The sequence below is a fragment of the Loxodonta africana genome, chromosome 1 (genome assembly GCF_030014295.1).
Source record: "Loxodonta africana isolate mLoxAfr1 chromosome 1, mLoxAfr1.hap2, whole genome shotgun sequence".
Classification (NCBI taxonomy): Eukaryota; Metazoa; Chordata; class Mammalia; order Proboscidea; family Elephantidae; genus Loxodonta; species Loxodonta africana.
The window spans coordinates 84,321,054-84,465,232 of record NC_087342.1 but is presented as its reverse complement, the minus strand read 5'-3'; the positions used below and the strand labels follow the sequence as shown (position 1 = coordinate 84,465,232).

At 40.0% G+C, this 144,179-nt stretch overlaps 2 protein-coding genes and 3 pseudogenes across 3 annotated transcripts; 2 read left to right on the top strand and 3 right to left on the bottom strand.

The window, feature by feature from the left end:
• Positions 1-36: 36 nt before the first annotated feature.
• Positions 37-1,360, bottom strand: LOC135232975 (olfactory receptor 2H2-like). Its single transcript, XM_064295660.1, has one exon. The coding sequence runs from the start codon at positions 1,053-1,055 to the stop codon at positions 129-131; it is 927 nt and encodes a 308-aa protein (XP_064151730.1). The 5' UTR covers positions 1,056-1,360; the 3' UTR covers positions 37-128.
• A 45,931-nt stretch (positions 1,361-47,291) lies between these two features.
• LOC135230795 (class I histocompatibility antigen, Gogo-OKO alpha chain-like) lies at positions 47,292-97,035 on the top strand (annotated as a pseudogene).
• Positions 65,711-67,362, top strand: LOC135230796 (ribonuclease P protein subunit p21-like). 2 transcript variants are annotated; one of them, XM_064282533.1, is made up of 5 exons: positions 65,711-65,805; positions 65,880-65,980; positions 66,071-66,153; positions 66,982-67,107; positions 67,221-67,362. In XM_064282533.1, the coding sequence occupies exons 1-5, from the start codon at positions 65,749-65,751 to the stop codon at positions 67,343-67,345; spliced, it is 492 nt and encodes a 163-aa protein (XP_064138603.1). In that variant the 5' UTR covers positions 65,711-65,748; the 3' UTR covers positions 67,346-67,362. The 2 variants fall into 2 exon arrangements, with proteins under 2 accessions (XP_064138603.1, XP_064138607.1); XM_064282537.1 differs by having other exon boundaries at positions 66,982-67,114.
• A 5,813-nt stretch (positions 97,036-102,848) lies between the features above and the next one.
• Positions 102,849-104,795, bottom strand: LOC135232776 (olfactory receptor 2W1-like; annotated as a pseudogene).
• Positions 104,796-111,092: 6,297 nt separating this feature from the next.
• LOC135232774 (small ribosomal subunit protein uS2-like) lies at positions 111,093-112,026 on the bottom strand (annotated as a pseudogene).
• Positions 112,027-144,179: the final 32,153 nt, after the last annotated feature.

Below are 144,179 nucleotides of genomic sequence, written 5' to 3'. Positions count from 1 at the left end.
GTAACTGTTTCTCTCCTACTTTAGGATTAGGAAGTATATCTCCAGCTTTTTTGCGATGAGGTTGTTCCATCTTTACAGATTAAGCAACAGCCCAACGTATGTCGACTTCCTTGGTTATTTGTGGAATCTTAGGTCCTCCTCCCTAATCTTATTAGTGCCCCCTTTACTTCTTTGTTTCTTAAAGCGTAGATAAGGGGGTTAAGAGTAGGGGTTACTATGGTGTAAAAAAGGGTGAGAAACTTGCCACCTTCATGAGCATAATGATTCTTGGGTTGAAAGTAGACAGCTGTGACGGTGCCATAGAAGAGGGAAACCACAAGAAGGTGAGAAGTACAGGTGCCAAATGCTTTCTTCTGCCCTGCAGTTGACTTTATCTTCAGCACAGCCTTACCAATAGCACCATAAGAGAAAAGGATAATGATCAAAGGCACCACTAGGAGAATAATACTGGCTATGGACACCTGAATTTCATTGTAGGTGGTGTCTGCACTGGAGAGCTGAATCAGGGCTGGGACTTCACACACAATGTCATCCACTCTCCGGTGGGAACAGAAGGGTAACTGAAGGGTGGCAGAGGACTGGATCAGAGACTGAACCAGACCAGTCCCCCATGCCAGAATGGAGAGCTGCAGGCAGAGTTTCGGGTACATGATAGTGGTATATTGCAGTGGATGACATACTGCCACAAAGCGATCCACAGCCATGACCACAAGAAGGACACATTCAGTGGTCCCAAGCCATAAGAAGACATAGATTTGAATGGCACAGCCAGTGTAGCTTATGGTCTTCTCTGGACCCCAGAGATTAACCAACATCTGTGGAACACAGCTGCTTGTGAAACAGAGATCTACCAAGGAAAGGTTGGAAAGAAAGAAATACATAGGAATGTGGAGTTTTATATCCTTCGAGGAGACAAGAACTATGACCATATTTCCAACAATTGTCAAGCAATAAAATATCAGAATGACCCAAAAAAGTATCTGCTCTAAATATGGCTTGTCAGAGAATCCCAGGAGGATGAAATCACTGTGGCTGTCATTGCAAATTGTGATCATAGTTTCTGGAGCAATGACTCTTTGGAGAATGGTTTGAAAGTATGACTTAGGCTTGCTCTACAGCCTAAGTGCCAGTACAGAGACAGAAAGTGGGGCAGTATGACTTGTTTGATTTCTTTCTACTCAAGGATGAGATTTTCACCTGCTGTATTTTGGGGGGAAACAAAATAAAAGATTTAGTGACCTGCTTTAATCTTTGATATCCATTGTTCTTTCTGTTTCTCTTTTCCTCTTCACATCATCTCCATATTTTGTACCTGATTACAACTCTATGTTATATACAATATATATTTATGATGAAAATCACTTTGCTAAATATTATGAGATATATTGCATCTTTGCCCTCAAAGACTGTACATCTCAAATATTGTGCTTAGTTTTTGATACACAGTGTGGTTCAGTGCACATTATCTTTCCATCTCTCATTCTCTATTCCCTTTCTTCTTTTATTTCTCTGTCTCTTTTTCTCAATTTCTCTGAACATCTTTTCCCCGTGTTTCTCCCTCTCCCTTTCATCTCTCCTATCCCTTTATTTCCTCCTTTTCTCTTTCTTTCCTTCACTAGCTCTTCTCTATTTCTCCTTTTGTACTTCTCTCTTAATTTCTGAATATGAATTCTGCCTCAACCACCTTTATGCTGTGTGATCTTAGGAAAGTTATTGAACCTGTTTGTTCCTTACCTTAGATCTCTCCTCAGATTTTGTGTTTGGAAAATGGGAAAAATTAGAGGATCTACCTATGTTTGTTGGAAGGATTAAATGTGAGGACACAAGGAAAGCACTAAAAAAACTTCCTGGGACAGAGTATGTATGTTAGCTATAATTATAATAATGGTGATGATACTATTTAAAAGGTTGTTCCAAGTGCAAAACAAAATTACAGCCAAAGTTTTACAGAGAGTATGAATGATAATAACATTTAAAGAAAAAGAGTATCATATCTGTATATTACCTTCTTTCCAAAAAGAACTTGAAAAGTAATTGTGCTCACTTTCCTGCCTTTACAAATTACCCATCTTTATATTCAGAGGAGGCATATCTCTGTTTAGATGTCTTCTTCTATTTGGTCATTGAGTTTAGTATTTCATATTCTTAATTTTTAGAGTATCTTCTACCCTGTTTAGTAATTCTCTAAGTTTTTACACTAGTTGTAGTTCTGTATTTTTAATGTACTCTAAGGAGGTGATGATGAAGATTTTAAGAGAGGGAAAACTGAAAATTTATGGGCACAACCATTAAACATTTTATGGATCTAATATTTTTCATTTGAAATATCACCAAAAAAAAACTTACCAATAAAATGATAAAAATAGGAAAAGTATTAACACACACAAGTCAACTATATTGGAATTCAGGATTCATAGATTCTAGACCCCACTTTGTCATTAATTAGGAAGCTGACCTTCACTGAGAAAGGATCATGCTAGACTACACAATGTCTAAGAACTCTATGAGTTCTAAAAAGGTTGTGATTCTGCGATTTTCATCCTCTACACAGCAACTCACTTGTACTAGAATTGTTCTTTCCTAGTTTTCTTTTATAATGCTGCCTATATATCTATGGAAACACTGGTGGCGTAATGGTTAAAAGCTACATCTGCTAACCAAAAGGTCAGCAGTTCAAATCTCCCAGGTGCTCCTTGGAAATTCTAGGGGGCAGTTCTACTGTGTCCTATAGGGTTGCTATGAGTCAGAATCAACTCAACGGCAATGGGTTATATATCTATATCTATGTATCTTTATATCCATCTATCCTCTCTCTCCTAGTTCCTTTTTTATTACTAATCATTGGAGAAGACATATTTTTCCCTTGATCAACTATTTGCAAAAGGTGGAGGGACAAAGTCTTCATCTAGCTGGCTTTCACCATGAAAAACACAAGAATTCTCTTCATCTCTTCATCTCTGTTTCTTCATCTTGTCTTCTTCCTGAAAATATCAACAGTCACTGCTATTTTATTTAACCCCCCTCCTACTTCTCAGAGCAAACAGTATCTGGAGGAGTTCATGCTGCGAGCATGAATAATGGTGATACTATTTAAAAGATTGTTCCAAGTGCAAAACAAAATTACAGCCAACGTTTTGCAGAGAGTATGAATGATAATAACATTTAAAGAAAATGTGGTTGCAAATGTGGGGTACAGCATTTGTACCTCACCTTCTGAAGTATATGTCTCTGGTGCCAGTGTGTCTCTTCTCCTCAGCCCCGTTCTGATTTCAGCAGAGCTGCATTGGCCAGTTCTGTGTGAGCTCAGACTCACTGCATACATACTGACAGTGACTACCTCAAGACGCTGTATATGTTTTCGTTGCCTGTTCTAAAGCCTTGTCTGTCTCTGTAGAAGCTCCCTTGGTACATAGACAAGTGCTGCCCAGAAATGAAAGTGATTTAATGGCCCCAGGGGAAATACTCACACAATGGAGGGTGAGAACTTGTAGATATGTGCTCCAGACACTCTTACTTCAGGTAAAAACTTCCCATATGATATGATTTTTACGAGGTCCTTGGAGAAATGAGTGCAAATACTTAATATACTCAGCTGCTAACCAAAAGGTTGGAGGTTTAAGCCCACCCGGAAGTGTCTCAGAAGAAAGGCCTGGGGAACTGCTTCTGAAAAAATTAACCATTGAAAACCCTACGGAGCACAGTTCTATTCTGACATATGTGGGGTTGCCATGAGTTAGATTTGACTTGGGAATTGAGGCCTTATTACACACGAGCCAGCTAGAAGCCTTATTTTGGCTTTCTTCCTTATCTGTCTCACTCTTCCTATTTTCTCACTTATGCTTCCTGACATCACCTCCCAAATCAGCTATCAGCACCCGATTCCTTGTCTCAGGCTCTGCTTTCAGGGAAATCTAAATTAATCTGCAACTGGCATTTGGGCAATGATCACCCACTAGTCAAATTGCAAGAGGTCCTCCAGTGCTAGAGGTAAATGGGGTAGTGGTAACTCTTGGCAGCTGTAACATCACCTTTACTGATAGTCTTACCTTTTGTGGCTTGAGATGAGGTACAGGTGGAAGGCGAAGAGTTGGGACATGCAGTATATGTAGCCCTTAAAAGGTATGTGGGCAATGGTAATTAGATTGTTGACTGGCTTTTGTTGACTCCCTTGGAAGCCTTGAAGAAAGAATAATATGCTTAAATCAGCCAATTATGAACCTGGGGCAGTGATTTTCAAACTTTATACACAGGTTGCTGAGCTCCACACCCAGAGTTTCTGATTCCATAGGTCTGGGATAAGGCTCAAAAACGTGCATTTCTAACAAAGTGCAGGTGATCCTGATGCGGTTGGCCCAGAAACTACGCTTCGAGAATCACTAACTCAGAGAATACTGTGAAAGCCAGAAGACTTACATGGGAGCATTTAAAAAGACTCATTTCCTGCAGCAATAGGGAAGACTCTTGAATATCAGACCCAAGACTTAATATTAAGGGTCACAGAGCTGCAAAGAACACAAAATGTACAGGCTCAACAGATCTTATATGTGAAATCCGTGGCCTTGATAGAGAAGGAGTAAGACATTGAGACCAGGTACGGTAGATATCTGTATGCACAATCGCATCTCAAAAACACGAACCTCCAAATTTCTCTGAACCTTCCAAACTAGCAGAGGCAGTCTCTTCCTTCTTTCTAGAGAACAGACACCTCCATTTACCTAGAAACCATGTAAAGCCTTCACCTGAGGCAAGTGCCTTGCAAGATAATGCTCTCCTTTTGAAATCTCTCCTTGCCTTCACTCAACACCAAATATTAATACATTTTAATCCACTAATTCCATTTCTGGTAAAAAATCCAAAGAAAAGGAGGCCAGATATGGAAAGAGATTTATTTTGAATAATCTACAGTACAAAGTAATAAATACAAAAGATGTCAATAGTAGGAGAATGATTGAGAAACTATGTATATATATTATTTATATGTAAATTATCAATTTATAACAGAATTTTTATACAGCTACAAAAACATGTATTAATACTATAATTATATTCTACTGATAGGAGTCTTAATTTATAAAAACACATTATATATAATAGAAAAATGAATTTAAATAAATACATGAAAATACTAGCAAGCAATATTCTTTGAGATTATAGTCATGTGCTGGATAATGTCCATTTGGGCAATGCCCGACTGCACATATGTTTGTGGTACCACAAGATTTTACAGGCAGTCCCCGAATTATGAACAAGTTCCTTTTCTAGGTCTGTCTTTTAAGTCAAATCTGTACATAAGTCAAAACAATTAGGTATGGTTCACATCTAAGGATAGTTAGTCAAATGTTTGTTAGTATACAGTATATAGTGTACATTTCTATGCATAAAAAATATTAAAGAAATACTTCCAGATACACTAAAATATCTTTAACATAACAATACAGTAATAATAATAGTGTTTTGATGTGTGTCACAGAGTAGAACCATTTGATATTATATACCTCAAATTTTTAATATAATGGGATTTATATGATTGGTTCATAACTACGGTGTGCACATTAGTCAGGTGTTCCTAACCTGGTAACTGCCTGTATACAATATGGTGTTTGCACAACATTCCAATCACATAACGTCCTATTTCACAGAATGTATCATGGACATTAAGTGACCCATGATTATATATCTAGGGTGACGCTTGATTTAATTTTGGTTTTATTTCTTTTACTAAATTCTTAGTGAGCAAATATTAAATTATAAATTGCATAAATCAATTTATTTTCCAAAACTACTCTTGTTGCAATCCCATATTATTTCTACTAGTACTGTACCCCCCTCCCACATGTCTATCAGTTTCTCGTTCTGTGGGGGTTTGTGTGTTGCTGTGATGCTGGAAGGTATTCAGATACCAGCAGGGTGACCCATGGGGGACAGGTTTCGGCTGAGCTTCCAGACTAAGACAGACTAGGAAGAAGGACCAGCAGTTTAACTCCGAAAAGCATTAGCCAGTGAAAATGTTATGAATAGCAGTGGAACATGGTCTGATATAGTGGTGGAAGATGAGCCCCCCAGGTTGGAAGGCACTCAAAAGATGACTGGGGAAGAGCTGCCTCCTCAAAGTAGAGTCGACCTTAATGACATGGGTGGAGTAGAATTTTCAGGGCCTTCATTTGCTGATGTGGCATGACTCAAAGTGAGAATAAACAGCTGCAAATATCCATTAATAATTGGACCCTGGAATGTACGAAGTATGAATCCAGGAAAAATGGCAATGAAATGGAATGCATAAACATCGATATCCTAGGCATTAGTGAGCTGACATCAACTGGTGTTGGCCATTTTGAAACGGACAATCATATAGTCTGCTATGCTGGGAATGACAACTTGAAGAGGAATGGTGTTCCATTCATCGTCAAAAAGAACATTTCAAGATCTATCCTAAAGTATAACACTGTCAATGATAGGAAAATATCCATATGCCTACAAGAAAGATCAGCTGATACCACTATTATTCAAATTTATGCATGAAACACTAAGGCCAAAGTTGAAGAAATAGAAGATTTTTATCAGCTGTTGCAGTCTGAAATTGATCGAACTTGCAATCAGGATGCATTGATAATTACTGGTGATTGGAATGTGAAAGTTGGAAACAAGAAGGATCGGTAGTTGGAAAATATGGCCATGGTGATAGAAACAATGCCAGAGGTCAAATGATAGAATTTTGCAAGACCGATGACTTCTTCATTGCAAATGCCTTCTTTCACCAACATAAATGGCGACTATACACATGGACCTCGCCAGATGGAACACACAGAAATCAAATTGACTACATCTGTGGAAAGAGATGAAGGAAAAGCTCAATATCATCAGTCAGACCAAGGCCAGGGACTGACTGTGAAACAGACCATCAATCATTTATATGCAAGTTCACTGAAACTGAAGAAAACCAGAGCAAGTCCATGACAGCTAACACATGACCTTGAGTATATCCCACCTGAATTTAGAGACCACCTGAAGAATAGATTGGACACATTGAACACTAGTGACCAAAGACCAGACAAGTTGTGGAATGACATCAAGGACATCATCCATGAAGAATAAGAGGTCATTGAAAAGACAGGAAAGAAAGAAAAGACCAAGATGGATGTCAGAGGAGGCTCTGAAACTTGCTCACAAACGTCGAGCAGCTAAAGCAAAAGGAAGAAATGATGAAGTAAAAGAACTGAACAGAACATTTCAAAGGGCAGCTTGAGAAGACAAAGTATTAAAATGACATGTGCAAAGAGCTGGAGACAGAAAACCAAAATGGAAGAACACACTCAGCGTTTCTCAAGCTGAAAGAACTGAAGAAAAAATTCAAGCCTCGAGTTGCAATACTGAAGGATTCTATGAGGAAAATATTAAATGACACAGGAAGCATCAAAAAGAGATGGATGGAATACACAGTTATTATACCAAAAAGAATTAGTTGATGTTCAACCTGTTGAAGAGGTAGCATATGATCACGAACTGATGGAACTAAAGGAAGAAATTCAAGCTGCTCTGAAGGCATCGGTAAAAAACAAAGCTCCAGGAATTGGCCGAATATCAATTGAGATGTTTCAACAAACGGATGCAACGCTGGAGGTGCTCACTTGTCTATGCCAAGAAATATGGAAGACAGCTTCCCATCCAACTGACTGGAAGAGATCCATATTTATGCCTATTCCCAAGAAAGGTGATCCAACTGAAGGGAGGAATTACAGAACAATATCATTACTATCACATGCAAGCAAAATTTTGCTGAAGATCATTCAAAAACAGCTGCAGTATATTGACAGGGAACTGCCAGAAATTCAGGATGGTTTCAGAAGAGGATGTGGAATGAGGGATATCATTGCTGATGTCAGATGGATCCTGGCTGAAAGCAGAGAATACCAGAAGGATGTTTACCTGTGTTTTATTGACTATGCAAATGCATTCGACCGTGTGGATCATAACAAATTATGGATAACATTGCAAAGAATGGGAATTCCAGAACACTTAATTGTGCTCATGAGGAACCTTTACATAGATCAAGAGGCAGTTGTTTGGACAGAACAAGGGGATACTGATTGGTTTAGTCAGGAAATGTGTGCGTCAGGGTTGTATCCTTTCACCATACCTATTTGATCTGGATGCTGAACAAATATTCTGAGAAACTGGACTATATGAAGAAGAATGGGGCATCAGAATTGGAGGAAGACTCATTCACAACCTGCATTATGCAGATGACACAACCTCGCTTGCTGAAAGCGAAGACGACTTGAAGCACTTACTAACCAAGATCAGAGACCACAGCCTTCAGTATGGGTTGCACCTCAACATAAAGAAAACAAAAATTCTCACAACTGGACCAATAAGCAACATCATGATATATGAAGAAAAGATTGAAGTTGTCAAGGATTTCATTTTACTTGGATCCACAATCAACAGCCATGGAAGCAGCAGTCAAGAAATCAAATAACACATTGCATTTCGTAAATCTGCCTGAAAGGACCTCTTTAAAGTATTAAAAAGCAAAGATGTCACCTTGAAGACTAAGGTGTGCCTGACCCAAACCATGGTATTTTCAATTGCATCATATGCATGTGAAAGCTGGACAATGAATAAGGAAGACCGAAAAAGAATTGACACCTTGGAAATTGTGGTGTTGGCGAAGAATATTGAATATGCCACAGACTGCCAAAAGAACGAACAAATCTGTCTTGGAAAAAGCGCAACCAGAATACTCCTTAGAGGCAAGGATGGCGAGACTGCGTCTTACATACTTTGGACATGTTGTCAGGAGGGATCAGTCCCTGGAGAAGGACATCATGCTTGGCAGAGTACAGGGTCAGCGGAAAAAGGAAGACCCTCAACGAAGTGGTTTGACACAGTGGCTGCAACAGTGGACCCAAGCGTAACAATGACCGTAAGGATGGCACAGGACTGGGCAGCGTTTCGTTCTGTTGTGCGTAGGGTGGCTATGAGTCGGGTCTGACTCAACAGCACCTAACAACAACTAACAGTACAGCCCCAGTGAATTAATGCTGATCTTAAACCTCAATCTGTTAATTCATATGTTAAGCTACTTTTCATGGTATAATTTTTAGCCCTGCAAATTTCTGGCAGGTTTAGTCCAAACATATTCATTACGAAAGTCAATAAACAAACAAATACTATTTTCCCATATATACCATCTAAGGGCTCACGATTTGACCCTGAGACCATTTAAAAGAAACTTGGTGCTATAATTTCATTTATCCTTGTACTCTACCAATTAAACACCTCCAAATTTATTTTGAATGTTTTGTTTCGCAACTCTAATCTTCACCCTTGTTTTAGAATTTGTGAACTCCTGATGTGCCGGTATTATGCTACCTGTGCAGTTGGGAATAGAGTTCACTTCTTTCCTCTCTGGACACAAAGACCAATTAAACATGAGGGGCCCTGGAGTTCCTAGGGCTGAAAAAGAGGACACAGAACTGTATTGATGGCAGGCCCTTGATGAACATTCATTTTCACCATGTTCACTTTAACAACAACTTTCTCTCTGTGACTCTATCAATGTTGTTGATGTACATAAACTCATCTTCTCTTTGTATAAATCTCTTAGGAACCTAATGGGTTGAGTCCATATAAGTCAAAACTGTCTCAGAGACTGAAGGCAATATCTATAAAATACCTTTACCTCTTCATAAGGACTTTTCTTATATGTTCTTGATCCAGTCCAATTAACATGCTAATTTCTCTCTGAATTTGTGGAACAAAAGGTAGTTGAATAAGAATGTCACAAGGGTTGAAAGCTCAAAAACTCATCGCATTTATCAATCTGTTTTTGGATCAGACTTTCTTCAAAACATGGCACTAAGAAAGAACTGTGTATCTCTTTGATACTTAGAATAAAGGTGAGTGGTGTCTACTGCAGAGAATTAAGTTACCATGATTGTGAAGGGCCTCTCAAGATCGTCTTACCTACATACTCCTTCTGGGTTGTATCACGTTAAATAATCTGAGGGTCTAATTTGTTTCACAAAAACCTTAAAATAAATGTCAAGTATTTTCAGTGATTCCAAAAATTCTTTTTAATAAAAGCTCTTTTGTGTAAACATTTGCCCATACTATCTCCATGCATAGGAATAATTAGTGGTATTTAAAGTTTCTTTAAACCAGTGTAGGATACATAAATAAGGAAAGATTTAGGATGAGATTGGAATAAACATGAACTTCACCAACTTCATTTTTCTGTTAATGTAAAAAAGGAATTTGTCAAAGCGATCTGTAGATTCAATGGAATCCCAATAAAATTTCCAACAGCATTCTTTACAGAAATAGAAAAATCAACCCTCAACTTTATATGGAATGGCAAGAGGCCCTGAACAGCTAAAGCAATGATGAAAGAGAAGAACAAAGTAGGAAGACACACACTTTCTGATTTTAAAACATACTATACTGCTACAGCAATCAAAACAGCCTGGTACTATAACAACAATAGACACATAGACCAATGGAATAGAATTAAGAATCCAGAAATAAACCCATACATCTATAGTCAACTGATTTTTTACAAATGTGGCAAGTCCATTTCATGGGGAAAGAAGAGTCTCTTCAATAAATGTGTTGGAAAATTTGGATTTCCATGTGTAGAAAAATGAAACAAGATCCACGTATCACACCATACACAAAAACAAATTCAAAATGGAGTAAGTACCTATATGTGCAAGATAAAACCATAAAACTCTTTGAAGGAAAAGCAGGGGCTATGCTGTCAGGTCTAGCTTTTAACGTTGGACTATCTAACACAATAACAAACCCACAGTCAAGGACAAAATGAATAAATGGGAGATTATAAAAATTAAAAAATTTGTTCAACAAAAGACTAGCAAAAAGGGAAAGGCAAGCTAATGACTGGGAGAATATCTTCAGAAAATATATATCTGACAAGAATCTAATTATATATATATATACATAAAACTTCAACAACTGAACTAAAAGACAAATAAACCAATCATAAAATGGGCAAATGACTTGAATAGATATTTCACCAAAGTGGACATTCAAATGGCCACCAAACACATGAAAATATGCTAAGCGTCAGTAGCCATCTTAGAGATGCAAATCAAAACCACACTGAGATACCATTTCACTCTCACTAGGATGGCTAACAGAATTAAAAAAAAGAACAAATGTTGGTGAGTATGTAAGGAACTTTGAACTCTTATCCATTGCTGGCAAGAATGCAAAATGGTACATTGCTTAAAGGTAGGGTTGCACAGCCAATTATTGCTGTCAAAAAGTTGTATACCTGTAAAAAGTTGAATTGTCAAAAGTTGTGTGATAAACATCTTTACAACAACGGCAAAAAAAAAAAAAGAGTAGCTGCTGAGGCTGCTTACTTACAACCAAAATTCTCATAGGATTTGGTTTCTTGGTTTGGAGATTTAGGGTCTTGGTTCCTTGGGACATACCAGATAATTGCCTTAATAATGTGTTTCGTGCTTTTGTTCTACCTCTTATTTCCTTGTGTAGTGCCTGGGGTCTTAAAAGCTTGCAAGTAGCCATCCAAGGCACAACAATTGGTCTCTTTTCTCCCAGAGCAACAGAGAAAGGAGGAGTGTCAGGAATAGAAGGAGGAAAAGGAATGTGTGGCTTCCATGAACAGCTACCTCCTTTGCCATGAAACCAGAACTGGATGGTGCCTGGTTACCATTACTGAATGTTTTGATCAAACATTCTGTAAAAGAATCCTGATCAAAAGCGGAAAGTGCCAAAACAGAATTTCAAACTCTCATGGACTCCAGACTTCCTGGAGCCGTGAAGATTGGATGAACTCCTGAAACTATTACCCTGAGAAACTCCTGAAACTATTACCCTGAGATAATATTTAAAACTTAAACCAAAAAAAAAACCCTGAAATCTTCTTAAAATCAAACAATAGTTTAACTTAACTAGTAAAAAGTGTCTGCCATAAGCATTATGCTCTTTTAAGAACTACCTATATGGGATCAAAGTGACAACAGAAACTTCAAAGATTCAATAGGAACCTCAAGGGGCAGTGAATTTATGTTAATGAGGGAGGAACAACTGAGAAAAGGAGGGTGAGAATGATTGCACAACTTAACGAATGTAATCGATGTCACTGGATCATACATGTACAAACGGTTGAACTGGTGCATGTTTTGCTGTGTATATTCTCAACAACAACAAAACATATTTAAAAAACAAAAGAAGTAAAATAGGAATTTGTGGGTAAACTGGTACTGGCTCCCTACAAATTATGGGGAAGGGTGGAAGATGGGAAAAAAAAAAAAAGGTAGAAAAAAAGAGCTATTGAGTAAAGTCCTCGTATATCCCATGCCCCTTAGATAGCCCAATATCTTCTGCGTAACCTTTGACTTGACTTCTACTTATAGGAAAACTATGTTCTCATTATTATGTTAGAAACAAAGAAAAACTGACATATATTTAATCATTTCATATTTTACTTTCCAGAAGTTATAAATTCTGTGCCCACTAATAGCAAATTGGCTGTCTGTTTACTCAGACATATGCCGAACCAGGGTAAGGATATAGCATCACAATTAATGATAACTAGCTCACATTCGGAAAACCTGGTGGTATAGTGGTTAAGTGCTACTGCTGCTAACCAAAAGGTCGGCAGTTTGAATCTGCCAGGTGCTCCTTGGAAACTCTATGGGGCAGTTCTGCTCTGTCCTATAGGGTCGCTATGAGTCAGAATCGACTTGACGGCAGTGGGTTTTTGGTTTTAGCTCACGTTCATTAAATGCTTACTATGTTTCAGGTACTATCCTAATTTCAGATGTGCATGCATTGCTTCCTTTGAACTTCATAATAACTCTGACGTAGGCCCTCTTATTATCCTGAATTTAGAGACTTAAAAAAAAAAAATTGTAGCACAAGGATGTTCACCTACTTGCCCAGGGTCACACAACTCATCAATGGTAGAGCCAGAAATCAAATCCAGGCTCGTTCCTAACAACTAACTTTTAAAGGAGTTTTTTTTTTTTTTTTTTTTAACATTGGTAAAAGGACAGAGAACATATGTCCTTTTGGTCTTCATTTGTGTTTCTTTAATAATGACAGAGTTGCATGCCTTTTTTATGTTAGCTGTTATTTTATATTTTTCTTCCCCAATTGCTTATTTATAGCCATTCCTTACTTTTTATTTATTGGACTTTTTTGTCTTTTTCTCACAATTATTACACAATAATTATTTATATTTTAATATATGAACCATTTTTGTCACAAACATTGAACATTTTTTCACCTCCTCATGTATCTTTTCTAATTTTTTTTCATTGCCACAAAAATATGCACACCAAAACAATCGCCAGCACAACCACTTCGACATTTACAATTCAATGACATTGATTACATTTTTTAAGTTGTATCATCATCACCACCCTTTTCCAAAATATCCCACCACCATTAACATAAACTCAATGACCCCCAAATAAAAACTACCTCTTCCATCCAAACCTTGGTAAACGTTATTTTTCTTTTCTTTCTATATATCTGCTTATTTCACGTCAGTGAGATCATACAATATTTGCAACTAACTTCTTTTGCTCATCTTAATGTCTTCAAGGTTCGTCCATGTTAAGGCATACATCAGAACTTCATTTCTCTTTATGGCTTCATAATATTCCATTGTATGTATATACAACATTTTGTTTAGCCATTCATCAGATGATGGACATTTCAGTTGGTTCTACTTTTTGGCTATTATGAAAATTGCTGCAGTGAACACTGGCATACAAGTTTTGTCATTTATTTTTTATCTTCATATATAGTCTTTTTTTCATACAGAAATTTACATTTATGAGTCAGATAGGTAATCAATCATTTATTATTTCTGTCTTTGGTGCCAGGCTATAGATCTTCCTCAGCTCAAGACAAGAAATTATATATTGCCTTCTCATTGTTTTAAATTTTATTTTTCATAATTAAATTTTAAAGCAATTGAAATTTATATAATTTATGTTTATGTATAGAGTGATGTGAGCTTTTAAATTATTTTTTCTTTCAAAATATTATCAAATTATCACATTACTACTCAAAAATGATACCACTAACATACATTAAATTCCCTACTTGTCTGGGTCTCTTTCTGGATTCTCTCTTTGGTTCCATTAACCTAATTATTATTTTTGTTAATAACAGTAGATTTGTAATAGGTTTGATACTTCGTAATCAAAGTATGAAAATGAAAATATTCATTTTTTTCTTTTTGGTTTTGTTTTTTGCCATTATTATTGATTCATTCAATGGATAAAAAACCTACACTAAATTGGTACTGTGAACAAATATGTTTGGGTGACATGTTAAACATTGCTTCTGTATGTGTTTAAATGTGTTCCTACATAACATCCCTTTGTGGATCCAATCTAGACAGAAGATTAAGTGGGGTACTAACCAATTGACATATTCTGATTGCTTTGAATTTTATTTGATTATGATTTACATATTACATCTTGTTTCTTCTCATTTTTCAGCAACAGAGTATTTGAGGTGCTTTAATTTTGTTTTAGAATTTTCTATAACGATGACTATTTGAAATAAGATTTGATCAAGGTTAAAACTTTTTTTCTCTCAGTTCCACTAAACAGAGCTCCACGTAATAGGCAAAAGGTGGAAACAACCTAAATGCCCATCAACAGATGAACAGAAAACAAAATGTGGTACATGCATACAATGGAATACTACTCAGCCAGCAGAAGAAATGAAGTCTCTATACCTCTACAGTAGGATGGAGCTTGAAAACATTATGCTGAATAAAATAAGTTAATCACAAATATCAAAAGGCCAAATACTGTCTGACTCCACTTATATAAAAAGAAAAAAAAAAAAAGGGGGTTAAAAGAGACCAAAGTTTATTAGTGGTTACCAAGGGCAGGAGAGAGGGGAAGAGTGGGGGTTAATGACAATGGAAAAATCACATTGATTAAGCCTAGTCATGCACATCCAATTACTGCAATCCCTGTCAATAAGTTATTGTTGTTGTTAGGTGCCATCAGTTTAATTCTGACTCATACTGACCGTATGTACAATCAAAGAAAACACTGCCTGGTCCCGCACCATCCTCACAATCATTGATATGTTTGAGCCCGTTGCTGCAGCCATTGTGTCAAGCCACCTTGTTGAGGATCTTCCTCTTTTTCGCTTACCCTCTACCAAGCATGATGTCCTTCTCCAGGGACTGGTCCCTCCTGGTAACACGTCCAAAGTATGTGAGACAAAGTCTCGCCATCCTTGCTTCTAAGGAGCATTCTGGCTATACTTCTTCCAAGACAAATTTGTTCATTCTTCTGGCAGTCCATGGTATATTCAATATTCTTCACCAACACCATAATTCAAAGGCATCAATGCTTCTACAGTCTTTCCTATTCATTGTCCAGCTTTTGAGTGCATATGAAGTGATGGAAAATAACATGGCTTGGATCAGGCACACCTTAATCTTCAAAGTGATATCTTTGCTTTTTAACACTTTTAAGAGGTATTTTGCAGCAGACTTGCCCAGTATAGTACATCTTTTGAATAGCAGACTAATGCTTCCATGGGAGTTGACTATGGATCTGGGTAAAACGAAATCTTTGACAACTTCAATATTTTCTCTCTTTGTTGTGATGTTCCTCCAGCTGTGAAGATTTTTGTTGTCTTTATGTTAAAGTGTAATACAAACTGAAGGCTGTAGTCTTTGATCTTCTTCAGTAAGTGCTTCAAGTACTCTTCACTTTCAGCAAAAAAAGTTGTGTCATCTGCATATCACAGGTTGTTATGGGTCTTCCTCCAATCTTGATGCTGTGTTCTTCATACAGTCCAATTTCTTGGATTATTTACTCAGCATACAGATTGAATAAGTACGGTGAAAAGATACAACCTGGATACACACCTTCACGATTTTAAACCATGCAGTATCCCTTTGTTCTGTTTGAATAACTGCCTATTGCTGTATGTACAGGTTCCACATGAGCACAATTAGGTGTTTTGGAGTTCCCATTCTTGGCAATGTTACCCATAATTTGTCATGATCCACACAGTCAAATGTCTTTGCATAGTCAATAAAACATAGATAAACATCTTTGTGGTATTCTCTGCTTTCAGCCGAGATCATCTGACATCAGCAATGATATCCCTCATTCCACTACTTCCTCTGAATCAGGCTTGAATTTCTGGCAGTTCCCTTTCCATGTACTGCTACAACTGTATTTGAACTACCTTCAGCATAATTTTACTTGCATGTGATATTAATACCAACCTGTTACCATCAAGTCAATTCTGACTCATAGCAACTCTATAGGACAGAGTAGAACTGCCCCACTGGGTTTCCAAGGAGTGGCTGGTGTATTCCAATTACTGACTTTTTGATTGGCAGCCAAGAGCTTAACCACTCTGACACCAGGTCTTCAATATTAATTATACAGTTCAATAATTTCCTCATTATGTTGTATCACATTTCTTTGGAATGGGCACACATATGGATCTCTTTCAGTCAGTTGGCCAGCTAGCTGTCTTCCAAACTTCTTGACATAGACGAGTGAGTACTTGCGTTGCAGCCCTTTGTTGAAACACCTCAAATGGTGTTATGAATTGAATTATGTCCCCCCAAAATATGTGTGTCAACTTAGCTAGTCCATAATTTCCAGTATTATGTGATTGTCCACAATTTTGTCATCTGATGTGATTTTCCTATGTGTTATAGATCATACCTCCATGATATTAATGAGGTGGGATTAGAGGCAGCTATTTTTTTTTTTTATGATAAAGAGGCAAGACTCAATCTACCAGGTTAGGTTGTGTCTTAAGTCAATATCTTTTGAGAAATAAAAGTGAGAACTGAGCAGAGAGACATGAGAACCTCATAATACCAAGAAATCATCGCTGAGCAGAGTGCATCCTTTGGACCCAAGGTTCCTGCGCAGAAAAGCTCCTAGACCAGGGGAAGATATATGACAAGGATGTTTCCCCAGAGCCCACAGAAAGAGAAAGCCTTCCCCTGGAGCTGGTACCCTGAATTCAGACTTCTAGTTCACTGGACTGTGAGAGAATAAACTCCTGTTTGTTAAAGCCATCCACTTGTGGTATTTCTGTTATAGCAGCACTAGATAACCGGGACAACTAGTATTCCGTCAATTCCTGGAGCATTGTTTTTCACCAGTGTTTTCAGTGCTACTTGGATTTCTGCTTTCAGTACCTTAGGTTATTGGTCATATGCTACCTCCTGAAATGGTTGAATGGTGACTAGTTCTTTTTGGTTCTGTGACTCTGTGTATTCCTTCTACCTTCTTTTGGTGCTTCTTGTGTCATTCTATTTTGCCCATAAAACCAAAAAACCAAATCCGTTGCCATCGAGGCAATTCCAACTCATAGAGACCCTATAGGACAGAGTAGAACTGCCCCATAGGGTTTCCAAAGAGAAGATGGTGGATTAGAACTGCCGCCCCTTTGGTTAGCAGCCAAGTTCTTAACCACTGCACCACCAGGGCTCTTTTTGCCCACAGAATCCCTAAACATTGAAACTCAATATTTGAATTTTTTCTTCAGTTCTTACAGTTTGAGAAATGCCAAGCGTGTTCCTCCCTTTTGATTTTCTAACTCCAGGTCTTTGAACATTTCATTTTAATACTTAGTCTTCTTGAGCCACCCTTAGAAATCTTCTGTTCATCCCTTTTACTTCATCATTACTTCCTTTTGTTTTACATAATCTCCATTCATGAGCAAGTTTCAGAGTCTCTTCTGACATACACTTTGGTCTTTTTTTTTTTCTATCTTTTTAGTCACATTTTACTTTCTTCATGTATGAAGCACACAACAGAACTAGGAGGTAGAACAGAAACACTAAACATGTTATTAGTTAACTGGGATGTCCCATAAAACCATGACTCAATACCTCCAAAGCAGTAAACCAAATCCCATGAGGTTATTGGTTACACTTCAGCAGCCTCAGCAGCTACTCTTTTTATTCTGTCATTGTTGTTTGTCTATCACAATTTTTGTCAATTCAACATTTATAGGTGTACAACAAAAACAATATGCAGATGATGAAATTTTGCTTGCTGAAAATGAAGATGAATTGAAGCTCTTACTGATGAAGGAAAAAGACTACAGCTTTCAGGGTGGATTAAGCCTAAATGTGAAGGAAATGAAAATCTTCACAATTGGGCCCATAAATAACATCATGATAAATGATAAAGAAATTGGTGTTGTCAAGGAGTTCATTCTATTTGAATCAAAAATCAATGTCAATGGAAGCAGCAGTCTAGAAATCAAATGCCATATTGCATTGCACAAATTTGTGGCAAAAGACCTATTTAAAATTCTCAACGACAAAGTAAAGAAAATAAATTATTTTTAAAAGAGCAAAGATGTTGCTCTGATGTCTAAGGTGTGCCTGACTCAAGCCATGAGATTTTCAACAGCCTCATACGCATGAGAAAGCTGGACAATGAAAAAAGAAGACCAAAGAAGAATTGATGCATTTGAATTGTGATGTTGGGGAAGAATATTGGATATAGCATGGATTTCCAGAAGCAAACAAATCAGTCTTGGAGGAAGTATAGACAGAATGCTCCTTAGACACAAGAACGGCAAGAATTCGTCTCACTTACTTTGGACACACCATCTGGAGGACCAACATCTGGAGAAAGATTTGGTAAATGCTTCCTCCTGTCAGTGAAAAAGAGGAAGACTCTCAATGAGATGATTTGACAAGGCAGCTGAAACAACAGGCTCAAACAGCAAAAAAAGTGAGCATGCACAGCAACAGGCAACATTTCGTAGTGTTGTCCATAAGGTCACTGTAAATCAGAGTTGACTTAAAGGCACTTAACAACAAGCCTTAGTATTTTTACCTATACCCAGCCCAGTGCCATCAAGTCTGTCACCTGGTGGTCCAAAATGGGGAGGCACTGATGCTGTACATCCATCCACCCACTGCGGGTGTGGGATGGGACCTATATGTGTGATATGAGATCATGAGGGTGAAGCACATGCTCAAGGGGTCGAATGTGGCACGTATACAATAACTGTTCCCTTTCCTTCGAAAGGCAAAATACTCTGGCATTAAATGGCCTGAGCCTTGCAATCACATGGACCTGGTTTATATCTCCCCCCTGCATCAACAATTTCCCACTCTACTGGCTCATTCATCCCTGCATACACACATGCTATAAAATCTCCCATTAAAACAAGCAAAACCAAACAAAACAAATCAAAACGAAATCATATTAAAAATCATCACTTTATTCTATGTCTACCTCTAGTTACTGCCTCATTTCTATGACAGTCCTTATAGACCAATCCTAAGTCTATTTTCTCACCTACTATACTATGTTCTAAAAATGTTGAATTTTTATTTTCATCAGATGAATATAGGCACATAGTTTTAAAAGTTAAGTATTTCTACAAGGCTTGTTTTGAAGATATCCATCCTCAATCTTTCATGTACCCCATTTCCTGAACTCCAGAGAGAACCACTTTTAATTCCTTTAGTAGATCCTTTTATTGTTATTTCTATGCCTCTTGATAACATACTTATATAGTTGATTACAACTCATAGCAACCCTATAGAAAGGAGTAGAATTGCCCCATAGGGTTTCCAAAACTGTAATCTTTATGGAAACAATTGCCCCATCTTTCTCCAGCAGAGATGCTGGTGGGTTCAAACCGCCAACCTTTTGGTTAGCAGCCAATCACTTAACTACTGTGACACCAGGGCTCCTGTTTGCGTTATCATATCCATGTAAATACTGTTCGTAACACAGCGTTTGCTAGACTATGATTCCTTTTCCTTTCTTGAATCAGCTTTTTATTTTCCCTGGAATTAAATATCTTGTTCTTTCTTTTGCTTAGTTTCTGTAATAAAAACTATTAAGAATTCCAAAACCAACCAAAACCATTACAGTCAAGTCGATTCCAATTCATAGCGACCCTGTATTACAGAGTAGAACTGTTCCATAGGGTTTCCAAGGAGTGGCTGGTAGCTTCGAACTGCTGACTTTTTGGTTAGCAGATAATCACTTAACCACTGAACCACTGTGCCACCAGGGCTCCAGTTTCTGTTATAAACTTTACTAAATCATTCCCAAACTATCCCGGCCCTGCAGAGCCTGAATATCCTGTGAATATACTCCAGCACATCGACTTTTCTACCAACTTCATCTTTTTAAAGACCCCTGTCTTACAGCCTTTAGTCCTGCCACATGTGTACTGGCTGCTTGTCACCTGGGACAGGTTGACACCCTGGGTCAGCTTCACCTCATCCTGGTAATTCTTTGTGTCTCCCGCATGGGCTCTCCTGTTCCCTGGATCCCACGTGTTCCCCTTTTTTTGTTTTCTCCACCATTTTTGGTTCCTTCTCCTCACCCATCCCCTACACTGCTCAGCTCTGAGATCAGCCCAGCAATATTCAACAACTGCCATGCCTCCTAAGCTGGGAACTCAGGGCAGGTCAAAGGCCCTGCCCCTTTGGGCAGCTACTGACATAAAGGGTCCACAGACTTGCAGCACCCTTCACCCTGCCTAGACCTGTATGAGTCCATACAACACTGCACACTCTTATTAGCATAAAACAGCAGGGCATACACCTGAAGTCCCTTTTCAACTGCAGCAGGCAAGGGGGAGCTGCAGATTCATGATATTTGACACCACCCTGCCCCTTAAGCAGGGGCCCCACTCACACACAACAGGAACCTACTCCATCTAGCTACCCACGACAGGAGCCTGAGAATAAGTGGGCTCCCAGTCCCTCCAGCCAACAGCACTGGGTGCACAAGGAACAGATGAAATACCCCCCACTACGTGCTATAGTGGACAGGGACACACCCTCCACCCAGGCACTGGAGACAGCCATTAAGCCCCTGCCTTGGTCCACACATAGCCCCCTACTGCAGCCAGATACCTGTGCCTGCTCCGAACACCCCATGCAGCCCTGCCTGTCTAGGACTATAAGTGAGAGTCTGCACCACACACTCAGTGACTAATGGCCTAGACACCTGTGCTGCACCTGCACAAGAAAAGTTAACAGACTCCTGGGCTCACACAACTAGTAGCTGCTGTGACCACCTAGAGACAGGACATGAAAGCTTCAAAGATGCCAATAACCAAAGCAGCTCACAAAGTAGTCTACTTGGGCATATCAAAACAAAACAAAACAAAAAGTTAGAATGTAGTAAACAAACACATAATAAATAAACAAAACAACTTATTGATGCCTCGGAGACCACAGTCAATATCAAATCACATAAAGAAGCAGGTCAAGATGGCTCCAGCAAGACACCAAAATAAAGAACCAGGAAACCTCCCATAGGAAGATAAAGTAATGGAACTACCTAAGATAGAATTCAAAAGACTAATATACAGAGCTCTCCAAGAGATCAGGAAGGAGATCAGGCAAAACTCAAACCAAGCCAAGGAACACACAAAGAAATAGAAAATTTCAGGAAAACGATACAAGAACGGAACATAAAATTAACAGACTGATAGGATTCATGAAAAAAAAACAACTAGAAATCCAAAAGACTAACAATAAAATTTCAGAATTAAACAACTCAATAGAGGGTCATAGGAGTGGAATTGAGGCAATGGAAGTCAGAATTAGTAAGACTGAAGATAAATCCCTTGACACCAGATTATTTGAGGAAAAAATCAGAAAAAAAAGAATTAAAAAAAATGAAGAAAGACTAAGAATTATGTGGGAAGCTATCAAGAGGAAAAAACTTACAAGCAAAGTACCAAAACAGAGGGAGATAACAGAAAACACAGAGAAAATTGTGGACGATTTGCTGGCAGAAAACTTCCCCAATATCATGAAAGATGAGAAGATACCTACCCAAGAAGCTCAACGAACCCCATACAGAGTAGATTCCAAAAGAAGTTACTAAGACACATCATAATCAAACTTACCAAAACCAAAGACAAAGATAGAATCTTGAGAGGGGCTAGGGATAAAAAGTCACTTACAAAGGAAAATTAATAAGACTAAGCTCTGACTACTCAGCAGATTCCATGCAGGCAAAAAGGAAAGAGGATGGAATATATAAAAACTTGAGGAAAAAAAATTGCCCACCAAGAATTACATACACAATGGCTAAACTACGTCATTTCCAGATAAAAAGAAGTTAAGGGAATTTGTAAAAACCAATCCAAAATTACAGGAAATATTAAAGGGAATCCTCCAGTTAGAGAACCCCCAATATCAGATGACAATCCAAGACTAGACACAGCACAGATCAGCCAGTTATCAACCCACACATGGAAGCTGCAAAAACAAGTTGAAGCTAAAGGCCCAAAAATAGGGAAACAGAGACGTCAGTATGTAAACAATGACAATGTCAAAACAGAAAACAGGGAGTAAAGAGTGTATTCATTGTACTTCTGTATGGAGAGGAAGTTAAAGCAATACCCAGAAATAAAAAATCAGTTTAAACTTAGAAAAATAAAGGAAAATTTTATGGTAACCACAAAGGAAGCTAAAAAACCTATCCATCAAAATAAAAAAAAAGAAAAACATAAAGACTCAGCAAACAAAAAATCATCAATAATGAAAAAGATGAAAAGAAAATACATAAGGAAAAATGACTAAGCATATAAAATTAAGTGGAACAAAGAAACTGTCAACACCACAAAATAAAATAAAATGACAGCAGTAAATTCATACTTATCAATAATTACACTGAATGTAAATGGACTAAATGCACCAATAAAGAGACAGAGAGTGGCAGAAAGGATTAAAATAAGGATGATCCCTGTATATGCTATCTATAAGAGACACACCTTAGACTCAAAGAAAAAAACAAACTAAAACTCAACGGATGGAAAAAAAAATATACTGAGCAAACAGCAATCAAAAAAGAGCAGGAGTGGCAATATTAATCTCTTACAAAATAGACTTTAAAGCAAAATCCACCACAAAGGATAAGGAAGGACGCTATATAATGATTAAAGGGCCAATAAACCGGGAGGAGATAACCATAATAAATATACACACACCCAATGGCAGGGCTCCAAAATACATAAAACAAACTCTAACAGCATTGAAAAGAGAAATAGACAGCTCCACAATAATATTAGGAGACTTCAGCATACCACTTTCTGTGAAGGAAAGAACATCTACAAAGAAACCCAGTAAAGATATAGAAGATCAAAATGCAAAATGCCACAATCAATCAACTTGACCTCATAGACATATATACAACACTCCACCCAACAGCAGCCAAGTGTACATTCTTTTCCAGTGCACATGGAACATCCTCCAAATAGACCATATTATAGGACACAAAACAAGTCTTAACAGAATCCAAACATCGAAACACTACAAAGCATCTTTTCTGCCTATAATGCCATAAAAGTAGAAATCAATAGCAGGAAAAGCAAGGGAAAAAAATCACATACATGGAAACTGAATAACACCTTGCTCAAAAACTACTAGGTTATAGAAGAAATCAAGGGTAGAATAAAGAAATTCACAGAATCAAATAAGAATGAAAACACACCTTACTAGAGCCTTTGGGACATGACAAAAGCAGTGCTTGGAGGTCAATTTATGGCAATAAATGAATACATCTAAAAAGAAGAAAGGGCAAAAATCAAAACATTAATACTACAACTTAAACAAATAGAAAGAAAGCCGCAAAAGCCCTCGAGTACCAGAAGAAAAGAAATGATAAAGTTTACACCAGAAATAAATGAAATAGAGAATAGAAAAACAATTGAGTTAACCAGACCAAAAGTTGGTTCTTTGAAAATATCAACAAAATCCACAAACCGCTGGCCAAACCGAAAAAAGAAAAAAGGAAGCAAATAACCTGAATAAGAAATGAGATGGGCAATGTCAAAACAGAGCCAAATGAAATAAAACGCATCATAACAGAATTCTATGGAAAATTGCACTCCAATAAATTTGAAAACCTAGAGGAAATGGACAAATTTCTGAAAGCACACAACCTATCTACACTAACACAAACCAATCTAGAAAAACTAAATAAACCCATAACAAAAGAATAGATTGAAGTGGTAATTTGAAAAAAAAAAAAAAAAAAAGCCCTAGCCCAGACGGCTTCACTGGAGAATTCCACCAAATCTTCAGAAAAGATTTAACACCAATACTATTAAAGGTATTTCACTGCATAGAAAAAGACTGAACACTCCCAAACTCATTCTCTGAAGCCAGCATATCCCTGAAACCAAAACCAGGTAAAGACACCACAAAAAAGAAAACTACAGACCTATACTCCTCGTGAATTTAGACGCAAAAATCCTCAACAAAATTCTGGCCAATAAATTCAACAGCATACAAAAAAATTATTCATTATGACCAAGTGGGATTTACACCAGCTATGAAGGGATGGTTCAACATTAGAAAAATCAATGTAATCCATCACAAAAATAAAACAAGAGGTAAGAAACACATGATGTTATCAATTGATGCAGAAAAGGCACTTGACAAAGTCCAACACCCATTCATGATAAAAAAAACTCTCAGCAAAACAGGAATAGAAGGGAAATTCTTCAACATAATAAAGGACATTTATTCAAAGCCAAAGGCCAAGATCATTCTACGCAGAGAGAGACTGAAAGCATTCCCCTTGAGAACAGAAATCAGACAAGGATGCCCTTTATCACCATTCTTGGTCAACATTGTGCTGGAGGTTCTAGCCAGAGCAATAAGGCAAGAAAAAGAAATAAAGGGCATCCGAATTGGTAAGAAGGAAGTAAAACTATTCCTATTTGCAGATGATATGATATTTTACACAGGAATCCCCAAAGAATTCACAAGACAACTACTGGAACTCACAACTACTAGAACTAGTAGAAGATTTCAGCAAAGTATCAAGATACAAGAAAAACATACAAAAATCAGTTGGATTCCTCTACACCATCAAAAAGAATCTCGAAAAGGAAATCACCAAATCAATACTAATTACAATAGCCCCCAAGCATCACTTAGGAACAAATCTAACATAAAAGACCTATACAAAGAAAATTATAAAACACTACTTCAAGAAACCAAAAGTGACCTTTATAAATGGAAAAACATACCATGCTCACGAATACATAGATTTAATATTGTGAAAATGTCAATTCCACCTAAAAAAAAAAAAAAAACCCATTGCCGTCGAGTCGATTCCGACTCATAGCGACCCTATAGGACAGAGTAGAACTGCTCCACCTAAAGCAGTCTACAGATATAATGCAATTCCTATCCAAATACCAAAAACATTCTTTAAAGAGATGAAGAAACAAATCACCAACTTCATGTGGAAAGAGAAGAGACCCCAGATAAGTAAAGCATTACTGAAGAAGAAGAACAAAGTAGGAGGCCTCACGCTACCTGATTTTAGAACCTACTATACCACCACAGTAGTCGAAACAGCCTGGTATTGGTACAAAAACAGAGGCATAAACCAATGAGAACCAGACGTATGAGCAGCTGGTATTTGACAAAGGCCCAAAGTCCATTAAATGGGGAAAAGTCAATCCATTTAACAAATGTAGCTGGCATAATTGAATATCCATCTGTAAAATATTGAAACTTGACCCATACCTCACGTCATACACAAAGACTAACTCAAAATTGATCAAAGACCTAAATATAAAATCTAAAACAATAAAGATCATGGAATAAAAAATAGGGACAATGTTAGGAGCCCTAACACACAGCTTAAATAGTATACAAAACATAACTAACAATGCGTAAACACCAGAAGAGAAACTAGATAACTGGGAGCTTCTAAAAACCAAACACTTATGCTCATCAAAAGACTTCACCAAAAGAGTAAAAAGAGATCTTACAGATTGGGGGAGGAAAATAATTCGCTACAAATACATCCCATAAGGGTCTAATTTCTAAAATCCACAAGATACTGCAACACCTCAACAACAAAAAGACAAATAATCTAATTAAAGAATAGGCAAAGGAAGGATATGAACAGACACTTCACCAAAGAAGACATTCAGGAGACTAAGAGACCCATGAGTAAATGCTTACAATCATTAGCCATTACAAAAATGCAAATCAAAACTACAATGAGATACTATCTCTTCCCAATAAGGCTCACTAATCCAAAAAACACAAAATAACAAATGTTGGAAAGGTTGTGAAGAAATTGGAACTCTTATGCACTGCTGGTGGGAATGCAAAATGGCACAACCACTTTGGAAAATGATGTGGTATTTCCTTAAAAAGCTAGAAATAGAAATACTGTATGATCTAGCAATCCCATTCCTAGGAACATACCCAGGAGAAATAAGATCTGTACACAAATAGACATATGCACACCCATGATCACTGCAGCACTATTCACAACAGCAAAAAGAAGGAAACAACCTAAATCCCCATCAACAGATGAATGGATAAACAAATTATGGTGCAAACACACAATGGAATACTATGCAACCATAAACAACAATGATGAATCCATGAAACATCTCACAACATGAATGAATCTGGAGGGCATTATGCTGAGTAAAATTAGTCATTAAAGGACAAATACTGTATGAGACCACTATTGTAAGAACTCAAGAAAAGGTTTAAACACAAGAAAACAAAAAAGCATTCTTTGATGGTTATGAGGCGGGAGAAGGGAAATCACGAACTAGATAGTAGGCAAGGATCAACTTCAGTGAAGGGAAGGACAACACACAATATAGGGGAAGTCAGCACAAATGGACCAAAGCAAAAGCTAAGACATCTCCTGGACACATCCAAATACTCTGAGGGACAGGGTAGCTGGGGCTGGAGCCTGGGGACCATAGTTTCGGGGGACAACCGGGTCAATTGGTATAACAAAGCTCATTAACAAAATGTTCTACATTCCACTTTGGTGAGTGAAATCTGGGGTCTTAAAAGCTAGCAAGTGGCCACCTAAGATACATCAATTGGTCCCATCCCACTTGGAGCAAAGGAGAATGAAGAATGCCAAAGACACAAGGAAAATATTAGCCCAAAGGACTAACAGATCACATGAACCAGAAATTCCACCAGCCTGAAACCAGAAGAACTAGATGGTGCCCGGCTACCTGTGGACAATGAAGGAGAAAAATGTAGAACAGGACTCAAATTCACGTAAAAAGACCACACTTAATGGTCTGACAGAGACTTGAAGAACTCCCGAAACTATTGCCCCCAGACACACCATTAACCCAGAACTGAAATATTCCTGAAGACCATTCTTCAGACAAAGATTAGACAGGACTACAAAACAACAAAAAAAAATACATGTGAGGAATGTGCTTCTTAGTTCAATCAGATATCGGAGGCCAAATAGGCAGCTCCTGTCCAAAAGCAGGATGAGAAGGTAGGAAAAGACAGGAACTGGTCGAAAGGGTACAGGGAACGGTGCGGGGGGTGTGGGGCGTGGATTGCACTGTCCATGTTGTGGTGATTGCAACTAATATCACAAAACAAATGTGTATTAATTTTTGAATGAGAAATTAACTTGAGCAGTAAACTTTCACCTAAAGCACAATTAAAAAAAAAAAAAATGAAGACAAAAAAAAAAGAGGTAGTAGTAACAAAGTATAAAAAGTGAGGGCAAAGGAAGCAAGACAAAAATCTATGGAAATCAGATAATAGAACTCAAAGTTCATTGAGTTCAGGAGAAAATAATTCTGTACCTCTCAGTAGTACCTAATGGTGTCACAGTATTAAAATACAGTATAATAATACATTTTTATAATGATCATTACCAGATTAAACTACACAGCTTACTGTTTATAAAGCAGGGAGTTATACAACGCTTGACAGTAAAGCTTAAGACGTATGGAAAATTCTAAAAATCACTTGCTGGCAGCAGAAAACTAAAACATTACTAAGAACTATTATTAAATAAACCCCAGAAAAACTCAGTACCGTTGAGTCAATTCTGAATCATAATGACCCTAAAGGACAGAGTAGAACTGCCGCCATAGAGTTTCCAAGGACTGCCTGGTGGATTCAATCTGCTGACCCTTTGGTTAGAGCCATAGCACTTAACCACTATGCCACCAGGGTTTCCAGAACTATTATTAGTCACTGTTAATACATAGCAATTCATTCTGTCTCTAGGTCGTATAAGGATAAAGAGAAAAATGCTAATTTTAAGTACTTAAAGCTTAAAGAAATATTTTTATATGATAAAAAGATAAATAAAAATGAAAGGTATGGTTATATTTGACCATCTTGAAAATAGTCTCATAATATACTGATGCTTTTACAGGGTTGCTTTGAGTCGGAATCAACTCAGTGTCAACAGGTTTTTTTTTTTTTAAGTGCTGAGTGAGATATATCTGGAACCCATCTTGAAGTACTGTGCTGGTCCTATGCTGTATTATGTTAGATCTTGTTTTGCATGATAAATTAATAAATAAAAAAAAAAGACTATGTAGATCAATATATTCAGTTCCTTGATCTCATCTTTGTTGCTCAATAAAAGCTACTATGATATTTTCAAAAAGAGAGAGAGAGATGCTCTTTTTTTGTTGCTCTGGACATTTTCAGGATCTTTTCTACCCTCTTTCTAAAATTTCATTTGATGTATTCTTAGTGTGGCCGTATAATCATTAACTATATTAAGAATTTGTATACTTTTGTCTGTAACTGTAATATTTTTTTTGAGTTATTTTGAACTATTTCCTCTCTCCATTTCTTTGAAACTTATAAGGTTTTTGGAATTTTATTTTTGTAATTCTTCTCTCCTGTTCACAAACACTTTTCTACTTCATATTATCCTCTAGAAGTATGACTTTTATCACCCAGTTCATCTATTGATTTGTTATTTCCAAAATCACATTTGTAATTTCCAACAGCTATTTCTTTTCTCTGATTGGATATAACTTTGTTATTTCATAATTTCAAAATATTTGCTATAATTATGTGAAAGCATTTATATATTCGCGAGTTTATAGTTGACTTAAGAAGTTTTTAATTTGCATGCAATCAAAACTTCCATTAATGCATCAATTTTCTTTGTGGTTTTTCATCTGGGGTCATGTTTAGAGAATCCTTCACTTCACAACTGTAAAAATTTCTTGTATATTTTCATCTACACACAGGCAATGAGGAGAGAGGAATCTGAGAGTCAAGGAAAATAAAATTGTTTGAATTTTGGAGAAAGGGGAGCAATAGGTAAATAGGTAAAGAATTCTGAAATGATGCAATTCTACTTGTTCCATAATTGTGAAAACATATCTGAAAGACCTACAGGGCATTTGACATATGTGGAAGCAATAAGCAATTTCCCAGGAATAAGTAAAGACCTATTTCTCCCTAAGATTAAAGAAAACAATAACACCAAGAGTCTCAATGAACTACAAGCAAGGATTGGTACTGGTGATGGGCACTTTTGAACATTTGTAATCTTGATGTGATAAATCATGTTTTGGTTAATGTCTGTAAACTCTAGTTGTTAAATATCTATTAAGAAAACTTTTGGGAGGTGGAGCAAGATGGCAGAATAGACAGACGCTTCAGTGAGCCCTCTTACAACAAAGACTAGAAAAAACAAATGAAACGAGTATATTTATGACAGCTACAAGCCCTGAATATCAAAGGCAAGCTTAGAAAATGAACTGAGGGGTGGGGGAGGAAGAGATGGTTCAGAAGCAGAGAGTTAACAGACCTGAAGCACAGGGAGCCCTCAGGCAACCTTCCCAGAACAGCGGTGTCAGGCTGGTACTAGCGTTTGGCCACAGTTTCCTCAGGGGGAAGCAGGCAGCCACACAGCCTACCCACACCAGAGAATAAAGGCACCCTCAGCAAAAGCTAAGTACTTGCATAAATATTACCTTGTCCCCTGCTCCCAAGCCAGATTCAGGGGCTGATTTCCCTGGGCCTGAAATAGGCCTTGTTGAGTGCCTAGAGCCATCTTTCTGGCCTTGGAGAAGGAAAAAATTTGCAACTGGGGGAAAAGATAATTTGCCAGCTCCACTAACCAGGGGAGCTCAGAACAGAAGCTCCTCCTGTCCAGGCATAAATGGTATGTGGACTTTGAGTACTTTTCCCCTCTGCGTGGACCTGTGTGGGCCTATTTCAGGAGAATAGGCCCTTGTTGGCAGACTACAATCATTTCAGCTGTGTGACAAAGGCAGGGGGTGTTTGATGTCTGACATTGCTTTGCCCATTAAACAGGGTCCTACCTACCCACATCAGGGGTCTACGGACTGATGGCTCCACTCAGGTCACCCAGCCACCTGTGACACAGGCCCAAGGATATCTGGTACCTCCCAGGCCTTACAACCAAAAACATTGGGTGCCCGTGGTCTGTAGGCAGAACCCACCTGCCTGTATGCTCTAGGAAACATGGACACACTTTCCTCAGAGACACATGGGGGACGATTCTCAGCCCTCTGCCTTGTTCGGAACGTGATCCCCTACTGCAAACAGATACCGATACCTACACCAATCACCTGTGTCCCTCTAAGACTGTAGGACAGAGCCTGTACCACACACTTGATGAGCAGCTACCTGGACACCTGGGCTGAATTCATAAAAGAAAAGTGAAGGGACTCCTAGACTGATATATAACAGCTCCAGCCATCGGGTGACAGGACATCAGTGCTCCAAAGGCGAAAATAAACAATCTAGCTCACTCAAGCAACCCATTTGGGCATATCAAAATGAAACAAAGCAAGAAACTATGACCCAGCAAGCAAATATAAAATAAACTAATAAAATAACTTATAGATGGATCAGAGACAACAGTCATTATCAGCTCTAGATGAAAGTGCCTTCCTGAAATTACCAGAGGCAGAATACAAAAGATTAACATACAGAACCTTTCAAGACATCAGGAAGGGAATGAGGCAATTTGCAGAACAAGCCAAGGAACGCACAGATAAAGCAATTGAAGAAATTAAAAAGATTATCCAGGAGCATAATGAAAAATTTCATAAGCTGGAAAAATCCATAGACAGCAATCAGAAATTCAGAGGATTAACAATAAAATTACAGAAGTAGACAACTCAATAGAAAGTCAGAGGAGCAGATTTGAGCAAGTGGAATGCAGAATTTCTGAACTTGAAGATAAAGCAACTGGCACTAATATATTTGAAGAAAAATCAGATAAAAGAATTTAAAAAAATGAAGAAACCTTAAGAATCCTGTGGGACTCTATCAAGAGCAATAACCTACGAGTGATTAGAGTACCAGGCCAGGGAGGGATAAGAGAAAATACAGAGAAAATTGTTGAAGATTTGATGGCAGAAAACTTCCCAGATACCGTGTAGGATGAGAAGACACCTATCCAAGATGCTCATCGAACTCAACATAAGGTAGATGTTAAAAGAAAGTCAGCAAGACATAATAAAGCTTCCCAAAACCAACAATAACAACAGAATTTCAGGAGCAGCTAGGGATAAACGAAAAGTCACCTACAAAGGAGAACCAATAAGAATAAGCTTGGGCTACTCAGCAGAAACCATGCAGGCAAGAAGGCAATGGGATGATTTATATGAAAAACTGAAGGAAAAAAATTGCCAGCCAAGAATCATATATCCAGCAAAACTGTCTCTCAAATATGAAGGTGAAATTGGGACATTTCCAGAAAAACAGAAGTTTAGGAAGTTCGTAAAAACAAACCAAAACTACAGGAAATACTAAAGGGAGCTCTTTGGTTAGAAAATCAATAATATCAAGTATCAACGCAAGACTAGAACACTGGGCGGAGCGCTCAGAAGTCAACCCAGACAGAAAAAAAAAAAAAAATCAAGATTGGAAAAAAAAAAAAGCTCAAAACAGGGTAACAGCGATATTAATATGTAAAAGAAGGCAATACTAAAACACTAAAGAGGGACTAAGAAATGTAGTCATAGATCTTCCATATGGAGAGGAAGACAAGGCAATATGAAGAAATAAAAGTTAGGCTTTAATTTAGAAAAATAGGGGTAAATAATAAGGTAACCACAGAGGAGACAAACTATCCTACACATTAAAATAAAATACAAGAAAAAAATAGAGACTCAGCAGAAACAAAATTAACAAAAATGAATATAAGGAAAGGACAACATATAAAGATAAACTACTCAGCACAAAAAATTAAGTGGGAAAAGAAACTGTCAACAACACACAAAAAAAGACATCAAAATGATAGCACTAAATTCATACCTATCCATAATTATACTCAATGTAAAAGGACTAAATCCACCAATAGACAGAGAGTGGCAGAATGGATTAAAAAATAGGATCCGTTTATATGCTGCCTACAAGAGACACACCTTAGACTTGGAGACAAAAACAAACTAAAATTCAATGGATGAAAAAAATATATCAAGCAAAAAACAATCAGAAAAGAGAAGGAGTGACAATATTAATTTTTGACAAAATAGATTTTAAACTTAAATCCATCATAAAGGACACTATATAACAATTAAAGGGACAATATACCAAGAAGATATAACCACATTAAATATTTATGCACCCAATGACAGGGCTGCAGGATATATTAAAAAAAAAACTCAAACGGCATTGAAAAGCAAGATAGACAGCGCCACAATAATAGTAGAAGACTTCAACACAACGCTTTCAGTGAAGGACAGGACATCCACAAAGAAGCTCAATAAAGACACAGAAGATCTAAATGCCACAATAAATCAACTTGACCTCATAGACATATACAGAACACTCAACCCAACAGCAGCCAAGTATACTTTCTTTTCTAGTGCACATGGAACATTCTCTAGAATAGACCACATGTTAGGTGATAAAGCAAGCCTCAGCAGAATCCAAAACATTGAAATATTACAAAGCATCTTCTCTGACCATAAGGCCATAAAAGTAGAAATCAATAACAGAAAAAGCAGAGAAATAAAATCAAACACTTGGAAACTGAACAACATCCTACTCAAAAAAGACTGGAGTGTAGAAGACATTAAGGATGGAATAAAGAAATTCATATAATCCAATGAGAATGAAAACACTTCCTATCAGAACCTTTGGGACACAGCAAAAGCAGTTCTCAAAGGTCAATTTATATCAATAAATCCACACATGTAAAAAGAAGAAAGGGCCAAAATCAAAGAATTATCCCTACGACTTGAAAAAAATAGGAAGAGAGCAACAAAAGAAACCCACAGGCACCAGAAGAAAACAAATAATAAAAATTAGAGCAGAACTAAATGAAAACAGAAAAACAATTGAAAGAATTAACAAGACCAAAAGCTGGTTCTTTAAAAAAATCAATTGATAAACCATTGGTCAAACTGACAAAAAAAAAAAAAAGGATACGAAGCAAATAACCCAAATAAGAAATGAGATGGGTAATATCACAACAGATCCAACTGAAATTAAAAGAATCATACCAGATTACTATGAAAAACCATACTCTAACAAATTTGAAAACCTAGAAAAAAATGGATGAATTCCTAGAAACACACTATCTACCTAAACTAACAGAGGTACAACAACTAAATAGACACAAAATGAAAGAAGAGATTGAAAAGGTAATCAAAAAAACTCTCAACAAAAAAAAAGCCCTGGCCCGGAAGGCTTCACTGCAGAGTTCTACCAAACTTTCAGAGAAGGGTTAACATCACTACTACTAAAGGTATTTCAGAGCATAGAAAAGGACAGAATACTTCCAAACTCATTCTATGAAGCCACCATATCCCTGATACCAAAACCAGGTAAAAAGACACCACAAAAAATGAAAATTACAGACCTATATCCCTCATGAACTTAGATGCAAAAATCTTCAACAAAATTCTAGCCAATACAATTCAACAGCATACCAAAAAAATAATTCACCATGACCAAGTGGGATTCATACCAGTATGCAGAGATGATTCAACATTAGAAAACAATTAATGTAATCCATCATATAAATAGAACAAAAGACAAGAATCACATGATTTTATGAATTAATGCAGAAAAGGCATTTGACAAAGTTCAATACCCATTCATGATAAAAACTCTCAGCAAAATAGGAATAAAAGGAAAATTCCTCAACACCGTAAAGCCAGTAGCCAACATCATCCTAAATGGAGAGAGCCCGAAAGCATTTCCCTTGAGATCCAGAACCAGGCAAGGATGCCCTTTATCACCACTCTTATTCAACACTGTGCTGGAGGTCCTAGCCAGTGCAATTAGGCTGGATAAAGAAATAAAGGGCATCCAGATTGGCAAGGAAGAAGTAAAAGTATCTCTATTTGCAGATGACATGATCTTATACACAGAAAACCCTAAGGAATCCTCAAGAAACCTACTGAAACTAATAGAAGAGTTCAGTAGAGTATCAGGATGCAAGATAAACATACAAAAATCAGTGGGATTTCTCTACATCAACGAAAAGAACATCGAAAAGGAAACCACAAAATCAATACCATTTACAGTACCCCCAAGAAGATAAAATACTTAGGAATAAATCTTACCAGAAATGTAAAAGGCTTATACAAAGAAAACTACAAAACACTTCTGCAGGAAACCAAAAGAGACCTACGTAAGTGGAAAAACATTCCTTGCTCATGGAAAGGAAGAATTAACATTACAAAAATGTCTGTTCTACCAAAAGCAATCTACAGAGTTAATGCAATTCCCATCCAAATTCCAACGGCATTTTTAAATGAGATGGAGAAGCATATCACCAACTTCATATGGAAGGGAAAGAGGCCCCAAATAAGTAAAGTATTACTGAAAAAGAAGAACAAAGTGGGAGGCCTCATTCTACCTGATTTTAGAACCTATTATACCTCTGCAGTAGTCAAAACAGCCTGGTACTGGTACAACAATAGGTACATAGACCAATGGAACAGAATTGAGAATCCAGACATAAATCCATCCACATATGAGCAGCTGATATTTGACAAAATGCCCCAAAGCAGTGAAATGGGGAAAAGGCAGTGTTTTTAACAAATGGTGCTGACATAACTGGATATCCACCTGCAAAAAAATGAAACAAGACCCATACCTCACACCATGCACAAAAACGAGCTCAAAATGCATCAAAGACCTGAATATAAAATCTAAAAGGATAAAGATCATGGAAGAAAAACTAGGGACAAAGGTAGGAGCCTAATACATGGCATAAACAGTATACAAAACATTACTAACAATGCAGAAGAAAAACCAGGTAACTGGGGAAAAAAAAAACCTAAAAATCAAACTGCTATGCTCAATCAAAGACTTCACCAAAACAATAAAAAGATTACCTACAGACTGGGAAAAAGTTTTTAGCTATGACATTTCTGATCAGCACCTGATCTCTAAAATCTACATGATACTGCAAAAACTCAACTACAAAAAGAGAAATAATCCAATTAAAAAATGGGTAAAAGATATAAACAGACACTTCACTAAAGAAGACATTCAGGTAGCTAACAGATACAGGAGGAAATGCTCACAATCATTAGCCATTAGAGAAATGCAAATCAAAACTACAATGAGATTCCATCTCACTCCAACAAGGCTGGCATTAATCCAAAAAAATAATAATAATAATTGTTGGAAAGGTTTTGGAGAGATTGGAACACTTATACACTGCTGGTGGGAAAGTAAAACGGTACAATCACTTTGGAAATCTATCTGGCACTTCCTTGAAAAGCTAGAAATAGCACTACCATAGGATCCAGCAATCCCACTCCTTGGAATATACCCTAGAGTAATAAGAGACTTTACATGAACAGAAATATGCATACGCATGTTCACTGCAGCACTGTTTACAATAGCAAAAAGGTGGAAACAACCAAGGTGCCCATCAACGGATGAATGGATAAATAAATTATGGTATATTCACACAATGGAATACTACACATCGATAAAGAACAGTGATGAATATGTGAAACATTTCATAACATGGAGGAATCTGGAAGGCATTATGCTAAGTGAAATTAGTCAGTTACCAAAAGACAAATATTGTATAAGACCACTATTATAAGAACTCAAGAAATAGTTTAAACAGAGAAGAAAATATTCTTTGACGGTTATGGGTCGGGGGAGGGAGGCAGGGTAGGAGGGGGTATTCACTAATTAGATAGTAGATAAGAACTAATTTAGGTGATGGGAAAGACAGCACACAATACAAGAGATGTCAGCACAACGGGACTAAACCAAAAGCAAAGAAGTTTCCTGGATAAACTGAATGCTTCGAAGGCCAGTGTAGCAGGGGCAGGGGTTTGGGGACCGTGGTTTCAGGGGACATCTAAGTCAATTAGCATAATAAAATCTCTGAAGAGAACATTTTGCACCCCACTTTGGAGAGTGGTGTCTGGGGTCTTAAATGCTAGCAAGCAGCCATCTAAGATGCATCAATTGGTCTCGACCCACATGGACCAAAGGAGAATGAAGGCCACCAAGGACACAAGGTAATTATGAGCCCAAGAGACAGAAAGGGCCACATAAACCAGAGACTACATCAACCTGAGACCAGAAGAACTAGATGGTGCCCAGCTACAACGGATGACTGCCCTGACAGGGAACACAACAGAGAACCCCCAAGGGAACATGACAGCAGTGGGATGCAGACCCTAAATCCTCATAAAAAGACCAGATTTAATGGTCTGACTGAGACTAGAAGGATCCCAGTGGTCATGGCCCCCAGACCTTTTGTTGGCCCAGGAGAGGAACCATTCCCAAAGCCAACTCTTCAGACAGGGATTGGACTGGACTATGGGATGGCGAGGGATGCTGGTGAGGAGTGAGCTTCTTGGATCAGGTGGACACTTGAGGCTGTGTTGGCATCTTCTGCCTGGAGGGGAGATGAGAGGGCGGAGGGGGTTAGAAGCTGGTGAAATTGACACGAAAAAAGAGAGTGGAGGAAGGAAGCGGGCTGTGGCATTAGGGGAAGAGCAATTGGGAGTACGTGGCAAGGCGTATGTAAGTTTTTGTGTGAGAGACCTAACCTGATTTGTAAACTTTCATTTAAAGCACATTAAAAATTTTTTAAAAAAGAAAACTCTTATGGGCCCTCTTTATTCTAAGAATATGTCTATTTTAAACCCACATAGACAAATCCATGGTTTTAAACATGAATTTTAATATATTTCAATCTATACATCACACAGAATATTTGAGGGAGAAACTAAAAATTCAGAACACTCTCAGTAAGTACTGTCAAATATAATAGCTACAAGCTAGGTGTACCTATTTAAATTAATAAAGCAAAATTAAAATTCAACTGCTCAGTTGCACTAGCCACATTTCAAGTGCCTGATAGCCACACATGGCTAGTGGCTACTGTGTTGGACAGCACAGATACATATTTCCTTCATCACAGAAAGTTCTGTAGACAGCACTGCTCTTGCTGGTTTATGAACCTCAAGTCAGAAGCCTTGCAGTTTTTGCTAGGTGCAGCTGAGTCAGTTCTGACTCATAGCAACTGTTATGGATTGAACTGTGTCCCCAAAAAATATTTGTCAATTTGCCTAGGTCATGATTCCCTTGTATGATTGTCTACCGTTTTATCTTCCCTTGTATGATTGTCTACCATTTTATCTTCTGATGTGATTTCCCTACGTGTTGTAAATCCTATCACTATGCTGTAATAAAGTGGATTAGTGGCAGTTATACTGATGAGGTCTACAAGATTAGAGAGTGTCTTAAGCCAATCTCTTTTGAGATATAAAAGAGAAGAGAGCCTAGAGACATGGGGACCTCATACCACCAAGAAAGCAGCACTGGGAGCAGAGAGTGTTCTTTGGACCTGAGGTTCCTGTGCTGAGATACTCCCAGACTAAGGGAAGACTGATGAATCACAAGGATCTTCCTTCAGAGCCTACAGAGAAATAAAGCCTTCCCCTGGACCTGGCATGCTGAATTTGGGCTTTTAGCCAACTGGACTATCAGGGGAAAAACTTCTCTTTGTTGAAGCCATCCACTTGTGGTATTTCTGTTATAGTGGCACTAGATGACTAAGACACCGACCCTATATACAACAGAACAAAATACCGCCTGTTGTGTTTGAGCCCATTGTTGCAGCTACTGTATCAATCCATCTAGTTGAGGGTCTTCCTCTCTTTTGCTTACCCTCTACTTTGCCAAGCATGATGTCCTTCTCCAGGGACTGGTCCCTCCTGATAACATGTCCAAAGTACACGAGATGAAGTCTCGCCATCCTCCTTCCTAATGAGCGTTCCATTTGTACTTCTTCCAATACAGATTTGCTCGTCCTTCAGGTCTATGTTCTTGGTCTATGTACAGGTTCTGAATGAGCATAATTAAGTGTTCTCGAGTTCCCATTCTTCACAACGTTATCCATAATTTGTTATGATCCACACCGTAGAATGTATTTGCATAGTCATAAAACACAGATAAACATCTTCCTGGTATTCTATGCTTTCAACCAAGATCCATCTGACATCAGCAATGATATTCCTTGTTCCATGTCATCTTCTGAATCCGGCTTGAATTCTTCTGATGTATTGCTGCAACTGCTTTTGAATAATCTTAATATTAATGATATTGTTTGATAATTTCTGCATTCTGTTGGATCACCTTTCTTTGGGATGTGTACAAACACAGATCTTTTCTAGCTGATTGGCCGGGTAGCTATCTTCCAAATTTCTTGGCATAGACAAGTGAGCACTTCCAGAGCTGCATCCATTTGTTGAAACATACCAATTGGTATTTCATCAGTTCCTGGAGCCTTGTTTTTTGCCAATGCCTTCAGTGCAGCTTGGACATCTTCCTTCAATACTCTTGGTTCTTGATCATATGTTACTTCCTGAAATAGTTGAACATTGGCCAATTCTTTTCTGTACAGTGACTCTGTGTTCTGTCCATCTTCTTTTGATGCATCCTGCATCATTCAATATTTTGCCCATAGAATCCTTCAAAATTGCAATTTGAAGCTTGAAATTTTTCTTCAATTCTTTCAGCTTGAGAAATGCGAAGTGTGTTCTAGACTTTTGGTTTTCTAACTCCAGGTCTTTGCACATTTCAATACTTTGTCTCATAGAGCTGCCCTTTGAAATCTTCTGTTTCAGCAATTTCACTTCATCATTTCTTCCATTCATTTTAGCTACTCTATGTTCAAGAGCAAATTTCAGAGTCTCTTCTGACATCCATTTTGGACTTTTCTTTCTTTCCTGTCTTTTTAATGACTTTTTGCTTTCTTCATGTATGATGTCCTCAATGGTCTTTGGCCATTAGTGTTCAGTGAATTTGAGATGGTCTCTAAATTCAGGTGGGATATACTCAAGGTCATATTTTGGCTCTTGTAGACTTGTTCTAATTTTCTTCAGCTTCAACTTAAACTTGTGTATGATCAATAGATTGTCTGTTCTGCAGTCGATCCCTGGCCTTGCTCTGACTGATGATATTAAGCTTTTCCATACATTCTTTCCACAGACATAGTCAACTTGATTCTTGTGTTTTCCATTTGGTGAGGTCCACGTGTACAGTCCCCACAAAATGTTGTTGAAAAAAGGTATTTTCCATGAAGAAGTTGTTGACCTTTCAAAATTCTGTCCTGTGATCTCTGACGTCGTTTCTACCACCAACACTATTTTTTCCAGCTACCAATACTTCTTTATTTCCAACTTTCACATTCCAATCCCCAATAATTGTCAATGCATCTTGGTTGCATGTTTAATCAATTTCAGACCCCAGAAGATGGTAAAAACCTTCAGTTTCTTCATCTTTCACATTAGTGGTTGGTACATAAATTTCAATAATAGTCATAATTAAGTGGGCTTCCTTGTAGGAATATGCATATTATCCTATCACTGACAGCATTGTACTTCAGGAGAGATTTTTGAAATGTTGTTTTTGAGGATGAACATAATGCCATCCCTGTTCACTTTGTCACTCCCGGTATAGCAGACAATATGATTATCTGGTTCAAAATGGCCAGTACCAATCCATTTCAGCTCACTAATGCCTAGAATACTGATCTTTGTGTGTTCCATTTCATTTTTGATGGCTTCCAATTTTCCTAGATTCATACTTCATACATTCTATGTTCCAATTATTAATGGATGTTTGCAGCTGTTTCTTTTCATTTTGATTCATGCCACATCAGCAAACAAAAGCCCTGGAAGCTTGACTCCATCAATGTCATTAAGATTGATTCTACTTTGAGGAGGCAATTCTTCTCCAGTTGTATTTCAAGTGTCTTCCAACCCGAAGGGCTCATCTTTCAGAACTATATCAAACAATTTTCCTTTGCTATGGATTTCACTACCCATTTTTTTCAGAAGTAGGATACCAAGTCCTTTTTTCTAGTCTGTCTTAGTCTGGAAGCACCACTGAATCCTTTCCATCAATGGTGACCCTGCTGATATTTGAAATACCAGTGGCAATGTATCCAGTATCACAGCAACACTCAAGCCACCACAGAACAACAAACTGACAGACGCATGGTGGTCTAGACCTATAACTAGGCTTAAGTCCCAGCGAGCTCCCAAAGGTAAAGTACAAAGGAGGACACAGGATTGAAGACCCAGGAGGAGGTACACTACACTCCAAAAGAACAGCTTGACTTTTCTAATACATACAAGCAAAAACTTGGGGAATATGTGTGGAAATGGTTATTAAGGGTGTGGGACAATGGTGCAATGAAGATAAAGATGGATTAGTCTGAGTTTATTGATATAGGCCCACATTCAATGTTGCAGCTTGAGAGTTTGAAAAGAATCTAATAATTTATTTGGTTGGGTAACTGAAGCGTGGATTATACAGTGGTCTACACTAAATCAAGCTGAAGTACTAGACCTGCCTTCATATAATATAGAAGAAGGTATCCAAATGCTTATGGAAATTAGCATGTTAGAGTGGATCTACCAGATTAGACTCACAGATCCACACATGGACAGCCCAGAGGACACATCTTTTACAGCAATGGTAAGGAATGAATTTGCGAAGGGAGCCCCAGCATCCTTAAAGACTGCTGTGATGGCTATTTTATATAAATCAGATATGACAGTGGGAACCACCCTAACTGAATGAAGACACCTAACTACAAGGGGGCTGATTAGACCCCATGGTGTTTGAGACCAAGTGGCGGAACTCAGTGGACAAAGACAAGGTGAGTGTGGTTAACATAATGGACAGTGGAGTCTAAGCACTAATCAGAATAATCTGACTCATATGGGCTGATAGTGTTAGCTACTTAGTCATGGTGTCCCTAGGAGGGAAATACATAGGAAATCTACTAAATATTTACTTGATCTGTACAAGTGGAAGATTTCTAGGTCAAGTGACCAGCAGTCTAACTCATAGCACTTAAATAGAGAGTCATGGCCCCTCAATCAATTCCCAGACTTGAGCGAGATTAAAGACTCACAACACCTTAAATGAAGGGGAGGCCACATCCCTTGAGGAACGACCCCACTACGCTACCAAAAATTTATACTGTGAATCTTTCTCGCAGTCCTCCCTAAAGGGATCTATGGCCTTTTACAAGAGTGACAGTTCACTGGGGAAAAAGAAATAATCAGACATTTTGGAGATTACTGGATACTGGTTCTGAAATGACACGAAATTCAAGGGACCCAAAAAGTCACTGTTGCCTACCAGTCAGAGTGGGGGCATATGGAGGTTAGGTTACTGATGGAGTCTTAGCTTTTGTCCATCTCACAGTAGGCCTAGTGGGTCCCTAAACCCATCCTGTAGTGATTTCCTCAGTTCCAAAATGCATAATTGAATAGATATACTCAGTAACTGGCAGAACACCCATATTGGGTCCCTGACAAGTGGAGTATGGGCTATTATGGTAGGGAAAGCCTTAGAACTACCCCTACCTAGGAAAATAGTAAATCCAAAGCAATACCACATTTCTGGAGGTATTGCAGAGATTATTGCCACCATCAAGGATTTGAAGAATGCAAGAGTGGTGATTCCTACCAGATCCCCATTTAGCCTGTGCAAAAAACAAATGGATCTTGAAGAATGACAACGGATTATTAAAAACTTAACCAGGTGGTGACTACAAGTGTGGCTGTTGTTTCAGATATAGTTTCATTGAGAAAATTAATACATCTCCTAGAACCTGGTATGCAGGTAGTGATCTCACTAATGACTTTTTCTCCATACCTGTTTCAAACAAGAAGCAGTTTGCCTCCAGCTGGCAAAGACAGCAATACACATTCTGTGCCCTACCTGAGGGATATACCAACTCTCCAGACCTGTGTCATAACTGAGCCTGCAGGGACCTTGATCACTTTTCCCCTCCACAAGATGTCACACTGATCCATTACATTGATGATGTTATGCTGACTGGACAACATAAGGAAGAAATGTCAATGACTGTGGACCTATTGGAAGAACATTTGCACACTAGAGGGTAGAAAATTAATCCCACAAAAATTCAGGTGACTTCCACCTTGGTGGAAACTCTGGTGGTGTAGTGGTTAAGAGCCACAGCTGCTAACAAAAAGGTTGGCAGTTTGAATACACCAGGCACTCCTTGGAAACCCTATGGGGCAGTTCTACTCTGCCCTATAGAGTCACTATGAGTTGGAATCTGCTTAATGGCAGTGGAGTTTCCACCTCAGTGAAATTTCTAGGGGTCCAGTGGTGTGGGCCATGTCAAGATAGTCCTTAAAAAGTGAAGGAGAAGTTATTGCCTCTGGCCCCTCCAACAATTAAAAAGGATGCGCAACACATAGTGGGCCTCTGGATTTTGGAGGCAACATATCCGTCATTTGTGTGTGCTACTTCAGCCTATTTATCAAGTGACTTGAAAAACTGCTAGTTTTGAGTGGGGCAGAACAAGAGAAGGCTCTGGAACAGGTTCAGGCTACCATTCCAGTGACTCTGCCACTTTGGCCATGTGATCTGACTGATCCAATGGTGCTTGAAGGGTCAGTGGCGATAGAGATGCTGTTTGGAGTCTTTGGCAAGCCCTTATTAGTGAATCACAGTGCAGACCCTGAAGGTTTTGGAGCAATGCCCTGCCATCCTCCACTGATAACTACTCTCCTTTGAGAAACAGCTTTTGACTTATTACTGGGCCTTAGTAGAGACTGAACACTTAACCATGAGCCATCAAGTCACCATGCAGCCTGAGCTGCCCATCATGAATTAGGTGTTGCCAGACCCACAGAGCCATGAAGTTGGACATGCACAGCAGCACTCCATCATTAAATGGAAGTGGTATATACGAGATCAGGTCTTAACAGGACCTGAAGGCACAAGTAAGTTGCATGAGAATCTGGTTCAGATGTCCATGGTCTCCACCTCTGTCACTTTATCTTCCATCTCCCAGTCTACACCTATGGCCTCATGGGGAGTTCCTTATCATCAGTTGTCTGGTTTGCAGATGGTTTTACATGATATGCATGATATGGAAGTGGACAGTGGCAGCACTACAGCCCCTTTCTGGGACCTCCCTGAAGGACACTGTTGAAGAGAAATCTTCCCAATGGGCAGAACTTCAAGCAGTAAACCTAGTTGTTCACTTTGCTTGGAAGGAGAAATGGCCAGGTATGTGATTGTATATTGATTCATGGGCTGTGGCCAATCATTTGGCTGGATGGCCAGGGACTTGAAAAGAATAGAATTGGAAAATTGGAGATGAGAATGTATGGGGAAGAGATATGTGGATAGACCTCTCCAAATGGGCCGAGGAAGTGAAGATATTTGTGTCTCATGTGAATGCTCACCAAAGGGTGACCTCAGCAGAGGAAGATTTTAACATTCAAGTGGATAGGATGATGTCTTCTATGGAAATCAATCATCCTCTTTCCCCAACTACTCCTGTCATTGTCCAATGGGCTCATGAACTAAGTGGCCATGGTGGCAGGGATACAGGTTATTCATGGGATCAGCAACATGAACTTCCATGTAACAAGGCTGAGTTGGCTACAGCCACTGCTGAGTGCCCTATCTGCCAGCAGCAGAGACCAACACTGAGTCCCTGATATGGCATTATTCCTTGAGGTGATCAGCCAGCAACCTGGTGGCAGGTTGATCACATTGGACTGCTTCCATTATGAAAAGGGCAGCATTTTGTTCTTACTGTAATAGACACTTGCCTGGATATGGATTTGCCTTTCCTGTAAGCAATGTTTCTACTAAAACTACCATCTGTGGACTTACAGAATGCCTTATTCACCATCATGGTATCCCACATAGCCTCCCCTCAGATAAAGGGGCTCTCTTCACTGCAAATGAAGTGCAGCAATGAGCCTACACTCATGGAATTCACTAGTCTTACCATGTTTCCTCTCGTCCTGAAACAGCTGGCTTGATAGAAAAATGGAATGGCCTTTTAAAGACATAATTACAGCACCAGCTAGGAGGCAGTACCTTGCACTGTTTGGGCAATCTTCTCCAGGAGGCTATACATGCTCTAAACAAGTGTCCAATGTATGGTGTTTTTTCTCCCGTAGCCAGAATTCATGGGTGCAGGAATCAAGGGGTGGGAATGGAAGTGGCACCACTCACTATTACCCCTAGTGACCCATTTGCAAAATTTTTGCTTCCTGTTCCAGCAGCCCTATGCTCTGCAAATCTAGAGGTCTTAGTTCCAAAGGAAGGAATGTTCCCACCTGGAGACACATCACTGATTCCATGGAACTGGAAGTTAGGAATGCCAGCTGGCTACTTTGGGCCCCATAAGTCTCTGAATCAAAAGGCAAAAAGGGAGTTATCATACTGGCTGGTGTGATTGATCCTGATTACCAAGAGGAAATCAGATTGATATTACATAATAGAGGCAAAGAAGAGTATTTCTGGAATGCAAGAGATCCTTTAGGGCATCTCTTAGTACTACCATGCCCTGTGATAAATGACAATGGAAGACTACAGCAACCCAGTTCCAACATGACTACTAATTGCCCAGACCCTTCAAGAATACTAAGAACCACAACCAAGCAAAGAACCACAACCAGCTAAGGTGCTTGCTGAGGGCAAAGGGAATATGGAGTGGGTGGTAGAAGAAGGTAGTTCAAAATACCAGTTATGACCATGTGACCAGTTGCTGAAACAAGGACTGTAATTGTTATCGGTATTCCACCTTATATGAGTGCATTAAGCATTTTTGTTTTCTTGTAAAATATAAGATGGAAACTGGGCTAGTGCAATTCTGGTTGTATACATGTCATTTGTATCACGTTAGGGGCTAGTGAGACTTTATAATTATTCAGAGATTACTTATGGGTTAAGATGTATACAGGTGCCAGGTTGACAAGGGATGGAATATGATCACTAAGGTTGTGCGTCAACTAGGCTGGGTCATGATTCTCGGTGGTTTGGCAGTTACAATGTCGTTTGGCAGTCATATAATGATGTGATCACCTCCATGATGAGGTCTGATATAATGTGATTAGCTTTATGATGGGAACTGCTGTGAGTAGGCAATCAGTAGAAAGGAAATATCCTTTGGTGTGTGACCTGCATCCAATGAAGGTGCAATTTCTGGCAAGGCTCTCAGGCTTTTGCTCACTCTGGATCTTGCAGCTGGCTTCTGTTTGTCTGGCCTCTGATTCTGGGGACTTGAGCTAGCAGCTTGCCTACCAATCTTCGGATTCGTCAGCCCCCATGGTCTGGATCTTGGGTTCACCAGCGCCTGCAGCTATGCGCATCCAGAGAAGCCTCCAGTCTGACCCACAGACTTGGAACTTTGCAGCTTCTACAACCATGTGAGCCATTTCCTTGATACAAATCTCTCGTGAAAGAGAGAGAAATGCTTCACTGGTTTTGCTTCCCTAGAGAGCCCAGCCTAAGACATTTGTATATAAAGCACTTCTCCTACATTCCAAAGTATGATGTTTGTCTCAAGGAAAATAATTTGTGTGAGCTGAACTTGCCTTTTTTTAATGGAATATAATTTTTACTTGAAAGAAGGAATGACAGAAACTATTTTGGATATTTGACACTCTCTCAAAAATGAACAATTGGTAAGCTTGTCGTTTAAGGGAAACCAACTGACAGTATTGTTGGTAATGGTAAAATGTAATCTCTCAAGAGATTAGAATATTGGAAAACTTGTATCCACCACAAATATGACAGCTTTCCAAAATTTACAAACTTTTCAGCCGGAATGAGTGATAATATTAACAAAATGTGGCCTTTTGACATTTTGTAATGAAATGTGTCAACATGAGAAGACATGCATACTCAGTGAACTAACGGATGCCTTTAAAAAAAACTCTTGCCTTAGTACAAGATTCATTCAATGTGTAAAATGGACCTATGGGTTTTAATGAACAGAATATGAAATATTCAATAGTAGGTTTTCCAATTGTAGCTAACCTTTAAGAAACTACCACTTCCATAGCTTTAGTGAAGTATCAAAGATGAACAGTCACAATTACTTGGAAAGGTATTAATAATGCTCCTCCCTTTTCCAACTTCATATTTGTGCGACACTGGATTTTTCTGTATATACCTCAACAAAGCAATAGATTGACCAAAACCAAACCCACTGCTGTCCAGTTGATTCTGACTCATAGCGATCCTATAGGACAGAGTGGAACTGCCCCATAGAGTTTCCAAGGAGCACTTGGTGCATTTGAACTGCCAATCTTTTGGTTAGCAGCCTTAGCACTTAATCACTAAGGCACCAGGGATTCCAACAGATTGGAGCTGATATGAAAAACCAGAAGCCTTCTATTGACACATTAAAAACAGCCATGCAAAAATGTAAAATGACCCACTCTTCTCTTCTCATTACGTTGTTTTATTTTGAAAAATATTTTTCATGAAACTATATTATGTCCGTTAATGTTTAATGGGTTATTGTCATTCTAATGTAATTTAATATTTTTAATTTCTCATATGGTTAATATCGACAGACATAACGCACATAAACAAAATCACTTTGGGTTCTTCACTAATTTGTAAGAGCGAATAGGAATTCTAAGGAGCCCTAGTGGCACAATGGTTGAGCTCCTGGCTGCTAATCCAAAGGTCAGTGGTTGGAACCCACCTGCTGCTCCACAAGAGAGAAGGCCTGGCGATCTGCTCCTCAGCCTAGGAAACCCTATGGGGCAGTTCTATTGTCATGTAGGGCCTCTATGAATCCACGCCAGAGCACGCAAGGACAATAACATAGAGATTCTGAAACTAAAAAGGACCTCTGACTTAAGCAGGCCCCGGCCCAGGACTCAAGGACACAGTGTAGCAAAGGCTCAGAGCAGGAGGACCGGGGTCAGGGCAGTCCCAGTACCTGAACTTGCCTTTGAGGCCCGGATGGCGGCGTCAGGGGTGGAGAGGCCTAGCATTGTGGTTTCTCAGTCTCCCAGTTTTACTTTTCCCTCTCACAACCTGTGTTAGTTCCTTCACCTGGACACACATGAAGCGGCCCCAGTCCTCACTCCAACTGGGTCTCCGATTTCTGGAGAAGTCAATCACCGCGTTTTCCCATAATCGGGGTGTTCGCTCCATCTGGCCAGGATGCAGATTCTCCCTAGACCCCAGTAGTCAGGTCATGGCACCCCGGACCCTCCTCCTGCTGCTCTCAGGGACCCTGGCCCAGACCCGGGGGCGGAAGGGGGGCGGTGAGTGCGAGGTCCAGAGGGAAACGAGCTCTGCGGAGGCAGGAGCGAGGGGACCGTCAGGCGGGGAAGCAGGAACCTCTGAGAAGCCGCGTTCTCCTGCCCCATCCCCGTCCTGACTGCCCTCCCCTCGCCCCTACCCCCTCCTCTCACGCCCCTATGTTCGGGCCCTACTCCTCCTGCAGCCCCTTCTCCGCCCAGGAGCCCCTCGCTCCTCTCCGCCCCGATCGACCCGGACCCGGGCGCCGCGCGTGGAAGGGGGTGTCGGTGGTCTCAGCACCGCTCCTCGCCGCCAGGCTCCCACTCCCTGAGGTATTTCGACACAGCTTGTGAACCGGCCCGACCACGGGGAGCCCCCGTACATCGCCTTCGGCTACGTGGACTACACGCAGTTCGTGCGGTTGGACAGCGACGCCGCGAATCCGAGGGAGGAGCCGCGAGCGCCATGGATGGAGCAGGAGGGGCCGGAGTATTGGGACCTTAACGCGCGGGTCTACAAGGTTTCTGCGCGATCGTTTGGTGTGGGACTGCGGAACCTGCGCGGCTACTACAACCTTAAGGAGTCTGGTGAGTGGTGCCGGGCCAGGGTCGTAGGTCACGAGTCCCTTCGCCCCCACGGACGACCAGGGGTCGCCCCGAGTCTCTGGTCTGAGCCTCACCCTGAGTCCCCGTGACCCGCTAGGCCCTTGGACCAGGAAAGGGTAGACAAGCTCTGCTCTGATTTCCTTTACAGTTTAGAACCAAATTGACTCTGACATCACCGTCCATTGTGAGGGCATGGCTGACCGCGGGGGCGGGGCTGACCGCGGGGTGTGGCTGACCATGGGGGCGGGGCTGACCTCGGGGGCGGGGCCAGGGTCTCACAACTTACAAAGAATGTACGGCTGTGAATTGGGGCCTGATGGACGCCTCCTCCGTGGTTTCTATCGACCGGCCTACGACGGCGCTGATTACATCGCCCTGAATGAGGACATGCGCTCCTGGACAGCAGCGGACATGGCCGCTCAGATCACCCAGCGCAAGTGGGAGGAGGCCAAAGAGCAAGAGCACTTGAGGGTCTACTTTAAGGGAGAGTGCCTGGAGTGGCTCCGTAGGTACCTGAAGAAAAGGAAGGAGACTGCAGTGCGCAGGTACTAGGAGCCACAGGACGCCTCCCCTACTCCCTTTGAGCTGGGCTTGTGTCACCCTTGCTACGACTCAAAAGGAGGGGAGGAAAATGAGCTAGACGCCCTAATACACCCTCCCCATAGGTGTGGAATTTCTACATGCTGTAACATAGAGTGACTTGCCCAGAGGAGACCTCTTTTCTGTCAGACAGTTAAGGGATCCACTTTCTCTGGAGGCAGGTAGTAGGGGAGATGATTCCTGACTAATCAGCAGTTCCCTTTGATCCTGAAATCGACTGTGGGAGCCACCAGAAACTTTTCTCCCTCAGCATTTGTTCTCTGCCCCACACCCAATGAGTCTGAAGGTCCGATTCCAGCTTTTCTGAGTTTTTCGGCCTCCACCCAAGTCAGAACTAGAAATCCCTGTTCTCCCCGTCAGACACCTGGAGCCTCCTACTTTGGGCTGCCTCACCCTGATTCTAGAACTCTCCAAGAAATAGGAGATTATCCCAGATCGCTGGTCCAGGCTGAAGTCTGAATTTCCCAACCCCTCCCTCAGCCCAACTGCCCTGTCCATTCTCAGTATGATCGCATGAGCACTGCTCAGGTAGCCCATGGGAGGTAATGCAGAGTTCCTGAATTTTCTGACACTTCCTTCAGTGACTCCAAAGACACACGTGACTGATCACCACATCTCTGACCGTGAGATCACACTGAGGTGCTGGGCCCTGGGCTTCTACCCAGCCGAAATCACCCTGACCTGGCAAAGGGACGGTGAGGACCAGACCCAGGACACAGAGACCTGGAAACCAGGCCTGCAGGGGACGGGACCTTCCAGAAGTGGGTGGCCGTGGTGGTGCCCTCTGGAGAGGAGCAGAGATACCCGTGCGGTGTGCAGCACGAGGGGCTGCCTAAGCCCATCACCCTGAGATGGGGTAAGGAGGAGGTTATGGATTGAATCATGTCCCCAAAAATATGTGTCAATAATCCTAACCTCTTTGCATTTAGTACAATCCCATTTGGGAATGGGTTGTCTTTGTTATGTTAGGGGGGCAGGATTAGTGTAACACGTGTCTTGAGTCAGTCTCTTTTGAGATATAAAAGAGATTAAATAAGCGAGTAAGCAGAGATGGGGTAAGAGAGGTGCCAAGACACATGGAGATCTCCGAGGAACCAGGGAGCAGAAGCTGAAGAGACAAGAACCTTCCTCCAGCACTGACAGAACTTCCTCCTCTACACCCGGCACTCTAAAATCAGACTTCTAGCCTCCTAAACTGTGAGAAAAAAAAATTCTATTTGTTAAAGCCGTCCACTTGTGTTATTTCTGTTATAGGAGCACTAGATAACTAAGGTAGAGGGAAATGAGGGCGGAGCCTCTTCCCTGGAACAGCAGGAGCCCTTCTGAAGACCCTTAAGGAGTCAGGGCTCCTCATCTCCTTTCTCTTTCCAGAACTGTCTTCCCGGCCCATCACCCCCAACATGGAAATTGTTGCTGTCCTTGTTCTGGGAATTGTTGCTGTCCTGGTTCTCCTGGGAGCTATGTTTGGAGTTGTGGCTAGAGCTGTGATCTACAGGAAGAAGAGCTCAGGTAGAGATGGGGGTAGGGTCTGAGTTTTCTCATTCCACTGGGGAGTTTCAAGTCCCAGGTAGGAGATTTTCTGTGTCCTACTTACCTCATTATGGGAGGCACCATCCAAAAACAAGCTAACCTAGTCTGCGGCCCTGTGTGCTAACAATTACTCTTTTGTCAAGCACATGTGAGAATGAAGGGCAAATCTTTCACCTTAATGGTTCTTGCGATAGAGACCTGATTCCCAGTAGTGGCAGGTCACTGGGGAAGTTTCCTGCTGAGGACAGATTTCCAGGAGTGTGGTTGGTACAGACCCTGCACATTGTGTTTCCTTGTCCTGCCCTGGTACTGCAGTGACAGTTCTGGAAACTTGCCTGGGGCCTAGGACTAGTGGGCTCTTCTAGGACCTCATAGGCCTGCCTCCTCCCCAATCCAATCTCTCACAGAATTCTTTCTTCCTGCAGGTGAAAGAGGAGGGAGCTACACTCAAGCTTCAAGTTAAGTATGAAGGAAGGGAGGCTAATCCTGAGACCCTTGGAATAGTATAGATGGGAGCCCATGGGGATGTCTCCTCACCCCGTAATTCCCGTTCTCCTAGTCTCATCTCTTGTGGGTTTGAACCAGAGCCTGATTTTGTTCTCCAGATGGTGACAGTGTCCAGGGATCTGATGTACAAAGGTGAGACGCTGGGGAGCCTGACACGGAGGACGTGTTGGGGCAGAGGGAACACAACTGGGTTATGGGGATTCTTTGGATTTGGGCATTTTGAGATTGCAGCAGCCTATTCAGGGTGTCAATACTACCATGACTAACCTTAATTTGTTCATGATTCTTTTCTTCTGTACCATGAGAGCACTGCCTTGAGTGGGCCTGAGCCGAAGCATAGTGAGGTGGGGGTAAAGGAGGGCATTTGCCCCCCGGGCGCAATTACAAGGGTGTCGGTAGGGAAATGCAGGGGTGTGGACTGCACCAGGTGACACGTCAGAGGGGGTGACACCATGCTGTCCAGAGATTCATCCAAGACCAAACTATGCAGGACTTGAGCTGCTCCAGAAACCCTGTGCCAGCTTAAGCCATGTTTCTGCACTGCTCTCTGCTGCCACAGTTTTCAGTGTCTGCTGGGATGATTGACTGGCCTGGAGGCACCACTCCTGCCATGCTGCTACCCACCCCAACTTGGGAACCCCCAGAGCCCATCTGTCAGCCTGCCTGCTGCCCAAGAAGCAAGCACAGCGGGAAATCGCGTGCGGGCTGCAGGCATGCTTGACTTCTCCTACTCATCTTGACATGGGGGTGGGGGGAGGATGGGGGCTATAACTTAGAGATTGCCCCTGAGTGCTTGAATGATGGGGGCATAATTTAGAGATTACTCCTGGGTGCTTATTGCCCTCACTATACCCCTGAGACTAAGTGATACACAATTTGTTCACACCCCACTTTGTGATTGAAGAACCCCTGACTTCTCTTTCTACAATGGCTGTGTGAATGTGTCTGCATTCCTATCAGCATAAAGTGAGAATGTGGAGACTAACCCACCCCTACCCACCAGGACCCCCACCCTGCATTGACCTCTGTCTCTTCCCTGATTGACATTCTCCATTCCAGTAGAGGTGGCTCTGGAATGTCTTTGTAGTAGACTGAATTATGTCCCCAAAAAATATGTGTTGTAAATCCTAGTCTCTGTGCATGTGGTTGTAGTCCCTTTTGGAGATAGGTAGTCTTTGTTATATTAATGAGGATTAGTGTAAGGTGTACCTTGACTAAGTCTCTTTTGAAATATAAAAGAGTGAGCAGAGATGGGGTAAGATAGATGCCAAGGCACATGGAGATCTCCAAGGAACCAGGGAGCAGAAGCTGAAGAGACAAGGACCTTCCTCCAGAGCTGACAGAAAGAAAGCTTTCTCCTAGAGCCAGCACTCTGAATTCAAACTTGTAGCCTCCTAGACTGTGAAAGAATAAATTTCTGTTTGTTAAAGCCACCCACTTGGGATATTTCCATTATAGCAGCACCAGATAACTAAGAAAATAAACGAAGAATATTTTTCTACAGATGGTTTGAGGAGAAATAAAGTCTTTTCTACAAATATGTGACAATCTAGTAAACATCTAAATTAAATGTAAAGAAGTAAATAAAACCTTCTAGTTCAGTGTGTCATTATTTGGTTTTCTCCCGCTTACGTAGGGCCCAGGCTTCTGTCCTGAGTAGGTCCCCTGTGCAATTTCAGCACTCCCTCACCTGCATGGCTCAGGGTTCAGCCCTCTGTCTTCTCTGTGTAACTTAATCACAGTCTCAGCATGAGAGGGCTTCCTACCCCCAATTCTGGAGGAATGTGAGGCCTCTCTCCTCAATTTTCACCTGTTCCTTTATGTTCTGGGCACATAACAGTCATTCAAAAAAGTCAAATCTCACATCCTCTTACATTTTTCAACTGAAAGTATATCACTGTTATTTGCCATGAAATAATGTACGTCTGTAGCTAAAAAGCCAAAATTAAAACCACATGTAATTAAAGAATAAGAGCCATCTCTATTCATTCTCATGTAGACATGCCATTGTCAGATTATATTCCATATATCTGTTTCTCACTCTGGAAAAAGTATCTCACTCTGGGGTAAGTTGTGCTAATCCTTATTTTGTCTTCTTAAGTCTATCTAACGGTGCTATTTTTAACCTTTTAAATTCTCTCAAGTTCAAATGGTGTAAGTCATCTCAATGATACTGCATGTAAACATTCAAAGTGGACTGAAGAAATTTAGGTGTACTTAAGGCATATAAGTAAATAACTGATAGCTTCCACAGACTGAAGAAAATCAAGGTGACTTTTTGATTTTTTGGTGTTGTTCCCATTTTACTTTATAGCCACTGTTGTGTTGTGTGTAGTTGATCTTGATGTGTTATCTGTATATTTAGGGGGAAGTGTAGTATAAAAGAGTAGTCTTTAATCCTAGGTTAGAATCTTGGCTTCATTACAGAGTATGCTATATGCAAAGTAGTGTTTTCACTAAGTCACTGTAGCAAAAAGTGTATCAGTACCAGTTGCAGTTGAGTTAATTCTGACTCATGGGAATGCCATGTGTATCGAAGAAGGATGTGCTCTACTCCTGCCACTGCTTTCTTGGTGGTATGAGGACCCCCTGTCTTTCTACTCACTTCTCTTTTATATCTCAAAAGAAATTGACTTAAGACAAAACCTAATCTTGTAGATTAAGTCCTTCCCCATTAACATAACTGCCTCTAATCCTGCCTCATTAACATCATAAAGGTAGGATTTACAACACATAGGAAAATCACATGAGATGACAAAATAGTGTATAATCGCACAATCCTGGGGATCATGGCCTAAGTTGACACATATTTTGGGCGGACACAGTTCAATCCATGACCCCCCCTAAAGAGACAGAAAGTGATGGAATGGATAAAGAAAACACGACCCATCAATATGTTGTCCACAAGAGACACTCTTTAGATACAAAGACATAAATACATTAAAAATCAAAGAATAGAAAAAAATTTATCAAGGAAACAGTAACCAAAAAAAAAGGGCAGATAAAATAGATTTTATTTATCTCAGATAAAATATATTTACTAATCTATATTTAGTAAACTGACAAACTATCTTATAAATATTGCCTGAATTTTTCCACTTCTTTACATCTTTACTGCCTGCTCCCTGGTTCACACCACAACCTCCTGTCTTAGGGACTACTACGATGATCTTCTAACTGGAACTCTAGTTTCAATTCTTGCCTGCCTACTTTCCAGCCATCAGCCAGTGTGGTTTTGAAAAACACAAATCAGATTCTATCATCCTGCTACTTAAAGCTTGTCAATGGCTTCATATGTTTCTCATCACACTTAGAACAAAACCCAAACTCCTTACTAAGCCCAACAATCTCCACAATGCAAGTCCAAACTCCCTCTTCTCTGTCAGCATTCTGCTGCCCACATACTTCACCAACCACACTGGTGATACTAATCTCAGATAATATAGATTTTAAGGCAAAATCCATCATAAAAGACAAGGAAATTTATATAATCATTATAAAGACAATCCACCAAGAAGACATAACCTTAATAAATATGTACACACCCATACACAGGGCTCCAAAATACATAAAACAAACTCTAAAAGCACTGAAAAGAGAAATAGACAGTTCCACAATAATAGTAGGAGATTAAAACACACCACTGTTGGTAAAGGACAGGACATCTAGAAAGAAAATCAACAAAGACACAGAAGACCTAAAAGCCAAATCAATTAACTTGGCTTCATAGACATATACAGAACACTCAACCCGACAGCATCAAAGAATGCATTCTTTTCCAAAGCATAAGGAACATTCTACAGAATAGATCACATTTTAGGCCACAAAGCAACCTCAATAAAATCCAAAACATTGAGATAATACAAAACATTTTCTCTGATCACAATGCCATAAAAGTAGAAATCAATAACTGGAACATCAAGGGAAAAAAGATCAAATACATGGATATAAATAACACCTTGCTTAAAAACAAATAGGTAATAAACCAAAGAAATGAAACCCAGTGCCGTCGAGTTGATTCCAACTCATAGCAACCCTACAGAACAGAGTAGAACTACCCCATAGAGTTTCCAAGGAGCACCTGGAAGATTCAAACTGCCAACCCTTTGGTTAGCAGCCGTAGCACTTAACCACTACGCCACCAGTGTTTCCAAATAGGTAATAGAAGAGATCAAAAAGGGAATAAAAATATTCCTAGAATCAAATGAGAATGAAAACACATTATACCAAAACCTTTGGGACACAGCAAAGGCAGTGCTCGGAGGTCAATTTTGTAGCAGTAAACACGCACATCAAAAAAGAAGAATGGGCCAAAATCAAAACACTAGCCCTATAATTTGAACAAATAGAAAGAGAACAGCAAAAGAAGCCCTTAGGCACCAGAAGAAAGGAACTAATATAGATTGGAACAGAAATAAATGGAATAGAGAACAGAAAAGCAATAGAAAGAATCAGCAAGGCCAAAAGTTGGTTCTTTGAAAAGGTCAACAAAATCAACAAACCATTGGCCAATCTGACAAAAGAAAAAGAGGAGAGGAAGCAAATAACCCAAATAAGAAATGAGACAGGACATTATAACAGACCCAACTGAAATAAAAAGGATCATGACAGAATACTATGAAAAATTATACTCCTACAAATTAGAGAACCTATAGACAAATTTCTAGAAACAAACTACCTATCTAAACTAACACAAACTGAGACAGAAAATTTCAACAGATCCATGACAGGAGAAGAGATTGAAGAAGTAATAAAAAGAACTCCCAACAGAAAAAAGCACTGACACAGATGGCTTCACTGGAGAATTGTATCATTCATGGAGGAGCTCACACCAGTACTATTCAAACTATTTCAGAGCATAGAAAAGGAAGGAATACTCTCAAATTCGTTTATGAAGCCAGCATAACCCTGATATCAAAGGCAGGCAAAGACATCACAAAAAAGGAAAATTACGGACAAATATCTCTCAGAAATATAGACGCAGAAATCCTCAACAAAATTCTAGCCAATAGAATTTAGCAACAAGTTAAAAAAAAAAAAATGATAATACACCATGACCAAGTGAGAGTCATACCAGGTTTGTAAGGATGGTTCAGTATCACAAAATCAATCAATGTAATCCACCACATAAATAAAACAAAATTTAAAAAATCACGTGATCATCTCAATCAATGCAGAAAGGCATTTGATAAAGCCCAACACCCATTCCTGATAAATACTTTCAATAAAAAAGGAATAGAAGGGAAATTCCTCAACATGATAAGGTCACCTATACAAAACCAACAGCCACCATCATTCTCAATGGAGAGAGACTGAAAGCATTCCCCTGAGAAAAGGAAAAAGATAAGGATGCCCTTTATCACCATTCCTGTTTAACATTGTGCTGGAAGTCCTGGCTAGAGCAATAAGGTAAGAAAAAAATCCTTTAAGACTAGTCAGAATTGAGAATCAATTAGAAAACTCATCCTTATGATTTTGTTTCTGTAGAACTACTCTTGGTATCAAATGTCTAAGGTTTGTTTCTCTAGAGAAGCAAAAGTATGGCATATATATATATATGTAGAGAGACAGCGAGAGGGAAGGAGGGAAATAGAGAGAGAGAGATTTATCTAAAGAAATGGCTTACATAGTTGTAGAGGCTGGCAAGGCCCAAGTCCGTGGGTCAGGTGTCAGGCTGGAGACTTCTGACTCACATAGCTACAGGCGCTGAGGAACCCAAGATCAGCAGGTCAGATGGCAGGCTGTTGGCTCACTGGTTGTGGAGGCTGAGGAATCCAAGATTAGCAGGCAATACAGCAAACAACAGGCTCAAATTCTAAGAACTGGAGGGCAGGTGATGACGAGCCAAACACAGGATCCAAAGCCAGCATATGAGTTTTGCCAAAACATCCATATATATGTTGGATGCAGGCCACACCGCCAAAGAAACTCCCCTTACAACTGATTGGCTGATCACATCGGATCACATTACGGAGTATGAATACATTATTACATAACTGCCAAATTACATCATTACATAACTGCCAAAACACATCCTTACAGAACTGCCAAATTACAATATTACATAACTGCCAAAACACTGAGAATCACTGACCAGCCAATTTGCACAATTTAAGCATCACGCATGGTGAAGATGCCTTGTAAAGATGAATGCACATGGCAGGTGCATCTACAAGCCCAGGAATTCCAAGGATTGCTGGCAGCTGACATAGAGAAAGATGGGCTTCCACCCTAGAGCTATGCCCTGAATTCAGATTTCTAGCCTCCTGAATTGTGAGAAAATAAGTTTATGATCTTTAAGGCCACCCATTTGTGGTAGCTTTTGTTGCAGCATCACTAAAGAAATTAAGACATCAGCCTTTTGCTAATGAAACTACTGTGAACATAATTTTACAGGCCCTATGGTGAATTCTTTGTGTTCTTGACCCCAAGTATTCTCAACTCAGGGGTTGACACACAATTATAAATGCTTATTTACCAATACCAGAGGAGGAATACCAAACCACAACAGGAAGTTTTGACTCATTCCTATGCCAACTATTTGGAATTGTCTACTGATCCTCAAGAGGACCGAACTATATGTGATTGGTACCTCAGGGACACGGTAAAGAGCAGACACAAAATCCCTGTCTCTTGCAGTGAGCTCCCATTGTCACTGAGGAACAAACACAGAAGAAACCACTTGGAAGTGATATCAACTACGAAGCTTCATGATGACCACAGTTGAAAGTGGGGATTCAGTTGGGAAAGATGCACTCGGGTCCCTCTGGTGCTCTTCCCCTTGGATCCTGACCCTTAGTTTTTCCCATGCCTATTTTATAGATATAGAACTTTATGGGGGAGGGCTGAACCTTTGGCCTTCAGGATCCTTGAATACCAGGACCAACATTGCTTTCTTTTCTCCTTCCCTCTAGGATGTCAAAAGTACCCTGGAAAAGTAGGTGATTTCCTGCATTTCTTTGAGTGAGTTGGTCTTGGCTTAGAGACTAAGGGGAAACCCTGGCGGCAGAGTGGTTAAGGGCTATGGCTGCTAACCAAAGGGTCAGCAGTTTGAATCCACCAGGTGCTCCTTGGAAACTCTATGAGGCAGCTCTACTCTGTCCTATAGGGTGGCTATGAGTTGGAATCAACTCGAAGGCACTGGGTTTGGTTTGTTTTTTTTTAGAAAGTAAGGGTACAGTAGAATCAAGGGAGTAAGGGTGGGAAATTCATGCACTATTTGAGTAGTTTATGGCAGTAGTTTCCTTGTCCCATGATGGCAATTAGAGGGCAAATCATTGGAACTTCCTTGGTAAAGAGAATGATAATATAGAACTAGATTCCATTCTGTCCTGTAGGGTATAATTTTGTCCAAACAGGATGTAAGGAGGAAGGGGTTGGGGGACCGGGAAGGATATTTATCGTTATGCTTGAAATATAAAAACATCTGTCTTAGTTATCGAGCACTGCTATAACAAATACCAAACAGAAGTTTATTCTCACGCAGTCTAGTCTGCTAGAAGTCCAAATTCAGGGTACCAGCTTCCAGGGAAGGCTTTCTCTCTCTGTCAGCTCTGGGGGAATGTCCTTGTAATCAGTCTTTCCCTGGTGTAGGAGCTTCTCTGCACAGGAACCCCGTGTCCAAAGGACACACTCTGCTCCTAGCACTACTTTATTGTTGGTATAAGGTCCCCCTTGTCTCATTTCTTTTTTATATCTCAAAAGAGATTGACTTAAGGCCTAAACTAATGTAGATTGAGCCCTGCCTCATTCATATAACTGCCTCAAATCCTGCCTCATTAACATCATAGAGGTAGGACTTACAACACAGGAAAATCACATCAGATGACAAAATGGGGGACAATCACACAATACTGGGAATCATGGCCTACCCAAGTTGACATATATTTTGGGGAGACATAATTGAATCCATGGTATTCTCTACCCTTTGGTCCCCCAAAATTCATGTCCTTGCCACATGTAAAACATATTCACCCCATCATATCATAGAAAAAGTCTTAACTCCAATTCCAAAATCCAAAAATTCCTCTTCATCTATGAAATCTTAGAATACAAGTTATCTGCTTCCGAAGTACAATGATGAAACAGACACAAGCTAGACATTTTCATTACAAATTGGAGAAATTGGAGGGAAAGAAAGGTCAACAGGCACAAATCAAGTCAGCAGAACACATTACTTTAGCTCTCAAGGCTTGAAAATAACCCTCAGTTCTCTGTGACAATTTAGGCAATGGCCCTGTCTCCAGACACTGGGTGTTGGCCACACTCTCTGGATTCTGAGTGGAGTCTCCTTGGCCCTGGACTTCAGCTCCACCTTTCAGGCTCACTGGAATGGCAACTCTGCTCCCTCAAACTTGGGTGGCCCCAGAGTCCATGGCTCCAATGTTTGAGACCCCAGAGGCAGTGGCCCTACCCTTTGAGACTGAGGCAGCTCTGCTTCCTGTGTTGCTTGTCTCTTCAGTTTCTGCTTCCTGGTTCCTTGGCTTCTCAGCCCCTTGGGGCTCTCTGGCCACATCTGCCCTGCTGGGGCAAGTGTTCCAAAGCTCTTTAGCTCTATCAGTAAGTGCCTGAAGGCACCCCACTCCACCAGGAAGCCTCTTGTTCAAAGTCACTCAGCTCTCTCACTCCATGGGTCAGCTCCAGAGTCATCTTGTACTTGTCTCTGGGTTCTGCTCCTGCCATTTCTATTTCTTGCCATCTATGCTGTCTCTAATGTCTTCCTCACTTCCTTCTGAGTCCTCACCAGAATTGTCTCTGATGTTTATAATTCCACCAAGTCTCTTCAAGGCATTCTAGTCTTTTACTATCAGGCACTTTAAAACTCACCCTCTACGAATTTACAGTTTCAAAACTGCTTCCACATGTTAGGTATCTGTTAGAGCAGCACCCCGCTCCCAGTACCAAATTCTGTCTTCATTATCTAGTGTTGCTATAACAGAAATACCACAAGTGGATGGCTTTAATAAACAGAAGTTTATTCTCTCACAGTCTAGTCTTCTAGAAGTCCAAATTCAGCCAGTTCCGGGGGAAGCCTTTCTCTCTCCATTGGCTCTGGAGGGAGATCCTTATCATCAATCTTCCCCCGGTCTAGGAGCTTCTCTGCCTGGGGACCTTGGGTCCAAAGAACACGCTCTTCTCCTGGCACTACTATCATGGTTGTATGAGGTCCCCCTTGTCTCTCTGCTCATTTATCTTTTATATCTCAAAAGAGATTAACTTAAGACCTAACCTAATGTTGTAGATTGAGTCCTGCTTCATTAACATAACTGCCTATAATCTTACCTCATTAACATCATAGAGGTAAGATTTACAGCACATAGGAAAATCACATCAGATGACGAAATGGTGGACAATTACACAACACTGGGAATCATGGTACATATTTTGAGGGTACAGAATTCAATCTATTACACACTCCTAGAATGTTCTGAGACTCATTCTTAAGGTAAGGCTCTGCCCAGGGGACTACATGGCTCTCCATAGATTGGTAAAGAAAACAGTAGGTAAGTACTTGTCTTCAGGGAAGGGGGATGTCTTAGGTTGAGTTCTCTTGAGAAGCAAAACCAGTGCAGCATATAAATATATATATAATATAGAGAGAGATTTATGTCAAGGAAATGGCTCACACAGTTGTAGATGCTAGAAAGTCTCAAGTTCATGGGTCAGGACGGAAGCTTCTCCTGACTGACATAGCCACAAGGGCTGGTGAATCCAAGAGTGGACGATCAGACAGCAGGCCTCTCGCTTATAGAGGCTGATTAATCCCAATATTGGCAAGTAAGATGGCAGGTAAGCTGCTAGCTCAAGTTCCAAGAATCAGAGGTCAGATGAGAAGGAGCTAGCTACAGGAGTCAGAGTGAGGAAAAGCCCTCGAGCTTTGCCAGAAAGTCCACCTGTATTGGATGCAGGCCACAACCCCAAGAAAACTACCTTTCAACTGATAGGATACTTACAGCAGATCTCCTCATGGAGGTGATCACATTAAATCAGATCTCACCATAGAGGTGATTACACCATTATACAACTGGCAAACTATATCATAACTGCCGAACTACTGAGAATCATGGCCCAGCCAAGTTGACACACAACCTTAACAATCATAGGGGAGAAAGTGGAACGATGAAAAATTTTAGTTTCTATTTAAAGAAAACAGCATCTGAATACTTGACTAGAGCTTCCCCCGACCCTGCCCTCTCTTCTCCTATCTCCCTACTACTCCTAGATGTGAGAAAGTGAAGACCATGAAGGTGAATTTTGTATCCATAGAGCTGGAGAAGAACTTCAGCAATTTCCTTTGACAGTACCTTGCCCTGAGAAAGATCCTTAAACATCTCATCAGTAAGTTTCTCCCAAAAGAAAACTAGAAGAGGGATTCATCAGATAAAAGAAAATCCTTACGTCGTATCTCAGCTGGACTTCGGTTACTCCTCTGTCACTTTCCATGCTCATACTCACCCCGCCCCTTTACTTGGCTTTCAATGTCACTCTCAGTTGAGTCATAGAAATCAAGGGAGAGGAAGCCTTAGATGTCATCTAGTCTTATGTCTGTATTTTTCTAAATAGGCACCCAGAGAAGTTAAATAATTTGCCCAAGTTATCAGGTAGAGTGACTAAACTGTAACACTCTTAAGGGCAAAAGGTAGTGCTATTGATATTTATGCAGGGAAAATAGGTATAAACCAGACTGTTCCAGGAAAGCAGACACAGGGTCACTGTACCCCTAGACCTTAATGCTACCTTGCTCTCTATCCTTCTTAACACATTCCATTCTTTCTGGTCCTTGACTGTGCCTAGCTCTTCTCCACACAGTGAAATAGATGATGTCAGAGGGGGATGGTGAAAGGACAAGGCTGGAACCTAGACCACCTTCCCTTACAGAGTCAAGAGATCATTATCTGTTTATATTAGGATCAAGGTGAAAAGTGAAGCCATTGTCCCCTTCCTTCTCTTAGGTAACATCCTGGATGGAGAAAGTTAACCAAACCATGTTGTTCAGGGGACCTTTAAGAGAACAGGCTCTGTAAAGGCAGGCTAGTAGAGCAAGGCAGGAACGATTAGCTATTTCCATTCTCATCTAGCTCCCCACTCCGGCTTCTTCCACCAGTGGACATGACCCTGAGACTGCTCAACTTGGCCTAGTCCTGTCAGAAGAGCATGTGAGTGTCAAGGTCATGGAGACAGGACTCCAGGATCTCCCTGATACACCATGTCATTTCACCTTCTACCCTTGCCTCCTGACTACTGAGGATTTCACCTCAGGTAAACACTACTGAGAGGTGGAGGTGGGTGACAAGACCCACTGGGCAGTGAGTGTGTGCTAGGACTCTGTGAAAAGAAAGGATAAGCTGACTCCACTCCCCGATACTGTCTACTGGTGGGTGTGAATGTGGAATGGGGGCAAATATGCAGACACCACCATGCCTTTTACCCCTTTGCACATCAAGGTGAAACCCAAGAGGGCGAGCATATTCCTAGACTATGAAGCTGGCACAGCCTTTTTACAGTGTTACTGACTGCTCCCATATCTACACCTTCACTAGTACTTTCACTGAGAAACTTTGATCCCTATTCTACCCAGGCATCTGGGCTGGTCAGAAGAATGCTGGGCCACTTACCGTTAGGCCCCCTACAGATTGGAAGTGACAGGTACATTTAAAAAAAAAAAATTGCCATCTAGTCAATTGTGACTCATAGTGATCCTATAGGGCAGAGTAGAATTGCCCCACAGGATTTCCAAGAAGCACCTGTTGGATTCGAACTACCGACGTTTTGGTTAGCTGCCATAGCTTTTAACCACTGTGCCACCAGGGTTTCCAACAGGTAGATAAAAAAAAAAAAGGGACGTGGAAATAATTGGGGTAAGAAAGAGTCAAGAGCTGTGGGCCTTCCTTCCTATACCCTTCAGGAACGTCCTCCTGTCTGCCTGGTTCCAGTCCTGATTTGCCTACGAGAAACACCTTGGTTTCTAGGCTGGTTTTCTTGTAGGCATGGGACTGAGCTGGGATGAGAGCACAACTGCATCCCTCTCTTAACTGTAGCGGTGAGTTGCCAGTTCCCAGGGAATTGCCTCCTCTGAAGTCCATCAAGTTTTCTATTGCACAAGGATGATTTGGGAAGGAAGGAGAGACTTTTCCAGAAACAAAAAGTCCATAGGAGGGAATCTGTCTTCCTCAAGCTGGAGGAGGAAACAGAAACCCCAATATATCTTTTAGGGGCTTTTTTGGCCCATAATAGTCTTGTTTCTTGAGGAAGATGGCTGAGGTCTGTGTACCTCTAGGCTTAACAAATATGAATGACAGTTGCTCTCATTATTCTAGAAGTGGAAGAGTATTTCTGGGGCAGAGATTGGGCATTAAGAAGGTTAGATTAGAGAGCGAGTTTCTTTGGTCTTCCATTCCCAGGCTAAGGTTACCATTATGAGTAGGATTGGCCAGAAGTAGGAATGTGCTCAAGGAATCAGGGTGGAAGGAAAGAACAGAAGAACCTACTTTCCCGCCCAGCCTTTCGGCAGAGCTGACTTATTGCCTGCCTCCATATAGTTGGTTGTCTCCAAGAAAGCTGATCACCTTGCTCCTCTCCAAAGACAAGGCGGAAGAGATCCTACAGACACATGTACACTTTCACTGCTTTCCCGGAAGAACTGGTAAGAGAGAGGGTCAGGTATTAGAGGAAAGAGAAAGTGTCTCTGTCCAAAGCCCTGGCCTTAAAGAAGGCTATTAAGTAGTTGCCCTCAAGGTGTCAGCCTTGTTACGTAGCTGAGGTATCCAAGCCAGAAAGGAAGAAAGGTAATGGAGTCTTTCTCATCCTGAGAATGGGTAGAAAAGATGGTATCTGTAGGGGAGGCCAGATAGGAAACTTCCTTTCATGTATGTGCACCTGGACTGGAACTCATGTTCAGAAGAGCCAGCCTTTTGCTTCTTTGTGGCCATCCTTCATCCTTTGCCATTCTCCTTTTCAGAGAACACAAATTATTTTACCATTAGGCCAAAATAAACCACTGCAGGGTACATAGGTTGTCAAATAAAGGTGACATGAGGCATGCCAAACCAAACTAAAACAACTTGGATTATCTCTGCTTGGATAATCAGGAGTTGACAGAAGATTGGGAAAAAAGACTGCAATTTATTGAGGGCATTTCAACTCCTCCTTCCACCTCAAAAGGACTTTGTCCAGACTCTTCTCTTACCTTTTTGCCTTGACTGTGGTTATTTGTGGCAAGATGCTTCGGTTTGCTTGAAATAATACAGAGCGAAGGACCTACTGAACGGATCTGTGTTGTGTGGTAATTTGGCAATGGCGTGTTATTGATGTCTGTAAGAATCACTGGGGTATTAAAAATCCATGTTTCTGGGTCACACCCTCAGTGAATGATCAAGGTTTGGGGTGTGGGGGCTGGGCATCTGCATTTTAAACACACTCCTTCTGGCTGAGTCTGGGGATCCTTGTGAAACTCGTCCTGGAGGAGGTTTCAACAATTTCCTTTCTCTGTCTGAGCTGGAGAACCAGTTCCCTTCACCTGCCTGGCAGGAATCTTAAGGAAGAGAGGCTGCAACCTTTCCTGACCTACGTTGCCCTCTCCCTGTCTCAGGGTTCATTTCCATTCTGCCCCTTCCATCCTTCTGCTTCTGACCTCACGGGCTTGCAGGCAGTAACTATGAAGAGGAGGTAAACAGGATGCCAAGCAGAACTAATGGGAGACAGAAGTCAGAAGTAGGGGTGTAAAGTGTATGTCTGTGTGGGGAGTGGGGTGTCATTTCACAGGTAGGGAATGGTATCGATAGGTCTCTGTGACCCAGTGTCTAAGACTAGGATTAGGGACCATTGACTCACCAAGTGAGGATCCCCTGCTATGTGTCCAGAACTGCCTAACAGGAAGTACGTTTCTTTGATAAGTAGACAGGAGTGGGACTAACCTGTGCTTTCCTGGGCCAGGAGCTCTCTTCTCTCCATCACTCTCATGGTCCTACCCACTTTGACTCCCACTGGCACAAATGCCTTTTTGAATGTATAGTCACTTTTCCCTCTGTCTGTAAACCTTCAGGCATCTGCCTTTGGCTTCAGGACTGTGGGTCTAGCTGGTTTTAATGGCATAACCATCTCCCAAGCCTATCTGCATGGAGAGACCAGTCTTCTGTCCTGTAAATGTTTAGAAGTTTAAGATTTTCTGCTTCACCAGCCTTTCTAGTCTCTACTTGTTGTAACCGGTTTGGGATTTGAGGAAGACTCTGGAAGTATTGTAGAGAGAAACTCTCTGACTCTATTAAGGTGAAAGTAAAGATATTTATTGAAAATTCAAACAGTTGAAGCTGCGGGAAAACACAAAGTGAAAGCAATTTGCCGAGTGTGCCCCTGAACTATTCAATCACAGGGGTTTATAAAGGCAAAAAAACATAAGCATAGGAGCTAGCTTAAACATTTCTGACCGGTTGACGTTTGGGTTAGTTAAAACAAGGTTACGGAAAAGTACAATGCGTTGTAAGGAAGTCGGAAAAAACATCTTTGAAGGGAGTTGAGGCACATCTTCTGACAGTCCAACTAACCACAAAAGTCACATATTTCCTGGAACATCTGTGCGAGCCATAAGATCTTTATTACAATATTGACCTACTTGAAACAACGCTTGAACTAGTTAACAAACTTTCTGAGAACAGGAAAGAAGTAACTTCTATGAAATAGTCAAACTGACAAAGTGGAGTTGGGACTATGTTTAGCCAGAAATCCTCAGCCAAGCCAAATGCCTTGAATTTTAGAAAGCTCTTTATCAGAAAAAAACCCTTTGCCCAACAAGTCCATTCCGACTCATAGAGACCCTATAGGACAGTGCAGAACTGCCCCCATCGGGTTTTCAAGGAGCCGCTGGTGGATTCCAACTGCCGACATTTCTGTTACCAGCCAACCTCTCTAACTACTTTCTGTTACCAGCCAACCTCTCTAACTACTGCGGCAACTCAGAGGGACCTTTGGACAAGTGGGATAGAATTTACAAACAAATGGATCTGAGAGACCACGAGGTGGCGTCAGAGTACGCGCCTCGGATGAAAGGCGCAAGGAAGCGGCTCACTGACCAGGGAACTACAGTTCCCAGGAGGCGTTGCGCGGACGCCCGGGGCGGGGCGCGCCGAGAGGCGGAGCCTGCGGGCGCACGGGCGCGGGGCGCTCGCCGTCCAGATGGCGGGGCAGGTGAAGGACCGCGAGGCCTTCCAGAGGCTCAGCTTCCTGTACCAGGTGACCCCGGGTCGGGGGCGCATCGGGAAGGGTACCCGGTGCGGCCGGCCCGGAGTGACCGTTCCGCTCCTCAGGCCGCCCACTGCGTCCTCGCGCAGAACCCTGAGAACCAGGCGCTGGCGAGGTTTTACTGCCACACGGAGAGGACCATTGCGAAGCGGCTCGTCCTGCGGCGGTGAGCGGGCGCGGAGCTGGCGGCGGGCGGGACCGGGCAAAACGGGGGAGCGAGCGCGGGCACCCGACCACCTTCCTCCTCTGCCCCCAGGGACCCTTCGGTGAAGAGGACCCTCTGTCGTGGCTGCTCTTCCCTCCTCATCCCGGGCCTGACATGCACCCAGCGCCAGAGACGTGAGTGCTCCTTGCGAGGGGCATGATTGCGGAGCGGGGAGTGGGGGGAGGCCCAGCGACCCCTTCCTCACTTTAGTCTAGTGTCAGGCGTGAGGTTTGTAGGAGCCCGCTTTCTCCAGCGCCGGATTCCGTTACTGCTCCCACCTGGACAAACTAAACTTTGGGCTTGACTTTTATTCCCAGCCTGGGCAGTGGAGAAGTAATAATAAAAAAATAATAAAATAATAGATGAGTAATAATAGGTGTTATTTGGCGTCATGGAGTACATGATTCTCATTACCTTTCATTCAGTAAATATTAATTTTCTGAGATGTGTCAAGTATTGTGCTAGATGTATTATTTTCATTAAAATTGCAGTGTGCTGGGACAGACCAATGAAAACAGTTGAAATAAAGTAGAAAAATGAAGTGGAGTGGAGTGCAGGGCTACTTATGCCAAGGGTGGTAAGGTTCATGTTAAGCAAAGGGAGTGGGAGGTAGACATTCTAGGTATGTGAGAGAACTCCAAACAAGGGAACTTGTGGTGCTGCAAGGAAATGAGAGTTCGGGAGGCTAAAGTTTGAGGGAGGCAGACACAAGACATGAAGCTGAAGAAGGAAACTGAGGCCAGATCTTGCAGCATCTGGTTAAGGAGTTTGTAGTCTATCTTAAAAGGTACAAAGAAAGTGATGGGGTTTATGCAGGGGCCTGACACCATCAAATTTGCATTTAAAGGAAGGAAAATAGAAAAAGAATTACTGAAAAACAGCAGAGGCAAAACTGGGTGCAGGAGGTATTTTCTCCTGCTAAACCTGGGCACCCTTTTTCTTTTTTCCCACATCTACCCCAGGCCGCAAGGGGCAGCGCTGGACAGTACAGACCTGCCTAACATGCCAGCGCAGCCAACGATTCCTCAATGATCCCAGGCATCTGCTTTGGGGAGACCGGCCTGAAGCCCAGCTGGGGAACCAGGCTGGTGAGAGGTGGTAGAGAAAAATAGGGGCTATCCCAGGAGGTAGGGACACATAGGTGGGTTCTGGGTGGTGGGAGAGGTACCACAGTCAACTCTAATTCTGCTTGTCTACCCAGATCCCAAACCACCACAGCCCCTGCCAAGCACAGCTCACCCCATTCCGGCCCACCTTCCTGAGGAGAAAGTAGAGCCTCAGCCCCAATCCTCAGTGATGGATTCATCCTATCTGCCAAAGAAATAAAATTTCATCTTGTTTAATTCTGTTCTGTGGGGATTTCAGCTCTTCATTTCATTTTCCTCTGTTTCTGTCCATATGTCTCTGTCGCTGTTTAACTTTTCCTTTGTCCTTACCATCCTTGTACTCCCACCATGTGGGGATGTCCCGACCTCTGTCAGCCATGGGGCCCCACTAAGCAGCTCCCATTTCCAGGACCCCAGCTGTAGTGCTTCCTCAGTGCAGTGCCACGTTTGGACTTCAGTTTCTAGAGCTGTCTGCAAGGTCTCAAGCCTTCTTAGGAGATTGCATCTTTAGATAGTCTCATTGAGTGAAGGGCTGGACAGACTGCTGATGCCACTGCTCTGTTTTTAAGTGAGGGTACAGATATGGGGGCACAAGGGGAGACAGTTCAGATCTCCAGTTCCACTTTTTCCAATCTGAGTTTTCTTCTTTTAGGTTCTAGTGGGGGACATGGTATAAACCTGAACTAAGTCAGAGTAGCTCACAGAAGGACACTGGCAGATATTGTACAAGGCTGCTCCATGGGTAAACTCTCAAGAGTATCTAAAGAATCCTTCAACAACTAAAATTGCTTTCTTTGATACCCCTCAAGAGCCTACTCAAGGACAGAATTCCCAGACTGACCACTTTGCTAGCTTCCAGTTAGTCAGTTTACCCCACACATGTACGAACATAACTGACTATTCCCCGTATGCAATTTTCTTCCCTTGCTCTTATAAATTCTGTGTTGCAGTGATTTATTGCTATATAAAAATCACTTCATAATGCTGCTTCAAACAACGGTTTATTATTTCCTCTGATTCTGTGGATTAGGAATTCTGACAGAGCTGGGCTGGTTGGTTCTGCTCACGTGGTATCATCTGAGCCCCCACTCAGCTGCGTTTAGCTGCTGGCTGGTCTGGAATGCCCAAGAAGGCTCACTCACATGCCTGGCACCTCATTGTTTCTCCATGTGGCCTTGCCACATAGCTAGCTTTGGCATCCTCACAGCAAGACTGTCAGGGTGGTTAGACTTCTTACATGGCTCTGACTTCCACAGAGAGCATTCCAAGAGAACAAGCCCCAATGCGTAAATGCTTATCAAGTCTCTACATCATGCTTGCTAATGTCCTTTTGGCCAAAGCAAGCTACGTGGCCAAGCTGCACAAACGCTCATTGGCTCTCTGGGGACCACCATTGTAACAGCCTACCACATCTTGTTTTTGTCTTTGTCCTTGATTGGTCTAGTCCCTGAATCCTTCACAGTTGACTAAATTATTTGCACGAAAGATTACTATTGTGCAAGTAACTAAATGAGTTACTCTTTGACAACTTATGTTTGGAGACGGTGCTGCCTGGGTCAGCTGTGGGAACCAATGGAAATGTGTAGCCTCAAAATATACCTCATGTGAACCTGGACCCTTTATGTCCTCCACTCACCTTTCTTGGCTCCTCTGCTAAGTCTCATTTCTGGTGATTGAGTTCTTTCGCACCTGTATGCTAAATCTGAATCTTGGTCATTTGAGTGTGATTATAGCTGCACATAATTGAACATGTCCACAGTGGGGTAGCAGTACTGAAACTGAGTTTTGATTTCATAGCTCTATCTTAAGGAATTCCTTTCGTGTGGGATACTACGAGAATCAGTTCCCGTTGGAAGGCAGAAGAAACAGAGTCTGGACTATGGTTCACTTGTGAGTCTGTGTGGCTTGTTCATGTCTTTTATGTTTCCGTAAATATAGGTTCATCCAAATCTAAAGATCATGGCCCTCTTTCTCTTTCTGAAACTATCCTTTTTCATGTTTAGTTATTATGATGTAATAGTTGTCAGTATATGCAAAAATGGGTTTCTCGTATCCAAGAATGGGGAAAAAAAAAAACCTTAGTATGTAAGAGTCTATTTTCTCAATAATTTAGTAGTTCAAAATCAGTGCCCTTTCAGTACCCTTTAAATAAAATTAAACGAAAGTGAGTGAAGAAACTTAGGTCGTTTTGAACTGAATCAAGGAAAGAAGATCTTCCGGTTTCCGTAGAAACCAAGACTCAATCATTCTCCAAACCTTAGGTAAGTTTAGCACTTTTCATAACTGGTAAGAATCGATATCATTGTTGTCAGGAGAAAAGAGAGAGATACTGATTAATTGTATTGAGAGACTGTCCTGAATTCAAAAGAGAATTAGAAAATTAGATTCCCAACAAAGGAAATAATAAATGATTTTGGTTTTCTTTACCTCACATTTGTTTGTAAGTATCAAGTGAGATAATGTATGAGAAGGCACCTTGAAATTAGATATTATGGATTATTTTAATGGAGTATAAGTAATGATCATAATAATACTGAGAGTAACAATAAGTAGTGAAATATATTAGAAAAGACAGAGCCTGGTCATAAGGGAATCTGAGTTACTATCCTTACAACAGGCATTTGTAAAATTAGGAAGTTTAACTATGTTCTTTTCCTATAGTTTCTTCCCACTCTGGAGACTAACAAAGTTAGGATATTTTGATAAATTCATTCAGAAATATTTTCTGAGCACTTACTCTGTAGCAGAGCATTGCTACAGGGTATTATCTGGCAGCAGGAGCTGTGCTGGGTAGGCCAGCGTGAGTGGCACAGAGAGAGCAAGATGGAGAGTGGTAAATGTGGCCAGAGAGATCATAGGAGGCCAGGGGTCTTTAAACCATCATGAGGAATTTGATTTATTCAAGGGGAGGCCATTGGAAGTTTTTAGGAAGCAGTGACATGATGTGATGTAAAAGGATCACTCTAACTTTTTTAAGACTAGACTAGGAGAGCAATAGTGGAAGAAAGGAAACCAGTTAGGAGGCTATTCTCATCACCTAGGTGAGAGATGATAGTGGCTTGGACTAGGGTATTAACAGTGAAAATGGAGAGATTTTCAGAGTTTTTATATAGTTTAAAGGGATAACCCATAGATTTCCTGATGGACTAGCAGTGAGATCTGAGAAGAAGGGAAAATACACAGAGTTCCACAAAACTAAAGTTTAAGGGGTCTTGGTATACCCAACTAAACCCACTGCTGTTGAATCGATTCTGACTCGTAGCAACCCCATAGGATTTCCAGGGCTGTAATTCTCTTCGGAAGCTGACTGCAACATCTTTCTTCCTCAGAGCCGCTGGTAGTTTTGAGACTCCAACCTTTTGGTTAGCAATCACTCACTTTAACCACTGAACCACCAGGGCTCCTTGAGGGTGTATTTTGAACAGAAAGAATATTTTATGACTTCCTATTTGACCAGAGTATTGAGAGAATCCAGGGAATCTTCAGTCTGATGTGGGGATTAGGGGTGGAAGATGGGTTTTCAGTTCAGTCCAGTCAACCCCAGGGCTTGGAGAAGTTATATACTAAAAAAAAAAAAACAAAACCCAGTGCCTAGTTTTTTTTTAGTGGCTGTTAAATTGCTTCTGACTCATGGCAACCCCAAATAAGTCAGAGTAGAACTGTGCTCCATAGTGTTTTCAATGGCTGATTTTTTGGGAGAAGATCTCTAGACCTTTTTCTCAGGCACCTCTGGGTGAACCGAACCTCCAACCTTTTGTTTAGCAGTTGAGTGTGTTAACCATTTGCACCATCCAAGGACTCCTGCAGAAATTATACTGTGAAATATTTAGAGTGGAGGGACATTCCAAAATTTTCTAAGACTCTAAGAACTTTTTTCTCTGTAATGATAACGGTACAAGGTTCTTAGCATGTATCCTGTCATTATAAATATAAAGACTCAGAGGTTATATGATATACCCAAGTTTACTGCAAAGCCAGCACTTGAATGCAAGCTTTCTCTAAGGGGCATTCTTTCTAAGTTCACATTGGCTCAAAAGAAGGTGAGACCCTCTCTCTTAGGCTGGGTTCTCTAGAGAAGGAAAACCAGTAAAGCATATAAATATATATAGAGATTAATATCAAGGAGATGACTCACATGATTATAGAGGCTGAAATGTCCTAAGTCTGTGGATCAGGGTAGCCATAGCCACAGGAGCTGGTAAACCCAAGATCAGCAGGCAAGACTGCAGCTAGGTCAAGTCCCAAGAACCAGAGGTCAGATAACAGGAGCCAGATGCAGAATCCAGAATGAGCAAAAGCCCTGGGGCCTTTCCAGAATGTCTGCTTATATTCAGATGCAGACTGCAAGCCCAAGGAAACTCCCTTTCAACTGATTGGCTCCTCACAGCAGATCCCATCTAGGCGTGATCACATATCAAATCTCAACAGGAAAGTGATCACAATATATGACTACCAAAACACTGAGAATCATGGCCCAGCGAAGTTGATACACGTGGTTTTTAGAGGCTGTAATGTCCCAAGTCCATTGGACGAGAAAAAGGGTTCTCCTGATTTGCGTAGCCACGCGGGCTGGCAAACCCAAGATCGGCAGGCCAGAAAGCAGAGGTGTTACAGACTTCTGCTGATTCACATAGTTGCAGGGGGTGGTGAATCCAAGATTGGCAGACCAAAGAACAGGGCTGTAGCAGGCTATGAAGATTGACTGATCTCAAGATCGGCAATCAAACTGCTACCTCAAGTCCCAAGAACCAGAGGTCAGATGAACAGGAGCCAGCTGCAGAACCTAGAACAAGCAAAAACCCTGGCAAGGCGAGTAGAAAGAAGCTAGGTGGTGGAGGGCGGAGGGCGGAGAGATAAAGATTGATGGGGCTGGTGAGCTGCCACAGGCCCTGCCACCGATGGTACCACAGCAGATCCCATCATGGGGCGATCACATCAAATTTCAACAGAGAAGTATCACATGATACAACTGCCAAAACACTGAGACTTATCACCCAGCAAAGTTGGCACACAATCTTAACCATCACAGTAGTCATGTTGGAATGGAGTTGCTGTAGTTTTCCATTGGCTTTAGTCACAGGGCATGGTAGTACTAAGAGACACCCTAAGGGATCTCCTGCATTCCAGACATACTCCTCTTTACCTCCATTATGCAATATCAATCCAACTTCCTCTTAGTAATCAGAATCAATAATACCAGCCAGTATAGTAACTCCTTTCTTTGCCTGTTGATCCAGAGGCACAAGGAGCCCAAAATGGCCAAGTGGCATTCTCACCTTCCAGTTCAATGAAATTAGTAATGTATCACCAGGTGGGAGCATTCCTTCTTTTGGAACTAAGACATCTAGACCTGCAGAGCATAAGGTTGCAGGGACAGGAAGCAAAAATCTTGCAAGTGGGTCACTAGCGGTAGTAGTGAATGGTGCCACTCCCAATTCCACCCCTTGATTCCTGGACCCATGGATCCTGTCCATGCAGGAAAGAGCACCACATAGTGGATGCTGGTTTAGAGCATATACAGCCTCCCGGAGAACATTGCTCCAACCCTGCAAGGCATTGTCACCTAGCTGGTGCCATAATTGTGTCTTCAGCAGGCTCTTCCACTGTTCTATCAAGCCAGCTGCTCCAGGATGATGGGGAACGTGGTAAAACCACTGAATTACATGAGCATGGGCCCATTGTTCCACTTCATTTGCTGTGAAGTGACCCCCTTGATCCAAGGCAATGCCGTGTGGGATACCCTGACAGTGGATAAGGCATTCTCTAAGTCCATGGGCAGTAGTTTTGGCAGAAGAATTGCATGCACGGGAGGCAAGTCCTTATCCAGAGTAAGTGTCTATTCCAGTAAGAACAAAATGCTGCTGTTTCAATGATGGGAGTGGTCCAGTGTAATCAACTTGCCACTAGCTTGCTGGTTGATCACCTTGAGGGATGGTGCCATATCAGGGACTCAGGGAGGTCCCAGAAAGGGGCTGTAGAATGGCTCTTGTCCACTTTTGAGTGGTGCCTGCATATCGCTCAGAACCATCTGTAAAACAGTCGTAAGTTTCCTCTTTCTCAGTCGACTGATCATAAGGAACTCCTCATGAGGCCAGAGGTGCAGACTGGGAGATGGAAGGTAATGTGACAGAAGTGGAGACTATGGGCATTTAGGCCACTTCCTCATGCAACATACTTGTGCCTTCAGATCCTGCTAGGGCCTGATCTCCATTTAATGATGGAGTGCTGCTGTGCATTTCCAACTCTATGACTCTGTGTGTCAGACAACACCCAGTTCATGATGGGCAGCTCAGGCCACATGGTGACTTAGTGGCCCACAGTTAAGAATTCAGTCACTCCTAAGGCCCAGTAACAAGCCAAAAGCTGTTTCTCAAAAGGAGGGTAGTTATCTGCAGAGGATGGTAGGGCTTTGCTCCAAAATTCTCAGGGTCTCCATTGTGATTCACCAATCAGGGCTTGCCAGTGACTCCAAATAGCATCTCTATCTGCCACTGACACTTCAAGCACCATTGGATCAGCCAGGTCATATGACCCAAGTGACAGAGTGTCTTGCATGGCACCCTGAACCTGTTGCAGAGCTTTCTGTTACTCTGGGCCTCACTCAAAGCTAGCAGCTTTTCAAGTCATTTGATAAATAGGCTGGAGTAGCACACACAAGGAATATGTTCCCTTAAAATCCAAAGAGGCCCACTAGGTTTTGTGCTCCTTTCTAGTTGTGGGAGGGGCCAGATGCAATAATTTATCCTTCACTTTAGAAGGAATATCTCAACATGCCACACACCACTGGACCCCTAGAAATTTCACTGAGGTGAAATATTTTACCAATAAGTCCAATCTTCTAAATATGTTACCAATAAATGCAGAGTCATTGACACTGCTTCTTTAGTAGGTCCAATCAGCATAATGTTATCAATATAATGGACCAGGGTGACATCTTGTGGCAGGGAAAGACAATCAAAGTCGTTGTGGACCAAGTTATAACATCAGGCTTGAGAGTTGATGTTGCTCTGAGGTAGGCAACTGAAGGTGAATTGCTGGCCTTGCCAGCTGAAGGCAAACTGCTTCTGATGGTCCTTTGAAATAGGTGTGGAGAAAAAGACATTAGCCAGATTAATAGCTATATACCAGATACCGGGAGATGTATTAATTTGCTCAATGAAACTGCACCTGGAACAGCAGCTGCAATTGGAGTCACCACCTGGTTAAGTTTTAGAGATCTACTGTGATTCTCCAAGATCCATCTGTATTTTGCACAGGCCAAATAGACAAGTTGAATGGGGATGTGGTGAGAATCATCACCCCTGCATCCTTTAAGTCCTAGATGGTGGAAGTAACCTCTGCAATTCCTCCAGGAATGCAGTATTGCTTTTGGTTTACTATTTTCCTAATTAGGGGCAGTTCTAATGGATTCTAATTGTCTCTTCCTACCATAATAGCCCTTTCTACATTTTTCAGGGATCCATTGTGGGGGTTCTGCCAGTTGCTGAGTATATCTATTCCAATTATGCGTTCCTGAACTGGAGAAATCACTACAGGATGAGTTCGGGGGTACACTGGACCTTCTGCGAGACTGACATGAACTAAGACTCCATTAATAACCTGACCTCCGTATCCCCCCAGTCTGACTGGTGGGCCCAGTGACATTTTGGGTCTCCCAGAATTAGTGTCAGTTCAGAGCCAGTATCCAGTAATCCCTGAAAAATCTGATTATTTCCTTTTTCCCAGTGAACAGTCACTGTTATAAAAGGCCATAGATTCGTTTGGGGAAAGCTGTGAGAAAGATTAACGGTATAAATTTTTGGCAGTGTAGCGGGCCTCTTCCTCAAGAGGACGTGGCCTCCCCTTCATTCAAGTGGTTTTAGGTCTTTAAACTCGTTCGAGTCTGGGAACTGATTAAGGGACTGTGACTTTCTGTTCTGGCAATTCGAGTTACGCTCCTGTTTAGTTGACCTAGAATTCATCCACTTGTACAGATCAAGTAAATATTTAGTAGATTTCCTATTTATTTTGCTCCTAGGGACACCATGACTAAGTAGCCAATGCCATAAGTTTATATCAGTCTGACTATTGTGATTAGTGCTTTAGTTCTGTCCATTATGCTAACCACACCTACCTTGTCTTTTTCAATTGAATGCAGCCTCTTGGCCTCTTTACTAGGGGGTCCTATCAGCCCCATTGTAGTTAGGTGTCTTAATTCAGTTAGGGCAGTTCCCACTGTCAAATCTGGCTTATATAAAATAGCAATCACTGCAGTCTTCAACATTCTGGGGCTCTCTTCACAAATTTGTTCTTCACAGTTATGGTAAAATGTTTATCCTCTGAGCACTCAATGTGTGGGACTGTAGTTCTAACCTGATAAATCTACTCTAGCATGCCAATTTCCCTAAGCCCTTGAATACCTTCTTTTACAGCATACAAAGGCAGGTCTGGTACTTCAGCTTGATTTAGCCTAGGCCGTTGCATAATCCATGCCTTGGCAACCTAGCCAAATAAACTATGAAATCCTTTCCTAACTTCTAGAGCTGAAACCTTGAATAAAGAATCTGCACTTAGTGAACCCATATCAGTAAATTCAGACTGATCCATCTTTATCTTCTTTGCACCGTTATCCCATACCCTTAATAGCCATTGCCACACATAGTCCCCAGGTTTCCGTTTGTACATATTAGAAAAGTCAAGGTGTTCTTTTGGAGTGTAGCATACCTCCTTCTGGGTCACACTTTGTACTTCACCTTTTGGGGCTTGCTGGGACTTAAGTATAGGTATAGGTCTAGAAGACAAAATTGGAAGTGGAGTAATGTTTTGAGAATATTCAGTATTACTTTGTAAAGCATTTGCCTCACGCAATGTCCTAGGCATTGACTCAGACAAAGGTACTTTATGTGCAGCTGGGTTAAGCTCATTAGATGGGAGTGGAGGGTCTAATGATTTTACTGGGGAGGGTGGTTTAGGAGACTAACATGGCATAATCTCTTCAGATGGAAATGAGAGGGCTGGTTCTGTTGGCAGGAGTGATTCAATGGAATTTAGGGCCTTAGTGTCTCTAGCTTCCTGATTATCTGCCAATATGTCCCCATCCCAAGTTTTGGGATTCCATTTCTTCCCAATCAGTGCCCTCACTTTAACTTCAGACACCTTTTGAGTTTTCCAATTGAGTTTGCATTGTAATTCAGCCACTGTCATAAGACTCTGGGCTTCATTTTCAGCAGTATCACCTCTGTACAAGAAATAAGGCTTTTTTCCAAGGCACAAGTGGAAACTTTGAGGTCATCTACATGGCGCTTGAGCTTTGACTCTGAAGTCCCAAGCTCATCTCTTTCTTTCATCAGTTTGTCTAGCGAAACTAGGGCCCACCAACCAGCTTCCTTATACTTCTCATTCTGACAAAATTGTAGAAAAGTATTACACATGCAGCCACCCAGAGCCTCACCTTTTAGCAATAGCTGACTTGGTGGTATTTCACATATTCGTATTGTCACTTCATGCCATGGATTAGCAGTGCCCACTTTACTACTAGAGGGAGGATCATCAACATCTTTAAGACTAACCAGACTTGAGAACCAATTTAGAAAACTCATCCTTATAATTTTGTTTCTCTAGAACCACTCTTAGGCTGGGTTCTCTAGAGAAGCAAAACCAGTAAAGCATGTAAATATATATATAGATTTATGTCGAGGAAATGGCTCACGTGGTTGTAGAGGCTGGAATGTTCCAAGTCCATGAGTCAGGAAAGAGGCTTCTCCTGATTCACATAGCCACAGGGGCTGGTGAATCCAAGATCTGTAGGTTAGAGAGCAGGGCTCTCACTGACAAACTGTAAAGATGGACCGATCCCAAGAACAGCAGGCAAGACAGCAGGTAAACTGCTAGTCCAAGTTCCAAGAACCAGAGGTCAGATAAATAAGAGCCAGCTGCAGGATTCAGAGCAAGGAAAAAGCCCACGAGCCTTGCTGAATATTCACTTATATTTGATGCAAGCCACAGGCTTAAGGAAACTCCCTTTGAGCTGATTGGCTACTCACAGCAGATCCCTTCATGGAGGTGGTCACATTGTATCAAATCTCATCATGGAAGTGATCACACTGCCAAACTACATCATAACTGCCAAACCACTGAGAATCATGGCCCAGCCAAGTTGACACACAGCCTTAACTATCACACTCTTCTATATCTAAATACATACCACATTACTAAGGTGATCAATATTATTAGCCTGTTCTTGATATTTACTTTCTCCATTCTCAGGCAATCATAAATGCTTATATTGGGTGTTTCCATCTCATTGTAGCTTTTTTTTTTAATAAGACTATTCTATTCATTGTGCCCTGCTATTTGTTATGTTTTATTTATTAAAAAATCATATATATTCTGCCAGTTTCATAGAAAAATCTTTAACTCATAATTTTTAAAATTGCTTTATAGTATGATTGCAACTACTCCCGTAGTAATAAATATTTATTTCCATTATTTTTCTCTACAGTTAACACCCATTGCATATCTTTACACACGTATCCTTACGCAAACTTCCCAGAGTCTTCCATTTCCACATGGCAGTAGACCTTGGTAGTTGAACTGATGATCTTACTGATTAGCTAGACTGACAATCGCATTGCTGCTGTGAATGATTTTTAAAGTCTTAGCTACACTTGGAACTCAGATTCTACAGGTCCAGCCAGCCACACTTAATATTTTCCTTATCTCTGAGTTTTTTCTGCTTGTAAGCTTCTCTATCCCTGAAATCACCCCATACTTCAGCCCAAGAAGTGTTCTTGTCTTATATTCCTCGTTCTACCACTAGCTAGCTATGTTACCTGGAGAGGATAAGTAAGGGACTTCTTTGTGCACCACACACAGATCTCTATGTAGCTTAGGCAGGTTCAGTTGAAACATGCCTGTCGTTAGTTTTTCCAGCCACTGTGCACTTTCTTCATGTCTCAGCCCTACTCAAAGACTTAAATGTTGCTGCTCAGATAGGGTAAATTCCAAGACTTTCAACCTGGGCTCCTCACATCCTACAGCAACAACAAATGTTTGATATACATAATGCTCCTGCCAGGCTAATCCAGACTTGTCTCCTCACCACCCCCTGCTCATACCATAATTCTCTCTGTTTCTACATCAGTGCTCATTCTGACCCTCTTATCAATTCTCAGTGGTCAGTGGTGACCTCTGGTTTCAAACATAATGGCCTTTCCTCCATCTTCATTCTCCTCAAACTCTCTATGCTATTCTAAACAGTACAATCCTCCTTCTTTGAGTGCCTACTTTGACCTGAATGATATCACTCTCCAGACTCTAGAATCCAGATTCATGACAAATCCCATGAAGAGCCTTGTATAAATACTGGGTCCCTCCCAGACATAATCAATCAAATCTCTGAAAGTAGAGAACTGAGATCTTTTCAAAACTCATAGAGGAACCTGAAGCACCTAGTCAATGGATCTGGGTTTATTGTCCACCATACCACTGAAGTGCTGCTAATCTCTGGTTCCCCCATTCCTTCTTGCTCTCATTTGGTTAACCTTTGAGTTATCTTTCTCCTCTCCCTCTCCTACTATGACAAGCCAGACTCCACAATTTGTCAGCTTCCCATCCCTTCCTCTAACTTCCCAACCCCACTGGTCCTCCGATTCATTACAGACCTTTTATCACTTCCTCCAAGGGATAAAGAAGCTTGTGTATTCTCCTCTTTTCGGCTTCCTTCCATCTCTTCCATACTTTGACCTTTATATATACATTTGTTTGACACTTGTTGACAGCCTACTAATTGGAGCAACTACATTAGGTGCCATGCATTTTATCTCTTAAAGCACTGCCTTCCATGTCCTTCTCTAAATTAAAAAAGAAAAGTCTAGTTTGGGGTATACATGATAAAATAAAGCTTTTAAATTCTGACATAAAGGTAATCTACAACACCGTCCCAGTCTTTCTTGCACTGCAGTCAGTTAATTTCTAAGATCTGAAGATAAAATCAATCTGATTTTTTTCCATATTTTTTACCTGGAGGGAAAAAGGACTCTTGGAAGATCAGAGAATCTGTATGTTCAGGAGCTCACAACTCTAACCTTGGGAAATTTATTTAACATTTTTGGGCCTTGATTTTTTATTGAAAAAATGAAGATAGTAAGTTCTTCTCTGGCAGCCTTACAGGGTTGGTAAGGTCAAATGAGTTAATGTATGTAAAACCATCATGGAAATTATGTATATTGAATATTTGTTGTTGTTAGGTGCCAGTGAGCTGATTCCAACTCATAGCGGCCCCATGTGACAGAGTAGAACTGTCCCATAGGCTTTTCTATGCTGTAATATTTACAGAAACAAATCACCAGGTCTTTCTCCCATGGAGTAACTGGGAGGGTTCTAGCTGATGGGTGGGTTCAAACTGCAGGGTGGGTTTGAACTGTGGACGTTTAGGCAAACAGCCAAGCACTTAACTGTTGTGCCAGCTGGGCTTCTTTTATATCAAATATGTTGTGTGTCGTTGAGTCAATTTCAACTCATAGCAACCCTATGTGACAGAATGTAAACTGGACCAATAAGCAACATCATGATAAATGGAGAAAATATTGAAGTTGTCGAGGATTTCATTTTATTTGGATCCTCAAGCAAGCCCATGGAAGCAGCAGTCAAAAAAATTAAATGACCCATTGCACTGGGCAAATCTGCTGTAAAAGATCCCTTTAAAGTGTTAAAAAGCAAAGATACCACTTTAATGACTGAGATGTGACTGACCCAAGCCAGGGTGTTTTCAGTCACCTCCTATGCATGTGAAAGCTGGACAATGAATAAGAAAGACTGAAGAAGAATTGATGCCTTTGAATTATGGTATTGGCAAAGAATATTGAATATACTGTGGACTGCCAGAAGAATGAACAAATTTGTCTTGGAAGAAGTACAGCCAGAGCAAAGACTTTAAAGCAAAGACTTCGAAGCAAAGACTTCGTCTCACCTATTTAGACATGTTATCAGGAGGGACCAATCCTGGAGAAGGACACCATGCTTGGTAAAGTAGAGGGTCAATGAGAAAGAAGACAACTTTCAACAAGGTGGATTGACACAGTGGCTGCCACAATGGGCTCAGGAATAATAACGATTGTGAGGATGGCGCAGGACCTGTCAGTGTTTCGTTCCGTTGTACCTGGGTGTCATGGATTGAATTGTGTCCCCCAAAAATATGTGTATCAATTTGGCTAGGCCATGATTCCCAGTGTTGTGTGATTGTCCACCATTTTGTCATCTGATGTGATTTTCCTATGTGTTGTAAATCCTGCATCTATGATGTTAATGAGGAGGGATAGGCGGCAGTTATGTTAAAGAGCCAGGATTCAATCTACATGATCGGATTGTGTCTTGAGCCAATTCTTTTGAAATATAAAAGAGAGAAGCAAGCAGAGAGACAGAGACAGTGGGACCTCATACTACCAAGAAAACAGCGTCGGGAGCAGAGCATGTCCTTTGGACCTGGGATTCCTTTAAGGAGAAACTCCTAGTCCAGGGGAATATTGATGACAAGGGCCTTTCTCCAGAGCCAACAGAGAAAGCGTTCTCCTGGAGCTGATATCCTGAATTTGGTCTTGTAGCCTACTAGACTGTGAGAGGATAAATCTCTGTTTGCTAAAGCCATCCACTTGTGGTATTTCTGTTACAACAGCACTAGATAACTGAGACAATAGGGTAGCTATGAGTTGGAACCAACTCAATGGCAAAAGTAACAACAGTGGAGTTATTATTTCTATAAATAGAAATAATTTGAGGCTAAAAAAGGGTAGGGATATACACTGCAAAATACTAGTGCTGGATGCTTGAGTTACTTGCCCCCTCATTTCATCTGAAAATTAAAATATTTGACTATGATGAGTTCTAAGAGTCCTTCCAGCTGTAAAATTGAGCCTACCCAGGTGTAGCCACCCAGATTTTCCGGCAGGTGCCAAAAGTTAGACAGCATTTCTTTCAAATGCTAAATTTTGGCCTAGCCATCTAGGGATGACTTTATAACTAGTCTTCCTTACAAGTAATTTCAGACTACCAATTATAAACTACTCTGCAAAAGAATTTAGCAAATCAAACTTTTGCTTACCACATCTCTTTAAAACATAGCACATGGATATAACATTCCCAGGGACCTATACACAATTAAGCTATGTCCAATCCTCTTCCCAATATTATAGTTGATTTTGTAAAACTTCAGGTGAAACTTTTCATGAGCTGGTTGGTTTCCTCTCTGCTCACAGGGTTATTCCTGAAGACTGGGAGGATCATGGTGGCCCGTGGTCTAGTCTTGCTGGGAATTTTAGAGAAATACTTTGGGAAGTATATTCCAAATAAGGCATTTGACTAATAAAAACTTTAGTTTGTATTTAGTTTTGGCTGTACCCATTAGCCGAAAGCAAACATTTCTTTAACTGCCTTGCATTTGTTATAGTCTCTTCCTGCTGCTGAAGTGTCTGCTCTACACTTGGCTTCTCAGGCCTGAGTTTTCTGAAATCTCAACCTCAACCAGATAAACTTTGTATTGAAATCATTCTTTTTCCAAGACACCAGGCAAAAGTGTCCCAGAATTCAAGAGAATTGTCCCAGACCAAGGCAATAACATTCTGGAATCAAAGGAAACCTGTCAATGAGATACCGGGAAATTCTATAAGATTTCTGGATTGCGACTAGAGTATTTTCATATTGTCAACAAATCTTGGAAAATAAGTGCTGATCCATCAGGTTTTTAGAGATTCTGTATGGAAACCTATGTAAATGAAAATTCCTTGTTATTATATAGAAAGTAACAAGGACAACAACCATAGTAATAATACCTGCATTTAAAAGGCACTTGCTACATTCCAGGCTTGGGGTTAAGTACCTTCATGGGTTATTTTGTTCAACATTTACCACAGTCATATAAGAAGGGCAATATTATTATTTACAATGAACAAATGAAGTCTAGAAAATTTAATAACTTGTGCAAGGAAAATTAGGTTAAGAGAGGCTAAAAACTTGCCTGAGATCATGCAGCAGCTGTGCAGTGCTTGAGATTGTGATAAATGACTGTGTTTAAAATCATAATTCCATGTCCATTTGGGATTATCTAAAATTTTTCTCCCTGGGATCCCATTGAATTCATCTGAGATTCAATCCCTAATATCCGTGATACTTGGATTTCTCCATGGTTCTGAAAGACAAAAAATGTCAGGTTCCACCTACTCTATGAATGACCTTCTTGTTGCAGAAAACTGCCCAGTAATGAAAACTCTACAGTTAAATTTGAGATTTGAGTATCTGAATTACTGAGTAGTTCAGCAATCATTTTGAAAGGTAACATATAGAAGGACTCCCAAAGTGACCCCTTTATATGCCCTACACTAAAATGTACAGAACAGTAATAACAAGAAAAGACCACATACTGAGTGAGAAGTTTATTTTGGAAAATTTTTATCAGAATGTAAAGAAATCTGTATCTTTAGCATTATTTTGGGGAAAAGGGAGAGTTTAGATTTCAGTTAACTCTGTTTTGCCCCTCCCAAAGTATATATTATCTTTTTTACCTAATCAGACATCTTTATTTTTTCCAGAACAGTATTAATTTAAATTTTCCCCTATATATTTGCACTTTTAAAATTTATTCTTTCTTTCATCTCATACATTCCGGGGTCTTTCCTTCACCTAAAGTACATTATTTAGAACTTCCATTAGTAATGGCCTATTCGTATCAAATTGTCTTTTTTTTTTTTTTTTCTGGAAAAATCCATTGAGATTTTAATTTTATTCATTATATTTTCATTTATAAAAGTTGTATCTTATTACTTTCATATTTTCTTGGACATTCTTTACAGTTTTATTATTACCTGAACACATTTTAAACCTTGTTTTTAATGAGTTAAATGAATATTTTCTTTTGTAAGAATCAGGACACAGCTGGTTCCTATGAGGCAGAGGTTAATGATGTCCCAAATGTCCAGCCTTTCCAAACTGCTGTACCACTCTGTCATCTCTGACATCAACTACTCCCCCTCTCCTCAGTACTCTCTCTCCCATTTTTGGGTTCTGTAATTCACTGCAACATCTCACAGAACTCACGAGCCATATCAAGGAAATGGCTCATACGGTTGTGGAGGCTAGCAAGTCCCAAATCTGTGAGTCAGATGTAGGCTTCTCCTGACCCTTGTGGCTGCGGGGGTGATGAACCCAAATCAGCAGGTCAGACTACAGACTGCTGGCCCCCAAGGCTGCAGAAGCTGGTGAATCAGGTCAGGTGATAGGCCGCCAGCCCATCTGGCTGAGGAGGCCTGCGAATCCCAGAATTGGCAGGTAAGACAGCTGGCCTCTGGCTCGAGTCCCAAGAACCAGAGGTTAGACAATCACAAATCGGACGCAGAAGAAGAGACAGAGAGAAAGCACTAATAGGGATCCACATATATACCTGGGATGCAGGCAACACCCCAGGGAAAGGGGTAACTTGAGTAAGGGTGGGAGTTGATTCACCCTCCTGCAAGCCTGTGACTCGGGACACACCCCACACCAACCCTGCCTCATTAACATGTAGAGGTTAGGATTTCTAAAACGTAAAATGGAAGACAACCATACAATACTGAGAATCATGACCTAGCCAAGTTTACATTTAATCCCAACTGTTACAGGTTCCATGTATCTTATTTGCATAGTCCCACTCAATCATTGCATGTGAGTCACAAGGACAATGGCTAGAAGGGCCATATTAAGTAATTCATTGCACCACAGGACACCTCTTGGCTCTTCTAGACATTGACCCTTTCATACTTGAAGAATTAACTTCCCCATTCCAACCATTTTGCCAGTCCAAAAGGCATTAACAATAAGTCCTTCCATAGGGTAGAAGAGTCCTAAGGGTGAGGTTTCTCAAGTACCAGTCATTCAGATCTGCTGCAGGTATCTATTTGTTTTGGTCAGTGTTGTGGATTGATTCCCAATATTGTATGTCTACCATTCTGTTATGTGATTTCCCTATGTGTTGTAAACCCTATCACTATGATGTAATGGGATGGATTAGTGGCAGTTATGTTGATGGGATCTATGAGATTAGATAGTGCCTTAAGCCAATCTTTTTTTGAGGTATAAAGGAGAGAAGCAATCAGAGAGGTAGGGGGACCTCATACCACCAAGAAAGAAGCACCAGAAGCTGAGCGCTTCCCTTGTACCCAGGGTCCCTGTGCCCAAGAAGCTCCTAGGCAAAGGGGAATTGATGACACAGACCTTCCTCCAGAGCTGACAGAGAAAGCCTTCCCTTGGAGATGACGCTCTGAATTTGGACTTGTAACCTACTAGACTGTGAGGGAATAAATTTCTCTTTGTTGAAGCCATCCGCTTGTGGTATTTCTGTTATAAAAAAAAAACAGCACTAAATGACTAAAACAGCCATGTTCTCCAATAGTTCATCTCATCTTCACCCTTTCTGTCCTCTGATAAAATTTAACTGAGAGAAGATTATTCCCTGGCTCTGAGTCACATTCATGAAGACATGTGAGTCAGCCCTTCATGCCTTTATCTTCCCTCATTTTAGATAACAAATATTTCAATTGCCCATTCCAACTCTCTATCAAGCCATTACTCTGAGGGTAGTGTGCAACATGGACGTCCATTTAACATGATGTTTCTTGGCCCATTGCTGCACCCTGTAAGCTGTAAAGTATGTTCCTTTGTCTGATAAAATATAACTCACTGGCCCAAATTGGTACAGTATCCTTTGTCCCAATCCCTTAATGGTGTTTTTGGCATTTGCATATGTCACAGGGTATGCAAAGCCCAGTCCAAAGTATATCTATTTCTGTGAGGACCCATTTATAGCCACCTGGTGCCACTGCTGTCATTGGTTCAATATAATCAACTTGCCAGTTATGTGTATGGCCTTCCTCCTGCCCCCTGCCCACTGGGAATCTGCCCCATAGCTGTCTGCAACCTCTATCTTTCTTGCTGGTGGATAGAGCAGTCCTTATTGGCATTTTGTGCCTCAGAGCTCAGAGAGTGCAAGGGGGCTGTGTCTAGATTCAGTCCATCTCTGCATTGGTGCAGCACCCCCATGCCTGCTCATTTCATGGACCCAATTGGCCACCTCAAGTGAATGTACTCTCTCAAGAAAAGATAGCTTTCAGTGCAGTCAGCGAGACAAAGGCATAATATGCTGACCATGTTATCTAAATTTAATCTGGATTTCTGGACTAATGGCTATGTCTTTTGAGAAAAATATATTTTTCCTAGGTGGTCAAAACTAGGATGTGAAACCATATGACCAAGTGACCATGTGCACCCCTCAAAATACATGTACTCATGAAGAGTGCTATCTAGGTGCTGTTGCCAACAGGATATTTTTGCAAGATAGACAAAAAAAAGAGTAAGCATCTTGTGACCAAGATCTATCATCCTGTGAAACTATCTGTAATCACTAAGTATACTATTAATAATCAGTAACCAATCAGAGGGTGATTATTACAACATTCATTGATTTTCCTGTAATTACCCTCCCTATGATTTAGTTCATCTTTTAAACCCATAAAAATACTTGTATAACGACACTGCCCCTGGACTACCTGGCTCCATTTTCAATGGGCTACATAGTTCTCCAATTGCAGTTGTTTTAAACCCTTAATAAGCCTCTCTGTTTTAGCTTGAACAGTATTCAAGTTTTTCTCTACAACAGTACCAACAAGTCCACTTGCTGATTCCAATCACGTTCCGATCCAGGAAGGGGGTTTTTCTGATGGCTAACAACATGTCCTACTCCCATGTGCCCTCTAAATTCCCAGAGTGCTTTCCATAGGTCCATGCCCCACACAAGTATCCCCTTAATAGTCCAGTTTTCCATCACTCATTGATTCTTAGATGGTTACTTTGGTTGTTGTTGCTTGTAATGGCTGAACGAAATGTTATGCTGCATTTGGAGTGGCCTGGGGTGGCCAGATAAGCAGGAGAATGGATGGAAGGCCAGGGTCTACTGGTTCCACTCACCAGAGGCCCAAGGCTATATGCATATGAATAGGAAGATAGGATATCAAGAAAAGAAGATGAAACTAGAATGTTTTAAAAAAAAGACTTATATGTTAAGGATTATGTATTTAATTGAATGTACTATGGATATTGAATGTTTCTACTACTTAGCACTGTAAAACAGACTTATATGTATGATAGAAATGAACATTGGGTATTACAGATTGTAGGGAGTGTGTAACTCTACCTTCAGCCAATACTATATTGGATATGCTAAAAGGGGAACTAAGATTTGTTCCAGGGAAACACAGGCTGTTTGAATGCAGTAGCCCTGTGTTTAGAGTGGGGGCTTAGGTCAAAAACCTGAGCCCCACCCAGAATTTGCATTTGCAAAGACAAGCAGAACCACCTAAAACTGCTGAGAGAACAGGAGACTTGCATTTGGAGGAAGGAGCTGAAGAAAAAAAAAATGATCGTTTTGCTTTTTCATGCACCCAGGCAGGAAAAGTCGGGTGCCCATCAATAGGAACCCCCAAACCCTGGTGGCACAGTGGTTAAGTGCTACGGCTACTAACCAAGAGGTTGGCAGTTTGAATCCACCAGGCGCTCTATGGTGCAGTTCTACTCTGTCCTATAGGGTCGCTATAAGTCGGAATTGACTCAAAGACAGTGGGTTTGGTTTTTTGGTTCCAGGACTAGAAGTTAAAGGGAGCTGGCAAGTAGACACCTTGGTATGCTCGCTGGTGAAGACCATCTAGTTCCGTTCATGAGCGAAAGTGGGGAAATGCAGCAATGAAGAGACAGGCTGAATTTGGACATGTTTCATTAGATCTTGTCGACCTAGCACAAGAGTACTAGGGATGAGAGAGTGTGAAGTGCTGGGAGGTGTGTGTAAACTCTTGAGCCTAAGGCTGCTACCCATTGTGACCTAGTTTAGATGGCTAGGAATGAGCTGACCAAAACCCAAATGAATGAAAGGAAAGATGTTTGATACCGTCAGTTAGTGTAGATTGCTGCAATTTGATGGCTTGCTCTGGACTGGCTTTGCTTATGGATGCAGACGCTCAAAGTTCCAAACTGAACAGAAGATTCTTCAAGACCAAGGAACATGCTTGTCTCCTCAGAGTGCTGGTTTGATAGGGATGGGCGTTTTAGAAATTGGCTATCTAAAATGGAGGAAGATAAAGGCATGAAGTGCCTGGCTTACATACTTTTGTGGGTGCATTTTCACTCAAAGTAAGGAGGGCAAGTGAGGATCCCCACTGAATAGATTCCTCTTTTCCTGACAGGTCTGGGGAAGAGAGGGTGGGGTAAGATAGGATTATATGATTCATTCATAAGTATTGACTGTTAACAGGGTTAAATGTGATTGTAAAAACTGTAATTGTAGAAGCTATAAGTGTGAAAGTGTGGACTAAGGGGGAGGCATTGCTGGACTGGATTACAGTGTTCAAACCTAAAATCCCTTAAAAATTTGCTATACTGATACCTTGTGAGGCTCAGAGCAAAGGAATAGTCTTCTCTCAACTTAAATTTTATCAGATATCAGGAAAGGTGAAGCTGAGATGACTTTTGGAGAACCTGACCAGATCAGATGGACTCCTGGAACAGACCTGAGTGGCTAGTACCTGAGTAATCTCATCCTTAGGACTCTTTGCCCTAATGTAGGACAAATTGTTAATGACTGTTTTGGATTAGTAAAATGATTGGGAGGGGGAAATTATCCTCCAGGTATGAAAGAACCATGGCAAGAAAAGCCTTTTGTGTGGGCTTTCTTGCCATGGTTTTGTTGCTCTCACCCAAGCGATTGGGTAAGACTTTGCAAGTAAGGTAATTGTGACCCACCAAGGGAATTGATCAGTTTTGCCATCCCACTGGCCTTGATGAGCCACCCCAGAGGCGGGAAAGGGAGGATCCCCCAGCCATCAGTAAAGAACACCCATGAGCTGAGTGTGTCCTTTGGACCCAGGATCCCTGCACTGAGAAGCTCCTGGAGCCAGAAGACCAAGGGAGAGAGAGCTGTGGCACTGAAGATGGTGAGAAAAGGTGGCAGAGAAACAGCAGCAGAAGAGATGCGCAGGAGACCACAAAGTGGGCTTCCTGGCCCATGGAGGGAGAAAGCTGAGTGTCTTTGGGTCTAGGCTTACTGGCAAAGTGGGGTGCCTCTCATAACTTGTTGGCAGGGGCTAAGAGAGTTTTGTAACACTTTCCTGAGCCGGATAGAGGCTGAGGGGCCAAAGAGAGGTGTGTCTGCTACCACGGTGGGGAAGAGGCTGTCCTGAAGGAAGAACTGTATGCTGAGCATTCCTGAACTGAATTGTAATCTGTTATTTACCTAGTAAATCCCATAAATATGAGAATTGTTTGTAAGTTCTGTATGGTCATTGTAATCAATTACTGAACCCAGCAGAGAAGTAGAGAATGCTCTGGGGGTAATGGTTGATGTCAGAATTGGTAGAGATGGAGAAGAGAGAAGGCATGACTGACTTCCACCTCATAGGAATCAGCCTTGCTTCTCCCTCCGCCTTGTGAACTTAGAAGAGGTCAGACCGCCCCCACACCATTTTTATAATAGTAAACATAGCTAGCTACATTACAGCCTTTTATTATTATTCTAATATCTGAGTTTTATGATTCTACTGTCTGTTACTTCTGCTTATTCTTTCCTGGTATATTGTTTTCTTGTGAACGAATGTTTTCACTATCAAGTGCTCATAGTACTTATAAAATGATTTGTCGGAATTTTCAAAGCCTAGATGCTAATATATTCCTCCAGATAGGATTGCTGTTTGCTTTTGCCAGGTGTCTTACAGTCTGGTGAATTTTAAATAAAATTCATGGCCTGAGGATTTTCAGACCACACATTTAGTGTGAACATGGGTTGCAGATTGATCTGAGAGGTCACAGGTAGTGAAACCTCAGGAAGAATTTTTTTTTTCCCATGCTACCAGCACCAAGGTGACGATCTCTGTAGTCCCTTGAGAAGTGGACATTCCCTAACACTGGAAACCTGGCCATTTGGGGTTGAAGTTTAATGGAAGAGATCATCCTGTTAGGTTTCCCACTCCGAGTGTTCCCTGAGAGTTGCCTTTTCTTCCAAATATCCACAAGGCTATGAAAATGAAAGCTTTAGTTTTCTACACTCAGTAAATAACATCAGGATGAAAGTAAATTCAGAGCTTCCTGAATTTTGGCTAGTCAATTACCATTAAAGTACAAGCTCTTCAATGTTTTTAAATTATTTTATCAATCTATTTTTGTTAATATGAGGGTTAGTGTGAATACCTACTGTACCATATTAGTGGTTCACATTTCTTCCCCAAATTTTCTTATAACAAATCTTTCCATCTCATTCCCTCTAAGTCGTTGAATATCTGAGCAAACTGTTAGCGACTCTGTATGCACTGATGAGTGGTTAAGAGTTTGGCTGCTAACCAAAAGGTCAGCAGTTCTAATCCATTAGCTGCTCCCTGAAAACCCTATGGGCCAGTTCTACTCTGTCCTATAGGGTTGGTATGAGTTGGAATTGACTCAACAGCAATGGGTTGGTTTTGTTTGGTTGGTTGGTTTATTCACCGATGAAGATCTAACCACAAGATACTTCTCCTTTTGGAAATGAAGACTTTTCTAGATGGTCTGTTTGAAATCTACTTACTACAAAGAATTCTTTCCCTGTTCCTTATGAATGTCCTCGGATGAGACTGTAACGTTGCAGCAGTCCACTTCCAACTATTAAAAGCAAGTTCAAAACCATATGTAACCTAGGATCAGATTTCTTCCTCTACAGTCGACTGACAATAGAGAACTTCTCATAGACCACAAGAATGAGACAAGGAAGAGTGAACTCTGCAGCAGCAATAAGAACACTAGGAGTGTTGTCTCTGCAACTTACCTGTGCTTTCAGTACCTGCTCAAGCCTGATGCTACATATGCTACTTCCCCTTGAGGATTGAGTACCGGAGAGCAATGTGGATCCTATAAAATCCTGATCATGATGGGCATCTCAAGTCACTTACTTGGTCATTTGCTGTACCAAGACCTTGAATTCCAAAATCTACTAGGGCCCACTACAAAGCCAGGAGATATTTCTGACAGGATGACTACAGAATAAAACTTTTTCCCAAAACCCTGGAGACAGGGCAGTAACTGTTTCACATACACACATACAAATATCTCAGTAGGTCTTAGGGCCAAATGACTATAACTGTTTCACACACACACATACAAATATCTCAGTAGGTCTTAGGGCCAAATGACTAATATGCTTGACCACTGCCTGGATCAGCTGGAAATGATTCCACTTATCTGTGCCTAATTTAAAGCTGTCCCCTGTTCAGGTCAATTCCCATATAACCCAAAACTCAGTTTCCCCTATTGTCAGCATTGCACCGCACACTTATCCCAGCTAATGAAGCAATATTGATACCTTATTATTATTAACTGAACTCCATACCTTATTTGGATTTTATTAGTTTTTCCCTAATGTTCTTTCTCTGTGCCCACTCAGGATATTATATTTCATTTAGTCTCTATTATGTTCTCTTAGGTGCCCCTTAGCCGTGACAGTTTCACTAACATTGGGCAACATTTAGCTCAATTAATATAGAATGTTTGTTTTGAGCATTATGATCTTATAAAGAATTATCTATATGAATTAAAACTGACAACAGTTAATTAAAACTGACAACAGTTAATCTAAAGTGCAGATGAGAACTTTAAGGCACAGTCTAAATTAATGGTGATGTAACACTATAGGCAGAAGTAGTAAGGATGGTGACAAATTGTGCAGTATTTAACCAATGTCATAGAACTGTACATGGAGAAATTGTGAACGGTTGTATGTTTGTGTATATTGCAACCAAATTTTTTTTTTAAAGTGTACATGGATCAAGAGGCAGTGTTCAAACAGAACAAGGGATACCACATGGTTTAAAATTGGAAAAATTGTACAGCAGAGTTGTATCCTTTCACCTTACTTATTCAATCTGTATCCACAACAAATAATTTGAGAAGCTAGACTGTATGTAGAAGAAAGCAGCACCAGAATTGGAGGAAGACTCATTAACCACCTGTGATATGCAGATGAAACAATTTTGCTGGCTGAAAATTAAAACAATTCGAATCACTTACTGATGAAGGCAAAAGACTACAGCCTTCAACATGGATTATAACTGAATGTGAAGGAAATGAAAATATTCACAACTGGGCCCATAAACAATGTCATGATAAACAGTGAAGAAATTGAATTTATCAAGGAATTCATTCTATTTGAATCAACAATCAATGCCTGTGGAAGCAGCAGTCAAGAAATCAAACACCATATTGCACTGAGAAAATTTGTGGCAAAAAACCTCTTTAAAATTCTCAACAAAAATAAATTATGTTTTAATATCTTAAAAAGCAAAGATGCCACTTCAATGTGTAAGGTACACCTGACTCAAGCCATGGTATTTTGAATTGCCTCCTATGCGTAGCAAAGCTGGACAATGAAAAAGGAAGACCAAAGTACTGACACATTTGAATTGTGACATTGGCAAAGAATATTGAATATACCATGAACTTCCAGAAAAACAAACAAATCAGTCTTGGAGGAAGTATAGCCAGAATGCTCCTTAGAAGTGAGGGTGGTGAAGCTTCATTTCACTTACTTTGGACACATTGTCAGGAGGGACCAATCGTTGACCAAAGACTTGGTAAATGCTTGGTAAAGTAGAGGGTCAGCGAAAAAGAGGGAGACTCTCAATGAGATGGATTAACATGGGGGCTACAACAATGGGCTGAACCATAGCAAGGAACATGAGAATGGCTCAGGACTGGGCAACATTTTGTTCTGTTGTATGTAAGTTCGCTCTGAGTTGGAGTCAACTTGCTGGCACCTAACAACAAGACTTGGTTTTTTGATCTATAAACTGAGGGTAATAATCCTCCAATTTACAAGGTTGTTCGGTTGTAACAAGATGGTGTTCGTTACCCCTTCAACTCCTTCTATTGCTCCCCTCACCCAGTGGTGATGGGGTTTTCTGTACAAAATCAATCAGTGTTGTTCTGTGACTAATGATCCATATCAGACCCTGAGGGGATACTTTGTCCTGAAGGGAATGACTCTAAGGAACATGAAGATCCAAGCAGATGGGATGAAAATTTGGGTTTAGGAGTAGATGAGGAAGAAGCGGGGGAGACCTCTGTCCTTGTTGCCCATGGTAGGTACATCAAGCACTCCTGGTAGTTAAAGGCAGGGAACAGCACAGGGATGTCTAAACCATCCTCTGGAATGTGAGTGCATTCCTGACCAGCAAGAGTCCCCGGCTCTAAATGGGGAATCTAATCGGAGATCTTCCCTACTTTAAGCTATTCCTCCCCCAACACACACTCTCTGGGTATGAATGAACCTGATGAAAACTGACTCTCACAAGGATTTGCAGCCCGCATTTATGTCACCTGCATGCTTCAAAATGGGAAGGCACTGATGTATGTCTGTCCATCCACTGTGGGTTTGGGCTGGGCTGTGTAATGGTGATATGAGACATGAGTGTGAAGAACCTAGTGCAGGTTTTGGAATATGGCAGATGTACATTGACCGTTCCCTTTCCTTCTAAAGACAAAATACTCTGACATTAAATGGACTGATTCTTGGAGTCAGACAGACCTGTGTTCCTGTGCTGGTCTCATTTCCCTCCTCTTCATCATTAGTTTCCCACTGTACTGGCTCATTCATTCTTGCATACACACATGTTGTAAAATCTCCCATTTAAACAGACAAAAACTAAATAAATTAAAGCAAAATCCTATAAAACCTCATCACCTGATCCCATGTCTCACTCCAGTTACTGCCTCATTTCCATGGCACTCCTTATAGAACAATTCTGAGTCTATTCGCTCACCCATGATATTTTCTTCTAAAAATGTTGAGCTTTTATTTTTATCGAATGAATATAGGCACACAGTTTAAAAATTCAAAAACTTTACAAGGCTTGTTTTGAAGAAGCCATCCTCAGTCTTCCATGTACCCCATTTCCTGAACTCCAGAAAATAACCAAAACCAAATCTGTTTCTATTGAGTTGATTCCGATTCATAACAACCCTGTAGGACAGAGTAGAACTACTCCATAGGGTTTCCAAGGAAGGGCTGGTGGACTCGAGCTGGTGACCTTTTGGTTAACAGCCTGAGTTCTTAACTGCTGTGCCACCAGGGCCCCAGAAGGAACCACTTTAAATTCTTTCAGTTGATTCTCTTTAGTGTTATTTCTATGCCTCTACATAACGTATTTATACTGCTCGTTCTTTGTTTTTCAGTTTTACGTATCATCTATAATGGATTATCTCTCCTTCACATACCCCTGTCCTCCCAACATAGATATGTTATACTTTTGGTTAGCTCAGTTTTCATTGTTTACTGTTGTTGTTCTTGTGTGCTGATTCTGACTCACAGTGACCCTATAGGACAGAGTAGAGCTCCTCCATAGGGTTTCCAAGGCTGTAATCTCTATGGAAAAAGATAGCAGATTAAGCCTGTGACTGAAGGATCTAATGAATTACAACAGCAGAAAACCCATCAACTTAGACTTAAGGGGTCAGAGAAAGAATGAAAGGAAAGAACGCTGTGTGCTTCTTGGAATTCTACAGGCAGGAAACAGACCAAAGGAGCTACATCTGTTGTTCTCCAAGAAAAGAAAATTACCATCCCTGGAGCAGCTTGCAGATCAGCAGAACTGTTGGGAGGAACACAGGAAGCAGTGTCTTCTCAGTTTCAAAGAGTGGGGCAATGGTTTCCTGGATCACAAAGTGTGGGACCACACCCTCCTAGGTTTCAAAGAGTTGGATCTTCACCAACTTGCTTCCAGAGTGTGGGGCTATCATTAAGGTGTGCCAGGTGGATGGGCCATTGCCCAAAGCTGAGGGGGTGGGGCTTCCATACTCAACCAGCAGAAAAAGGGGTTCTGCTGGGGTTGAGGGGTGGGGTTGCCATGCAGATGGACGAGGAGAATGAGGCCACATAAAGCGGAGGGAGCACAGTTGCCATCCCAGTGGGCCTGGAAGATGGGACACAAGCTTGGGGCCAAGGAATGTCCACCCAGAATTCAGAGGGCATGGCCAACACCCAGAGTCTGGAGAGCAGGGCTATTGCCCAGATGGTCTCAGAGAAGAGGTGATTTTTTTCAAGCCTTGAGATCTAATGTAATTTTTTCTGCTGGGTTTTGGATTTGCTTGTACCTGCTATCCCTTCATTCCCTCCAGTTCCTCCCATTTGTAGTGGAAATGTCTACCTTGTGCCTCTTCTTTCATTGTACTATAGAAGCAGATAACTTGTATTCAAGATTTCACAGGTTCACAGATGAAGAGGAATTATGCCCTAGGATAGAATACGCCTTAAGTCTCACCCATATTTGAGATTTTGAGCCTGGAGTTGATTTAAGACTTTGGGGATGATGTGATAGGTGAGTGTGTTTTGCATGTGACAAGGGCATGAATTTTGGGTGGCCAAAGGGTAGAATGTTATGAATTGAATTATGTCCCCCCAAAATTCTAACCTCTATGCTATGGGTTGTCTTTGTTATGTTAATGAGGCAGAATTAATGTAAGATGTATTTTCGCTTTATTTCTTTTGAGATGTAAAGAGATTAAACAAGCAAGTAGAACAGTAGAGATGGGGGAAGATTGATGCCAAGCCATATAGAGATCTCCAAGGAACCAGGAAACAAACTGAAGAGACAAGAACATTCCCCCCGAGCTGACAGAGAAAGAAAGCCTTCCCCTAGAGCCAACGGTCTGAATTCAGACTTCTAGCCTCCTAAACTGTGAGAAAATAAATTAATTTCCATTTGTTAAAGCCATCTACTTGTGTTTTATCTGTTATAGCAGCACTAGACAACTAAGATATGATCCACGGGAGGTAATGCAGAGTTCTTGAATTTTCTGAACTTTCCCCTCAGTGTCTCCAAAGACACATATGACCAACCACCACCTCTCTGACCATAAGGTCACAGTGAGGTGGTAGGCTCTGGGCTTCTACCTGGTAGAGGTCACCCTGACTTGGCAGTGAAACAGGACCAGGACACAGAGTTTGTGGAGACCAGGCCTGCAGGGGACAGAACCTTCCAGAAGTGGGCAATCATGGTGGTGCCCTCTGGAGATGAACAGAGATACACATACATCAGCCCCTCACCTTGAGATGGGGCAAGAAGGGCAGGAGGCCTTCTGGAAACCTCCAAGGATTCAGAGCTCCTCACCTCCCTTCTCTTTCCAGAACTGTTCCAAGTCCATCACCTCCATCAGAGGAATCATTGCTGGCCTGGTTCTCCTTGGAGTTGTAGTCATCAGAGCTGTGGTGACTGGAGCTGTGGTCTGGAGAAAGAAGAGATCAGGTAGGATGGGGGTAGTTGTGTGAGTTTTCTTGTCCCACTGGGTGGTTTCAAGTCCCAGGTAGGAGATTTGCCACCTCATTTTGGGTGGCACAGTCCACACAGGTGCTAACCCAGTCTGGGTCCCTGTGTGCTAACAATTACTCTTTTGTAAAGCACATGTGGAAATGAAGGGCAGATCTTCTGCCTTAAGGTTTTGATGATGGAGACTTTATTCACAATAATCAAAGGTCACAGAGGAAGGTTCTGCTGAGGACAGATTTCCAGGAGTGTTGTTAGTCCAGTCACAGTTCTGGAACCTTCTCTGGGATTCAGGACTAGAGAGCTCTTCTAGGACCTCATGGTCCTTCCTACTCCCCAATCTCTCACAGAGTGCTTTGTTCCCACAGGTGGGAAAGGAGGGAGCTACACTCAAGCTGCAAGTAAGTATGAAGGAAGAGAGCCTGATCCTGAGACTCTTGGGATAGTGTAGATGGGAGCCTGTGTGGGAGCCCCCTCACCCCATAATTCCCATTCTCCTAGTCTTATCTTCCCTGGGTTCTGACAAGGTCCTGTTTTTGTTCTTCTCCAGGCACGGACAGTGCCAAGCTCTCCAATGTATCTCTCAGGGCTTCTAAAGGTGAGACTCTGCAGGGGTTGGAGCAGGGGGGACAAGACTGGGTTATGGGGACTCTTTGGATTTGGGCATTTTGAAATTGTGGTGGGCTGTTCAGAGTGTCAACACTTATAGTGACTGACTTTAACTTGTTCATGATTCTTTTCTTCTGTAGCATGAGACTGCTATGATACGAGATTTGTTCACAACCTACTTTGTGATTCAAGAACCCCTAACTTCTCTTTCTGCAACTGATGTCTGATGTGTCCGCATTCCTATCAGCATAACATGAGGATGTGGTGGAACTAACCCACCTGTTATGGACTAAATTGTATCTGCCCTAAATTTGTGTCAATTTAGCTAGGCCATGATTCCCAGTATTGTGTGATTATCCACCATTTTGTCATCTGATGTGATTTTCCTATGTGTTGTAAATTCCACCTCTATGATGTTAATGTTAATGAGGCAGGCTTAGAGGCAGTTATGTTAATGAGACAAGACTCAATCTACAAGATTAGCTTGGTCTTGAGTCAATCTCTTTTGAGATATAAAAGAGAAAAGTGAGCAGAGAGACTGGGAAGGGGGGCTCATTACCAGCAAACAAGAAGAGCCAAGAGTGTGCTTCCTTGCCCTGAGAAGCTCCTAGGCCTTACCCCAAAACCAAGAGAGAGAGAAAGTCTTCCACTAGACCTGGCACCCTGAATTTGGGCTTGTAGCATCGTAAACTGTGAGAGAATAAATTTCTCTTTGTTAAAACCATCCACCTGTGGTATTTCTGTTATAGCAGCACTAGATAACTAAGACATCTACCCCTGCCCACTAGGACACCCCTCCCCACACTGACCTGTGTCCCTCCCTGTTCCAGCAGTAGTGAGGCTGGACTCTCTGATGTAACTTCCTGTTGCTCTGAGCTGCAATTTCTCACTTCTCTGTTGAAAATGAGAATCTGATAATGAATTTGATTATTCAAATGGTTGTATCAATTTATTTTCACACCTCCAGTGTAGGAGAGTACCCACTGTTCCACAAGCATTGTCTTGTATACTTGATAACATTTCCTATTATTGGTCTTTTTTTTTTTTTTTTTTAGATACTCTGGTGGCTGTGTAATGGATCTCATAATGATTTTAAAGTTTATTTCTCTAATAGCTAATGAGGTTGAACATTTTTTTTTCTGATTTATTGTTCTTTTAGATACCTCTTTTGGTAAAGAGCCTGTTTCAGTCCATTACCCATTTTTCAACTCAGTGGCTTTTCTTTTATTCATTTGTAAGAATTCTTTATATATTCTCCACATAAACCCCTTTTTATCATAAGTGTAGTAAGTACCTTTTCCCACTCTGTGGCTTCATAAAAAGAATCTATTCATGTTAATGTAGTCTAACTTTATCCATATTTTTTATGGTTAGTATGTTTTTGTATTAAGAAAGCATCCTTATTGTGAAGATATTGTCCCATGTTACTTCTAGAAGCTTGATTTTAACTCTCGTACTTACATCTGCAATTGATTTTACTTTGTGTATTTGCAAATTAGGTGTCAAGTCATATATTTTCTCATATTTCTCACAGCTTTGAAGTGCCATCTTTTTCATATGTTATAAATACATGTGACTTTCTGTACTTTATATTCTATTACATATATTTTCTGTCCTTTTGCTAATACTTCACCCTCTTAATTACTGTAGCTCTAGGTTAAGCACTGATATCTGGTAGATCATTTCCCCTTGTTCTTCTTTAAGAGTCTTTTTTGTTCTAGGTCCTTAACATTTTAATGTAAATTTCAGAATCAGTTTTTCAGCTTCAACAGAAGAAATTATCCAGTGGGATTTTGATTAGGATTGTTTTGAAAGAATCTATCAAGCCTTCAAGTCCATGAAAATGGCATATCACTCCATTTATTTCAGCCTTTATTTATTATTCATAATATTTTGTAGAATCCTTATAAAAAACCAAAAACCAAACCTAGTGCTGTCGAGTCGATTCCAACTCAAAGCGACCCTACAGGACAGAGCAGAACTGCCCCATAGAGTTTCCAAGGAGCACCTGGCAGATTTGAACTGCCAACCCTTTGGTTAGCAGCCATAGCACTTAACCACTATGCCACCAAGGTTTCCAGTAGAATCCTTATAGAGGTCTTATATATCATTTATTAAATGAATTCCAAGGTAGTTTATATTGTGATGCTATTTGAAGTATCTTTAAAATTTTTATTTTATAACTGTGACTGGAATAATTATTAAAAAATAATTCATTGCAGAAAATTTAAAACCTACACTTTGGTATTAAGATGTCAATGCTTAAAAGAAGTAAAAATTACTCTTTTTGCAACTATTTAAGGTTACTAAAACTCAGTTTAAAATTAGGACAGGTGTGCATCAGGGCTGTATCCTTTCACCATACTTAATCTGTATGAGTAATTGAGAAGTTGAACTATATGAAGAAGAATTTGACATCAGGATTGATGGAAGACTCATTAATAACCTGCAATATGCAGATGACATAACCTTGCTTGCTGAAGGCTAAGAGGACTTTAAATGCTTACTGACAAAGATCAAAGACTAAAGTCTTCAGTATGGATTACACCTCAACATTAAAAGAAAACAAAAATCCTCACAACTGGACCAATAAGCAACATCATGATAAATGAAGAAGGGATTGAAGTTGTTAAGGATTTCATTTTACTTGGATCCATAATTAACAAGCAAATGTATCACTTTGATGACTAAGTTGTGCCTGACCAAAGCCATGGTATTTTTAATTGCCTCATATGCATTCAAAATCTGGACAATGAGTAAGGAAGACCGAAGAAGAATTGACACCTCTGAATTATGCCACTGGTGAAGGATACTGAATATACCATGAACTACCAGAAGAACAAACAGATCTCTCTTGGAAAAAGTGCAGCCAGAATGCTCCTGGGATTCAAGGATGGCAAGACTTTACCTTACTTACTTAGAACATGTTATCAGGAGGGACCAGTCCCAGGCAAAGAACATCATGCTTGGTAAAGTAGAGGGTCACTGAAAAAGAAGAAGACTCCCAATGAGGTCGATTGACACACTGACTGCAACAATGGGCTTAAACACAGCAATGATTGTGAAGATGGGGCAGAGCCAGACAGTGTTTTGTTTTGCTGTACATAGAGTCACTACCCAGTCCCAGTGCCATCGAGTACATAGAGTCACTACAAGTCAGAAACTTGACAGCACCTAACAACAACAACAAAACATGCATACATTAAATTAAAAATCAAAGGGATATTATGTTAGTTATCTAGTGCTGCTATAACAGAAATACCACAAGTGGATGGTTTTAATAAAGAGAAATTTATTTTCTCACAGGCTAGTAGGGTAGAAGTCCAAATTCAGGGCATCAGCTCCAATGGAAGGCTTTCTCTCTCTCTGCTCTGGAGGAAGGTCCATCTCTTCAGTATTCCCCTGGACTAGGATCTTCTCTGAACAGTAACCCTTGTCCAAAGAATGTGCTGTGTTCCTGGCACTGCTTTCTTGGTGGTAAGAGGAACCCCTTTCCCTGTGCTCACTTCTCTCTTTAATGTCTCAAAAGAGATTGGCTCAAGACACAATCCAATCTTGTAGATTGAGTCCTGCCTCATTAACATAACTGCCGCCTATTCCACCTCATTAACATCACAGAGTTAGGATTTACAACACATAGGGAAATCACATCAGATAACAAAATGGTGGACGATCACATAATACTGGGAAAATAACCTAGCCAAATTTATACACATATTTTTTGGGGACACAATTCAGTCCATGACTAGTACATAATTTCCAAAATTCTTGTAGAGAATATCATCAAATATTTGTGAAAAACAGCTGTAGAATAATGGCTCTCCATCCTCAAAGTGTACCAGAATTACCTAAGGATGGGTATATAGAAATACAGATGCCTAGGCTCTACCTGTGGTAGGGTAGCTTCTGACATGGCTCCCAACAGTCTCTGCCTCCTGGTATTTATGCCCTTGTGTAATTCCCTCCCTTTTGTGTATGGGATGGACTTAAGGACTTGCTTCTAACTAATAGAATATGGCAAAAGTGATGGAATTGTTATTTCCCTGACTAGATTACAAAAGACTGTGACTTCCATCTTGTTGGCATTTTTTCTCTGGTTCTTCTCACATGCTTGATCTATGGAGAGAGCCACCTGGCAAGGGCAGCTTCCAGCCAATAACCAGCAAGGAACTGAGGTCCTCAGTTCAAAGACCTGTGAGGAAATGAAACCCGCCAAAGACCAAACCCAGTGCCATCGAGCCAATTCCGACTCATAGCGGCCCTATAGGACAGAGTAGAACTGCCCCACAGAGTTTCCAAGGAGCGCCTGGCAGATTCAAACTGCCGACCTCTTGGTTACCAGCCATAGCACTTAAGCACAAGGGTTTCCTTCTTGTGAAACCTGCCAGCAATCACCAAATGAGCTTAGAAGTGAATCCTGCCCCAACTGAATCTTGAGATGACTCTGAACAACCCCTTCCTGGCAGCCTTGTGAAAGATCATGAAGCAGATGATGCAGCTAAGATGTATTGCTGACTCACAGAAACTGTAAGATAATAAATGTATGTTGTTTTACCCTGCTAAGTTGGGGATAATTTGTTACACAGCAACTGATAACTAAATACCACCTCAGACATCTGATTTCTGTTGGTCTGAGAAGGCGCCCCCCGCATCCATATTTTTTTTTTTAAACCTCCGCAGGTGATGCTAACGTACATCTGTGATTACAAACAACTTCCCTAGAGAAACATTTGTATATGCACCCTGGCAGACTTATGCAAAATAATCATTGTTGCATTGCGATAATAGCAAAATACTTGAAACAGCTCAGCTTTCTATCCAACAGGGGTAGAAGGTATACATTTATTATGGCTTATTAATACACTGGAATACTACAGTAGCATAAAGAAATAAAATTCAATTAATCAGCATGAAAGATTCTCAAAAGTCACCTTAATGATTCTCCAGAGTTAATTACTTCATTCATTTATTCCACAAGTTTAGTGCCCTTACGTGTCAGGCACTAGTCTATGGCCAGAGGTATTTCAGTGAACAAAACGGTGTATGTAGAATAATAAGAAAATCACAGAGGTGGATACAGTATGATTTCATTTATGTAAGTGTCAAATGTGGGAAATGAAACAATATATTCTTCAGCGATTCATACATATGAGATAAAACTATAAAGAACAGTAATTGAGTAATTAGCGGAAGCTAAAAAAAAATTTTTTTTTTTTTGAGGGCAGGTGTTATCTTCAGTGAGGAGAGAAGAATGTGACATAGAAATTAATATATCTTGTAACAGCCTATGGGTGTGTTGTGCCCAAGTTCCAGCAGCAGACAGCAATGGAACTTCACACTGTATTCAGGAGGCCCAAAGCTCATGGTTTTTGTAGTTCGGATCCAGTTCCATGAGTGTCGTTGCAGTTTACCAATCATGGTTATTTTTACAGTTAACAATTGTTGCCTGGTAACATGACCAACACTTCATATTTACCTAATCCATAGGCTTCCATAGAAACAGAACTAGAATAGGAAAAACAGAGCCCATCTGCCCATGGAGAAGGGAATAGCATTTTTAAGCCTTTACTCACAGGTCCACATTGGGCTTCTCAGGGACCAGTGATCTCCTACTTTTTATCTGGTCAGAGTTCTCTAGTGAAATAGATAATTAGATAAATAGAGAGAGATGGAGATACACAAAATTATTTTAAGGAATTGGCTCACTTGATTGTGAGGGGCTGACAAGTTCAAAATTTGTATGTCAGGTGACAGGCTGAAGATTCCTGCAGTCTTGTGTCCCAAAATCTATAGGTCTGGTGATAGAAATAATGGATGAGTTCTGGGAAGAAGTCTAGTTGTAGTCTGGAGACAGAAGGGAAAATTCCCTCATGTCCCCCCCCTGCTTTTTTTTGCCTTCAACTGATTGGATGAGGCCCACTCATACTACTGAGGGTAACATGTATCAAGTTAAACAAGTAATTTACTGAAATAGCAAAGATCTTTACTCAAGATATTGGTATTAAGTTATACTGAACAAAGAGTAAATTGTTTCAGGTGGTCCTTATGACAGTCACTGTCCTATAGATTGCATTGGCTTGCACCAAACATACATAAATCTCTGGATGGCTTCATGAAATATTTAACTTACAGAATCATTATTTGTATATTATTATTTAATGTACAAATCATAATGTATATGAAACCATTCATTAAGGTCTATATTATTAAAGATCCAAGCACTGGTAAAGAAAATACAAAACTAGATCATCAAAGAAGTTTTTATCTTGTGTGCCAGCAAGTCAATTACAGCTCATAGTGACCTTCTGTGACAGAATTGCCACATAGGGTTTCAGAGGCTGTAATCTTTACAGAAGCAGAATGCCAGGTCTTTTCTCCTGCAGCGTGGCTGGTGGGTTCAAACCTTTGCCTTTTCGGTTAGCAGACAAGCGCTTAACCATTGCACCACCAGGGCTCCTAGAACAGTTTTCATAGGCTTGAGGATAAATTCAATAAAATCAAGATTATATTCACATCCACTATGTATTATATTTCAGGCAAAAATAAAAATTCTTATTGTCTCAGTTTGCATGAACACATTCAAATAATTAGAGGCATAAAAGAGCTACGTATAATGGTTATAATATTTTGTATCCAATGGTTTGTATCCACAAAAAGTTTGCATAAAAGAATTATATTAATTGATTTCTATGATCTAGGGATTACCTGCCTCAGTAAATATCAAGAACAATTAGAAAAGTATTCCATTGCCTTATTTACTCTAATATTTTTCTATGATGCCCAGTTATCCTACATTTTTGTTGATTTATAATCAACTTTCACCAGCTTCTTGAGTGCACTCTTCATGTCCTTATTCCTCAAGGTGTAGATAAGGGGGTTGAGACTTGGAGCGATGATGGTGTAAAAGAGAGTGAAGAACTTGCCCTGGTCTTTGGAGGCACTGTTACCTGGCTGCAGGTACGAGTAGATAATAGTTCCATAGAAGATGGATACCACAGTGAGATGAGATCCACAGGTATTAATTGCTTTTCATTGGCCTGCTTTTGACTTCATTCTCAGCACAGCTCGGGCAATGTAACCATAGGATATAAGAATCAGGAAGAGGGGTATAAGGACAATGACAATGCCTAAAGCAAAAACAGACATTTCAACTGCTGTGGTATCTACACATGATATCTTAACCATAGCTGGCAACTCACACAAGAAATGATCCAGAATGTTGTTTTCACATCTAGGTAAATCAAGTGTGAGTGTACACAATACCAAAGAATCGGCCAGACTAACACCCCAGACCATGACAATCATCTTGAGACATAGATGTGGGTTCATGATTACCAAATAATGCAGGGGTTTACAAATAGCTGTAAAACGATCATAGGACATAACAGCCAGGAGAAGGCACTCAACGGAGCCCATCCACATATAAACATAGAGTTGAATGATACAGCCCACAAAGGTGATGGACTTATCAGATCCCCACAAGTTAACCAGCATCTGAGGTATGATGCTGGTGGTGAAACACAGGTCTAGGAAAGATAAATTCCTGATGAAAAAATACATTGGTGTGTGCAGGTGGGAATCCAGGAGAGATGCAACAATGATGGCTGTGTTACCCACTAATGTAATTAAGTAGAAGATGGTGACAACTCCTGACAGGACCATCTCCAGTTTGGGATGATCAGAGAAGCCAAGCAGAATAAAACCATGTAGAGAACTATGATTGTTTTGCCCCATAGTCCTTCAACACCCATCCTGAAATGAGAAGAACAAAATGAGGAGGAGGAGGAGAAAAAAAGGAAAAGAAGGCAGAAGAGAAGAAGAAGAGATTTGTCAACACAGACTATGGTATATAAATAACACAGAGGGAGAGAAGGTATGTTTAATAATTGAAAAATACACTGGATAAAAAATATTGTAGTCAGGTAATCTGGTATTTGTTTTGGATTTCTTTTTTGGTGATGAATTCAGGATTACACTCTTTATCTAGGTAACACTGAGAAGTTCATTCTTAAACTCAAGAGTCTGAATTTTCTTAGAAGTCAATTTCAGTCTGGAATAGACATGATTCTAAAATGATGTGACACTATGATTCTCTATAAATCTAGTTACCCAATATAATGAAAATATTCTTGTTCAGAGAATTTGTCTATTCATCTATTCCCTATTTGACTAATGTCAGAATGAGAAAAAGAGCATCCCTTTTTTCCATTTCTTCGTGAACAGCACCTTTGATCTCCCAGCCTTCATCTGCCTCATCCCAACAACTAACTTATTACCTTAACTGGTAAATTTCATTTTAAAAATATACTTAACTATCCTTTCACTTTTTTTTTAATTCCCACCACCACTACCCTAATCCAAAGCACTATTTCCTCTCTTCTAGGTCCTGGTAATAGTCTTCTGTCCTCATATCTAGACTTATCCTTTTATATTTTTACAAGATTTAGTAAGATCACATCATCCATGTGTTTAAAAGCTATCAATTGCTTTTTCTAACATTTAGGAAATATTCAGATTCTTTAGGATGATGGAGATGAACCTGCCTGATTTGGTTCCTGCCTAGGTCTCATCGTCATCTTACAATTCCCTTTACCCATATTCACTACTAGCCCTCTATCAGTTTTTCACAGGTCAATTTCATCCCCATCTAAAGCCCATGGAACCCTTCCCTTTTTTATCTGGATAATTCCTACTCATCTTCTAGGTCACCACTTAAATGTTTCTTGCTTAAAGAGGAATTCCCTGAACCCACACTCTCTTTTAGCTTTATATTTTATATCATGTATAAGGAACTCCTACAGAGAGCCAGTACAGCATGGAGCTTAGGAACATAGCTTGAGAGCTTATGTTCATGTCCCATCTCTGCCAGTTATTTAGCTGTGTGGTCTCAGGCAAGTTACATAACCCTTCTGGGCTCAGTGTTCTCATCTCTAAAATTGGAACAATAAAAATACCTAGAAATGGAGTGAAGATCAAATGAGTAATACATGTAAGATTCTTAGAACAATGCTTGGGACATAGTCCCTCTCAAAATCATTAATTAGTACAAATATTTTTGTGGTAGTGGTGGTGTGCCATAGAGTCTATTCAACTCATAGTGACCCTATAGGACAGAGTAGAAATGTCCCCTAGGGTTTCCAAGGCTATAAATCTTTATGGAAGTTGGCTGCCATATCTGTCTTCTGCGGGGTGGCTAGTGGGTTCAAACTGCTGACCTTTCAGTTAGCAGCCAAGCACTTAACCACTATGCCAGCAGAGCTCCTTGCAAATATAAGAAAATATTATAATGATGCACCATGTAGATACAAGTTGCTTACCATTCCTCCTACCTTAGTCTATAACCTTTAAGAAAGCAGACATGATGGCTTGTGTACTTCACTCTATCTCTAACCCCTAAAGCAGGTCCCCCAGATAGACACAGTTTTTGAATAAATGAAAAGTTAAATCATGCTCTGAATAATGATGAAAAATCACTTAAAGTTATTAGTTAGCATTTTCTTTACATTAAAAACTTAGACATCTTGTGAAGTTACTTGAATGGGGTGACAGAAGATGGTGGATTAATGGAAAAGACTGCGGTTTTAACTCTGTAGTAACGAATAACCACTTTATTCAGTTCAATGAAAAATAATTTAAAACGTTAGTGTCTACTTGAAGGACTAATAAAGCTAATGTTCTTTAATAGTGTGATACCTACAGCTCCCCTATACACTCATGAGCACCTCAGAACTGCCGAAACTTTTAGCAATTAAACAGATAAGTGACAATCCACCTTCTTGTCATTGAATATAGAAAGATACCACCTGAAGCAAAAATAACACCTGAAATGATTCAGTTAAAAAAGAAAACATACGATTTAAAAAATAGCAGTAAAATATCAAACTGATATGGGTACAGGTATAGCACAAAAAAAAAATTGTGCTTTTTGCTTGTTATGTTATTTCAAATATGCTACTTCAGTAATCCAAAGAGCTTACTTCAAACTGTGGCCATGGTCCGTTCAATAGTGTACACATTCACCGAACTAACTGAATATACTGGTCAACATAGTCATTTTGAGATAGTTATTTGGTGATTTCTTCAGAATTTGCTTTTAAAGAATAACATTTTGAGGCTGGTTTCTGCCATTGACAAAACTAGACAAAAAACAAAAAAAAACCCTCTCTGAAATGTGTTACAAGCTGTCACACACCATTAGAGTCCTGTAATGTCTGAGCAACAGAAGAATAAATACCATTTATTTTGATACACATGTTGGTTTGTGTAATTGTGCATGACTTCTGAGTAAAATAGGACTTCAATTAAAATTATGTGAAAACAAAAATGAAAATATGAATTCATGAAGGGAAAAAAATTGCTCTTATTAAAAAAATGACATAGGAAATCTTGAAATAATTTTCCATGCACATTACAGGATTTAGATATGGATCCAAAATATGAGTCCTTCCCAGCTCCATAATCTTCATGAATAAAGTACAATATTTTGATCTTCTTTTTCAATTTAATCTACATTTTCCTCTTTTATTTCTGCTAGATCAAAATGCCTGAAATCACAAATCTAGAAATGACTTTGTGTTCAAGTCTTATACCAGATAATAAATTTATCTTTCCTTACTAATACAGACAGAAGGATTTCTCTGCAGAGACAGCATTTATTTAATTTCAGACTTCTGAAAAAAAAAACCAGAAATATCAGTCCATATAGTTTTAAGTTTTCATTCTACTTTTTGCAAATTTTTTTCCCAACTCAGTCACACTATTTTCCAAGAAATACTAAAGAGTTACATTACTGTGCTCCAGAGTGAATTCCCTCGGTGGTCTATTTTTCAACCAGTGTAGAGCCTACTCTAAAGGAAACGGATCCTGGTTCAGCATTTGCTCTCCAGGCTGCAGCTCTCTTGTGTGTTCCCTGCGGTGCCTCGGCGAATTCTGCTGTTTTCCTGATGTTTGTTAAGGTACAGATTCTTGGCAGGACTCCTCCCTCTTGAACATGTGATTTCAGGTAAGGGGATGAAACCTGTCACAAAATCTCACTACTTGTTCTGACTTTAAAAGAACTTGCAAATACTAGGTCTTAATCCTAGAGAAATATTACACGAAGTAACAGACGACTCAGGATAAGAATTAAATAAAATTTCCCAACATTGCCTGGAAATCTAGATCATCAAAAAAGATGTTCTAAACCAGCAGGACTACATCCTGTAGACTTCGCTAGAGTAAACTGCTGTAGAAGAAGCCAGCTGATGAAACATTTGGAGGATATGACCATATTCTGATATTTCACAATGACAAATTTAGTGAATGCAAAACTTATTCAATGTGAAGGAAAGCTGTAGTTCAGGGAAATGACAAAATAAATGTCTTCTCAAAATTTTCACTTCTTGTTTCTCTAGGTAGTGTAACTATTACAAACAACAAAATTTGTTCTTAAATAATGTGCAATTCTAACACTAGAATTATAACATATATTGCCTCTACAAAATATTCATACCATTATTAGCACACGTTTATTTTGAAAATAAATTTGCTCTGAACAAATTTCATTTCAGTAATGTACTTCTAATAGTCTTTTCTGACATCCAAGGTTGAAACCATTGTCTGTGACAGTGAAGATATTCAATCTCCAAAACTGTAAACAGAAAGTTGAGCATCATAAGAAATTTATATTTTTAGTCAGTGCTAACATGCCTTTACCTTGATGACAACTTTTGATGATTCAAATCCTTCAACACCTATGACAATAGTTCCTTGTGTCTGAAAGGTCACTATTTAAACCCTAAGACCTTGAGCAACTGTATGGCCTGAAGAATTTTCTGATCTTTATAATCCTTGAATTAAAATTTCAAACCACCAATCATCATGTTAATAAAATACTTAAGAACAAACTGACTGCCTCATGATATATGTTTAAATGTGGCTAACTGCTCATCACCCCAAGCAATGAAACTATTTTAATAATCTGCTTCTTTATGACAGTAATCATTATATTCTACATATAATCATTATTTTCTACATTATATTGTATATTATACTTTATATAATGTAATCATTATATTCTACATTTACGTAATCATTATATTCTGCATTTGAGGTGCGATGATTAGATTGATAGATCCTGGAGTCAGAGGTTTTGGGCTCAAATCCTGGTGTTACCACTTACCGGCTGTGTGGACTTGGGCAAGTTGCTTAAGCTCTTGGTGCTGCAGATTTCTTATTTATAATTGGGTCTTTTAGTCCCAGTTCTCTAGAGAAGCAAAACTAGTAAAGTGTATATATAAATATAAAGAGATTTTCTTCAAGGAAATGGCTCATGCAATTGTGGGGGCTGATAAGTCCCAAATCTGTGGGTCAGGCAGCAAACTGAAGACTTCTGCCGACTCACGTGGTTGCAGAGGTTGAGGAATCCAAAATCTGCATGTCGGGCAGTAGGCTGGAGGCCTGTGCTGGATCACTGGGTTGTAGAGCCTGGTGAATCCAAAATCTGCAGGTCAGGCCAAAGGCTTATGTCCCAAGAACTGGAAGTCAGGCAATGAGAAGAATGCAGAGTCAAGGAAGAGTGAGCTTTGCCAGAACATCCATTTATATGCTGGAGGCACACCACATCCCCAAAGAAACTCTCTTTTAACTGACTGGCTGATCACATCAAATCATATCATGGGCGTGATTATATTATATTATATTATATTATATTATATTATATTATATTATATTATATTATATTATATTATATTATATTATATTATATTATATTATATTATATTATATTATATTATATTATATTATATTATATTATATTATATTATATTATATTATATTATATTATATTATATTATATTATATTAATTATATTATATTATATTAATTATATTAATTATATTAATTATATTTATTATATATTATATATATTATATATTATATAATATATATTATATATTATATATATTATATATATTATATATTATATATATTATATATATTATATATATTATATATATATTATATTATATATATTATATATATTATATTATATATTATATATTATATTATATATATTATATTATATATTATATTATATATATTATATATTATATTATATATATTATATATTATATTATATATATTATATTATATTATATATTATATTATATTATATTATATTATATTATATTATATTATATTATATTATATTATATTATATATATTATATTATATTATATTATATTATATATATTATATTATATTATATATATTATATTATATTATATATATTATATTATATTATATTATATTATATTATATTATATTATATTATATTATATTATATTATATTATATTATATTATATTATATTATATTATATTATATTATATTATATTATATTATATTATATTATATTATATTATATTATATTATATTATATTATATTATATTATATTATATTATATTATATTAATTATATTATATTATATTAATTATATTATATTATATTAATTATATTATATTATATCAATTATATTAATTATATCAATTATATTAATTATATCAATTATATTAATTATATCAATTATATTAATTATATCAATTATATCAATTATATCAATTATATCAATTATATCAATTATATCAATTATATTAATTATATTAATTATATTAATTATATTAATTATATTATGGAAGAGCAATCAGTCCAATTCTCAGGAGTTTGGCAAACTCCTGAGAATTATGGCTTAATTAAGCTGACATATAACGTTTAACCATCACTTAAGTGGATAGTGATAGCTGCTAGTTTATAGGGTTAGTATGAGAGTTAAATTAGTTTAATGCTTGTAAAATATTACAGCACTGATTGTCACACAGTGAACATGCAAGTATTAGCTATCACTATTTCAGTCAATTCAAGGAGTATATGCTACAAATATAATTAATCAATTTGGGGAGAGCTCATGCTGGTATCTAACAATACACCTGAGAATATTTCTCCCTCTAAACCACTTCATACACACACACAGGGTAATTTTATGTGTCGATTTGGTTAGGCTATGGTGCCCAGTTGTAGTTCAGATGTTGGTATAAGGTAGTTACATGTGATTAAATCAGTTAGTCTTAAGCAGAATATCCTCCCAACTTATCCAATCAGTTGAAGATCTTAAGAATGAAAAGGGAGTTTTCACCTTTCTGTCTACAGACTGTAAATAGTCTTCCAAAGCTTTTCCACTCTTTCCACTCATTGCTTGACCTATGGATTTTGGGACACAAGACTGCAGTGATCTCCAACTTATTGCCTAACCTACAGATTTTGGACTTATCAGCCCCTAAAAAGGTGCATTCAATTCCTTAAAATAAATCTTTATCTCTGTCTACCTACCCACCCACCCACCCACTCACTTACTCACTCATCAATCCATCCATCTATCTACCAATCCATGTGATTCTGCTTCTCTAGAGAACCCTGACTAAGACACCCCTTACCTGGATAAACAGTAGGAAATCACTCGTACTTTAGAAGCCCACTGTGGTTCTGTGAGTGAAGGTTTAAAAATTCTATTCCCCTTTTCATGGAAAATGACCTCTGTTTTTCCTGATTTTAGCTCCTTTTCTATGGAAACTTATGGATTAGATAACTATGGAGCATTGGTCATGTTACCAGGCCATATTGTTTATTATAAAAACAATCCTGATTGGTAAACTGCATTAGCATTCATAGGACTGGATCAGAACTACAAATTCCATGAGCTTCAGGCTTCCCAGACTGTGTCGTGACTTTTATTGGTATGTCTTTTGACAGCACAGTCAGGGTCTCCTCAGTGGAGCCGGGTTTTTCCTTCCTTCAAAGGGCTCTGTGTCTATGAACTGGCTTAAATTTTCAACTTAGTTGAGGATCCATGACTTTCTATCTTGATGACTCAAGTCAGATATCTCTAACAGACTTAAGGTTTTTTTTTTTCTCTCTCCTGTATAGCTTTACTCTTTTATTTTTAATTTTTTAGAAACTGATGTTTATTTTCTGTCAACCTTATCTCCATATTCTAAGATACTATGGAAGAACAGCATAAGACCACTCAGTGGTTGTTTCTACCCACTCAGTGGCCTGAGCAGTAAGGGCTGCAGACCAGGCTTCAGCTGCAGACTGAACACTCCAATCTTCAGTAGGAAACTGCTGAATAGGCACAGATGGCACCTGCACAGGTTCTGACCAGTCTGTGCCCTCAGGCTGAGCAGTGGTAAATCCAGGAGCAGAAGCTGTCCATTCACCCTGAAATTATCCCTTGATCACAGCCTTTTCAGCTGCAAACTGCTCTTCCTTTTCAATGTCTTCCGGATCTCTGTAGTAGAGATCAGGCATGACCTTCTACAGGTGTTTCCAGAAGATGATGCCACACATTCGGTGAACTTCTCAGACCAGCATTCATCACATCAGACCCATTGAGTGAGCTCCCTTGTTGTTGTTTCATGGGATGGTAATTTCCACTTACCACAAAGGAGAATCTGTGTGACACAGAGCAAGGATGGTCAGGTTACTGTAAGAGACCTCTGTGAGAGGCTGGTGATCAGCCCTGGGATCAGTCAGTAACCACCAAAAGGCTTCTCCCAGAAGGCTGCCTGGATATGGTTAGTGCAGATTCCAGTAGTGAAGCACCCAGAAATAAATGTGGCTCTAGTGGCAGCTGCAGAGTTCAGCACAGCCCTCTGCCCGGTATTCCTGGAGGATATGACACTGACACCAGGTGGGTTTTCAATGGCAACAATGGCCTGGGCTGCCAACAGAATCTTCTCCCAGGTCCTCTTCAGGTTTATGATGTAGATGCCATCACTTTTCATTTTGTAGATGCACTGTTCCATTTGGAAGTCAGGACTGGTGCCACCTAAGTGGGTTCCTGCTGCAAGGAATTTGAGGGCATCCTCCTCCTTTATCTGCAGGACATTAAGGGCTCTGGGGGGACATTGTGAAATTTTCCCCTGTTAGACAGTAACCCAGGACAACACCTTATGGACCCTTCTCTGGGTAGTGCACGTATTTTAATTGACTCCCTAGATGTTAAGACAACAACATAAATGTTAACTGTAAAAAGAAAGATTCTCCAAAGAGCATAGAATTTGATCCCAGTTTTACAAATTAAAAAGATCTTATGTATTTAATATGTAGTAACATTTTTTTTGTACATAGTGAAATTTGTGGAAGAATGCACATGAAGCTGATAAAACTTTATCCGAGTGAGAGGATAAAAAGAAAGGGATAAGGAGAGAAGTAAAAAAAGAAAAGGTAGAAACAAAGATATTCAAATTAAAGTAGGATATTTATTGTCAGCTAGTGATGTAAAACTTTATCTGTGTTGGCCTAAAGAAATTTATAAAGTAGCAAATTCTATACATGAGTTATGATACTTCAGGAAAATGTTAGCGTTCTGTAAATTTATCTGAAGTTATTTGAAGTTTTGCCATGAAAAGTATGATTTATGTAAACATTTAAATTACAAATATGATTTCATTTGGAAAAAGGAATAAAATGAAAAAATATTATTGCCTTCATAGATAGCATAGGTGAGTCTTATAAAAGTCATAAACAACATTGCAAATTCACAAAGAATAATGTGAACACAATCTCAGAAACCAGGTCACCCAAAGATAATCTCTGCCAAAATGTAGTGAACACCTTCTCAATATCTTTATGCCTGGAGCATACTCTTAATACAGGCTACTTACTGATCAATGTCATTAAATATTGGTCTTCATCATCGCATTTAATGAGTTAATATTGTTACATTTTATGTATATACCATTGTGGTGAAATGCGTTCCTCTATGTGACCTTTTGCCTTGGGTCTTTAGGAAAACAGCTTGAGAGTTTTTTTTCCCGTAAGCCCTGAAGAGTTACCTTTGCCGTAGTTCTTTCAAGAAGGAACTTGGTAGAGGGGTTCCGAGGTTATTTTCTATCCCAGAGGGTTTGTTACTTTTGCCCAGGGGATTTCCCATGTTGATTGACATTTCCCTGATAAGCTCTAAACAACTTGATGATTTGATACTTTTGCCTGGTAATTAACAAGAACTGAGTTGATTGACATCTCATGGGTAACAGAGGATTGGTTGAACTCTGGTCTGGTTAGGGAGGCTCTGCCTTATAATTGATGAAGATCGGGATATATAAATGGCTGAAAAGCAGCTGTTTTCAGAGGCCTTCATGAAGAGAGGGAGGTGATGGCTAAGCACTGGTCTGGCAGAGAAGCAGAGCCACATGGGAGCCAAGCAGTCCTAAAGCTACACTGACTGTGAGCTGGGCCAATTAACAGCAGAGAGGCCTGATGGCAAAAAGCAACTGAGAGAGCTGAGCAGGCTGCTACACTGGCTACGAGCTGGGCCAGTTAGCAGCAGGTAGACTGATGGAGAGGCCTGATGGGCAGATAAACTGATGGGGAGGCCTGATGGTGAAAAGCTACTGCTAGGAGAGCAGCAGCTGATAGAGCCGTTGTGCTGTCTATGAACTGAGCCACTTTGCAGTGGAAAGACCAATAGCAGAGTAGAGAGACCTGAACGCAGAGCAGCCTGTATGGCAGAGAAGGCAGCCCCCTGGTGGATAAGCTGAGTCAGGGTAACTGCTTGGCACAGAAGGCAGCTTACTCAGCAGAGAAGCTGCACCTGCTGATCAGTGGAGGCCTGGGTGCTTCCCTTCACTGATCCTGAGTTGTTCCTATTACTTCCAAGTTGATCCTGATCCTGAGGTATAGCCTCTTACTTCCCTAATAAACCACATAACTGTGAGTGTGGTCTGTGAGTTCTGTGTGACTGTTGCAATGAATTACCAAACCCTGCAGAGAAGTAGAGTGCCTTGAAGGGACTGACTAGTGTCAGAAATTATGTAAAAGTGGGAAGGTAGAAATATTCCTGACCTCTGCCTCATATGAACCAGATTTTTGCTGATCCTGATTTTATCACTCACTGATTTAGACAATTCGTGATGCTTACTTACAACCATCCTATTGTTGTTATTAGTTGACTTGGCTCCGACTCATGGTGACCTTGTGTATAACAGAATGAAACATTGCCTAGTCCAGTACCATGTTCTTGATCTTTGGTATGTTTAGGTACATTGTTGTGGCTATTGTGCCAATCCCTTTCATTGGGGGTTTTCCTTGTTTTTGCTGACTCTCTACTTTGCCAAACATGATGAACTTTACTAGTGGTAAGTCTTCTCTGATGACCTGTCCAAAGTAAGCATGCTGAAGTTTTGTCATTCTCGCTTCTAAGGAACATTCTGTCAGTTTGTCATACTATGGCATCTTGCATGTTGCTGTGATACTGGAAGCTTTGCCACCAGTATTTCAAATACCACCAGGGTCACCCGTGGTGGACAGGTTTCAGCTGAACTTCCAGACTAAGACAGACTAGGAAGAAGGATCTTGTGGTCTACTTCTGAAAAAATTGGCCAGTGAAAACCTAATGAATAGCAGTGGAACATTGTCTGATATAGTGCTAGAAAGTCAGCCCCCCGGGTTGGACCCCCCCAAAAAAACCCAAACCCATTGCCATTGAGTCGATTCTAACTCACAGCAACCCTATAGGACAGAGTAGAACTGACCCATAGGGTTTCCAAGGAGCAGGTGGTGGATTAGAACTGCTGACCCTTGGTTTAGCAGTCAAGCTCTTAACCACTGTTCTACCAGAGCTTGCTCAGGTCGGAAGGCACTCAAAATATGACTGAGGAAGAGCTGCCTCTTCAAAGCAGCATTGACCTTAATGATGTGGATGGAATAAGGCATTCAGAACCTTCACTTGCTGGTGTGGCATGACTCAAAATAAGAAGAAACAATTGCAAACATCCATTAATAATGGGAACATGAAATGTATGAAGTATGACTCTAGGAAAATTGGAAGTTGTCTAAAATGAAATGGAACTCATACAGATTGGACTGGTATGAGCCATTTTGAATCAGGCAGTTGAATGGTCTACTATGCCAGGCACTCCTTGGAAACACTATGGGCAGCTCTACTCTGTCTTATAGGGTCGCTATGAGTCAGAATCAACTCGATGGCACTGGGTTTGGTTTTTGTTGTTGTTGTTGTTGTTACTATGCCAGGAATGACAAATTGAAGAGGAATGGAATCGCATTCATCATCAAAAAGAACGTTTCAAGATCTATCCTGAAATATGGTGCTGTCAATGATAGGATAATATCCATACCAGCTAAGAGGATTATTTTTTAAATTTACATACCAAACACTAATGCCAAAGATAAAGAAATGTGAGATTTTTACAAACTTCTGTAGTCTGAAATTGATCAAACGTGCAGTCAAGATGCATTGAAAATTACTGGTGATTGGAATGTGAAAGTTGGAAACAAAGAGGGGGGATCAGTAGTTGGAAAACATGGCCTTGTTGATATAATCATTGCTGGGGATCACTTGACAGAATTTTGCAAGACCAATGACTTATTTATTGCAAATACCTTTTTCAACAACATAAGCTGCAACTATACACATGGACCTCACTGGATAAAAAAAACAGGAATCAAATCAATTACTTCTATGGAAAGACCATGAAGAACCTCAATATCATCTGTCAGAACAAGGCCAGGGGCTAACAGTGGAACAGACCATCAATTGCTCATATATAAATTTAAGTTGGAGTAGAAGAAAATTAAAAACAAGTCCTCAAGAACCAAAATACGTCCTTGAGTATACCCCACCTGAATTTAGAGACCATCTCAAGAATAGATTTGACAAATTGAACCCAAATGACTAAAGACCAGATGACTTGTGGAATGACATCAAGCTCGTTGTACACGAAGAAAGCAAGAGGTCATTAAAAAGAGAGGAAAGAAAGAAAAAAACAAAATGGGTGTTAGAAGAAACCCTGAAAGTTGCTCTTGAACGTTGAGTAGCTAAAGCAAAAGGAAGAAATCATGCAGTAAAAGAGCTGAACAGAAGCATTCAAAGGGCAGTTCAAGAAGACAAAAGAAAGTATCATAATGACATGTTCAAAGACCTGGAGTTAGAAAACTAAAAGGAAAGAATACACTTGGCATTTCTCAAGCTGAAAGAACTGAAGGAAAAATTCAAGCCTCAAGTTGCAATTTTGAAGGATTCTACGGGCAAAATAAGGAAACCCTGGTGGAGTGGTGGGTAAGTGCTATGGCTGCTAACCAAAAGGTCGGCTGTTCAAATCCACCAGGTGCTCCTTGGAAACTCTATGGGGCAGTTCTACTCTGTCCTATAGGGTCACTATGAGTTGGAATTGACAGCAGCACGTTTGGTTTTTGGTTTGTGGGAAAAATATGGAACAACTCAGGAAGCATCAAAAGAAGATGGAAAAAATACACAGAGCTATTGTACTGATAGAACTGGTCAAAGTTCAACCACTTCAGGAGTTAGCAAATGATCAAGAAACAATGTATTAAAGGAAGAAGTCCAAGCTGCACTGAAGGCATTGGCAAAAAACAAGGCTCTAGGTATTGATGAGATTGAGATGTTTCAACAAACAGATGCAGTGCTGCAGGTGCTCACTAGTCTATGCCCAGAAATTTGGAGACACTGACTTGGCCAAGTGACTGGAAGAGATCCATATTTGTGTGCCCATTCCAAAGAAAGGTGATCCAAGCAAATGCAGAAATTATCGAACAATGTCATTAATATCACACACAAGTAAAATTTTCCTGAAGATAATTCAAAAATGGTTGTAACAGTACATGGATAGGGAACCGCCAGAAGTTCAATCCAGATTCAGAAGAGGATGTGGAACAAGGGATATCATTGCTGATAACAGATGGATCTTGGCTGAAAGCAGAGAATGCCAGAAAGATGTTTACCTGCATTTTATTGACTATTCAAAGGCATTCGACTCTGTGGATCATAACAAACAATGGATAACATTACGAAGAAAGGGGATTCCAGAACACTTAATTATGCTGTGCATAGACCAAAAGTCAGGCGTTTGAACACAAGGGAATACTGCATCGTTTAAAATTAGGAAAATGTGCATCACCATATTTTTCAATTTGTATGCTGAGCAAATAATCGAGAAGCTAGACTATATGAAACATCAGGATTGATGGAAGACTCATTAACAACCTGTGATATGCAGATGACACAACTTTGCTTGCTGAAAGTGAAGAGAACTTGAAGCAGTTACTGATGAAGATCAAAGACTAAAGCCTTCAGTATGGGTTGCACCTCAACATAAAGAAAACAAAAACCCTTACAACTGGACCAATAAGCAACATCACGATAAAGGGAGAAAAGATTGAAGTTGTCAATGACTTCATTTTACTTGGATCCATAATCAATGCCCATGGAAGTAAATCAAATGACACAAAGAATATTGAATATGCCTTGGACTGCCAGGAGAACAAACAAATCTGTCTTGGAAGAAGTATAGCCAGAGTGCTTCTTGGAAACAAGGATAATGGACATGTTATCAGGCGTGACCAGTCTCTGGAGAAGAACACCATGCTTGGTAAGGTAAAGTATCTGCAACAAAGAGGAAGACATGGGATGAGATGAATCGACACAGTAGCTGCATCAATGGGTTTAAGCATAGCAATGATTGTAAGGATGGCTCAGGACACGGCACTGTTTCCTTCTGTTGTTCATAAGGTAGCTATGAGTTAGAACTGACCCAACAGCAGCTAACAACAGCAAAGGAACATTCTGGTTGTATTTCTTCTAAGACTGATTTGTTCATTCTTCTAGCAGTCCAATATTCCTCACTAACATCAGCTTTCACATGCATACAAGGTGACTAAAAAGACCATGGCTTAGGTCAGGTGCATCTTAGTGACCTTAGACATCTTTACTTTTTAAAGAGGTATTTTGCAGCAGATTTTCCAAGTATAATATGTCATTTGATTTCTTTTCTTTTTTAATTGTGGTTTAGGTAAAGTTTACAGTGCAAAGCAGTTTTTTATTAAAAAAATTTTATACACAAATTATTTTGTGACATTAGTTGCAATCCCCACAATGTGTCAGCACTCTTCCCCTTTTCTCAGTGTCATTCATCCATTTTTCCTGTCCCTTTCTGCCTTCTTGTCTTTGCTTTTGGGTAGGTGTTAGCCATTTGAAGTCCTATGCTTGATTGAAATAAGAAAGAGTTTCCTCACATGTATTATTGTTTGCTTTTTAGGCCTGTCAAATCTTTGGCTGAAAGGTGGGCTTTGGGAGTGGCTTTAGTTCTGAGTTAACAAGGTGTCCAGGGACATGGCCTCAGGGATTCCTCCAGGCACCATCAGACCAGTAAGTCTGGTCTTTTTTTGTGAATTTGAATTTTTTAAAATTGTGCTTTAAGTGAAAGTTTACAGAGCAAATTAATTTCTTATTAACCAATTAATACACAAATAATTTTGTGACATTGGTTGCCAGCACCTTGATGTGAATTTGAATTTTGCTCTACATTTTTCTCCCCCTCTGCCCAGGGCTATCTATTGTGATCCCTGTCAGAGCAGTAGGTGGTTGTAGCCAGCACCATCTAGCTCTTCTGGGCTCAGGCTGTGGTTCATGTGGTCCATTAGTTCTTTGGACTAATATATTCAGAATCGACTCGATGGCACTGGCTTTTGTTTTTTGTTATTCCTTGTGTCTTTCGTTTTCTTCATTCTCATTTGCTCTGAACAGGATGGGACCGATGGATGTATCTTAGATGGCTGCTCACAAGCTTTTAGGACCCCAGATGCTAATCACCAAAGTAGGTTGTAGAACATTTTCTTCAGAAATCATATTATGCCAATTGACCTAGATGTCCCCAGAGATCATGGTCCTCAGTCCTCAGCACCAGTAACCCAGTCCCTGAAGGTGTTTGGATGTGTCTAGGAAGCTTCTATGACTTTGCCTCGGTCAAGTTGTGCTGACTTCTCCTATATTGTGTAGTTTTTTTTTTCCTTCACCAAAGTTAACACTTGTCTATTATCTATTATCCCCTCCCATCCCTCCCTCCCTTGTAATGATCAAAGATTTTTTTTCTTTGTAAACCTTTTCTTGAGTTTGTATAATAGTGGTCCTATGCAATAGTTTCCCTTTTGTGATTGACTTATTTCACTCAGCATAACACCCTCCAGATTCATTCATGTTGTGAGATGTCTCATGGATCCGTCATTGTTCTTTATTGTTGCATGGTATTCCATTGTGTGTGTGTACCATAATGTGTTTATCCATTCGTCTATTGATGGGCACTTAGGTTATTACCATCCTTTTGCTCTATGAATAATGCTGCAATGAACATGGGTGTGCATATGCCTATTCATGTGACAGCTTTTATTTCTCTTATTGCTGGATCATATGGCCTTTCTATTTCTAGCTTTTGGAAAACCTGGTGGCGTAGTGGTTAAGAGCTATAGCTGCTAATCAAAGGCTGTCATTTCAAATCCACCAGGTGCTCCTTGCAAACCATATGGGGCAGTTAGTTCTACTCTGTCCTGTAGGGTCACTATGAGTCGGAGAGCAACAGGTTTTGTTTTTGTTTTCCTCTCACTTATTTTTTTTTAACATAATGTTTTTTGAGATTCATCAACGTTGTGACATGTATCAGTACTTCATTCCTTTTTACAGATTAATAGTATTCCATTGGAGGCCTGGTGGCAGAGTGATTAAGTATTAAGGCTGCTAACCAAAAGGTTAGCAGTTCTAATCCACCAGCTACTCCTTAGAAACTCTATGGGGGCAGTTTTACTCTGTTCTATAGGGTTGCTATGAGTTGGAATCGACTCGACAGCAACATGTTTTTTTGGATTAGCATTCACTTGTATGTGTGTACAATAATTTGTTAATCTATTTTTCATTCATGACCATTTGGAATGCTTCCATCTTTTGGTTATCATTAATAGTGCTGCTATGATATGTCGTATATGTATTTGTTAGAGTACCTGTTTTCAACTCTTTTGGGTATATACTTAAGAGTGGAATTGCCGAGTCATATAATAATTCTATATTCAACTTTTTGAGGAGCCACCAAAGTGTTTTCCACAGCAGTGGCACCATTTTACATTCCTACCAGCAATGCAAGAATGTTCCAGCTTCTCCACATCCTCACCAACACTTGTGTTTTATTTTTTGTTTTTAATTATAGCCATTTTGGTGGGTTTAAAGTCATATCTCATTGTGGTATTGTGGTTTTTATTTTAATTTCCCTAATGACTAGTGCTTGTAACTTTGGGGGATCCCCTAGGGTTTTCTACATACATGATCATGCCATCTACCAAGAAGAATGGTTTTATTTCTTCCTTTCCTGTGTATTGATTTTTCTTTCATGTTCCTGCGTTGTTATGCTGGTTAAGATATTCAGAACAAAGCTAAATAGAAATGGTGAGGATGGACATCTTTGATTGGTTGCTGACCTTACAAAGAAAGCATTAACCCTTTCATCATCAGGTATGATCTTTTCCATGGATGTCCTTAACCACATTGAGCACATTCTTTCTATCCTGGTGCTGAGAGATTCTGTCAGGAAAGGGTGGTGAATTTTGATAAATTTTTTTTTCTGCCTCTTTTGTAATGATTACTTGGGTTATGTCCCATATTCTATGAATTTGGCAAATTGTGCTGCTTGATTTGCAAATGTGAAAATCAACCTTGCTTTCCCAATTTGACATGTTATATTATCCTTTTTATGTATTTTTGGATTTAATTTGATAACATTTTGTAAAGATTTTTTAGTCTATTTTCATGATGGATATTGATCTGTAGTTCTCTTTTCTCATGCTGTCTTTTCTTGATTTTTGAATCAGGGTAGTATTGGCTTCATAAAATGACTTGGGGATTTCTCCCTCCTTTAATATCTAAAAGAGTTTGTGTAGAAATGATATTATTCTTTCATTATATGTCAGATATAATTCACTAATGAATCTTTCTGGCCTAGGGTTTCCTCTATGGGAAGAGTTTCTGTTACAAATTCAGTTTCTGCAATTGATATAGTACTGATAAGGTGTTCTATTCCTTCTTGGGTCAGTGTTATGGATTGACTTGTGTTCCCCCAAAATATGTGCTGGATTCTAACCCCCATCATTGTGAATATAATCTAATTTAATATAATTCAATGTAATTTAATGTAATCAGTCGAGGGTAGATCCTAAACCTAATGACTTCTGAGTTATATAAAGAGTGGCATACACACTAGGACCTGTGACACAAAGAGGAGAAGAGGAACACAGATGATTGGAGACAGATGCATCTATAAGCCCAGGGATTCCAAGGATTTCTGGCAGCTACTCAAAGTTGCTCCCACATGTCTGTCAGTTTGTCATACTGTGGGGGCTTGCATGTTACTGTGATGCTGGAAGCAATGCCACTGGTATTCACATACCAGCAGGGTCACCCATGGATGACAGGTTTCAGTTGAGCTTCCAGGCTAAGACAGATTAGGAAGAAGGACCCAGCAGTCTACTTCTGAAAAGCATTATCCAGTGAAAACCTTATGAATAGCAGTGGAACATTGTCTGATATACTGCTGGAAGATGAGCCCCCCAGGTTGGAAGGGACTCAAAAGATGACTGGGGAAGAGCTACTTTCTCAAAGTAGAGTCAACCTTAAAGATATGGATGGAGTAAAGCTTTTGGGACCTTCATTTGCTGATGTGGCATGGCTGAAAATGAAAAGAAACAGCTACGAAGATCTGTTAATAATCAGAACCTGGAATGTAAGAAGTATGAATCTAGGAAAATTGGAAATCATCAAAAAATGAAATGGAATGCATAAATGTTGATATCCTAGGCATTAGTGAGCTGAAATGGACTGGTATTGGCCATTTTGAATTGGACAATCCTGTAGTCTACTATGCTGGGAATGACATCTCAAAGAGGAATGATGTTGCACTCATCATCAAAAGAGCATTTGAAGATTTATACTGAAGTACAACGCTGTCAGTGATAAGAGAATATCCATACACCTACAAGGAAGAATAGTTAATGGGACTATTATTCAAATCTACACAACAAACACTAAGGCCAAAGATGCAGAAACAGAAGATTTTTATCAGCTGCTGCAGTCCGAAATTGATCAAACATGAAATCAGGATGCTTTGATAGTTACTGGTGATTGCAATGCGAAAGTTGGAAACAAAGAAGAAGGATCGGTGGTTGGAAAATATGGCCTTGATGATAGAAACAATGCTGGAGATTGCATGATAGAATTTTGCAAGACTGATGACTTCTTCATTGCAAATACTTTCTCTCACCAACATAAACGGTGACTATACACATGGACCTCACCAGATGGAACACACAGGAATCAAATTGACTACATCTGTGGAAAGAGATGATGGAAAAACTCAATATCATCAGTCAGAACAAGGCCGGGGCCAACTGTGAAACAGACCATCAATTGCTCATATGCAAGTTCAAGCTGAAACTGAAGAAAATCCAAGCAAATCCATGAGAGCCAAAATATGACCTTGAGTATATCCCAGCTGAATTTGGAGACCATCTCAAAACAGATTTGATGCATTGAACACTAGCGACCAAAGACCAGACGAGTTGTGGAATGACATAAAGGACATCATACATGAGGAAAGTAAGAGGTCATTGAAAACACAGGAAAGAAAGAAAAGACGAAGATGGATGTCAGAGGAGACTCTGAAACTTCCTCACAAATGTCAAGCAGCTAAAGCAAAAGGAAGAAATTACAAAGTAAAAGAACTGAACAGAAGATTTCAAAGGGTGGTTCGAGAAGATGAAGTAAAGTATTATAATGATATGTGCAAAGAGCTGGAGATAGAAAACCAAAAGGGTAGAACATGCCTGGTGTTTCTCAAGCTGAAAGAACTGAAGAAAAAACTCAAGGCTCCCAGTTGCAATAGTGAAGGATTCTATAGGGCAAATATTAAACGATGCAGGAAGCAAAAAAAAGAAGATGGAAGGTATACACCGAGTCATTATAACAAAAAGAATTAGTCAATGTTCAACCATTTCAAGACGTAGCATATGATCAGGAACCAATGGTACTAAAGGAAGAAGTCCTAGCTACTCTGACAGCATTGGCAAAATACAAGGCTCCAGGAACTGACAGAATATCAATTGAGATGTTTCGATAAACAGATGCAGTGCTGGAGGTGCTCACTAGTCTATGCCAAGAAATATGGAAGACAGCTTCCTGTCCAACTGACTGGAAGAGATCCATATTTATGCCTATTCCCAAGAAAGGTGATCCAACTGAATGTGGAAATTATAGAACAATAACCTTAATGTCACATGGAAGCAAAATTTTGCAAAGATCACTCAAAAACAGCTGCAGTATATCAACAGGGAACTGCCAGAAATTCAGACTGGTTTCAGAAGAGGATGTGGAACCAGGGATATCATTGCTGATGTCAGATGGATCCTGGCTGAAAGCAGAGAATACCCCAAAGATGTTTACCTGTGTTTTATTGAGTGTGCAAAGGCATTTGACTGTGTGGATCATAACAAATTATGGATTACATTGCGAAGAATGGGAATTCCAGAACACTTAATTGTGCTCATGAAGAATTTTACATAAATCAACAGGCAGTTGTTCGGAAAGAACAAGGGGATACTAAGTGGTTTAAAGTCAGGAAAGTTGTGCACCATGGTTGTATTCTTTCACCATACCTATTTAATCTGTATGCTGAGCAAATAATATGAGAAGCTGGACTATATGAAGAAGAATGGGGCATCAGGATTGGAGAAAGACTCATTAACAACCTGGGTTATGCAGATGACACAACCTTGGTGGCTGAAAGTGAAGAGTACTTGAAGCACTTACTAATGAAGATCAGAGATCACAGACTTCAGTATTGATTGCGCCTCAACATAAAGAAAACGAAAATCCTCACAACTGGACCAATTAGCAACATCATGATAAACAGAGAAAAGATTGAAGTTGTCAAGGATTTCATCTTACTTGGATCCACAATCAACAGCCATGGAAAAAGAAGTCAAGAAATCAAAAGACGCATTGCATTGGGTAAATCTGCTGCAAAGGACCCCTTTAAAGTGCTGAAAAGCAAAGATATCACCTTGAAGACTAAGGTGTGCCTGACCCACACCATGGTATTTTGAATTGCATCATATGCATGTGAAATCTGGACAATTAAATAAGGAAGACTGAAGAATTGACTCCTTTGAATTGTGGTGTTGGCAAAGAATATCGAATATACCGTATACTGCCAAAAGAATGAAATCTGTCTTGGAAGAAGTGCAACCAGAATACTCCTTAGAAGCAAGGATGGTGAGACTGCATCTTACATACTTTGGACATGTTGTCAGGAGGGATCAGTCCCTGGAGAAGGACATCATGCTTGGCAAAGTACAGGGTCAGCAGAAAAGAGGAAGACCTTAATGAGGTGGATTGAGACAGTGGCTACAACGATGAACTCAAGCATAACAACAATTGTAAGGATGGCTCAGGATCGGGCAATGTTTCCTTCTGTTGTGCATAGGGTCTCTATAAGTCGGAACCAACTCAATGGCACCTAACAACAACAACAACAACTCAAAGCTGAAATAGATGAGGGCAGACCTCTCCTAAGAACTAAGGGGTTAGGTAGAGATGGAACACAGTAGGCATTACAAGGAGAGTAAAAAGGAGAGTAAAAGAAATAGATGAGGGCAGACCTCTCCTAAGAACTAAGGGGTTAGGTAGAGATGGAACACAGTAGGCATTACAAGGAGAGTAAAAAGGAGAGTAGAGACTGTTATTTTCCTGATATTTGTAGTCATGGTGTCTTACCAGGTCTTGGATTTGTGAGTCTTTAGGTTTCTTCACTTCCTGTTCTCTTTATACACCAGATCCCTTGTTCATCCCAGCCAGAATTAGGATCACTGCTGGTGACCTTCTCTTCCTCATCACCCTGTCTGATGACAGGGACTTTGGAAGTAAAGGTCTGGAGGAGTGACCTCTCCAGTAGAAAAGGAATGCAGGGTTATTTGGCATTAGGAACTGTTGGGGATGTGTACTTCCCCAGTCTGGCTTGGCAGCCTACCTTAAGACAATTTACCCAGTCCCATTATATCCTGTCCATGGTAATCCCAAAATACATATTTCATCACCTTTGCTACATTCTAGTTGTTAAAAGAGAGTCACTAGATCCAGCTAATGCTCTAAGTGAGGAGATTACACAAGGGGGTGAATACGAGGAGGTGGTGATCATTGGGGGCATCTCAAAATCTGTTCACCACAAGGATGACTCTGGGAACTGTGTGAATGCATAATATCTCATGGTGCTGTAGCCAAGGTTGCAGAGACCAGAACTGAATACAAAGCTCAGGTTAAAGTGATTTGGTGCTCACCTACCAGGAAGACAGGTCAAAGTCAGGATTCCTGATAGTGGCCCATTGTTCCCGGTAATTCTGGAATTAAAAAGAGGCAATTTTGTTAGGTAGAACCATAAGGGTTATGAAATGAAAAGAAAGCCAGCAGTTCTAATAGATAACATTGTCTCTTAGGGACCAGTGAATTGGCAATGATTATTTTATTTAATATATATGTGATGTACTTATCATCATGACCATAAAAAAGGTATTCTTATGGTTGTTAGTTGCCAATGATGTGATTCCAACTCATGGCTAGATAGTGTAGAGAATATTATAGTGGCCCAGGGGATGTGGGAAACACATGACCCAGACCCGACCAATCAGGATCTACCATATTATACCACAACTCCCAGCAACAGGGATTGGTAGAAGGGTAATCTTCTCTGGTACTTCATTTATGGATGCTGTGAGAAAGATGTCTATCTTTCTCTTGAAGCTATTAAGGTGTGATGATGTGAGTGGACTTAGAAATTACACTGCCTAACTTCTTCAACAACAGATAGAGTGGAGAGGACAGGGGAGAAAGAGATGTGATGGCAAATTTGAGTCCCCAGATCTAATCCTTTCCTTCCCCAGGTAAATCAACAAGTGAAATCTCTTCTGCTAAAGCAAGAATGACTTGAGTTTTGTTGACTTGCAACTGAAAGAGTCCTGTCAAAATAACACAATTTTTTTTTTTTTTTTAACCAGGGCCCACAGAATTTAATGTTTTCTCCACCACTTGACTCAAATTATTGCAAGATACTTAGGACAATTTACTTATATTAACCTTTCTACTCTCTCATCTCTGCATATCTGAAATTAATTCAGAAATTTGAAAGAATTAGGAGATATAATAAATGTGAAATGTCGGCAGCTGTCACCTATAAAGTCTTCCAAAAAAGTCAGATCTTGACATCATTTGTAAGCTAATTATTAATTTATTAACAACTTTTGAGGGAAAAATTAAATGTGTGTAATATTTTTGGCTGATTGGCCAATATTGATTATACATTTACCCATGCAATTATAAAATACTTCCCATCAATATCCAAACTTTATGATTTAATATTTTGAGAATTCTAAAGAGTCTAAAGCATTTTTAAAATTGTTATTGGCCACAGGTATTTGTGCACAGCATCACCAACACGTGGTAACCCTCTGCTCTTCAGAACTTGTTTATGACCTTGACCATTTCATCACTTTTAAGATCATCTGTTTCTCTTATGCTATGACATGGATGAACCTTGAAAACATTATGCTGAGTGAAATAAATCAGACACAAAAGGACAAATATTGTATGATCCCACATATATGAAACGTCTAGAATAGGAAAATGTATAGAGACTGAAGTTTACTAGTGATTACCAGGGGTGGGTGGGAGAGGCTGAAGGAGAGTTATTGCTTAGGGGCACAGAGTTTCTGTTAAAGGTGATGGAAAAACTTGAAAGCAGTGGTGATGGTTATACAATGTGATTAAAATAATTAACGTCACTGAATTTTAAAAAATGCTCAGTGTAAAAAAAGTTAAAATGGCAAATGCTTTGTTATATATATTTTTACCACAATAAAAAAGATCACACACACATAAAAACCTAGAACATGGCTCCCTAGACAGATGCACCACACCATCCTTCTGCGGAAAAGACTAAGTACAGTAGATACAAACACCAATCCTGGAATCCTAAGCAACGAATGAAGGGATAAAGAACTAAATCAGACACTGAATGGAAGAAGGAATTGATGGAAAACAGAGAACAAGGAAAAATATTAAGTGGAGGTCCCTGCAAACTAACACGGCATAGCATGGCCATCTTGAAAAACAGCCAATATCGACCCCAGAAACACACTTTCCACCCCTCATCTTTTTGGTAAGTAGAAGAAAGAACCCCCATCCCTGCAGGCCCACCACCAGGTTCCACAATACGATCCCCCCTCCACCCAGGCCAACCCACCACCTCCTGCCTCATAGCTTTTTTTTCTTTTTTGTTCCTTTTCTTTGTCCCTTCCACCTAGCCTTGTACACCACCTTCCTCTTCTTCCTGCCGGCTCCCACTACATCACCATATTTTTTCTTTCTTTTCTTTCTCCCTCCTGCCTGTCCCCGTATGCCACCACTCCTCCCCACCATCCCCCAGGTCCACCATGTCCCCCCTTACCATCCTCCACCACACCATCATTTTTTTTCTTACTTCTCTTTCTCCCTTCCACCAGCTGTTGAACAGCTGATGAACAGTGGGAAGTGAGCACATACCACTACCTGTCTGATGCTCGCCCCATCTGGTGAGGGACTTTGAATACTCCCACACTGCTGGACAAACATGAGCCAGATAGTATCTTCCCAGTCCACCCTCAGGCACCTCACCAAACCAGTGGACAGTGAAGTGGACTCACCCTGCCTGCTGCAGCTCTGCCCACCCAGATAAGGTAGCAAGAGCTATTGTGCCCACAGACAAGCAAGCAGCAAAACATGCCTGATCTGTGCACCCCTGACATCTCAAAACATAATAAATAAGACAAAACAAACAGACATGCAATCAATAAATAAAGAAAATAATACCTTAATATCTTGAAGACAGTAGACAATATCAAAATATATAAAAAAGCAAGACAAAATGGCTCCAGCAAAGTTACCAAAATAAAGAACCAGATGACATTTCAGTAGAAGAAATGCAATTAGAACTACCTGATATGGAATTCAAAAGACTAATATTTAGGGCTCTCAAAGAGACTAGGAAAGTGATTAAGGAAAACACAGACAAAACCAAGGAAAAAATTGACAAAGTCATGGAAAACACTGACAAAACCAACAAAAACATACCCAAAATCAAGAAAAACACAAACAAAGCAATAGAAGAATTCAGGAAATAATACAAGAACAAAACATCAAAATAAACAAACAAATAGAAATCATACAAACACAGCAACTGGAAATCCAAAAGCTAAACAACAAAATTATCAGCAATGGAGAACTCAATAGAAGGTTTTAGGTTAGGAGCAAATTTGAAACAATGGAAGACAGAATCAGTGAGATTGAAGACAAATCAACGGATGCCACTCTGAGGAAAAATCAGAGAAAAGGATGAAGAAAATATAAGAATTATATGGCACACATTCAAAAGCAAAAATTTGCATGGGATCAGAGTCCCAGAGGGGAGAAAATGGAAAACACAGAACACAGAGAAGATTGTTGGAGATTTTCTGGCAGAAAAATTCCCAAGTATCATGAAAGAAGAAAAGCTGACTATTCAAGAAGCGAAATGAACCCCAAATAGTATATAACCTAAAGAAAGTCACCAAAACATATTATAATCACATTTGCCAAAATCAAAGACAAAGAAAGAATCCTGAGAACAAATCAAGTAAAATGAAAAATTACTATAAGACTAAACTCTGATAACTCAGCAGAGACTATGAGGGCAAGGAGTCAATGGGATACATATACAAAACCTTGAAAGAAAAAACACTGCCAACCAAGAATAATATAGCCTCCCAAACGCTCTCTCAAATACAATGACAAAATTAGGACATTTCTAGATAAACAGAAGTGAAGGGAATTTCTAAAACCTGTAGCAAACTTACAAAGATATTAAGGGAAGCCCATTGGTTAGAGAACCAACATCAGACAAAAAACTGAGTCTAAGACACAGGGCAGCATCAGTCAGATACCATCCTAGGTAATGAACTCTCAATAATAAAGCAAAGCTGAAAGACTTAAAATAGGGAAACAGATGACAACATCAAAACAACAATAATGGGGGAGAAAAATGGTATAAATATGGAACTTTCAAATGGAGAAAGTCAAGGTGACATCGAGTAATAAAAGACTGGTTCAAACATAGGAAGATAAAAGTAAATTACAAGGTAACCACAAAGAAAGAAAAATTATCAGAATAAAAAGAAAAACATAAAGGTTCTGTAAACACAAAATCTATAATAATGGAAGAAATGAAAATTCACACACACAAAAATATGGAATTCAGCGCAGGAAACTAATAGAAAGAAAATGTCAGCACCACACACACACACAAAAGCACAAGAATATGACAGTAATAAACTCACACCTATCAATAATATCTGTAATCACACTGAATGTAAATGGATTAAATGCTCCCATAAAGAGACAGAGTCACAGAATGGATTAAAAAAAAAAAAATGAACCATCAATAATCTGTCTACAAGAGACAAACTTTAGACACATAGACATAAATATATTAAAAATCAAAGGATGGAAAAACTACATCAAGCAACCAAACAAGAGCAAGAGTGGCAATACTAATCTCAGATAAGGCAAAATCCACCATAAAAGATAAGGAAGGACATTATACTATGATTAAAGGGCAGTCCACCAAGAAGACATAACCTTAATAAATATCTAGGCACCAAATGACAGGACTCCAAACATACATAAAACAAACTATAACAGCATTGAAAAGAGAAATAGGCAGTTCCACAATAATAGTAGACTTCAACATGCCACTCTCAGTAAAGAACAGAATATCTAGAAAAAATGCAACAAAGACTCAAAAGATCTAAAGGCCAAAATCAACCAACCTGACCTCATAGATATGCATAGAACTCTTCATCTAACAGCAGCAAAGTTACGTTCTTTTCCAACACTCAAGGAACACTCTCCAGAGCAGAGCATATTTTAGGCCACAAAGCAACACTCAATAAAATCCAAAACATTGAATAATACAAAGCATTCTTGCTAATCACAATGCCATAAAAGTCAAAATTGATAATAGGAACAGCAAGGATAAAAAATCAAATACATGGAAACTGAATAACACCTTACTTAAAAACAACTCAGTAATAGAAAAAATGAAAAGGGAATAAAAAAATTGCTAGAAAAAATGAGAATGAAACCACATCATACCAAAGCCTTTGGCATACAGCAAAGGCAGTGCTCAGAGGTCAACTTCAAGCAATGTATGCACACATTGAAAAAGAAAAATGGGCCAAGATCAAAACGTTAGCCCTATAACTTGAAAATACAGAAAGAGAATAGCAAAAGGAGCCCACAGTCAGAGGAAGAAAGGAAATAATAAAGATTAGAGGAGAATTAAATAAAGTAGAGAAAACGAAAGCAATAGAAAGGAAAAACAAGACCAAAAGTTGGTCCTTTGAAAAGATCAACAAACCTGACAAACCATTGGCAAAACTGACAAAAGAAAAACAGGAAAGGAAACATACAGCCCAAATAAGAAAAAAGAAATGAGACGGGGTGCATTACAACAGACCAAACTGAGATAAAAAGATCATAACAGAATACTATGAAAAATTGTACTACAACAAATTTGAACACCTGGAGAAAATGGACAAATTTCTAGAAACACACTACCTACCTAAACTAAAGCATATTGAGATAGAAAATCTCAACAGACCCACAACAAGAAAAGATATTAAAGAGGTGGAAAAAAAAAAAAAAACTTTCAACAACAACCAAAAACGCCCTAACCTGGACTGCTTCAGTGGAAGATACTATCCAACATTCTGAGAAGAGCTCACAGCAGTACTACTCAAACTATTTCAGAGCGTAGAAAAGGAAGGGATGCTTCTGAATTCATTCTGCAAAGCCAGTATTACCCTGATACCAAAACCAGGTAAAGACACCACAAAAAAGAAAATTACAGACCAATATCCCTCATGAATATACATTGAAAAACTACCCAAAAGTTCAAGCCAATAGAGTTCAGCATCATATAAAAAAACAATACACCATGATGAAGTGGGGTTCATACCAAATAACCAAGGATAGTTCAACATTAGAAAATCAATCAATATAATACAACACATAAATAGAACAAAAGAAAACAATCACATGATCATCTCGATCAACTCAGAAAGACGTGTGATAAAGTCCGACACCCATTCCCGAAAAACCAAAAAAGAAAACCAAACCCAGTGCTCTCCAGTCGATTCCAACTCATAGCAACCCTATAGCAATAATACAGGGATAGAAGGGAAATTCCTTAACATAATAAAGGGCATCTATACAAAGCCAATAGCCAACATCATTCTAAATGGAGAGAGCCTGAAAGCGCTCCCCTTAAGAACAGGCACCAGACAAGGATGCCCTTTTATCATCACTCTTATTCAATGTGCTGGAGGTCTAGCCAGAGCAATTAGGCTACATAAAGAAATAAAGGGCATTTAAACTGGCAAGGAAAAAGTAAAAGTATCTCTATTTGCAGATGATATGATCTTATAAACTGAAAACCCAAAAGAATCCTCAATAAAACCACTGGAACTAACAGAAGAGTTCAGCAAAGTATCAGGATAGAAGATAAACATACAAAAATCAGTTAGATTCCTTTACACTAACAAAGAGAGCGTCAAAGAAGAAATCAAATCAATACCATTTACAATAGCCTCCAAGAAGATAAAATACTTAGGAATAAATCTAACCAGAGATGTAAAAGACCTATACAAAAAAAACTGCAAGACACTACTGCAAGAAACCAAAAGAGACCTACATCAGTGGAAAAGGATACCTTGCTCATGGATAGGAAGATTCAACATTGTGAAAATGTTGTATAGATACAAAGCAATCCTTATCCAAATTCCAAATGCATTTTTTTAATGAGATGGAGAAAAAAATCACCAACTTCATATGGAAACGGAAGAGGCCTAAGATATATAAAGCATTACTAAAGAAGAAGAACAAAGTGGGAGGCCTCACACTACCTGATTTTAGAACCTATTATACCATCACAGTAGTCAAAACAGCCTGATATTGTACAACAGATACATAGGCCAATGGAACAGAATTGAGAATCCACACGTAAAGTCATCCACCTGTGAGCAGTTGATATTTGACAAAGACCCAAAGCCCATTAATCGGGGAAAAGTCAGTCTCTTTAACAAATGGTACTGGCATAACTGGATATCCATCTGCAAAAAAATGAAACAAGACCCATACTTCACATCATGCACAAAAACTAACTGAAAATGGATCAAAGACCTAAATCTAAGATGATAAAGATCATGGAAGAAAAAATAGGGACAATGCCAGGAGCCCTAATACATGGCATAAACAGTACACAAAACATTACTAACAATGCACAAACACCAGAAGAGAAATTAGATAAGTGGAAGCTCCTAACAATCAAACACTTATTTATGCTCATCCAAGGACTTCACCAAAAGAGTAAAAAGATAGCATACAGACCGGGGAAAGGTTTTTGGCTACCACAAATCCAATCAGTGTCTAATCTCTAAAATCTACAAGATAATGCAAAACCTCAACAACAAAAAGACAAATAACCCAATTAAACAATGGGCAAAGGATATGAACAGACACTTCACCAGAGAAGACATTCAGGTGGCTAACAGATACATGAGGAAATGGTCACAATCATTAGCCATTAGAGAAATGCAAATCAAAACTACAATAAAATACCATCTCACCCCAACAAGGCTGGCATTATTCCAAAAAACACAAAATAATAAATGTTGGACAGGTTGTGGAGATGCTGGAACACTTAGACACTGTTGGTGGGAAGGTAAAATGGTACAACCACTGTGGAAATCGAATTGATGCTTCCTTAAAAAGCTAGAAATAGAAGTACATACAATCCTGCAATCTCACTCCTTGGAATATATCCTAGAGAAATAAGAGCCATCACACGAAGAGATATATGCGCACGCATGTTCATTGCAGCACCGTGCACAATAGCAAAAAGATGGAAACAACCTAAGTGCCGATCAACAGATGAATGGATAAACAAATTATGGTATATTCACACAATGGAATACTATGCAAAGATAAAGAACAATGAATCTGCAAAACATCTCATAACATGGATGAACCTGGAAGGCATTGTGCCAAGTGAAATTTGTCAGTTGCGAAAGGACAAATATTCTATGAGACCACTATTATAAGAACTCAAGAAAAGTTTTTTCACAGAAGAAAACATTCTTTGATGGTTGGGAGGGTTAGGAGGGAAGGAGGGGGTATTCACTAGATTGTGAACAAGAATTATTTTAGGTGAAGGGAAGTCAGCACAGCTGGACTAACCAAAAGCTGAGAAGTATCCTGAATACAAACAAACACTTTAAGGGACAGAGTAGCAGGGGCAGGGGTCTGGGGACCATGGCTTCAGGGGACATCTAGGTCAATTGCATAATAAAGTTTATTAATAAAATGTTCTGCATCCCACTTTGTTGAATGGCATTTGGGGTCTTAAAAGCTAGCAAGTAAGTGGCCATCTAAGATGCACCAATTGTTGCCAACCCACCTGGAACAAAGGAGAATGACACCCTCCAAGGACATAAGGAAAATATGAGCCCAGGAGACAGAAATGGCCACATAAACCAGACACTCTGTAAGCCTGAGACCAGAAGAACTAGATGGTGCCTGGCTACCACCAGTGACTACCTTGACAGGGAACACAACAGTGAGCCCCTGATGAAAAAAGTGGGTGAAGAACACAAATTCTAGTAAAAAGACCAGACTTGATATAAAGAGACAGTAGGAAATATATGTCTAAAATATCCTTATATAAGGCTGAGGGTTAGAGAAAAGAAGTCAAATTTTGTAGTCATTTTAATGACTAAAGAGAAGAGCATTTTAGATAGGAATGAAATAAAAACAGCAGCAGAAGCTGAATACAATCCTAGAATGCAGTAAGTGATGAGAACAAAAATGGAAATGATGACAGCAAATATAAGATGATTGATATAAACATTAGTGGAGGGATCCCAGCTGGTTTTATCTGCTGCTAATTTTGAGACAAGAGTGAATGAATAGATGCTTAAAGAAAGATGGCAAGGCTGAAAGTCTTCTGGGCACACATTTTGAAACACATAGGCCCCATCTTAAAACAAATCTATGTACAGTTTAATTTTTTCATACAGCATGTTGAGCTATTGTGAATTATTTCACTAGTGTCTCAATCATTGTGGAGCTAGGTTTATCAAGACACTGAGAATAAGTACCCATTACAGTTGAATTGATTTCAACTCATAGCGACCGGATAGGACAGAGTAGAACTGCCCCATAGGGTTTCCAAGGCTACAATCTTTATAATCTCTGAAAATTACTCTTGAATGTAGAGTAGCTAAAGCAAATGGAAGTAATGATGAAGTAAAAGAGCTGAACAGAAGATTTCAAAGGGTGGTTCGAGAAGACAAAATAAAGTATTATAATGACATGTGCATTGGCATTTCCGGCAAGCATGGCACCATAGACAGGAGCCATGCTGGCCTTCCACAGCAAAAATGAAAAAACTAAGTAAAACAGAGACAAATGTCATTCCTGAAACCCGAAGTGTCAAATGAAGGGATAATGAACCCAGCCAAACACTGAATGGAATAAAAAACTGACAGAGGACAGAGAATGAGGAGAGATAAGTGCAGAGGTCCCTTATCAGCTAACGCAGTACAGATTTGCCATCTTGGACTCCTGTTAGGGATCGGTGGACGGGGAGCACGGGAAAGCAACTTCACGGAACTCCCAGCAGGAGACAGAGCACCCAGTAACCAGTGATACATGCTTATCCAACCCCCTATCCTCGCCCTGCTGCTCTACTTCTGAGTTTCCCGGCCAACTGTGGTGGCTCAGCCACCCTGAAAGTGCAGCATCTGTGCCACTTGGATTAGCCCCACCCACATCTCAGATCAGCAGACAGGTGGACAGGGAGTATGGGAAAGCAGTTTCACAACGTTCCAGCAGGAGACAGAACACGGTGTAATAAGCAATATACACTTTCCTAACCACCCTTTTTCCCCTTCCCCTTCAGCCTCCTCTCTTTCCTGTCACCCACAGTCTCTTGGCCAGAAGGCAACTGCTTCCACCCCGGGCAGCTTGGATTCGCCCCTCCCACACTAGTCAGGTACCTGAGCTGGTGGTGCTTCTTTCCATCTCTATTGGTTTCTTCCATGCCTACAACCATCTCCCCCTCGTTTCTCTGGAACACCTGGCTCTGTGTGCCATGTTTGCTTCTCTCTGAAAGGCTGTGAGGCCCCACTACACTGGGGAACCACTACCCCGGCCCACAGCAACACACTGGTGGGATCCCTGGGGCTTTTTTTTTTTTTTTTTGCTTGTTTTGTTTTGTTTGTTTTCTTTCTCTTTTTGCACTTGGGAACCCCTTCTAGCAGGGCTGCACTGCACAGCTTTATGAGCCACTCCCAGAATCTGCATAGCTCTGTGGGTGGGATCCCTGGGGGCATTTCTTTTCTTTCTTGTTTTTTTTTCTTTCTTCTTCCTTTTTCCCTTTATGTCTTTCCTCATTTATCAGTTCTCAGCTGTCTATACTTACCTTCTTTTCCTGTCTCCTGAATACCTGGTGCTGTGTGACATCTATACACCCTCTACCCAGGCTCTACTGCACAACCTGGGAGCCACTTCCCCAGTCTTTGTGGCCACATGGGTGGGACCCATGGAGGCTTTACTTGTTTTCTCCAAACTTTAATCTAGTTATTATTATTATTATTATTGCTTTTTCACTTTTTCCTTTTTTTCCCCTTTTGGTTTTCTCCATTTCTCAGTTTCTCATCTGTACACTTCAATGGAAACCTCCCTTAGCATATTTTTTTTTCTTTTCCTTTGTTTTTGGCTCCTGTTTCTCTCCCCTCATTCTCATATGCATATTAGCTTCACATACCACAACCTGCCCCTTCTTTCCTGCCTATCTACACTGTGCGGTGAACATCACAATGCTGAGCAGCACAGGGACGGCCTACTGGAACCTGCCTGGCACTGTTTCCTGGCCCACACTGTCGGCTGTAGTACATGCCATGAACAACCCATCCCAGCCTCTCTCCATGAGCTGGACCTACCCCGCTGCACCATAGCTGAGTGACTGGCCCTGCCGATCGGAGAAGGAGGTGAAAAGTAATGCGACTACAGGTGAACAGACAATAAAGAATGCACAGCTTGCCTGTTCAGACGTAACCAAATAAAACAAAAATCCAGGATGAAACAAACGTATCTATGATCAAGAAGAGAAGAAAATAACTACTGACTGTCCTGAAGACAACAGACAATATCAAAACATATGAAAATACAGGACAGGATGGTTCCAGTAGGTGTCCAAAATAAAAAAACCAGATGATTTTCCAGTAGAAGAAAAGGCACTAGAGCTACCTGACAGGGAATTGAAATCTCTTATATTCAGAACTATCCAAGAGTTGAAGCAAACAGCAGACAAATATGAGGAAAAATAGACAAATTTATGGGAAAGGCAGACAACTTCATGGAAGATACAGAAAAAAAAAATGGAAGAATTCAGGAAATTAATACAGGAACAAAATGCCAAAATAAATTCACAACTAGAAATCATACAAAAACAGCAATTAGAAATCCAAAAAATAAACAATAAGATTTAGAAATGGACAGTGTCATGTAAGGGTTGAGGAGCAGGTTTGAAATTATGGAGATAGGATCAGCGAAATTGAATACAAATGCTTGGATACAACTCTGTTTGAGGAAAAATCAGAAAAAAGAATGAGGAAAAATGAGTAAACCCTGAGAATTATGTGGGATACAATCAAAAGCAAAAATTTTCCAGTGATCGGAGTGCCAAAACAGGGAGAGAAAACAGAAAACACAGAGAGGATCACTGAAGAATTGCTGACAAAAAACTTCCCTGATACCATGAGTGATGAAAAGCCGACCATCTTACAAGCTCAACGAACCTCATATCGGATAGACCCCAAAAGAAAAACACCAAGGCATATCATAATCACGCTCACTAAAACCAAAGACAAAGAAAAAATCCTGTGAGCAGCTAGAGAAAAATAAAAAGTCACATACAGAGGAGGAACAATAAGACTGAAAAAAAAAAAAAGGCTAAGACTAAGCTCTGATTATTCAGCAGAAACCATGCAGGCAAGAAGGCAATGGGATGACATACATAAAACTGTAAAAGAAAAAAATTGCCACCCATGAATAATATATCCTGCAAAACTTTTGTTCAAATATGATGGTGAAATTAGGATATTTCCAGATAAACAGAAATTAAAGGAATATGAAAAAACCACACCAAACCTACAGGAATTATTAAAGGGAGTCCTTCAGTCTGAGAACAAGTAACATCAGACCACAGCCTGAATATAGGACCCAGGATTGTACCAGTCAGACACAAACCTAGGGAATGAACTCTCAAGGACTATCCAAAACCAAAAGAATTGCAACAGGGAACCAGAGAGGTTAATGTGTAAAAGACAACAATGTCAGAATAATAAAAGAGGGAATAAACAGTGTAGGTATAGAACTTTCTAAGGAGAGGAAGGCAAGGCAATACCAAGTAATAATAGCCTGGTTCAAACCTAGGAAGATAAAGGTAAATTTCAAGGTAACAACAAAGAAAGTTAACAAACCTACTCATCAAAATAAAGAAGAAAAACATAAAGCCTCAATGAAAACAAAATCTACAAAGACAAAAGAAATGAAAAAGAAATCCACAAAGAACTCAGCACTTAAGACTAAGAGGAACACAGCAAATGTTAGCACCACAAAAAAAAAAAAAAGCTCTACAAAATGACAGCAATAAACTCACACTTAGAGATAATTACACTGAATGTAAATGGTCTCAATGCACCCATAAAGAGACATAGAGTGACAGAATGGATAAAAACAGGATCCATCTGTATGCCGTCTGCAAGAGACATACCTTAGAAACAAAGGCATAAATTTATTAAAAGTCAAAGGATGACAAAATATATCAAGCAAATAAGTATTAAAAAAAAGCAGGAGTGGCAATACTAATCTCAGATAAAACAGACCTTAAAACAAAATCCACCATAAAAGACAAAGAAGGAGGGGAGGCGGGGCCAAGATGGCTGACTAGGTAGACGCTACCTCAGATCCCTCTTGCAACAAAGACTTGGAAAAACAAGTGAATAGATCACATACATGACAATCTATGAACCCTGACCATCAAACACAGATCTGAAGAGTTGACCTGAGTGACAGAGACTGAGAACGAACAACCACAGGGAAGCAGTGACTGTTTTCGGAGCCTGGAGCCAGCGTCCCAGTCAGGAAACCTTGGCACTGGGCTTTGGACTCAGCGCAGGTGAGCTGACCATGGCATCCTGAGACGATGCAAACATGGGACACAGCCCTAGCCCTCAGAAGTGAACTTGGGGGAAGCCCAGTCAGTCCATGCAGGCAGTGCAGCGACTCGGCTGACAGGAGGAGAAGTCACCAGGAGGCAGATACTGGTTTTGGAGCTGGGAGTGTGGAGTCCCAGCTAGGGAACCTTGGCGCTGGGCTTTGGACTGCAAGTGGAGGAACTAATCACGGCTTCTGAGACAGTGCAAGCACGGGACACAGGCCTGACATCAAAGTAGAAATTAACAACAGGAACACTAAGGGAAAAAAAAATTACATGGAAACTGAATAATGCCCTCTTTAAAAACCACTGGGTAATAGAATAAATCAGAGATGGAATAATAAAAAAAAAATTCCTAGGCTCAAGTGAGAAGAAAAACACATCATACCAAAACCTTTGGGACACGCAAAGGCAGTTCTTGGAGGTCAATTTATAGCAATAGATGCACACATCAAAAAAGAAGGGACAAAATCAAAACATTAGCTACACAATTCAAACAAGTAGAAAGAGAACAGCAAAAGAAGGCCACACGTCTGGGGTCTAAAATGCTAACAAGCGGCCATCTAAGATGCATCAATTGGTCTCAACCCACCTGGATCAAAGGAGAATGAAGAACACCAAGGTCACACGATAACTAAGAGCCCAAGAGACAGAAAGGGCCACATGAACCAGAGACCTACATCATCCTGAGACCAGAAGAACTAGTTGGTGCCCAGCCACAACCGATAACTGCCCTGACAGGGAGCACAAGAGAGAACCCCGGAGGGAGCAGGAGATCAGTGGGATGGAGACCCCAAATTCGCGCAAAAAGACCATACTTAATGGTCTGACTGAGACTAGAGGAATCCCGGAGGTCATGGTCCCCAAACCTTCTGTTGGCCCAGGAGAGGAACCATTCCCGAAGACAACTCATCAGGCATGAAAGGGACTGGACAGTGGGTAGGAGAGAGATGCTGATGAAGAGTGAGCTATTTGTATCAGGTGGACACTTGAGACTGTGTTGGCATCTCCTGTCTGGAGGGGGAATGGGAGGATAGAGAGAGTTGGAAGCTGGCAAAATGGTCACGAAAGGAGAGACTGGAAGGGCTGACTCATTAGGGGCAGAGCAAGTGGGAGTACGGAGTAAGGTGTATATAAACTTATATGTGAGAGTTTGACTTGATTTGTAAACGTTCACTTGAAGCTCAATAAAAGTTAATAATAATAATAAAAAAAAAGCCCACAGCCACCAGAAAGGAAATAATAAAGATCAGAGCAGAAAAAAATGAGAATAGAGAATACAAAAACAATAAAAAGAATCAACAAAACCAAAAGTTGGTTCTTTGAAAGGATGAACAAAATCGACAAACCACTGGCCAAATAGACAAAAGAAAGACAGGAGAGGCCCCAAATAAGAAATGAAATGGGAGACATTACAACAGACTCAACTGAAATGAAAAGGAACGTAATGGAGTATTATGAAAATCTATACTCTGGCAAATTTGAAAACGTAGAAGAAATGGACAAATTTCTAGAAACACACTACCTACCCAAACTAACACAAAATGGTGTTGAAAATGTGAACAGACCCATAACAAGAGAAAAGATTGAAAAGGTAATATAAAAAACTCCCAGCAAAAAAAAGCCCTGACCCAGATTGCTTTACTGGAGAATTCTACCAAACATTTAGAGAAGAGCTTATATCAGTACTACTCAAACTATTTCAGAACACAGAAAAGGAAGCTATGCTTCCGAATTCATTCTATGAAGCAAGTGTAACCCTGATACCAAAACCAGGCAACAACACCACAAAAAAGAAAATTATAGACCAATATCTCTCATGAAAATGGATGCAAAAATTCTCAACAAAATTCTAGCCAATGGAATTCAGCATCATTTCAAATAAATAATACAACACAAACAAGTAGGATTCATACAAGTTATGCAAGGAGGATTCAACACTAGAAAATCAATCAACGTAATACACCACACAAATAAAAGGAAAATAAAGAATCACACGATCATCTCAATCGACGTAGAAAAGGCATTCGACAAAGTCCAACACCCATTCTTGATAAAAACTCTCAATAAAATAGGTATAGGAGGAAAATTTCTCAACATTGTAATGAGCATATATGCAAAACAAATGGCCAACATCATTTTTAATGGAGAGAGGCTGAAAACATCCCCCTTGAGAACAGAAACAAGATAAGGATGCGCTTTATCACCACTCCTATCTAACATTGTGTTGGAAGAGCGAGAAGGCAAGAAACAGAAATAAAGGGCATCCAATTTGGTAATGAAGAAGTTAAACTCTCCCTATTTGCGGATGATATGATATTATATATAGAAAACCCAAAAGACTCCACGAGAAAACTACTGGAATAGAAAGATTCAGCAGAGTAGCAGGATACAAGATAAACATAAAAATCAGTTGGATTCCTATACACTAATAAAGAGAATGATGAAAAGGAAGTCAGGGAAAAAAATACCATTTATAACAGCCCCTAAAAAAATAAAATACTTGGGAATAAATATAACCAGGGATGTAAAAGACCTATACAAAGAAAACTGCAAAATACTACTCCAAGAAACCAAAAGAGATCTACATAAATGGAAAAACATCCATGCCATGGATAGATAGACTCAACATTGTGAAAATGACAATTCTACTGAAAACAATTTACAAATATAAAGCAATACCTATCCAAATCTCAAAAACGTTCTTTAAAGAGATGGGAAAACTTATCATTAACTTTGTATGGAACTCTTTCCAGACAAGTAAAGCTGTATTGAAGAAGAAGAATAAAGTAGGAGGACTCGCACTACCTGAACTCTGAACCTATGGTAGTCAAAACAGCCTGGTACTTGTACAACGACAGGCACATTGACAAATGGAACAGAATTGAGAACCGAGATGTAAATCCATCAACCTATGCTCACCTGATCTTCGACAAGGGCCCAAAGTCCATCAAATGGGGAAAAGGTAGACTTTTTAACAAACGATGCTGACAAAACTGGATGTACATCTGCAAAAAATGAAACAGGGCCCATACCTCAAACCGCATACAAAAACTAACTCAAAGTGTATCAAAGACCTAAACATAAAGCCGAAAACCATGAAGTTCATAGAAGAAAAAACAGGATCAACGCTAGAGGCCCTAATACATGGCATTAACAGGATACAAACCACAACCAACAACACACAAGCTCCAGAGGATAAGCTAGATAACTGGGATCTTCTAAAATTAAACACTCATGCTTATCGAAAGACTTCATGAAAAGAGTAAAAAGAGAACCTACAGACTGGGAAAAAATTCTTGGTATTACAAATCAGACAAAGGTCTAATCTCTAAAATCTACAAGAAAATCCAACACCTCTATAACAAAAAAGACAAATAATCCAGTTAAAAAATGGGCAAAGGAAATGAACAGACTTTTTTCCAAAGGAGACATTCAAGTGACCAAGAGACACATGAGGAAATGCTCACGATCTCTAGCCATTACAGAAATGCAATTCAAAACCACAATGAGATACCATCTCACTCCCGGCATTACTGGCACGTATCAATAAAACAGGAAATAACAAATGTTGGAGAGGCTGTGGGGAGATTGGAGCTCTTACGCACTGCTGGTGGGAATGCAAAATGATACAACCATTTTGGAAAACGATATGGCATTTTCTTAGAAAGCTAGAAATACCATATGATCCAGCAATTCTACTCTTAGGAATATATCCTAGAGAAATATGAGTCACCACATGAGTAAATATATACACACCCATGATCATTGCAGTATTGTTCACAATAGCAAAAAAAGTGGAAACAACCTATATGCCCATCAACAGATGAATGGATAAACAAACTGTGGTAAATACACGCAATGGAGTATTACACAACGATAAAAAACAATGACGAATCTGTGAAGCATCTCATAACATGGATTAACCTGGAGGGCATTATGCTGAGTGAAATAACTCAGTCACAAATGGACAAATATTGTATGAGACTACTACTGTAAAAACTCATGAAAAGGTTTACATGCAAAAAGAAACAACCTTTGATGGTTACGAGGGAGGGAAGGGATGGGGATGGAAAAACACTTAATAGACAATAGATAAGCAGAAACTTTGGTGAAGGGTAAGACAGTGCACAATACTGGGGAAGCCAGCATAACTTGTACAAGGCAAGGTCGTGTAAACTCCATAGACACATCCAAACTCCCTGAGGGACCAAATTGCTGGGCTGAAGGCTATGGGGACCATGGTCTTGGGGAACATGCAGCTCAATTGGCATAACATAGTTTATAAAGAATATGTTCTACATTCTACTTTGGTGAGTAGTGTCTAGGGTCTTAAAAGCCTGTGAGTGGCCATCTAGGATAGTCCACTGGTCTCACCGTTCTGGGAGCAAGGAAGAATGAAGAAAACTAAACATGCAAGGGAAGTATTAGCCCAAAGGACTAATGGACCAAGATCTACCATGACCTACACCAGGCTGAATCCAGTAAAACTAGATCGTGCTCGGCTACCACCACTGACTGCTCTGACAGGGACCACAATAGAGGGTCCCAGGCAGAACTGGAAAAAAATATAGAACAAAATTCTAACTTAAAAAGAAAGACCAGACTTACTGTCCTGACAGAGACTGGAAAAACCTGGAGAGTATGGCCCTCGGACACCGTTTCAGCTCAGTAATGATGTCACTCCTGAGGTTCACCCTTCAGCGAAAGATTGAACAGATCTATGGAATAAAACAAGGCTAAAGGGGTGTACCAGCCCTGGGGCATGGACTGGAAGGCAGGAGGGAACAGGCAAGCTGGTAATAGGGAACCCAGGGTTGAGAAGAGAGAGTGTTGACACGTCACGCTGTTGTTAACCAATGTCATAGAACAATGTGTGGACTAACTGATGAGAAAAAAATTTGTTTTGTAAACCTTCATCTAAAGTACGATTAAAAAAAAAGAAAAAAAATATGACATGTGCATAGACCTGGAGTTAGAAAACCCAAAGGGAAGAACATGCTCAGCATTTCTCAAACTGAAAGAACTGAAGAAAAAACTTAAGCCTCAAATTGCGATATTGAAGGATTCTATGGGGAAAATATTAAATGATGCAGGAAGTATCAAAAGAAGGAGGAAGGAAAACACAGAGTCACTATACCAAAAAGAACTGGTCGGCATTCAGTCATTTCAGGAGTTAGCATATGATCAAGAACAAATGGTACTAAAGGAAGAAGTCCAAGAGGCACTGAAAACATTGGTGGAAAATAAGGTTCCAGGAACTGAGGGAATACCAACTGAGATGTTTCAAGAAATGTATGCAGCGCTAGAAGAGCTCACTTGATGGTGCCAAGAAATTTGGAAGACAGCTACTTGGCCAACAGAATGGAAGAGATCCATATTTATGCCCATTCCCAAGAAAGGGATCCAACAGAATGTGGAAATTATCTAAAAATATCATTAATAACACACGTAAGTAAAATGTTACTGAAGATCATTCGAAAGTGATTCAGCAGTACATTGATAGGGAACTGGCAAAAATTCAAGCTGGACTTAGAAGAGGACATGAAACAAAGGATATCATTGCTGATGTCAGATGGATTCTGGCTGAAAGCAGAGAATACCAGAGAGATGTTTACCTGTGTTTCATTGACTATGTAAAGGCATTCGATTGTGTGGATCATAATAAATTATGAATGACATTGCAAAGGATGGGAATTCCAGAACACTTAATGGTGCTCATGAGGAACCTGTACATAGACCAAGAGGCAGTCGTTTGAACAGAACAAGGGGATACTACACGGCTTAAAGTCAAGAAAAGTGTGAGTAAGTGTTGCATCCTTTCACCATACTT

Excerpts from the sequence above, each read along its gene's own strand:
- LOC135232975 (XM_064295660.1), bottom strand. The coding sequence starts at position 1,055 with ATGATCACAATTTGCAATGACAGCCACAGTGATTTCATCCTCCTGGGA.
- LOC135230796 (XM_064282533.1), top strand. The coding sequence starts at position 65,749 with ATGGCGGGGCAGGTGAAGGACCGCGAGGCCTTCCAGAGGCTCAGCTTC. Across the intron at positions 65,806-65,879 it reads GGCTCAGCTTCCTGTACCAG|GCCGCCCACTGCGTCCTCGC; the intron begins GTGACCCCGGGT and ends TCCGCTCCTCAG. Across the intron at positions 65,981-66,070 it reads AAGCGGCTCGTCCTGCGGCG|GGACCCTTCGGTGAAGAGGA; the intron begins GTGAGCGGGCGC and ends CTCTGCCCCCAG.